General features: G+C 37.0%; 1 protein-coding gene across 2 annotated transcripts; it reads left to right on the forward strand.

Moving 5' to 3' along the window:
• Positions 1–1,685: 1,685 nt before the first annotated feature.
• Positions 1,686–113,788, forward strand: TTC27 (tetratricopeptide repeat domain 27). Of its 2 annotated transcripts, none has more exons than XM_082755952.1 (20): positions 1,686–1,850; positions 4,236–4,413; positions 9,120–9,249; positions 15,851–15,991; positions 18,769–18,871; positions 19,373–19,537; positions 23,687–23,823; positions 25,277–25,389; positions 32,150–32,216; positions 59,990–60,103; positions 82,800–82,895; positions 85,062–85,184; positions 91,181–91,408; positions 96,676–96,774; positions 97,804–97,856; positions 100,602–100,767; positions 105,376–105,573; positions 109,435–109,546; positions 110,192–110,292; positions 113,555–113,788. In XM_082755952.1, the coding sequence occupies exons 1-20, from the start codon at positions 1,763–1,765 to the stop codon at positions 113,675–113,677; spliced, it is 2,535 nt and encodes an 844-aa protein (XP_082612078.1). In that variant the 5' UTR covers positions 1,686–1,762; the 3' UTR covers positions 113,678–113,788. The 2 variants fall into 2 exon arrangements, with proteins under 2 accessions (XP_082612078.1, XP_082612079.1); XM_082755953.1 differs by having other exon boundaries at positions 113,558–113,788.
• Positions 113,789–144,179: the final 30,391 nt, after the last annotated feature.

Raw genomic sequence — 144,179 nt, forward strand, 5'->3', positions numbered from 1 at the left:
CTCAATTTTGGAAAATCTATGTATGTTTAATGCAGATCTATTACGTGGAAGAGAAAGAAATGTGTAATAGTACAAGTTAAATTTAAACACAAAGAGCCTAATTCCTTTTTTTTTTTTTTTCATACAGACCACAAAAAATTTTACAGAAAAAACTACCCACCAAATCAGCAAGGTTAGCAGGAGTTAATTTATTTCCTAAACCTACCCTCGAAAACATTTAAGTCAATTCTAGAACAAAGCTGTGATATGACACACCACAGAAAACTGAACGTATGACAATACCTCATTTTGACTAATGGGTTCTGTTGTGTCAATAAAACCTCATGTGTTATATATAGCTCAGCTGTCAAATGGAAACCAGTGTGCTTAGAATATTATTATGTTGCTATATAGACAAAGAGAAAGCAAGTAACATCATTTTGATTTCCAAATATTTTAGTTTTTAATGGTGAATTTCATAAAATGAACTTCATGAATATCTTGAACACACTATATGGAAAACAATTTATTTGCTGTGCTTTAAGATGTTCTGTAAGCTGCTGCTTCCAGGACAAATATTTATCTTTTGTTCACAGCCCTAGAACTTGCAGCGAGTGAATGGCTATCTATTTCTCTATTAACTATATAAATTTATACCACCTTTTCTTGTCAAAACTGACGTAGAGTGGATTGTTTCAAGTCAGAAAATAAGTTGAAAAGCAACACATTTTTATTTAACTGTGTTTTGCTTTTATGAGCCAGATGAAATTTGAAATTAAAGCCTGTATATTAAGGCCCAACCAAGCAGTAACCTATCACAAGCATTTGAATTAAAAAAGCTGCAGTAAGTCTTCCTCAAATTTTAACTAATAAGTTAGATATGAAAGTAGAATAATAAGATGTTTGTAAGACCTCAACTTAAGCTTGGCAAGTACTCTACTTCATTATACTATGAGCTGCACTGAGTAGCAAAATGAATTTCAACCTTTGCAGTGAAGACATCCTCAGAAGCCATCTTCCTGCACCAAGGATTTACTCCTAGCTGTGTTAGCTCTCTGACTTGCTCACACCAAGGTTTGTTAACCTTTCTGAGTGAACATTTCCATCATTTCACTCCATTTTGAATGCCCATGAAGGTATGGCCTCTCTCCTCGTTCTCCTCTTCCTCCTCCTCTGTATGCAAAGAAAGAGCTCAGAGGTGATGGCCAATATTATGTTCCCTCAGGATTTGAACAGGTGCTGAAGTAACTACAGGTCCAGGCAGGGCAGGAGGCAATATGGCACCCCACACCCTTCCCAGCCGCCCAAGTGTAAAGCTCCGAGCCCACTCTAGGCAGGCATACCTGGGCAACCCCTGCCTGCCCACGCGTGGCGTCCAGTGCTCCCTCACATCTGCCTGACCCCCGAGGTGCCCGTTTTTCTCCCCGGCGCAGCTGACGAACAACCCGCGGCTCACACGCCCTAAGTCCCTCACAAACAGAGCTCAGGGCGAAAACCCAGCTCGGGCGGGAGCCCCTCGCCTCAACAACGAGGCCACCGGGAACGACCGCGGTCGCTAACGGCGACGGCTCCACCCCCACGCTACTGCTACTGCTGCTAGTACCGCTACTGCTGCTAGTACCGCTACTGCTGCTAGTGCTACTGCTACTAGTGCCACTGCCGCGCCTGCGCTGCGCCGCCCCCTCCCGGCGTGCTCGACGGGGCCGTGATGGCGGCTCCCTGCCGCCGCTGCCCGCACATGGGCTGAGAGGAGGGCACGGGCTGAGGGCAGGGCGGCGGGACCATGCTGGCCCTCGAGCGCGCCCTGCTGAGGGGCTTCCTCAGCGCCGCCGAGTCCTTGGAGTGGAAGCAGGGCGATGTCTCGGCGGCAGGTGAGCGGGGCGGAGGGGAGGGGAGGGGAGGGGAGGGGAGGGGGGAGCGGTGCCCGCCTTGCCGTGGGGGTCCCGGACGCGGCTCCTGGGGTCCCCTAAGGCGGGCAGTGGGCTGGGCTGTGGGGGCGCTGCTGCTCGTGGGGGCACCGCCGCTCCTCAGGCTTCGCCCCGGGGCTGTCCCTGGCTTCCTCACGACCGGAGCGAGTGAGGCACCTGCCTGCCGCGTGTGGCAGTGGCGAGAAGCTCCCTGCTGTAGCAAAGCGAAAAAAATGTGGAGATAAAGACTTCTTTATCTGTACCCCGAGCATATGCTGAATTTTAGAAAAGAGCTGATCTACTCAGCTCTATTTCCTTATGTTAATTCTTATTTACCTCTAATTCTTGTATTGTCTGAAAATGTCAGGTGGTGTGACTGACATCTGGCAGGTCTTTCATAGCTTCCCGCTGAATGGTGTACACTTGTGGTTTTTTATTTTATTTTATTTTATTTTATTTTATTTTATTTTATTTTATTTGTTAAGTAGTGTGCTGTGATAAGATGTGGAGAGTGGTATTGAAGAAAGCTGTCTTGCCATAGAGGTAGAAAATGGCGGGGGTTGTGATGGTTTTTAAGTCATCGCTTCAGTGGGCCCTGAAAGTAAAAGTTAAAGACTGTGACCTTGAATTTGTATGGTGTCTTATAAGAAAATAAATAGAGAACCAAGATCAGATTTTATGTGCTTACAGTTATGTTGCACTGTTTCTAGAAAGAAAATCCTCAGTATTCTTCATTAGTGTCCTCAGGGCCAAGGGTTATTCTACAAAATACAGTGCTACCTGTTTGGACGGCTGTAACATATAAATAAGTTGTCACTTTGTGAAAGAAATTCTCCCCTAGAGTACTGATGGGAGAAAGTTTCACGTTATTTATGTTTTCTGCGAGGATGTGACGTCAGTAAGGCCCCAGAACCATTCCTAATCTTTTGTATATGCCCTTACAGGTACAGCTTGAAATGTTTTACAATCATTTACCACAAAAAAAAAAAAAACAACAACAAAAAAAAAAAACAAAAACAAAGACTTCTTGTATCAGGTGGCTGGTCATTGTTGCAAAGAACAAAAGTAAATTGTGCTCAGCAGCCTGGTCCGCAGAGATTAGGAATGAATGTGTGTCCATCACCATTCCTACCAAATCATCCGTCGCTGCTATTGAAGTTGATTTCTGTGCTCAGTCTTCAGTCGCGTCCGAGACTGAGAGCGCTTGGTTTTGCTGGGGGTTGGTGTTTGGTTAGCTTCCATGTGCAGCTGTAGCTGGTGTGGATGTATACCTGTGCTGGCATTAAATAGGCTAGCTTAGGCCCTAATATTAGGGTAGCTATGGTAACACTGAGTGCACAGGAGCTGCAGTCCACAGCTGGAATCACAGGTTAATATGGCAGGTATCCTATGCAGACCTCTGCATTTCCTCACCTGCATTACTAGCATCTGCATTAGCTAGTTGACAACTAGTTAGTATGTCTGCATGAGCTGCAGTGTAGACAGGTACCAATTTCTCTAAGAATAGAAGGTGTTAACGTGCTGAAACTGTTCTAGCAGACAGCTGCTGGATTGGTCGCAATGTAGCGTGCTTGGTGAAAGAAGGGAAGATACCTTCTGCGAACAAAGTCTGGGTCAAGAATACTTCATGAGTTTGAAGCTTCTTAGGAGTTAAATGTATAGCACTTTGTGAATTCTGTTTGCCTTGAAAGGATTAGGCAGAGAAACATTCATGGATTCATATCCACCTCAGTAGTTAATCTGAAGAATGAGGTAATAAACTTCCAGGAAGATAATACAATTTTATCTTCAGAAAAGTACTGTCCATTCTTTTGAATATTCTAAGCATTTAAAGTGAGGGCTGTGTATTTCATGGTTATACATGGGTATTCATGGAACTCTGTAAGTATTGAACCATTGTTATTTGCTGCAGTTTCCCTGAAAGAATCCTTAAGTCTTTGAAATTGTCTCTCCCACAGGATTTTACCATCACACACTAACAAAAAAGGTTTTGGAGGAAGAAAACCCTCCTATGATAATTGTCAGTGTATGTATTTGAAAGGCTATCCATATATTTCCCCTGAAATTCCTGTGCAATTTTTATGCTTTACATTCATCTGGCAGTTTGTATTTCATTGTCACGTTAATACAAGTTCTGTAAAATTCATTTTGGGTTAAGGTGACCCCTGCTACTGCTGTTCTTCAGTTTCAGTGCAACTGCAGTTTTCTGGCAACTTAAATGATAATTCAGTACTCGAAAGGGGAGAGGTATGTGTTTTGGTTGGAATAGCTCTTGTAGGATGAAATTCTTTCAAATTTAACACGGATTTATTTTCCTTTTTTTTTTTTTTTTTTTTTTTTTATTTCCAGAAAGTGGATCACTGTTGCAGTTGATTTTTGATGGGAAATATGAAGCAATATTTTCAAATTCAGCTATCCGGAATGTTTTCAGTGCATCTTCCGTGTCAGAGGAGAACACTGAAAGTTACCTGGAGAAACAGATCCTGACATACCTGGACTGTTCCGCAGAGGTTGATAACGTGGAAAGGTGGAAATCATTATTTATTATATGGAAGATTAATAGAGGCAATGTTTGGTTTTCCAAAAGGCATTATTTGTTTTGTAGTATGTGTCATAGGGCTTCCAAAGTTCTTGATCTGAGAGAAAAATACAAAATTGATTTCTCAAGTTGTTCCTCCCACTTTCCTGGGGCATCTGTTCATTATCATTGTTTCTTTCACTGGATAGTGTTCTGATATGAAGGGTTGTTGAAAACACTGGCCTTGTTTATGGTGACTACCTCTGAAGCTGCTGGTATAAAGAAACCAAGAAATGTAAATTCATGTTGCCGAGTGTCTTGAAACAGTTTGTTAACAGTTTTCTCTGCAACATTGTGTTACATTAATGTGAATACTTGAAGTACCATGTAAAGTTACTGTGAAAGTAATGTCCATGTTTCTGAGTCTGGTTCATAGTAAGGTTGTTTTAATGTAAACTCAGTAAGTTATTCATGGCTGGTATTTATGGATTAGTTATTTTCTTCGTAAGACTCACTAAGATGGATTTTAGCCTGTTCATTATTTACTTGGAGAATTATAAACACCGAAGTCAGACTCATTAACAGCAAGAATTAGCGTATGGAGTACAGTTAGAATGAATCTCTTGCATTATGGATAGTAGAAGCAGAAAATTATGTACGTATAATTTAAACATGAGTATAGGAACAGGTTTTAGCAAAGGGTAAGAGAACATAAAAGTATAAAGGAAGTAAGAGGAAGGTAACGTATTGCCAAGAAGCATGGCTGAATACAAATGTGTATGTTTTAGTATGAGGCATGAAAATGAGTTTTTGCTAAAATGCCAGAGAGAAACAAGTAGTTTGCACCTCTAAATTACCTAGACTTGTTAGCAACACTGATTGTGGCTTGTCAAAAGATTATCTGATAGTCTGATATCTCATGCGCTCCTGTTTTCTGATCTGGAATGTATAGAGATTGTTACTGTGCATTTTGTCTCTAGGTATTTTTTTTTCCTGTTTTTATTTATTTATTTTCTTTTTTATATTCTTTTGGAAAGAATTAATGCAACTTTTGCACATGATCTTTTAATGCCTGTGGTGAAAATGTGTGTTGTTGTTTTATTTATTTTTTCATTTTGAAGGAAAAAAATCCTTCTTCCCTTTATAGGATTTTTTTAATAGAAAAAATCCCTATTTTTCCTATAAAGGAAGTACAGCAACTTCTAAGTTCTAGCTCAGAAAAATCATTAAGACACTGGCTTTCCTCTGACTTCTAGTAGACTTCTTACTAGTGGGGTCTTACTTCAAATATATGCTTTTTTGCTGAACTGAGAACTATAATTCTAGAAATTAAACTCTGTGAGTTGAATTCAGTCAGGATCAGAAAGTTGGATAATGCTAACCTTATTCTTTTAACACAATATAAACACAGTACAAAGTATGGTTTTATAATAGTGTTAAAAGAACTCTTAGGGAGTTCTGTTTGTGAAGCTAAAAGGGAGCAGCCTGAAGGCAAAACAGCTCAGACTTTGTAGCTAGATTATAATTTCTTTGGACGTAGCCTGTCAAGTTCTCTACTTCCAAATCCATGGTTCTATAAGGAAAATATTTAACAGTATTTCAAAACTTGCTGCAACTTTTTCTTTCACTTTAACTGCTTCTGTCCTTCCCCTGCCAGACATATTTTGGTATGGCACTTTTAACCTCCATAGATTAAAAGTGAAGCGTCCAAGTATATTTTGCAATAAACCTACAAAATAGAAGGTGTTTCTTTTTTTCTGCTACAGCTACTCAATTCAAAGGCTATTGCTTATCTTCTACAGGAAACATAGCTTCATACCTGTATTTGAAGTCAGCAGAATTGTGGAGGAAGAAGTTATAGTGTATAAATGCTAAACAAGTGGAAGGGGAGAGTCTCTGGTGTTGTCAAGACTTCTGTTTGAAAGAGGTGTATTTTTGTCTGAGGTAGTTTCCTTCTAGAGACCAGGAGGAAATAATCTGCAGGACACAACAAAAATATTTCAGGAGAGTTTCAAAAGAGCTTGAAAGTCTATTAAAATGTTTGATTCTAAAACCTAAAGGAACAAGGAAATGATCATGAACACTTGTTTTAATTGTCCATGTATTCACTGCTACTACCTTATTCAAGATAGCAATGAATGTCAGACTTTCCAAAACAAGTCCTTGCAATAAAGCTTGGTTTGATTTCCTGACACATATTTCTTCAGGATGCTTACAGTTTGTTAACTACTGTGCTTTGCATGTTAAAAAATAAAAGTGAAGAAATTCTTGCTGTTTCTGCAACTTGCTTTGATGTATTTAAATTGAAAAAATAACTCTTAAACATCTCTAATTTTGTTTCAACTTCTCTTCTGTAATTTGTCTTCACATTTAAAAAAAAAAAAAAAAAAGCAATCTATAACCTAGTTGTATCTAAAGCATAGCCTTACTATTGGTATTTATTTGAAAAATTGAGTGTTATATGCAAATCCATTACTTTTTTTCAAGTATCAATGCTCTGTCATTTCTGAGTTTGAGAAAATATAAGTAAAGCAATATGAATATTACAGTGGAATGTATTTAAGCATCTGGTTTTACATCATGGATCACAAACCTACTTGAGTTGGTGTAAAGTGTTTAAAAAAATACATGGAGAAAGTATGAGTGAGATGAATGGCTCTCTGTATCTAAGGAAATTAGAAGAAAGAAATGAACCTATATATAGGTCACCGTAATAAGTGGAACACTGGCAGCAGTGCCTCTCTTGCTTTTCAGGCAGCACAGAAGAGCAGTTTTAAGGCAGCACTTGGGAGGTAAGCACTTGCAGTTCTGCATTCTAAGCATGAAGGGCAGTCAGAGATGGAATGGAAAAAATTTCTTGGAAGAAATTAAGTGATAGGTGAGGGACGCTAGCCTTATTTGCAGGGATTAGAGTTTAAAAGTAGCATTCTGTTTCAGAATGAGTGTTAAGGGGACTGCAGGTTGGTCACTAGTCGGAAACTGAAGACAGCAACAAGAAAAAAACAACTGATGATGACAAATAAGACAGTGGAAAGAGAATCACAGCCAAAGTAATGGAATTGCATATAATTTGCAGAGCCCTTCTGCATGGTTACAAAAGCATTTAGACATCAAGCAACTTTGCCTACCATAGAAAGATTTCAATAAAGTTCTTAAATATGTATTTTGGTTGTAGGAATTATAAAAATAGAGTAAATGATAAAATAATGAAAATGAGTCTTTGAAAGACTGAAGAGTTGTTGAACTGCAATGTCTCAGTTGATTATTCTGTATGTTATCTTTCCTTTTAGAAGCTTTGAAGCTTAATTTATAACAGAATAAATAGTGCATGTGTCATTGTTTTGTGCCTAATGTTAATAATTCAGTGTGCAGTAATTGTCACTGCTTTGTTTTTGAGTTGATAGGAAGTTTAGTGGTAACCTGAGATACACATCCAAATACTATTTGGTGGTAGATAGTTACCAGCTGAATAATGACAACTATAAAATCTAATTGACAAGAGCTCTTTATACCAGTCCTTTTTCTCTAATACTCCTGAAGGCTCTTGTGTTTCTTTTTCTTTTTCTTTTTTTTTTGGATTCGTGCACTCTACACCATTGTTATACATCTTCTGACACATTCTTGCCCACCAGCTGCTTCTGTGTGGCTTTTTCTATTGGACTTTGTTTTTTGGAGTTGTATAACGTTTTATCCCTTTGTTTCCATTTGGAGGACTCCTGCAGCTTTAAGTCCATGTTTCACAGCAAAAGGATGACAAGTTTTTTTCCAATGAGCTCCTCAAAATACCAGTTCTTATGTTATATTAGACTAGTACAGTTAGAACATTATTGTAGGTAGGAGGCATGTTATATATGTAGTATGTAACAAGGCCCCTGTTGGCATATGACTGATTATAACCCAGTAAGGTCACAAATCCCAAAGAATCCTAAAACAAACCAAAAAATCTTCCTAAAAGTTTCCTAAAAGTCTACACCTGTTAAATCAGTCATTAAATCTGAGGGATTTTGCCCTGCTTTCTGCAGGCCACATAGTTTATTACTGTAGGTACATAAAGAAATAGTATCGTAAGGTTATTAGTTGAGTAAAATCTTCTAAATAAGAAAAGTTTATACACAGTTCCAGGAAGGCAACAAAGTCTTGTAATTCCATTTTTAAATAAAATACTGTGTTTGCAATGAAAAAGCATGATTGAATGAGATAGCATTTGCTGCCGAATTATCCGAACCAGCTCTGAGGTGATACTTCTGAACTTTATGACACTTGTTTGATTGTTTTGTTCTCAGAGGGAGTGAAATTAAGCAGCTGTGTAAAAGCAACAATAAATATGCTGTTTTGTAGCGTATGCTAATGCAGCAACTTCTCTTTTAAAATGTTGAGGTTCAGATACAAGAAAATGCAACTGTCTGGTTGGCAAACAGTGATAATCTTCATCTGATGCTAATCTCCCATTTGTATCTAATAGGCACAGCCTTAAATTGTAAAACATTTGATTTAACTCTGTTTCCAAAATATTTGTCATTTGTTACAACCATCATATTTCCAAACCTTTCAGTTTCCCATGAGCATTTTTGAATTCTATGCTAATTATATTTTCGTGCTGAGAGGGGTGGATTTTTAAGGCTGGATGTTTTGAACTGGTGTGGAATTAATCAGATCTTGCATTCCTAATTAAAAGAATGATCTATTGCTAATTGTTTTCCTTATCTATATTGCAGGCAGAGGCTGATGTTTCTACTTGGTGTGGGCAGTTTGCAGCTCTTCGTTCAAAGCAATTGGACCGGGCCTCCTGTTCAGTTACAGCTGCAGGACTTTTTGCCATCTGCATTGTTGCAGAAATTCAGTGAGGTATGCTTGAGTTATAATAAGCTGTCCTTTTACAGTCACTTCTATTTGTGAATAACCCACTTATCCAGAGAATATATATCTATGAGGTCCAGGGTTAGAATTAATTTCCTTGAGTGTGAACAAGCTGCTGTTGCGAGCATCATCAACTGTGTAAGTTTTTTAAGTACTATCCTAAAAGTAGCTAATGTTTGTCTACTTCAACTTAATAGATTTCCTTCTGGAAATGTTGGTTTTGAATATGGAAGATACTTACTGTGCAGCAGCATCTGCTTGAAGGATGTTTGCTGTCAATAAGCTGTTTGTTTTGGAATGTGTTCTTAGTTGGACCAGAGAAAGATACTTATAAATTACTTAGAAATTTTCCTTGGAGCAAGGTAGAAGATGGATAACTTGCGTATAGCAGACTATCTGGTAGGTGCTAAGAGGACAGCAGATTTGTATGCTAGTATCCTTCTAGGCTCATGGATGATGCCAGCTGAATTGTGGAATTGGTAGTTCCCATGAGCAGTGTAAATGCTGTAAATTGTGGAATAAGGGGAAGTTTGACAAGTAGATAAGAAGCTTCATGTAACATTAATGTAACGTCTGTTACATTATTGTGGTGTGTTTTTGCAGGAATAACGTAACTCATGAAGACCTGCCATAGTTCGTAGTTTCATTTGCAAGGTTGCGTTTCTAAATTACTTAGTTCGGATACTGTATCTATCCCTTTTTTTAAAATATAGATGGTTATCAGTGTGGTATATTTTAGAGATGGCATGGTGTGTATATGTATAGGCTTATTTTTTTGCTTGGTTTTTGAGATCAGAAATTAAATTGCTGTCAGACTATAAGGAGTTCAGACCTATAAAACATAATGTTCATAACTTCTATCAACCATCCCATTTATTGTCTATATTAATGGATGAATGAGATGCTAATTATCCGTTGAATAAGGGAATGTGTGTCTCCTGTTTAGTTTGTCTTATGGCTGTGAATGCAATGCATTGACGGATGTTTGCATATGCAGAGGTGGTATTCCAGAATCTAAATCAGCAAGAGATGAAAAAGGAAAACAGACATGAGCATTGTTGATTTCTAATGAGTACTGCATCAGACCTTGTTAACTGGAAGGTTTAACTAGTTCTGCATTCAGGCAAAAGAAGTTTAGTTTTATGTATACTATTGCTATCTGTAGCATCTGAGAAGTTTTTTCCAAGAGCACTAAACAGTTGTGCTAAAATATCTATCCAGTTTTCTTTTGTTAAACATCTTAATTCAAAAGCTGTCATATGCTTTGAATTATTTTTATGTAGATACTTTTATGTTCAAGGATTCTTAGTATATAAACACTCCATAAAAACAAACATCTCAATAAACTGATATTTTTGTGCTTCTTTCAATCCAGCTTTTCTTTCTCGCATGCACAGATACTCAAAAAAAAAAAAAAAAAAGTGGGTTAAAAATACAGCTCTCATTTTCTCCATTTCTAATGTAATCATCTATATTCTGTCATCAATATTGGTATAAATTCTTTTTTAATAAGCTTTCAATTTTTCAGACTGAAATGATCTTTTTCCCATGTCAAGGTTAAAAACAAATAAATAAACAAATAGTTTCATTTCTGCCCTCAGATAACTGCTGAATGCATCATTAATTTTACTTTCTTATGAGTGCATTAAGACTGCATAAGAATATAATTAATTTCAGTGAAGAGCACATCTGATATTTGAGATATTCAAGGCCCATCTGGACACCTACCTGGGCAGCCTGCTCTAAGGAACCTGTTTTGGCAGGGAGGTTGGACCTGATGATCTTTCGAGGTCCCTTCCAACCCCTACAGTTCTGTGATTCTGTGAAATCATAAAATAGCCTGATTTAGATGAGTTGCTAGTTGGTGCCTCTTGGATGTCTTCCACGAAAAATATTCATGAGTATGTGTACTTTATTTCCCATCCTCCAAATTGATTCCAGCCTTACTTCTCCGTAAGTTATGGTTAAATTCATGTACTCCATTAGGGTTCCATTTTATGTCCTGCAGAACTGTTTTGTGCTTTTATTTTAAGAGTCCATGCCTAAAAACAGTTCAGTAATTTCTAAACAGAAAAGCAGCTAGTGTTTTAGTTCTTAGGTGACTGAGTTTTCTAAAATTCCTTCAGGACTTTATCGTTCCAATTAAATACTCTTGCTGAGTTTTTTTATGGTAAGTGACTTATGTTAAAGCAAGATTAAAAACAAACAAAAAAGCCTGTATTTAAATGGATTATCAGATCTGTCTTCAAACTCACTGGGATTAGGCTAAAACATTTTTGTTTTACAGTAAGTGGGATAGGTTCCTCGTGTTTTTGAAGTACTGTCACTGTCTCTGTGCAGGTAAGGGAATGAAAGGTGCACAACTGTTTAGGTTGCAGTGTGTTTTATCCTGACTTAAGTTTGAGAGTTACAGAGTATTGTTTGTTGTCTAATTTCATATTCACAAGTAGGATATATTGGTGTCAGCTAGAAACTCCATCTGGAAGAAGATCCCAATACACTAATGCATAATACTTGTAAATAACTGGTAGGAGTCCTCCAAATACATTTATCAACAGCTCCTGCTGGCCTTTTTGTAACTTCCAGCTTGGTTCCAAATAATGAGTTTTGAAATGCATTTGAGTAACTTTTTCTCCTGATGTTTGTATTAGTGCTTCTTTTATGCATGATATGATCCTTTTGCTGGAAGATCGAACCATCACCAGGCTTCTGTTGATACAAATAGCCATGTTCATAATTCATATGAAAAATAACGATGTGCTGTGTAGCAGTAATGTCTCAAATCCAGTATGATCCCTTATCCTTGTAAACTTTGTTAACTGAAACTGTTGGGAGTTCTTTGTGATCCAGACCTGTATTCTTGGCTTCCATTAGCATGAACTGGCCATAAAGATGAGAGCTGAACCTTAGGTTAACTCATGTGCTGTTTGAATACCAGTGACCAGCATGATGAAGACTATGAAGATTCTAACAAACCTTTCCCTCTTGTGGGGTGTATAAGGAGGGATGGTAAAAGCTAAACACGGAGGCAGTCTTGTAAGCAGAGGGAGTTTGTTGAAGTAACCTACAAACTTGCCGTACATTCCCTTGCTATGTATATGTAAAATAAATAATTCTTAATGCTACCATTGGAAAATTCTTCCTTCTTTAACTCAGCAATGTCAGACCTTACAGGGAATACAAGCAAGCACATTCCTAACTAAGTACTCCTACATGTAGTGCACTCAGGGAAGACTTACTTGTGCTAGCTTACCTTTATCATCTTCTGTCTGCAGCTCAGCTCTGTGTTGTTTACATGTTGCTCGTTTGGTAAATGAAACTGGAGACAGCCTGCACCATAATCTCATTATCTCCTTTGCAGAAAGTTGGAGGGAAGCAGTTGCAAGCAAAAGCAAATTTTCTATCCCCAAAAGATGTCTGGAGCAAAGGGTGAATTGTCTTCTAAAGGACCAAATCTTCCACTAGTAACCTGAGTACATCTTCTATCTTCCATTATTCTGGAAGATATATAACTTTAGCTTTGCCAGTTGACAAGCTGTGCAGGAGTCTTAGTACTATTTAAAATCTGAGAAGCCCAGTATATGACACTTAGTAGCTGCATGCAGGTTCCTTATTTGATTTTCGTTATTCACTTTTTTTTTCCCTCTGTTTTTTTTTTTTTAATCCATCCCATGCCGTTTACTGTCTTTTTCTACCTTTGTGTATCTCTGCGCTTACCTTTTAAGCTTTAGGTGAAGCATCCCCAAGACTGAGAAAGGGATGAAGAAAGATTAGAAGGGCCAGTTCAGAGTGAGCAGTCCCTGAAACAAAAATAAAGTGTACCAAATGCTCACGTTGCCTCTAATGATTATCATGAGCAAGAAAAAAACATGAAGCCCATAAACTAAATTTCTTATACTCTGTATTCTCACAGCCATTGAGCTGGAATGGCAGCTGGTAACAGTTGTGCTGGGAAGTACTTTCTAATACTGTGAAAGCCAAGAGTGCTGTCCAGCTTGAAGCTGATGTAGGGCTTTAGTAGCAGCTACTTAACAGTAAATGTGAACTTACTCTTTGTAAGTACACGTACTTTTGTACATGTACTTTTTTTTTTTTGTTAGTACATGTACTTTTGTACATTATCTGTACTTCGGACAGAGATTGAAGCATACGTATTTAGAGTGAATTCAGCTTCATTTGTCTGTATTTAGCCCAGCGGTGGTCAAAGGGAACCACATGCAGATTCAACAAAACCTGGATTATTATCCCAGATATTTCTGAGTTCACAAACTCTAGTATATGTTTCTGTACTTATTATATACACACATTTAAGAATAAAATAATCATAGGTTTTGAGTGGAAGTCTGGTGAAGAATGGAAAGACTCACAATCTAACCCAGGTTTATTAGGTCTGGAACATTGTGTTAGCAAATCTTTGTTATGTCCATTTTGAGATACAGGATTTTTTTTAGATGCATGAGATAAATATGGAGAATGTCTAATTTAAGTGCTTAGACACAAGAAGGTAAGTTCTAAATTTCTGTTTTCTCTTGGCCAATGTTTTAAGGATTTTTGTGAATTTCAGTCCAGTCTTTTATGCCCTTGAAGCTGTAAAAACTTGAAAGTCTACCTCTTTTATATGAAGCTGTTCCCTACCTTAAAGACTAGCTTAGGATAGTAAATTGTGTTGATAGAAATCTGCAATGATAATGCAGTCTTAGAGCACAAGTTAAAAGAATGAATGTTGATTTAGGCTTTCTTAGTAAAGAGAATGTTTGCTTCCTTGTATGGTATTTGCTTTATGCAAAAGAACACGGATTTATTAAGATAAAAGATATCAGTTCTTTGGCTCTAAGACTTGTTGGTGTATTTACTAGGCGGTGACATCTCTCTCCCTCTTCCCTCCCTCATTATATTCCTATTAATGTTACATTAGCTGGACTGAGCTCTCCAGTGAAAGGCTTTCAAATGAGAATGTGAGATTAATTGGTTGCTGCGGTGCTTAACTGAGGGTAGATTACTATAGCATATCAAATGTGTTTTAGAAAACGGTTCTATAACAAAGCTGATAACTTCTTTGCTTTCCCATTGATTCTTTCAGTGTTGTTTATTGAAAAGAGACCTCAAAAAGGATGATAGGGAAACAAGTTTAACTTAACCTGAAAACTGTATGAAGTCTTCTGTTATATCTCTCATGTTTTCAAAATGAATCTTTAGAAGCACAGAGTCATAACTTTTCAAAATCAGAGTAGTTAGAGATGTTGGTAAGGCTGTTCCTCGATGGATCTAATGTCTTCCTACATGGCCATTTTTTCTTTACAACAGTGTGAGAAACCACTTGGAAATAAACTTTGTTTTCAATGGTAGGATTGATAATTGCAGTGATGTCAGGTAAGAATTACATTTTGGGTGAATAATGTAAAGTTCCTTAATCATTGCCTACTAAGTAGGAGTATTTTCAATGTTAATACATGATAAATAATGGACAAACCTAAGGAAATCAGGAAAAAAGTCTGAAAATTGCCGTAAAGAGAGGCAGGAATTGTTTAAAAGTGGACTAGGGAAATACTGTGGTTTTAATAACTTTTGTCTTTAAAGTAATCTGTTGGTAAAGGTGTTGAAAAAAGTTCCAGAGAACTTAGTAACTACATTACTGGTTTTGTTTGGAATGCTGTAATGTGATTAAAATGACTTCTATCTCGTTTGTGTAGACTGAATAAAAATCTTTCTCAGGCAAGTGACTTCAGTGCAAACTGTCACTTAACTGTCTGGTCTTCTGTTTCTGTCCATTCCCTTTTCTTGCCCCTTTAATACCAACTGAAAACAAAAGCATTCCTTTTTTCAGTTTGCAAAGGAAACTTGCCATTTGAGAACTAGGAGTCAACTGATGAATTGACATCTGCTCTAGTCTGAACATAAACTGTGTGAATGCTTTCCTTAGATTAAAAGGAAAAGAAGAATAGGTGATTGTCCCCTGACCATCATCACTGAGAGACAGGTTTCCTGGAGAACTACCTCAAGCCCATTAAGAAAAGAATTACTGTAGGGAACATCACAGGAAAACACCTAAAAGGAGGTCTTTGTTTACTGGACAAAAGGAAAAATGGTTCTAGTATTGCTACTCTGATGCCACTCCAAAAGGAAGCTATCTCTGGGGAAAGACGGTAACACATCTTGAAATCACAGGAGGAATATCTGGTGCATTTGAGTATTGTAGGACATTTAATAAATTTATTTACTTCTGTGATGACAAGTGGAATGGCTTTGGTTTATCAGTTTTTCTCCCTTAGATCAAGGAGAGGACATTACTAGAATGTATTTGGTAACATTAACTGGATATAAGCATTTCCAGTGAGAAGAAATCTAAATCTAAATATATCAGATCACATTGAGAAGACGTATCTGGCAAGCAAGAGGCAAGGCAGAATTTACCATGACTTGGTGAACAGTTGGGATTCAAAGACACATTGATGTGTTGTTTTTTTTTGCCTTGTCTTGAGCAGACTTTTTTTTCCTTACACATATGAGTAGCTGTTTTTCCTAATTCTATGATTTTGTTCATAAACTTTTTAATGTTTTCTGAACATTCTCACTTTTCTTGTTCTTTCAGCCCAAAATGCTGCATGCAGCAATTTTGAAGATGCTGGTTCTAGATGCTGAATCAGTCTATACCTTGACTTCTCATCCTATCTTGCTGCTTATAGCTAGGATAATCCTTGTGAATTCAAGACACAAACTTGCATCTCTTCAGGTAAGAAGCATGTGACCAATGATTATGACTGCCAGATGCTCATTAATTGGTTCTCTTGTTCTTTTTTTCATACCTTATTAAGTCAGTATAGCTTCTTCGATTTCTTTTTCTGCAGTTCTGAGGTTCTTTCTTTTAAGAAACAATTCAGACAAAGTGATTACAGTTAAACACAAGTATAATTTTCTTAAACTATTTTCTCACTGTCTTCTCCAGAAGAGAAGATCCCTTCATAATCTGTAAAAATTAGAAAATTGAATAGAAAGCAACTTTTAAAAAGGCACATACTTTGTAGCATTTTTGAAGGAGGGAGGGGGGCAGGACTGACACGTTAAATGCCCTATAAAGTAATGCGTCGTACACTCACTGTGGCCTTTTTTGACAAGCTTTGGGATCTCATTAACTGCTACCATATGAATTCTAGATGCCAAGAATGTCCTCTTTTGCTATTTTTTTTTTTTTATTGTCTTCAACCTCTCCTGCAGGCATCCATGTGGAGATTTCCTTAATTCCCTGTTGTGTTTGTACATTAAAATCAGGGAGATATGAGTCTCTTCTTGAGAGGGTTTTTGACATTACTTCCTTTGTAGTTTAGTAGCAGGACTCTTTGGAACTGGATGACTTCTAACAGCAGCATCTTCTCTATTGCATTCCAGTTGAACAGAATTTGGCTGGAGATCAAAATGCCACATGGTCCCTTTTTATGCTTGGCTGACAACATCCATTCCCAGCTGTGTCTTTGTGATGAATTAAACTGTGTGGGAGATGTTGGCTGTACTGCATTTCTGGAAGCCAAGCTCTTCCATCGTTTTCCCTGTTATTCACAGATGAATGCTGTTGAATTTCAACAATTGGGTCAGTCAGGGAGGGAGAAAATGTACCTGGTATAGAGAATTCCCTTGCTGCCTGCCCCCAGACTGACATAATTGGGGACTTCCTTCTACCAGTGGAGGTTCAATTACTTGTGGCTACATCAAGTTTGGGTAGTAATCTAATGGCAGTAACTGATAAAAAGTGCTTTTATCAGCAGGTCAATGTAACAACTAAAGCTTAATTAATTCTTTCTCATTTCCTCCAAATTCAAAGGAAAGTTTCTTAAAAACTTTGTTTTTTTAAAGTTTACTGCTAATTAATTTAGAGTAGGATAAAGCACCCCGAAATCCATTATCTAAAGCATTAATAAAGGCCTGTTATATTTTAAAAATGTTACTGTCTATAGCATATTAAATGTTTGACAGCAATCAAAAAGTATTTTTAACTTAGATTCCAAAAAATAACGTTCCTAATTAAATATTATGCAGAGCTCAAGTAGCTTACCTGAAACTTTATAAATGCATTCTGTGATTCTACGATTTTTGAGTGGCAGGCATCAGGCCTCAGGAAATTGTATCATTGAGCTGGGTACTCTGTTGCATGGGAAATAAGTACTTTATTATATACATTTAAACTGAAGTCGTTTGAAACTTATTTAAATTGCCTTTAGGTTTCAAAGTAAGTGATGAAATACTGGAATTTGACCTTTTTTGCAAAGTCTGTTGATTGTGTGCTTTTATTCTGTTCAGCTTGATATCAGAAATCATCTTTCATTGCATTTTGAAATAGATACTATTATTCTTTTTGATAGTTCCTTTCTAGGGACATTACAGTCAACTACATGTGATGGGTTTAGATTATTTTACTTGAAATCTGTTCAGCCTTTAGGTCTGATGGATGTAAGCATACTTCTATAAAAAGTTCAGAAGATAGGTGCCTTTGAGCAGCACTTCTACATCTGTTTTGACAAAAATGATTGGAGTACTAACAGTAGCAGAATAGCTAGTAATCATTAGAGCCTTCATAGAGGTATGCCCTACGTTCGCAGAAGATTATTTTAAGAATAACAATCTATTCTCAAAATTATACTTGAGCTTTTCCATGCATTGCCATCTGGTACAAATAGACAGGGATGAGATACGCTGGGGAGCTTATGTTTTGCGTATACAGCTTTCTAAAATGAGTTATCTCCTAAGCTGTGGTCCAGCGCTGCTGTAGAATGATTGCTTAGATCACTGAAGTATTTGTCTTTCTCAGATTCCACATACAAACATTAATAATTTTAATTGTGATTGTAAGGCGTTCTCATGAGCACTTCTGTCTCAGTCTCCTTTCTACCCTTACGTAAAGAGATATGAAACGATTTGATTGAACAGGAAAACTTGCATGCAAGGGCAACACCGGATGGCCAGAGATACTGTACTGGATGTCTTCCACATGAAAAGTGACTAAGTAGTCTAGGAGTCTTCAGACTGGAAAGATTACTGAAGAGTGAAATCATGGCTGTTTATTAAAATCATGAATATGACATGAAAGAAGAAAAGTAGGGAACAGCTTTTTATTTATTTATTGTCTCTCTGTTACAAGAATTCGGAGTTATGAAATCAAAGTAGCAAGTGGCTGGTCCAGAATAAGTACACTCAGGTATTTATTTATCTCGTGGTCACAAAGTTTCTTACCTGATTGTGGTCATAAACATTTGCTGGGTTCAGAGAAAAGGTAGAGAAATTAACAGAAGCAAAGCCCATCAAACTGTTAGAGCATTGTAGAGCTGCTTGAATATTTTCATCTTTATGCTAGGTCACTGCCCACTTTTTACATAAACCAGCTATTTTAGTAGATTTTGTTTTTTTCCAGAAATGACTATCTAGTAGATTAGTAAGTCTATATTTTAAAGCCACTCTTTCATGAAAAGAAAAAAAAATCTGTATTTGTTGTTCACTTGAACTATCTGTGTTTTCTTTCAGACATTACCTTGGTGGACTCTAAGATGTGTGAATATTCACCAGCAGTTGTTAGAGGAGAGATCACCTGAGCTATTTACTGTTGCCCAGACCTGTATAAAACAAAGTATGTTTCTAATTATGTGCTTTGCTGGCCCACAGCATCAATTTTAAAATATCTTTGTGGGGTGGGAATTTTTATGTAACTACAGAGAGTGGAGAAGGACAAGAATTGACTTAAAATTGACATGGATTTGTATGGCATGTGCTGTTTTTGACACTAAGATGAGAATGTAATTGTAGGCTAAGGTTTTCTATTGAGTACCTATGCAGATTGAAGATTCAAGTTGGATATTTATTTCAAGAGCAATATTCCAACTTAGCTTTACTGTAAAGTATAAAAGAATATTAAACTTTTGTTTTTTTTTTTCTTACTCTAATAGCGGTTCTGAGATATAAGACTTTTTTCAGCTTTTTTTAATGGACATATCTTTTATCCACTTGAGTGTTTATAAATGTGTGGAGGTTTGCTTTAAGCATAACAGACTTCCTCTGCTGGTATTTTAAATATAACTTAAAAATTCTCCCAGACTGTATCCTGATAGCTTTTCTTTTTCTTGGTTTGCAGTGGCAGAAGCAGAAGCTTTCTTCACAGGCGGTGAAGGCTGTCACTTAGCAGTTCAGTTCAATCTTGAGTGTGCCTATACATTTTTGTATTACTATGAGTACAAAAAAGCTAAACAATGCTTCAATACAGCAAAAGACATAACAAAACTGCAGATTAATCTGACAGGTAAGTTTGCTTGTACAGTCTGTGAAAGTTGATTGGCTGGACCAAACTACCATGTTTTTTCTTTTTTTAATGTGTCCAAATAAAGAAATATATTTTGGAAATTCTTGACTTACATATACTTTGGAAATTCTTACAGGTTTGTCATAAGAATTAGCATAGCTTGGAAGAAGGAAGAGAAACATACCATCCAGTTACAATGTCAGCCTTAATATGAGTGTCTGAGCAGCTGCAGTATTACAATCCTTCCATGTTGTATTTCATCAGTCTATCAAATTCTAGATCTAGTTGTCTCTGTTATGGGACTCGAAAATTAGTTGGTGTGGTAGGGAATACATCTTCGGGGTTGGGTTTGCTATACGCTTATAAAGAAGTCCGCATGTTTATATGATGCAGTCTTTAACCTTTCGTGCCACTAGTCTAGGTCTGTTCCATGTCAGTTGCATTTAAAAGTCACTTTTGGAGCTGTTGTCACCGCAGAAAATAAATAGAAAAGAAAATAGAAATATCAAGGATTCAATCAGTATAGAGATCTTAAAATTATCCTTTCAGAATCTATTCTTTGGAGTCCTGAAGATCAGATTGCTGCACTTGTAACTTTGTTTAAAATTCCATGTATAGATGTAGAAAGATTTGGCCTATCTGTCTCAGCTGAGTAAACAGGATGACACAAAATGCACAGTTTTCTTGTGTGGAAGCTTTAGGTTTTGTCTGGTAAGAAATGGAAAAAAAAGTAGAAAGGATAAAGGAAGTGAAACTTGCAGCCCCCTTACCTATTACACCACTGTATGTAAAAAAGCTAGCTATTCCTTTATTTAAATTGGAGCTATACCTACTTCTACTTATGTCCTTAACCAATTTAATATTTTAATTAAAAATAAGTTGGAATTGTTGTAGAACTCCATGTTCATTTACTCCAAGGTTTTAAAGATTAACTGAAAAATCTGTGAAGAAAATCTTGTGGTATAGTACTTTGCATAACTGTGATTGAATTGATTATATTTGATGGTATCTGTCCTAAAACATAGGAAAAAAGGTGTGATCGATTGAAATATGATTAATTTAAATATGGAAATTATTCCTATATGTGACATACCGTATGTGTGACATTTGCTGCAAGCTTGATAATATAAGGCGGTTTTGTTTAAAATGAACCCAATTTTTATTGCTTTTATTAAAAAGATCAGTGCCTGTGATGATGTTCAGGCTATAAAAATTTAATAAACTAAGAACAGGTAAAATCGAAGTGCCAGATGGCTATGCAGCTTATATTCCTCAAGTTGCTTGAGGAGTATGTGCTTTTCTTTAAAAGAGATTATTCATCTAAAAGCTAATTACCTCCATAAATCTAACCTAGGGAAAAGCTGGGTTTTGGAGGGGGAGGTGGTGGCTGGTTTGGGGGGGTGACTGGGTGCTATGGAATTACTTGCATTTTTGATGACTATACCAAGAGGTTACTCTAGTCCTAGAGAGACATTACACTGATAGTCTTAGAATGTTGCTGTGAAACTCCTAAAAGTTCCATGCCTTATCTCCATAAATGTATTAGAATAGTTATGAAGGATGTTGAACCTGAAGGCAGATGAAATGAACTGAACATGTGGGAATTGTTGGCATTCAAGACAAATTCATTTGACATGCATATTTTGAGTAAATGGAAGGAATGTTACAACATCAAAAATGACTTTGCTTTGCTGTAAAAATTCAGCTTCTATCAAAGATGTTTTTATGGCTTTGGGAAGGAATTTCCATTTTAGGAAAAGGTTTTGAGAGTTTTTCATTCTTCTGGGATTGTAATCCTTACTGACTGAAGATTTTATTACAGCATGGGAACTTATGCTGCTCTTGTAAAGAACTTAGAACCAGTATTTTTCCCAAGTTTTTTTAGAAATGTGTGAATAAATCATAGTTGTTTGTGGCTTGTGTATTTTTTTTGGCCCCAGTAATCAAGGTCTGTCCTGTATTCATCATTTGTTGAAGAGCATCCTTATATCCCTCACAGCCAGTCACAATCACCAATAACTACAAAACATTTGCCAGTAAAAGACTGTAGTCTGCCTTGCTTATAAATTTACTAAAATGAGGGGTGGTAATCCAAATAAATTTAAAATGATCAGATATGAAGAATTAATAATGCTAAATCCTGAAATCCACATATTGCCCATTTACTGTTTTCATGCCCAGTAATGCATCCCTGGGAACTCTTAATAGAGGACGGAAAGTAAAATCTCTGATGTATAGAATCCCTATTTCTTTGTGATTCTGTCTGGTGGTATAAAGCAAGCAAAATTTTCCCCCAACTTAAATATGTAATAATCATTTTAATCTGGAAAATGTGTGTTTTCCCTGTAGTACAAAGGAATTATTTGCTTAAAAAAAAAAAAAAAAGGTGAGGAGCTATCTCAGAGCATGAAGGCATCACAGCTTGTAATTGGTAGTGAGTAAAATTTAAAATTTATCAGTAACAAACATAGCTTTGTGAGTGCTTCTTTTAATCTGTTTAAGCAATAAGGCGTAATAGGAAGTGAATTACGGCATAATGGCTTACAAGCATTATTAAAATTGAGAATTGAGTGGTACTGTGTAAAATTAGTATGAATCGTTGCCTGGTCTCTCTTCCTGCCCTGACCCCCCCCAATGTGGTTGTAAGGTGCTATTTTTAGAACCATTTTCATTCCTTCATAAACTCTTAACATGGGACATTCCCATTAAAAGGAGTGACTGGCAGAAAAGGAGTAATCAGTTTAATTACTCATTTCCCTAATGCTCTCCTTCCACCTTCTGGAAAAAAAAGGAGCGAGTGCTCTTACAGCGTAAGTGCCAGACGATTCTTACTGACAGTGGCCTCATCCCTTGGCATTTGCCCACTGAACACACGAGCAGTCAATCATTGTTATGTCCAAGTTCTAATGCATTGCACATTTTCAAAACAAAAATGAAATTACAAACTTCTTATATCAGTTGGCTCTGCAAAAAGAACAGTGGGTCAGTATTCACATCTCCTTTTCCTTTTATTTGATTTCACATTTCACATTATCTGAGCATTGTATTATAATAAACAAGCAAACCTCCAAATTTGGTAGTTTTCATCTCTATTTTGGGAGTGGATAGGTCTCTTGTTATTTTTAAGTTACTCTTCTGAAATTGTTCTGACTTCTCTGATTGCAGTGTGGAAACGGGTTGCTAATAGAAGTACAGCTATTTTTTTCTTTTCAATTTGGTGTCAGTTGCTATCCTAAAAACTTATTAAAAGTTGTCTGAGTATCTCATAAAGAACTGAAGAAACAAATGTTAAGATGACTTTCACATAGTGCATTTGAAATATTTAAAATATTTCAAATGTAGCTGTAAACTGTACAACTGTAGCTGTAAACTATCATTTTAAAAACATCATATCCATTAAAACTAGTTACATGAACTTCAGTAACAGCAAGCAAAGGTGTTTTCTTGAGAATAACTTATTTGTGAACTATCTAGTTAGTGCAATAAAATGTAAAGGAAAAGATGCAAAACTGAAGAAAAATTCAAAATTTGTATTTCCTCACAATTTTTGTTCTGTCACCCCACATTTGGTTTGGGCATCGAACTCATGTCCTTAAAAAGCAGTGTAGCCCTAGGTAAAAAGTGAATGGGCTTTGGAAAATACCATCCATAGTGATTATATTTTACAAACCTCCTACCAATCCACAGAAGCATTGAGACACTGAACTGTTCCCATTTGGAAATTTTGTTGCTTTATAAGACATTAGGAGATTTTTATTTACCTAAACGTTTCCATGTTGTCCGTGGGGAAATTGACAAATCGTTTGCAGTATATTGCTCGTATTTTGCTGTAAGGAACTGATGAAATTTGGCTATTACGAGTTTTCAAGAGGCAATATTGTGAGTTACGGGAAACTTACCTAAGATGGGCTTTGCAAGACCTATCTAGTTGTGTTTATATATTTTTAATACATTTTTCTTTGTACATTGTAGTAAGCAATGAGAATACATCTAGTTCATTGTAGGCAGATCAGTTAAACACCACTGATTTGCAGGTTAACTCGATGTGTTTTTTTTATTTTGCATTTTTTTGTGAGCAAGTTTCTAATATACGATGGGATTACGTTTTTTTAGTGGTCACTAATATAAACTTGTATTACTTTTCTGCAGGTGCTTTGGGGAAGAGAACACGATTTCAGGAAAAATATGTAGCACAGCTTATAGTGGATGTCCAAAGAACAGATGAATTCCTCCTTCCTCATAGTGAGCTAAGTCCAGCACCTACTCCTCTAGAAAACCTAACAATGGTATGTATTTGAGAGGAGATGTTTTTTAATTTCTTAAAATCTACTTGGGATTTTTAATTAATTAAAATACTTTTAAGTTTTTCTTTGGTGTTTGCATGCAGAAAGTGTGTGGTACCTAGATGAAACTTAAGCAAAAGAAGTCAACAATAACTTTCTGCTTCCAAACTCTAATCTACTATATCTACTCATTCTGAAAAATAGAAATGTGGCACTAGGAATGATTTTAGTGTTTCTAAATCTTATCTTGTGATCTTTAAGGAGGGAATTGAATTTTATGCAGATCTGAGTAACAGTTACACAACTCCATCATAAGCTACTCAGACTATCAAGAAATTAGTCTTTCTGTTATCACAGTCTACTATTTAAAAAAATAAATTAAAACCTTTTATTTGTGTGTTTTGTACATCAGAAATTCAAAAACGCGGTATTGGTAGAACCATGTCCTTTGAGGAAAAACAGAGGTATTTCAAGTTCAAACATGTTATTAACCTTGCGTGGGTGTCTTGTCACAGGTATTAGACCAGACTTGGCGAAGTAGATTCCTAAATCCAATTTTTTTTCCATTTTCTATCATGTCTTTGTTGATAACTAAGTATTAAAATACAACTTCTTAATGTCATTTGTCAACTAAATGTAATTTTTTTTAACAATGGATTCTAGTTTTTCTTTTGCAAGGTCTGGTCTCAAATTTGTCATCTCTGGGTGTATCTTGAAGCTCTTTCAGGCAAAATTGGAGTTAATGCTGTTTTCCATTTGCCAAAAGCTACTGGCAACAGCGTTGCTCGTCCAAGTTTAGGCCAGATGGTCGATGCATCTTGTAGACTTTTAGAAGACTACTCATGAAAGTTGTATGGAGGCTAAGTCTTGAGAGTTGCTGAGAATCTTCACAGATGATGCATGTGGAAAGCTAGAAGGCCTGTGATCTTGTACAAAAATAGTTATAGGGAAATTTGATTCCCATTTTCAGTGTGGCTATGTAACATCTACCATTTGCAGATAAAGTAAAATATTCTCTTTGTATGAAAATAGGATGAGAGGGAAAACTTCTGAAGAGACTTATAAAAGCTGTGAGCTTATGTAAAGGCCAAGCTGAGGCTGGTCAAAATTTCTGATTTTCATCTCCATTCATGGAGTGCTTAGTTCTAAATTTCTTCCCTTGTTATTTGTTCAGGAAGACGACTGAACAAGTTATTGTGCAATTAAATGGTCAGTAATTGCACTCCAGTGCACACTTGGTTAAACTGACAGTGTTCCTGAGAAAGGAAAACCTCAGGCTTGAGGTGACACATAAGGAAAGAAAAAAGCCCCAATGCCAAAAGCATTTGATTAGTTGTAATTTTATCATTTTCTGATGTTTGCATTACCTTTTTCAAACATTTTTTTTTCACATTGAGAAGGCATAAATTTATTTGAAACTGTGTCTAGTTTAAAATGTATGTTTTTCCTCCAACAGAACTGTGATTTAAATGATGACACAGTGCTTAATGAGATAAAATTAGCAGACGCTGATCAGTACCAGACACCTGATTTGTGTGCAGAAGAGCTTGCTGTAATCCTTGGAATTTGGTAAGTTACTACTTAATTACATAAAAAACAAACAAACAAAACTCATACTATTCTTGCAGTAAGGAAATAATAAAGTGGCGGTTGATGGGAGTTTTTTCCTTACTTATGTGATCTGGCTTAAAAAAAAACAAACCACATTATTCTTGAATTAAAATTTCAGTTTCCTCAGGGTGAACGTTAATGTCCAGAACAGATTTTCAGAGATGTTTCATTAATAGCTGTATCATTTTTTTTATCCTTGAGAAAGCGTCTTTTTCATTGTGTCTCAGTTTAATCATCTTTTAAATGTCAAGTGACAATTAGTTACCATATTGTGATCATACTTTGGCAAATTTTCAAAATATGTGTCAGTCTGCAATGGTCAGCTTCTTAGGACAATCATCGGTATCTTTCAAGGAAAACTCTTCCCCTCTATTCGTTGCAGTGGGAATACTTCAGGCTATTTCTCCCCTTCTTGCATAAAGTGAAGTGAGTCATTAGTAGAGAGAAAGTTGTTTCCTTTTGTACACCCATTTCTCTGACTACAGCTTTTTTGAAGGCCCAGACACTTGCTTGGTTTGACACTTGCTATAGTTTAAGTTAAATGTGAAGTTGCATGTCTCTGGTTTCAGCCTACCCACTAGTCAGAAATCCACGAGTAGAGCATGTAGACTTTATATTTTCTTAATTTCCAAAGACTTGAACTTGCTTTCTTTTCAAGGCCACATCTAGATGCAATTCAGGGTCAAAGGAGAGGAGTGAACAGTGGGATGATAAATATCCTTGATCCCTGTCTTTTGTAGCCTTTAACTCTGATCCCTGTCTCTTGTCCTCCACTTCATGCAAGACATTTTCATGTACACCTCATTTTCTAACACAGTATTATCTTATATTCAGACCATAGAATCCTTCCATCCTCCAGAATGAAAATTTTATTCCGTATTGGTCTTGTTGTTAAAGGGTAGAATTTGACCCTGGCTGGCAGCACAGTAGATTTCTTGACCACAGCATGTTACTTTGTAATCACCCTTATCATGCTGTAAATACTAGCTAGAAAGTATCTTGACTGCTCGTTGTGTGTGTATGTTTTAATCCAAGTGGCATGTAATTTAGGTAGGACTCAAAGCAAAAACCTTGTTTAAGAAAGGAGAACAGCCCAAAATTTTTTTTTCAGTGTTACTTTTCTGTATATGTGGTAATAGCTACTGAGTGGTATTCAGTGGTTGGGATACTATTAAATGTCTGAAGCTATTTCAGTCATAGATAGGGTCTAGATTTGATAGCCAGCCATGCTCCGGAAATGTTAGAACACATTTATTCCTACATTTATCTGTATTTGTGCAGTGACTCTGAAGGAAGCATAGACAACAGAGATTAAAGGCCTGAATCCTATATGGCTAAAGTTAGTTAAGATGGATCGTGTACTTCATGATATATCAGATTCCAGTCTTCCTTGCACTTTATAGTGAGATCATGCTTTGTAGGTTGTATCAGAAGTGCAAGGCAAGAGCAGGTAAACAACTGCTTTTATCTGTTTTGATAAGAGAGCTTTCACTCTTCCAAGTTGTTGAGTTGGAAGAGATTATGTAAAAGAAACTGTGGAAGGCCGGGGCTTATGTTCTCTGAAAGTAAAAGACGTAAAATAAAATCTTGGACAGCATTTATTGGTGGCAAAGGCTTTTCTGTTATATTGTTTTTGGCAGTCTGACCCATCTTCACAGACATATCATCTAAGTGCAAGTTTTTATTTTTTATTTTTTTTGAATAAACCTGTTACAGGTGCCAGACAGTATAATGATCTCACCATGGTTATTTTATGGCTGTTTAAAATCATTGCCACAAAGTATATTGCTGTGTACCGGTACACACAGCTGTGTGAAGAGATTTCGCTTGGGAAATGAACTTCCTGTCTTGCTCTTCAGAACACTCAGATTAAAAAGTCAATTGAGAATCTTTTGTAAAACTTTGAAAATGCCTGTAAAGTGATAAATTTGTTGGGTTTGGATCTTTTTCATTAACAAAGTTAACACAGCTGGGGAAACTGCATAGAAATACAGCAAATAATCATAAAAATACATGTGTAAGTTCTTGACCTATCTGTTCTTCATCTGTCTCACACTAATTAACTGTAGTTTAAGTAGATACTGAAGAAATTTAAATTTGCATTGTCTGTACTTGCAAAGAGGTAATGCATCAGGAAACAAACAAGCCAAAACTCAGTAGTTGTCACTATCCATCTAACTCAGTACTGTTTTCAAGAGTGGCTTTAAGAAGATGCCTAAGGGTGGGTAAGTGTTGTTGCCTCTAAATGGTGATGTTGTGAGCCTAATCTGGCTTGTTTGCATAGCAGCCCTCAGTGGATCTCTTAAATGCTCATAATCTTACTTTGAGTCTCTGCAAATTTTTTTACATCTGAAACATCCTTTGGCAAAGGCCTCTGTCTACATATTTCATGTCAACTGCTCAAAAAAATAAACCCAACAATCCTCCCAGTTTTGTTTCTCAATAACTTCTTTTACTGACTTACCTCTTATTGGAAGAGATGATGATCTGTCAGTCCCTAGCCACCCTCTGTTTTGCTAACAGTTTTGAGAACCTATGCGATGTACCTCCTTGGTGCTAATCCTAGCCTAATCAGTCAGTCATTTTGCAGAAGTTATGTTTTTGTCTATAAGACTTAAAACATCATAATTCGCTGTCACGAAATAATGATTGTTCTTGATGTCTGTTCCTGAACCTTTTCCAATACTGAATTACTGCTTCTGAAATGACAGCTCCAAAATAGAACATACTATTCTTGGGTGGACAAAGGCTTTACACCATATTTTATGTGGGTTTGTTATTGATAGTGTACTTCATGTAATATATCATACTGAATTCTCTATTCCTTTCTTAATTCCTTACATTTTCTATTTGCCTTTTTAACTGCTGCCTGGTACAGGACTAATGTTTTCATGCAGCTGCAATGCTAAAGAGGTGCTGAACAGAAATTATCAGAGCCTATCAGTTTATGTGATGCTAGGACTGGTTTTCCCACTGTGCATCACTTGGCATTTTTATTTTATTACCTTTTTGCTCCATCCTGTAAGATCGTTTTGCAGCTCCTCACAGACTATTCACATCCTTCCTTCGTCAAAGAATGTCATACCATTTGTGAGTTTTCTCACCTCATATATTCTCCTTTTCCAATTTGTTTATGAATATTATAATACACGACAGCACAGAGCTTATGCAAGATTCCACTGGTGATGTTATCTATTGGTATGGCTGACCATTTGTGGTCATTAGTGACTTCTCTTCATATTGTTATGAAGAGATACCTGATCACAGATCCTACAGCCAGCAGATCCTAAATTCCACTCTGATTTCAGTTCCAGAAGTTGTCTGGAGTGAACTACTTAACCTGTCCTTGAAATCAAAACAAATGCAGGTTGTATACAAGTGAAATATTTGGAAAGTACATTGACAAGAGCTGCCAGAGTTGTTATAAATGCTCAAAGCTACATTTCTACTCTAGATACACATTAAGATTTAAAATACAGATTTAAATTTGATTTGGTATGGTAAATCATTAGAACAATTTCATTTTTTTCCTGTGTCTTTCAAGGTTTGCTTTATTGTACTTTTGTATCTTAAAACATTGTACATGGATGTGGCAGAAATGGAAATTAGAGACCTCTTTTATCACTAGTTTTAAGCTGGAAGGTCCGCATCTATACGCTTAAAGCTGTGACAAAAATCTGAAATCTGCCCTAGAACAGGGGGAGAAATAATCCTTTCTGCTTGAATCAATGTATTTTTAGGCTATAGAAAAAGAAATTCCAATTTTGTCGAAATGTAGCTGTACCTTGGCTTACCCATGTGATTCAAAAGCTGCAGTCATGTCACTTAACATTCTGGTTGCCTAGCTGCTGCAGTGCCCTTGTTATATTTGAAGTTTTCTTGCAGCTGTTTTTTTAACCTTTTCTTTTTCCTTTTTGCAATTGAGAGAGAAACTTGCTGCTAATTTTCACCTGAAGTCATGTTTATATTAGTGACTAATGGTTAGTGATTTTAGTTGACTACCTTGTGTTCTCAGTTAAGCTGATTATTTCTGCTAGCAGCTGAGTTTATACAAGGACAGAAGTAACTAAAGCAGAACAATTCTTTATTACTTTGCTATTTCCATAAAGAAAATTCTGAAGGAAAGGAGAAATGGTATGTGACAGATTTGTTCCCTAGCAGTGCTGTCTAAAATATTCAAAATAAAAATCAGTAACATATCTATCTTATGTGGGAGAAGGGGAAGAATGCATTACTGTAATAGCTAATGTACAGGGGGTTGACAAGGTCTGCTATTCTAAGCCCTTTCTCATCGCTGTTCTACCAAAAGCATGATTTCTGTGAGGCCACACTCAGTTTGCCCAAGCTGCCAGATGTTATGACACATCAGCAGAAGGTACGTGAAGAGGGAGTGGAACCTCTGTCGTGGGAGGTCTGAAGTTACATAGGTATGCAGAGCAGGAAGATAAGTTGAAAGATCTCTCAGGCTTACTTCTGCTGTATAAACTGTTGTTTTTCAACTACTCTGGTCATTTTCTCCTCTACAGATGGAAAGACGAGCAAATCTTTCTCAAAAAAATCCTTACGAGTAATGCCCATTCTCTCTCACCTCCTAACCCACCCAATATGCTTTATTAGGTGCCTGTGTTGTTACTGGATAACTGTTTGGCTGATTGATCAGAGGGTTATTACTATTACTTAGAAAAAGGGTAAAAAAAAAAAAAAAAAAAAAAAAAACTTCGACCTTAAACGACTACAGTTAGATAATTTCAGTTTGGGTTTGAGCAACCTATTCTTTTGGCTCACGTTGCAGTGAGTAGTTATAGTAAGCCTGGTATCCTTCTAGATTCTCTATTATATACCTTATATAACGATTTTAAATGTCACTATTTTAATAAAATGGGAGAGTAGCTCCCATTTGCCATTTAGGTCTGTGGTAGCTCATTTAAAAAAAAAAAAAAAAAAAGAAATTAGAAAATGGGGTGCGTGGTTCTGTTTACTTCGGTAGGCTTGTTTTGTCTCCCAGTTGAAATTTAGAGGAATTTAGAAGAAAACATCAAGAAAAGCACATCTGAACAATAGATCTCCTAAGCTGCAAAGGAAGAGGGGAACAAGGATTTTATCTTCTAATAGAAATAGGAAATTGAATCTCAGAGGGGAGTGTAATTATGCTTTTGCTGTGTCTCAGCATACCTGTATTTGGCTGCAGTCCTTTGAACAAATGCCATTTACTTTGTTGGAGTGGAATTTATTTCAGTCACATCCCTTAATTTCCTGAATGTTGCATCTGTACTCATTCCTAGGCTGCTCTAGTCTGATGAATATTAGTGGTTCCTAAAGAATGGCTGTTTCAGAAATGCTGAAGCAGCGATCTAGAGAGAACTTTCTTTTCTTATATATTTTCCTTGGTCTTCCACTTAATGGAGGTGGAATGTGCAAGAAACCTATGCCATCAGGAAGCAGTCTTGGCTCTGTGCTACACAAATGATTATTTTTCTTTCCATGGGCATGTAAAGGTAAAGAGACGAGTGCTTGAATGGCATCAATTATTTTCCTATCATGAGAGCTTCGCTCTTTCTCTTAGAATTATTTTATTATGGCTTAATACTTCCTCATTTATTTTTTTAGGAGAAAAACAAAACACATCAGGCACTCTGGCCTTTTTGCAGTTTATGTGTAGTCTTTCGAAGTATACTCAAGTTTGAAGACCTGGTAAACTCATTAGACAGTAATGGTAACTATACAATACGTATGAAAATTAACACTATAGTGAGAGTGAAGCTAGACTCAGGTGAAATGTTTTCTCCAAAGTAAAATATGTAAAAGGAACGTAATTTCTATCTGTGACATATCATCACAATTAACAAGCTTTTTGCAATTCTTTCTTATGAAATCAAGCCTGTTGTAGAGTTTAAGGAACAGTGCTGATTTTAAGCATACATACGTAGCTATTATATATGTTTGGTGATAATCCTTGTTCTGTAGTATGATTTAAGATTTATTATCGCTTGATATCTGTTACTTTCACAAGGAACTCAAATTGTAACCTGGCTGATGTTTCTGCCAGTTGCAGCTATCTCTTATGGTACGTTCGTAAGTGTTGGATGAATGCTGTCTAAGGAGATCATCCACCCATATAGAGTTGCAAACACCATTTATTTTTCATCTAGACAGTAATGTTCAACTACAAACAAAGTAACTTTATATCTCATCTCTGTATTCTTCTGGTTTTCCTCCTTTGTGCACCACAAGTTAGTGGTAACGTCACTTAGTTGAGAGATGGACTCCTGTGGTTAATATTGCTTGAGTGACTAGAAAGAGGGTGTTTGAGATTACCCTCCAGCACTTTTTCAGCATTAATGTGTTTTTGCTTTGCAGAATCTGTGTTCAATTAGTCATAGAATTTTAACTGAAAACAGATCTCTGTAAAAAGAGGGAATGGATTTAAAACTGTTTAGGATGCATAAAATTTAACCCCATAAGCACGAATGCAGTAAGACATTTCAGGTTAGAATGGGAAAGACACTATGAAATATGTTTGTCCCACGAAAAGGTTCTCTTTTTCTGTGGCTTCTCCTAGGTCTTGGCGACTTTCTGCACATATGCACTACCATTTGTAATTGTAGCATTCTTCCAGAACATCCTTTAGATTTCTGCAAATTTGAGAAATTTATTCTACATAGTTGTATACTGAAAACTAAACAAGCATTATTTTATATACACTTTTTTTTCTTTACAGTATAGACTTCCAAAAGAACAATCCCATACACAAGTTAACTGAAGAGGAACTTCTGGCTTTTACTTCAGTAAGTAACTTATCTGGACTTTTCACTAAACATTTTAATTTAATATTTAGTAAAGTACCAAGCAGTAATTTGCCCATCACATTAATCTTGAAACTGTAAAACAAATTGTTTTAATGTTCAGTTGTTTCATCATTTTTTTTTCTGATTTTAATAAACTAAGTTGAAGTTTTATCCCATTTTGAATCATCCTCATGTGGGATAAGCTTGACATCTAAAACTTAATCTCACCTGAAAGCACGTACTAAACATTCTTCACTTGTTTAAGTTTTTGCTAACTCTATGAATGACTGTAATGTTAAAGCATACATCTTTACAACAAACTCTTCTATGGCACTGGTGTTTAAAGTACTCTTCTTTTAACAGTGTTTTGTAAGGGGACTTCAAAAGAAACTGCAATTTTCTTCTATCAGATCTGTTCAGTTTAAGAATCAGGTGTTCCACATAAACATGTTTCTTCCCAGCCCAGTGGATAATTTGTCTTCTTGCTGCAGAACAAATCTGTAGCTTCCAAAGCAGCCTTCAAAATTCTAACTTCCCTATTTCTTCAAAGTATTTCTTTAACCAAGACAAAATACAGCTTGCCCCAGCCTCAGTGCCTTCTGTTTTTTTTTTTCTTTATTTTGTTTTTCAACACTAGTTTACTTGAGGGAAGAAGAGGAAAAGGAAAGTGATTACACTGTCATTTGTACTTGCTTTGCAGTGTTAGGCTTCAGCTTCGGTGCAGTACAGACTGCTTTACTCTCCTTCGCAAGCTTGCAGCCTTATACTCATTTTTCATAGCAGTGCTATCTGGAAGAGTAAATTCTTGTTAGAATTTGCGGATAGGATCTCAACAAAAATCCTGTAGATTTCAAGTTAGATAAAATTGTATCACTTGCACATATGTGAAAGGATTATAGACAGGAGGGTTAACCATGGTAATGTTTTTCTGGTCAAAAATGGAAAATCCTAATATTTTTATTAGAATGAATGTGAAGTAGGTTGGTTTTAAATTCGTGCTTGTTTAGGACCCCATGATACTGCAGTACACATAGGATCTGAATGGGGAAACTGAGTGAATCACTGTAAAACGGTTTGTTATGTGTAATCTCTTTATTTTTTCTGCAATGACTATAGTGCTTTCTGACTATATCCTCATACTTGCTGAAATGTTTTGGTTTTGCAATACAGTTCTGTTTTTTTTTTTTTTTTTTTTTTTTTTTTTTTTTTTTTTTTTAGAAAGGTAAGAATAGAGAGCAGGAAAATTAAGCCCATGTAGAACAGGTAGTAGGAATGAAGAAAACAGGTTAACCTAATATTGCAAATTTTTGAAAAAATTGTGAAACTTAAGGTATATTTTTTTCAAAAATAAGGTTAGTCAGATGTATGCATTTTCCAGATGTGTGTTATAATTTTGTTCTCACAAACCCGGCCAGTTTGTGTTTAAATAATATGTTTTTAATTGAGGGCCGTCTGTGAAAACTCGGAATGTTACTTCTCACATTTTATTTCCTGTCAAACTCCCTAGGGTTTTTATATACTCCCTGCTTCAGTCTTCCTACTACCTCTTAGTCCACCCACTAAGTCTTGGATGGAAAAGTGGTCCTGACATATCCGAATCTTGAATTAACTTCTTCACATATTTTATCCTTTTAATAGTAAGTGGAGTGGTATTGTGGTAACAGAACATCTTTAATGAGATTGCTCCTATTCTCATAATGTTACGTGTTCCAGAGTAATGAAATTTATAGTGAGGTTTACTTGTTTTAACACTTGGATTTGCAAACGTTTAAATGCTCTTTAGGTTTTACAGCAAAGGGGAAAAGTCATGGTAGCACATATACAAGGTAAGAAGGGTAATCAGCTTTACTCAGATCTTGTATTTGACATTGCTTGAGGCACCATATTACCTGATACCTGAGATGTAAGAGATTTGTTGGGTGATTTTGTCATAATAAAAAAATTAAACTGCATTTTTCTGCCATCTAGTGGCAGATTACTCAAAAATCACGAGAGCTGATGAACTTGCTCCTTAAATACTTCCTGCAGTTGGGGAGTAGATCTCCAGAGATGTATAACTGAGAGATATGGTTAGGCTTTTTTATCACTATGTACTCTGAGCAGGCAAAAAAAAAATATAAAGAAAAAAAGAAAAACACCCAGAAGATTCTATAGTAATTAATGAACAGGAATGTAGATCTCTTTAATAGTGCAGAGTTTAGTGTACAGCAGTGACTTAAAGATATAGCTGGTTACCTAACATTTAGAGTAAATAATACATTTCAATATTGGATTAATGTTCTTTTAAACTTTAATTAAAGTTTCCTATTTAATTGTCTGTAGTGACACAATTCAATCTTATTGTTACTCTCACGTTTGATCTGGATTTGTGCTCCTAAAAGACAAAAAAGTGCAAATTTTAACACTACAATGCCAAATCTTTCCTTGACACTGAAAACAGAAATCAGATACGAGCCTTTATAAGTTCTTTCTAATAAAGAAAGAACTGTAGCATTTACACTTCAGCCAGGAATTGTGGGCAGTAGAATTTCATGATGAAATCTCTGAGCTATTCTGTGTCTTAGCTCCATCTGAGCCATTGAGGCAAGCAAATAGATTGCTGTGCTCCCTGGCAGTGGGAATGTTGTATATGAACGTTAGCATGACCTTGATTCTTAAAGTCTCTGCCAGCTGAATATGGAAGTAGCACTGCAAAATTTATTGTACTTAAAGTATTTTTCTAAGCTTTAGTACTACCTAGTGATACAGACAATGAGCCCTATATCAATGCTGCTCACAGTAATTTCTTTAGCATCATTTAAACTACTATGTGTGTGTGTGCGTGTGTGAGCAGGCATCTTCTCAGCCTACATGTGGATTCCTAAATCTGCAGGCTGGTTAGATGGTTGTCATGCATTCATCTGATATCTGCTGAAATTTATCTTTCCTGAAGAAAGGAGGGCATTTCAAGATATCCTAGCATTCTTGAGAAATTTTAAGGCGCTTGTCACAGTTCAGTGGATCATCAAGAGACCCTCTTCCTTTGGATACTGCAAAACAAATGCATGTGACCTGCAGGTTCTTTCTAGCAGAGAGATTTAAGGTCCAGGTAGTATGAGAGGGAAAGGATGATAAAAGCGAATTCCAGTAGATGATGTGGTCCTGCCTCATACTAAATGTAGTTTGGCAAGCAGGCATTCTGAACTCCCATTTATATCTATACAAGTTGAAAATGACTAGGTCCTTAAGCTATATATGTATTTTAAACCACATAGCATGTAATCTTAAAAACAGCGCTATTGAACTGTTTGGTTATTGCAGTCAAGTACAAAAGGATGATATTGCTATTTGTTCAGTGAAGTGACTTTGGAATAGTTGCCATTGTCATAAAATTACTAATGTTTCTAACTAAGAATTACTCTTAGAATTGCCAACTTGTGCAGCAGGGTATGGAGGTGCACAAAATCCTGTTTACTTCTATATGTAAGCTCACTGGCTGGGATAGTTCCTCTCAGATAAATAATTTGGACTTAAGTGCTTGAGGTGTTCCAGTCAAATCTGTTCACCAGTCATCAGCATAATATATCAGCTTTTAAGCTGTTAACCTGTATCTGAAATCAGAAATATTTTCTTCTGCTTATATATAAATTGTTAATTTATCTTTCCAGAAGAAATTTATCTCATATACATAAAAAATAAACAAAAATAAATTTTTGTTTTCAGAGGAAATTATTATTCTCATGCATAAGAATTTATGGCAACAGTTATAATGGTTTGTGCTCTATTAAGAAAAAGCACTTGGGTTCCCAAGAAAGCTAAGATTGTGTTTAGAGATCAGATAACACACAAATTGATTCAGAGGCACAGTTATGCATATTATATTTGGCAAACTTTCTGATTTAGCTTACTGAATATTGCATTATAAAGCCATTTTCAGGAGAGGAAAAAAGAAACAGTAACCCAATATTGAAACCCAGTGCTTCTCTGTTAGAATTACTGGTGGTTTTCTCATAATAAACCTTTTTCTCCAGAGCGCTCTATATAGGAAATAGGAAGTGTCTGATGCAAGGAATCCAAGAACTAACTCAGTATTGTTTTCACATGTAGGTTTTGTAGCTTAGTTTACTCCCAGAACCCCAGGTTCTGGGAAGGAGTAACTACTAGCTGGCATTGCATTTTCTTCTTTCAAAAGCAAAAAAAAAAAAAAAAAAAAAAAAAAAAAAAAGTTTAAAAACAATACCTAATATTTAAGATTATACTCTGCAATACAAGTTCTTACAGCCTTCTAGAAAGCTTATACCATAGCTTACAGTTTACATACTAGAGAGTCAATTTAGTGTTTCATCATCTGATACAGTACTCCTCCAGCAGAATATCCAGGATTAAGGAGCTACAGCTGGTCCTTAACATTACCCCTGCCATCTGTCCTGGCCTTCGCTTTGTCCAGGGGAGGTGAGATGTGTGGCAAATGTGGTGTGCACCTAGCCTAGTGTAGGAGAATGTTGTGTGTTTTTTTTCTCTTAGCGGGTTATGATCATATGACTTGGAGTGGTAGAAGCAGTATTAAACTGCGGGAGACAGAGGAGGAAAAGCAATGAAAGGCTGGGGACCAGAAGCCTCTTGCATTGTGATTCTCACATCTTAGCTCCTTATTTTTATTCTTTGTACAAGATGAGAAGTGAAAGAAAAGGTATCATGGCAAACTTAGCTGTGTTGGTTTATTATCCTCTTGATTTCTGTCATTGATGGAGAGGAGAGCAGTTGGTTTATTTCTTACATGATGAAAACCTGGACAAAGGAAGTTCTGACAGCTCTTCTGTCTATCAACATTTTCTGCAGGTGAGGATGTCTTTCTTACACTATTTTTTTTTCCTCTTTAAGAATAATAGCTTTTATTCTGTTCACAGTACATAAATATTTCACCTTCTTCTAATAAAATTACCTGATCATTCTAAAGTTGTTCTGATAATGCCATGAAGAATAGCAAGGTCTGATTAATGACCTAGAGAATGTGGAGAAGACTGTCAAAATCCAAGGAATACTATGTATTCCATAGATGGAGCAGATAGGAAGGAATACATCACTTCCTTTGTTTTTCCAGTGTGTTGAATTACTAATTCCATAAAAGACTTCCTTTTTGCCGAGGGAATTTGAGAACAGTTGGACAGATTTTTTTTCAAGGTGGGCATTTGAGTGTAGTAGAAACTGATGGTTGCGTATAGTGCGTTTGAAAATCACAGCAAAGAATCATAGTGTGCATTTCATTGAGTGTGTGTGTATGTATATGAATTACTTCTGCCCTTCACTAAGAAGGGGTTTGAGGAAGAGAGGGAGGGTGAAAATGGAAATGCTTTGTTTCTGTCATCTTTTGTATTGCGTTTGTGATATTAATGTGGAGCTAGGGAGCAATCAAATCACAGCACATGAGATTTTTAATGTTAAGTCTTCCTATTAAAATCTCTGTAAAACTAACATGCCAATTTGGTTTCTAAAGAGCAGTTGTTTATATAGCTTAAATAAAAGCAGTGCATTTTTCTCTGCTGAGAAAATGGCTGCAGTTTTCTTTGTTTTATAACCAGCAAGAGTATTGAAAAGCCCATTAAGATTACCACGCGTCTCTACTGCTGTAACTTTTGTGGCTTTATAAAAAGTTTCTTTCACTTCTTTTCTAAGCAGTGCTGCCCATTTTGAATAGCCTCTGCTGGTTACAAGATTATTATGCTGCGAAGACTTTCTCTCCGAAAAGCCCTGCTAATAGAGCTAGTAAGACTTATTTTTCTTTAGGTTAATGAATTAAAAGCTATTTTGTCCTTTCTTTCTTCCTTTTTTTTTTTTTTTTTTTTTTTTTTTCTAAGCACTCTTACTGAAAAGCCTGAATCCTTTTCCAGGAATGTCAGCATCCAACCGCTGCTGGTAATTTAATGCATGTATGTTTTCTGGTCCATCACGCATTACTGGAAAATCAGATGGAGCATAGCAAAAGGGAAGCTTCGTCTTTCCACAGAAGCATCATGTGCAAAGGCTCAACTAGATTTATTGGATGCTGAGTCACCAAGTGTCTTGTACTTAGGTTTACAACGTATCGTGAATAGGAAATTAACCTAGTGTTACCAGTTATTTTTGCTGCTGTTCCGTTGTGTGTGTGTGTTTAGATGTTTTAGGGTACATTAACTGGATGCTGCAGTGCGTGTGTTGCAGGGCAGGGGGAAAGCTTGCATTCCATTCCAAAACTGGGATTAAGTAACAGTCTGTTTGAAGTTGTTTTATTTTACAAAATATCAGATTTCAACATAACTGACACTTTCATCTCTTTCAACTTTGTTCTCCTCTGTGGCCTGCATTCTTCCCTGAGTCCATGGAATCCGCAGCTCTGCTTGCATCATCTCTTACAGGAGATGATTCCCAGTTTATTGTGAGTGGGAAGAAATTTGGGATTGCCCTGCTTTTTAAGAATAGTCTGCTCTTTTTCTGTACACAATTACTCAATAGATCTTAGTGGTCTCACTGAAACCACAGCGGTAAGAGAACATGAAAATCATGTTTTAATATTAATAGATGATTCTCTTGTCTAAGGGTTTGCGATGTTAAGCAGGCAAATTTGATGACAGTTAGTAACATTTTTTCCCACAGCAGCCTTTCTTCTCCCCCTCCTCCTTCATCTTTATCTATCAGCAGCTCACTTATTTTTTCTAGCAGCCTCTCTGACAGCTGGTTGACATGTTGCAGGCTTCCCTTCCCCCTCTTGTGTCCTTCACCAGCTATAACTATTATCATTTACTTCAACAAAAAAGTTTTGGAGTTCATAGCATCAAGAAGATTAAATTAAACCCTTTATTCAAGAAAAGGCTGCTTGATATATCATCTGACGGGAATGAGACCTTCTCACTACCCAGTGCAGTGCTTAATGTTTGCATTTTGACAATATTCTGATGAGCAGTTCAATTCATATATTATCACTACTAGTAGTCACTTTTCTTTTTGAAGTGATGTTGTGTACTCTACTGATCTTCCTGTTTAGATGAGGAGGGGAGAGATAAACCAAACAAAAGCTAATCCAAGTCTTTGCTTTTTTGAAAGTAAATGCTTTTGTTCTTGTACTGTATGTAAGGAAGAATTATTTTTAAAGTTTATTTAGCTCTCCTAATGTCTTGCCCTTGTCTTCGTTGCCTAGTTTTAACATTGCCTCTTCATTTGTTCTGTTCCTAACTGAGCATTTCAAATATGACTCTAATCTTCCTTGTTTCATAGCATCTGAAAAATCAATGTAATTGAATTCTTGTTCACTTTTCAGTTGCTACTGTCTCTAAGCAAATGAGTTTAATTTACTGTATTCCTGTCATCTGTGTAGTTTGAACTAGAAGTGGAGCACTGCTTCCATCAGTGCCCAAACAGTCTATCTGTTCTATATTAAAATGAAGTATTGAAAAAGTAACAGATTTTTTTTTTACTTCAAATAGAATGTCATAGTCTTTAATTAAAGTCATGAAGATTTTTTTTTTCCCCTAAAAGTGTTCAGAAGTGTGTAAATCTGATACTGCCTTTTGATTCATTTCTCATTGTTAAAATGCCACTTAGAGGGGGGAGGAAAAAAAAAAAAAAAGAATAATAAGAAACAAAAAAAACAACCAACAGACACAAAACCAGGTACAGCCAAAGTACCTGGTTTTTCTAAGGGATTTCTAATTGGAATTTTCTTCTACAGTTTTATTGTTGGGCAATATAAGAATTTTGTGAGAAAACATATTTGAGTTTTAAGTGTACTAAATCATCAGCTGTTGAGAGGAGGGAGAAGTAAGGGGGTAAATCTGTTTTTATCAGTTTTTGAAAAATGTTCCTGGACAAATTCTTACAGCTTGGATTCAGCAAAATATCCCTTTGCATGCTTATCATATCCTCATTTCAGTTCTATTCAGCAAGAAACATATCCCATTTTTGTGTGTCTGCACTGTGTTGCCTTTGCAGAAGTATTCAGTTGACTTCAGTATGTTGTAGAAAAGCATGGTACTGTCTGTCTTGCTGAAGGACAAAGGTTTAACAACTCTGATTCTGGTATTTTTATGTTTCCTTTCTCATCTTTTATTAAACGCAGGAATTTTCAAGTGCTGTTGACCAGAAATCAAGATGCTCGGATTAGTTTAATGTACAAAACATTTAAATCCATCCGTATGTAGGTGTTATACAATTATTTTACTTGTAATCATTTAATGCCTGAATTCTAGTACTGATCATGCACTGAACTGTACATTATGATCAAAGGAAAAAAAAAACAACACAAAGCAAGCATTCTTGTCAGTAGGCCCCACCACTCTTTTTTCAACCACAAATCCATTTTACTAGGGTAACTTTCATGTTGATGAGCTAAGTGTTATTTAGAAAAATTACTTGAGATAGCAAATACCCAAGGAAGTTTCAGAAGGTCATTTGCATGAAGTGATTTTGACCATTATTAGAAGTAATTTCCAGTTGCCTGCATATAGAATAGGAAATGATCGCAATGTATACCATAAATGAGCATCATCATTACTGTGAGAAAATTCAGACTTCTTCCTCTGTAAAATTTATACAGTTAGCATATAGGATGATGTGGTATGGCATAAATACTTCTGACATGTTTGGATTGGCTGCATTGATCATGGCAAGTGGAGTTGCTAGCTATGAAGACTATTCAGATGCCTATAATATGTTTAAAAGCATCATGTTGTATTTGTTTCAATTTGTAAAGATATTTTTAAAATATTTAAACTATTTGTTTTCTATCTGTGAAGTTGAGATGTGAGGCCTTTCCGGAACTGAAGTAAAAATCATGAAGCTACATAGGAGTCAGTGTATTTTTGATCTATTTGGAAAGACATTGCTGCCTTGCCTATATAATCCTTAAGCATGTATTGCATTAGTTAAGTTGGAGCTTGGCCTTTTTTTCCTGAGAGACTGTCTTGTCAGCTAGATTTTTAAGCACATTTGTCAGAATATGTTGGCCAACACATTCTACAATGACTGCTATCATAGTCTAGACAAAAGAGGAGAGAGAGAACTTTTGCAGATACTTAAAAATAGACTGTGAAAGATCTTCCTGCTCTCTCTCACTGCTGGAAGCATTGTAAAATGAGATGTTTGGTTTTAGAATTACAACACTTGGAGAGAAAACAGCACATGCATTTGCATTCCCGCAAATTAGTACTCTACCTGCTTTGTATATACCATTGGCTAAAACTGGATGTTTTCTTTTGGTTCTTAGTTTAATGCATGTCAATAGAAGCCCTTTCAAGTTTAGAATAACTGAAAGGAGTATGTTTAGCAAATATTTTTTTATTGTTTTTAATGTCTTTCATGGTTTGAGGCTCTTTAATAGCTTTAGGAGCAAGACTCAGAAAGCAAGCCAGTTGAGCGGAGTAAGGCTGTTTCTCATCCTACCACTTAGTCTCTAATAACTGCAGTGTATATAATTATTTATCTGTGTATTCCCCTAATAGTAGACATACGTTTATTTATGTGTCTGGTGAATCTCTAACAGAACTGTGAAAATGCAAAGCTTAGAGGTACACAACTAAAAAGGCTCCCTCTTGCACATTGAAGGAAAATGTCTCTTTTTTGGCCACTTTTCACAACTATTTTAATAAACTGCTGTTGTTTATATGCATAATACAACTAAAACTAGACTTGGAGTCTCAATCCATTTCAGCTCATGCCTTTAACTACTTTTGAGTCTAAACATAGCCCAGACATTGTCTTTACTTTGGTCTCTAGGTGAATATATTCAGGATACAACTTCTCTCTTCATAACCTTGTCAGATTTAGGAATGTCACTCACTTCTGCACACTAAGACAGGTTTTTCTTTCATGTTTCCCAGCAGTCTCAGTCATTTTTTCCAGTGTTATTCATGTTTGCCAATAGCAGCATCCCACTTGCTTTAGTTATTCTTTCTTCAACATGCCATATTCCCCTCGGTCCAACTTTGTCAGCTCTCACCTCCCATCTATTTATCTGACCTTCACTTTTACTCTCGTCGTTCCTGATTCCTTTCTTTCTCACATGTTCCTATTTTTACTCCTTTCCTTCCTGACTTTTGCGTGCTGCTTGAGGAGTCAGTCTTTTCAGGGCTGTTCTGTCTTCAGTCTCTGAAAGGAAGGTGGCTGCAGCTCTGGGTTTCTGGAAACCCAACTTAGGCACGTAAAGTTTAATGCCAGGCTGCTGGTGACTTCCAGCAGTTTGATCCTATTGCATGTAATGGGAACAGTAGCTCTTTAATGAGACAGACCACTTGTACTGGTGAAGTCAGGAATTGGAAGGAATCAGAACCCAAATATTTTTAATGGACATGAAGACTTGTTAACATGCTCTTTTCTGGGAAACTGCTGAGACTGTCCTAGAACTCCCGCTGAAATTGTCACCTCCAGACTTTGACTCTACCCACTTAGTCCACCAAACAGGAATTGAGGCATGCCTCTTGCGTTCAGCATGACACTTATTTGTGAACACCAAGGATTTCTATACGTAGATTCATGAATTACAGACACTGTTGTAGGCAAAAATTCCTGTGGTGGGTGCTGGCATTCAAAATGGGAAAACCAGGTATGGCACATTCCCTGTAGAATCCTGTCTGGCCTTCTGTGGATTTTCCTCTACTGTGCCTCATCATTCTTCTCCATACAGCTGTTTTTTTTCCAGACTGAAGGTTGCAAAGATGTTGTATGTAAATTCTATACATTGTTCTGACATAGCTTAATAGTAGAGTCAGTGTCAGGCTTACTATAAATCACTGGTTTAGGCATGTAATTCTCACTGAGTTTTCTTGGCTGTCTGAGTTAGAGGAAAAAAATGTACTATCTGATTTTGACTAGTTACCATCATTATAGGGTGGTTTTATAAATAGCATTTTTGCAGTGTAAAAGCTGTATGCAACTGTTTAAGTATTCTTGCTGTGCCATTGACAAATCTGAAAGTTTTGAAATTGTGGAAACATTAAAACTTGTTCTTTTTCAAGATGATAATTGTATGTATGCCTTTTACTGAGGGATGTGAAAGGAGCTTTTAAGCTTCCATTGTGCTGTATGACTTCTGTGGTTGGACTCCAAATCTATCTGGGAACCAGTATTTTTGCTACTCTACATTACCTTCCAATGTAAAAGATGTTCAGTTAAAGTATTTAAGGATAATTATAGCAAATATTTATTTGTCCTGAAGTTTTATCATTGCAAAAGGAAAGGTAAAAGTTTCTGTTACAGTATTTGTGGTGTATTAAATAGCAGCAGTGTACAAAGCAGTATTCTTCCAGAGGCTGTTGGTCAGAGTAAACAAACAGGAAGCATCATTTATGCCCTATGGAAAAAAGAGTGGAGAGTTCATAAATGTGAGTAGGCGGTGGGGAGTGGACAGTCCCTACTATCCGGGGGCAATTGCATAAGGATCTGTCCTGCCCAAGGGATTTTGCAGTGGTCTTGAGTGCTGCAAACATTGGTTTTGCCCTCAAAAGCTCAAACAGTCAAAGAAGCATTTTAAAGTGTTCTTAAAAAAAAAAGAAAAAATAAATACAGGCTTAAAGAGTTGACCAACCTAAAGGAAGCATTGACAAATTATGGTTCTTGTCTGTAGCTGCAGGCAGCAATACTGGAAATGGAAAGATGGAAATTCATAACTGACTCTCTCCAAAAAAATAAATTCCAGTCAGCAGAGGATAATTTAATCTCTGATGTTGTCCATCCCTGAAAAGTTCGTTGTTAGAGGAGAGACAAGGCTGGGGCTTGGGTGGAGCACGTAGGCCGGGGGAATTAAGAGCCTTCTGTGCTAGTGTCCCAAGGAATACCTGCTCGGGAGGTATGTACCATGTGTTGCTTTTTCCATGCTGTCAGTATGAATGGAACATGTTTGAAAGTATTCTCCGTGGGCAGTGATTGTTGTTCTTCCTTCCTTTTTTCTCAGTCATTTGCTTTGTTTGTTGAGGCTAAATAGATTAAGTCATCAGACTGCATGTACTATTGCATACAGTCCTGAAACTATCTTGAACATGTCTAGCTGTTTTTAAATTCACTTTTTTACTACCTTTGCAGAGAGCAATTTTTTAATATGCTATTCTTTTTCTAGGATATTAGCAAAATAGTACGTGATATGTTTAGAACCTTGGCATAGACTAGGAAAATCCAGGGTTGAGCAGTTCAGAGAAACTTGCTGTTGTTTAATACCCAGGGAAATCCTTATCACTGGTACCAAAGAGTTAAAGTCTAGCCATTTGAATCCAAAAACGTGATTTATAGCTGTTGAGATCGGGCCTTAGGAAATAAATGCAGTACTGTGATGTGGTGTGGGAGTCTGTACTTATGCTGTTTCAGGAGTAGGTCCAAACCACAGACCTGAAGAAGACAATGCTACTACAGTCAAATCTGGCTCAAGTTATTTTCAGCATAACACAGAATAAGTGATACGTTTGGCGCAGCAGAGTGTGTGTCAGTAATATGGCTGGACTCTATTCTAAGTGAAAATAGGAGCCATATCTTACGTGGTTTACCCTTCACTAGTCATTGAAAGCAGATTCCTTTAAAGAAAACAGTATCTTCATTCTTCACGACATTTCCTTTTCTTCTCTAGTTTCTTCCTTTTTCTAAAGAAAATTGAGAACTTCCAAGGATAATTTATTTCTGAACTTTAAATATATATATATATATATTTTTTTTAATTTTTGTAAGAGGATAGGATATGTATACCGCTTGATATCATTGCAGAGCGTTAAGCTCTTAGCAACCTGATAAATATCAGCCCACAGATGTCTATTCATGCAGAGGAAAATTAAAATAATCTTGGACATCCAGGATAGTCCTAGCAGTTTGGATGTAGAAGTAGAATTCAGATAAAAGTGTTGTACTGTTATTAGGAAGTAGAAACTCCTAAGGGAACAAAAACATTAAAAACATATTCCTAGCAGAAGTTTATTTGCATTGATTTCTCAATAAAATTACTTTGATTATTGTTCCTTCCGTAGGCCTCTCTGAAAGTTACTACCTGCATGTGTGCAAGTTAAATAGCTTTGTTATACAGAATTAAAGAATCATATTTACAGGTCACCGTGCATCTCCCTACTTTTCGTTTTATTTTTTCTCCACACCACGTAAACTAATCTGAGCTTGCTTTTTTTTGTTTGTTGCATTCACATCCAGCTTAAACTAGGAGTCTTTTGCTGTTTCCATTGAAAATTCTTCAGTAAGTGTAAATCTTTGTAATCCTCTCATGTAACTTCTCCTGTGGAACATAGGAGGCATCCCTTGCAAGAGAATGTTTCTCCAATGCTCATTTTCTTTGAACTTTTTCTTTGTGTATAATGTACCAGACCTTCAAATGAGTTTTACCTGCAGAGGTGTAGGAACAACCGCATTTGTGCTGATGTCATACCAAATGGCAGATCAGTTCTGCTATTAGTTACATTTGCAGCTAGCTAGAAAGGCAGTCATCGCATCCTTGTGTTTGTTGTAATTCTGATTGGAGATCAGACTCCAGGATACCTATATCCACATCAGGTGACCTGCCTTAATTCCATTTTCTCAATCCAAACAACATTTGCATGTTTCTGAGTTGCAGGGTTATGAAGTGAGACAGGAGATTTTCCAAGAAAAACCATAGAAACATCCAACTTACGAGAAAGCTCAGGAAATTCTTGATGTACATTCAGAAGACATAAAGACTATAGCAGGAAGAAGAAACAGATATGGACTGAGCTTTGGATGTAAACATTGTTCTAGCAAGTGCTTAACCATTTCCCTGTACACTTCTGAAAAGTGTGCTTGGGGAGCAGGAGACAGAAAGTCATTTTGGTTGGTATTCTTCATGCGTGTGTGGAAGTGTGTGTATGGAAGCAGAAGGAGAGAAAAAGGAAGCCTTTCACAGAACAGTTAGATCTGGTAGTAAAGTTGGAAGACAGAGACCTTTTGTATGTTGGTTTTTGTTCCCTATCCTTCAAAAATAGAATTCAGCTGGCCTAGGGATAACTTCAGGTTCCACATGAGACGTCTGTGGAGAATGGAGAGGGAAGTTGGATGTTTTGCTAACTAATGACACTTGCAAGAACCAAGATCAGAGGTAAGGCAGCCTCATTTTACCTGAATGTTACCTGTGTTGCCCTTTCCAGAAAAAGTAAGATGAACAAAGAGAAGCTGTGAAGTCTGAGGATATTTGCTTCGGGGAAATCGTTCTTTTTCCCATCATGACTTCTGGTCATACTGCCAGCTGAGTAAGCTGAGTCTGAGTATTTACTGAATGAAGGAAAGGAATAACCTTAGTTTATGGCTGGGAAGTAGCTGTGGTGGTTCTCTTTTGTTTTTCCAGCTAAGTGCTTTCTTTTAAAGGTGGGTAGGAGTAATAGGTGAAGAAAGGTACTGAAGTGTCTTGACATTTCTAATGAGGATAGTAACAAAATATTCTGAGCAGACAAGAAGCAATAGTTTTTGCAGTATTTAGGCAGAGTTGGACTGTTAGTTACAACTGTTACTTGCAACTGTGTTAGTTGCAAGTTAGCAGATGAATTTGTTTTGGGGGGAAAAAAAAATCACACAAGACTCTATTCGATATCCCTTTCCAGTAACTTCAGTGAAAAGAGACATTGTATAGTCCTTTTATTACAAACTATTCTTGGTTTTCTTTGTGTGGCTTTTAAAGTGCCATTGACAGGAATATGAGTTGTCTTCGGAGACAATTAAGAAGAGTTGTATACCACAGGATTGTCTGCTCTTTCCAAAGAGACAGGTTGCTGAATTTGGGGGATTCATGTTCACTTACATCTATTACTAGCATAGGAGTTAGCATAATACTGAAACTGATTAAATTTCGGCAAACACATTTCTGAGCTGAATTCTTGCCTTACATTAAAAATTATATAACACAATGTGAGGTACACCTGAGGTTTTTTTTCTTCACACACACATCCTTCCCCTCTCCTTATCCCCCAGAAATCCAAAGAAAGTCTGTTTTTGTGATGTGTTCTTTCCCATCATCCAGATGAAACAATCATTCCAGAAGGGTCTGCAGTCCCATGACAGGTTTGGAGGAACTGAACAAGATTTGAGACTGGAAAGTGAAATTGTTGAGGACTTGTGTAGGGGACTTGTTGGCAGTTAGCACCTCACCTGGGCATCTAACCTAGGTGCTTTAGCTAGGAACTCAGTCTTATTCATGAAGTCAATGCAACCTTAAGGTCTTAGGGAGCTCCTAAGGTTGATGGTTGTTCAAAATGATCTTTTGAAGGAAGTTTCCTATCACCTCAGACCTAGGGAGGCTAATTTCCAAGCTTTCCTGCCTGATTTTTATTTTTCATACATACAATGGAAATGGCCCAAAAGCCAGTTTTTGAGCTGACATAGCATCAGTTAAGGGTTGGAGGGGGGAGGAGAATAGCTGTTCTTTGCAAGATAGATATCAGAAGGAGTAGAGTTATTGCTTAAAAGCAATGCCATGAAGGAGAAATGCATTTAGAGTGACTGGAGGGATGGAACGTAAGGATTTCATTGGGTTGATGTTATCAGGAGCCTACCTATTTGCTGCAGAACATAGCATTTGAGTAAGATTAAAAAAAATAATGGAACATACAGTTAGTGAAAGTATGTTATCCTTCTCATACAGAGGAGTGGAATATTTTGTAAATATTATGAGAAGAAAATGTATTGTAGTTTCTCTTAGCTTGAGTTGATTATGCCAGCTACTGAATGATTTCTTTTACGTATTTATTCAGTATACCTCCAGATATGATAAATGGTAGATACGATAAATTTCAGAGTCAATCACTTGCAAACTGAGATTTAATGAGATACTTAAAAAATTAAAATTAAATTTAGATAAGTGCAATGTAATTGCTGCTGTAGTGAGTATAGCATTCATTTCTAAATCAGTCAGGTCTAATCTAAACAGTTTAACCAAGATTTTTTTTAAACATCTTTGCATACATTTTCCATCATAAAATGTGGAGAGACAAAAAAGTAAACTTGGAAAGACTTTTCATAGCTGCAGATGGTGGGGTAGGGCACTGTCCGTTGTGTGTGTGTGTACATATATCTTATGTAAATGTATAGAATGAATTCTTTGTTGCAAATATGTTCAGGTAAGTAAAACTGAAATTACTGATGTAAAAGAATCCCATTCAAACACAATAAAATATATAAAATTCCAAAAGTAAAATAAGTCAAATAGTGTCTTCCCATTTTAGTGGTCAATTGAACAAAAGGTACTCAGTATTTACAATGATGTAATGTTACAACTATAGTGCCAAGGCTACCAGACAAGACTAGACAAAGCAAATTTTAAGGATACCATTCTAATTAAACCAGTCCCTTGGTGTGGATCACTGATGGTGTTTTGGCCTTGCTCTTGACTTCTTAACATCAAGAGGTATTTCTAATGGCTGCGGCTAAGAGCTTTAAGCCCAACTCTGCTTGCAATCAGCTAACACCTGTTGCGGTGAAAAGCTATTTTAGTTGCACAGGCCCAAGATTACTTTTATAGACCGAAATAAACCCTTGTCATACACTTGAGCGAATAGCTTTAGACTTCAGAAAAAATATGCTGAATGTGTGGTCTAAACCAACAGAAATATATATGGAATATTAAAGTAATACTAGAAAATGGCACTGTGCATATGCTGATGTCTTGGCTGTTGCAGGAAAGTAAATCTTATCCTCTGTCACTTTAATACTTTCAGGATTTCTGCTTATCTCTGTGATTTACCTAACTGACAGTCAGATACGATTCATGTAAAAAGGAAGTAGCATTCAAATAACAGTAACTTGAAGAGACCTTACAAAATCAAAAGTGATCATGCGATTGACTCTGTAATGTGCTATCTTGACATAACTCATTAAAATCAATAAAAGGCGTAAAAAAAATACAGAACTTTTGCTAATGCATGTCATATAGACTCAAGCACTGTATAATTTTGTGTTTGTTACAGTGCAAAGGTCCTGGCTCAATATTGTAAAGGTGCCATGTAGAATTTATATTAGATACTGTTAGGCAAGAAAATATTTAAGACCTGACCAAGTAATAACACATTTTCCCCATTGAACATTGAAAGAGAAACAGTAACACGGGACTTGGAATAATGCCTGAAATGTAATTCATTTTAAGCGTCTAATACAAGTTGTGGTGTTTTCAAAGAAAATCTAAAGTCCTTGACTTGATAATTTTTGCCCAAAGACTGTTTGATGAATTAGGAATCTGTAACTCCAAAGGCTTGCATATTGTTATTTATTTAATTTAAAAAAAAAAAGAAAAAAAGGAAAAAAGGTGGGGTATTTGTACAAGCATTATGGACAAAGATGTGGTCAATTACCACCTAAAATTACTGTCCATTTAGTAAAGAAAAAATCAGAAAATTAAAAACCAATTGTTTTCATGTTGATGAAACAGTTTTAATTTGTAGGATGAATTGATAATATTTTTGTTTTTCTCATCCAAATCAGCCATAGAGTGTCTTTAAGTGTAGAATAGCATTTAATGTTGAGTGAAAGTGTGAAATTAAAAAATGCACCAAGGCATGTACAGCACAGGTTTGGATCTTCTCTGCTTTTCTACCTGTTAACCACCATGTATATCCAGCATTCTAAGGTTTATGGAAGCTTTGTGTTTTCTAAGTGTGAAAATACTACTTTCCTTGTTTGTTTCCTTTACCTTGTTCATGTCACTAAGGTCATAATTATGCCAAATAGGATTAGAATTTGTCAGGCATCATCTGGAGTGAGATCCTAATGTAATGTGTTTTCTTATCGGGCCTTAGAAAGACTGAAGGTATTCATAACTAATAAAATATGTCAGGAGAATATATGGACTTTTATCTTCTAACTTCTTGTGCCTAAAACAATCCTATTGTTTCTAGAAATTATTAGTTTATTTTGAAGGTTTAGCATCTTGACAAAAACGTGGTCATTTGTTCATATTAATAGGTCTTATCCAATTCAAGATACATGCAAATATTGAACTTTATCGATAATTATGAAGGTGTGGAGTTTGTAGGCACTTAAATTACCGCCCTAATTAGTGGTATAAAATCCAAAAATCATCATTTGGGAATGTTGTCTATGGTGCTAGTGGTTAGAGATGACAAGCTGCAATGAGAAGATGTTTTGAAATGATTACTTCAGCATCCTATTTGTTTGTTCTTAACCAGTGTTGTTTCGTCTTTTATGTAGTCACGATGTTTTATATGAATCAATGATTATACTATAGGATCTGTTAGCATAAGCTCTAATATACAAGGAGTGTGGTTGCTAGGCTAATATGCGTAATACTTCTTAATTCAGGTTTATGTTTTGCTGTCACCTTTTCCAACTCACTGTCTAAAACAAATTTTTATTTTTTATGTAAGATTATGTTTGAATTTTGAATGTGAAGTCAATACCTAGGCAATACTCTCAGAGAAATAGAAATTGTTATATATTTTATATAAAAGTTTATAAAACTGGGGAGAGTTTTTTCATCTGAACTTCAGATTATTCAAATTCAGTAAACTGATGGTTTATGAACTGGAGGAGCTCCCCTGCTAGTATCAAAAAAAACAGCCTTTCCAAAACAATGGTGTTTGCTTTTTGTATGGGATGAATTAGATAAGGATTCGCAGATAAGTGTTTTAATTAGTTTGAGGGTCAGATTTTAATGCGATTGTATAATGATATGTAAAGATAATTACATATGATAATTATATATTTTTTGATATATATAAGAATACAAATGATACACAACAATAGAGAGATCTTTGTGTATAATATCATGATGGGAAATAAAAAGAGGAAAAATCTTGGGTTAGCACTGATCTGAGGACAATGGTAGGTGGAAAACAAAGACTTATTCCAGTCTTTATTCAGCTTTCTGTGATTCTAAGTGCGTTGTTAAGTTTATTAGCAGTTACATCTCTAAGCATACAGAGTATGTGTACTGTGACAATTATGAAATAAAAGCTTCTGATTTAAGTGTAGATAAAAGAGATGAGTTCTTATTGGTTCTTGCTATGCAGCAATTTAGCAATTTTTTTTTTGCATTAAAATATTCGGTATAAACCATGTTCTGCACTTAAAAACAATCCTTTTGTCATATATTTAAATCAGGTTAAACATCACATACTTTTTCACATCCAATTAAAAATGTAAGCTACCTGTTGCATATTTAGGAAATAGTAATATATATTAGTTGTGTGTTATATTTTAAGGTTGTGTTATGCTCATAGTTCTTGTTTCTTCATAATTTCTGATCGCTAAATGATTAGTAAACTGTTGGCATAAGAATAAAACCAACAAGAGCAGTTTAACGTCTGTGAAAATTTAGTTTAGAGAGATTTGTGTTCATTGTTGATGTGTAATCAGATCTGCTTTTGATTCTGATTTATTTTTAAATCGTTGTGAATGAGATGCACACAGAATTGGTATGTGTGCTGGATTTGAATGGAAAAGCTACTTAGCCTGTTTCAACAACACAGAATTTTTTACATATTTATACACCAAGCAGAGCAGCAAAAAAAGGAGTTATATTGACTGGCTTGTTTTGTTGCTAAGTCATGGTTCTATTACTTCATTGTAATTTTTCTTATTTATTTTCTTATTTTATTATTTTATTTTCCTATTATTTAGCGTTTTTCTTATTCTCTTGCTATTTATGCTTTTCAGTACAATGTAAAAAGACACTGGTGTGGGAAACCACCTAGTCACAAATGTACTTTATTTTACTTCATAGTATTCTAATAGAATTACAGTTTAAAATCATAAATTCCATTTCAACCAGAAGCTGCCTGTACTACTGGGAATCATTGGCATTTGATCTGTGTTGATGGAGTGGCTGTATGAGTGAAGTGCCTGGAGAAGCTCAGCAGAGTTCTGAGTAGGTTATAAAATCACAGGAACTTCACCAAGAGTCTGATCTTTTCCTTGTACTGTTAAGAACACACAATAAAAGCAAAGATGTTCGTAGGTGTTTTCAGCAGTGCCTGCCTGAAGTATAGGGTTTTACAAATCACCAGCAGCATTGCGAGGGAGTTGAGTGTAGTAAAATGAATAAAGGTGGTGTAGATTTGGCACCCTGGTACATGAAGGCGAAAAGGTTGTAAAATTTGAGAAATGGGCTAGTATATTTCTGTTGAGCAGGCCAATTGAATTTTGCAGAGTACACTGGTCTTTTTCAGGGTACTTTGCTAAAGTGGAATTGTCTTAGCAAAGAGAAAATGTTGTTTAGTGCCTTTGTACTGGCAGGCCTTATAGTTCTGTGTATGTGGGGGACCTTAGACAAATTGTCTGTGTGCATAACTGCATGTTCCTTTAATTTCTAGTGTCTGAAAACTATGTTTAAGATTTAGCATTTTAAAGCTAAAACCAACTAAAAAAAAAAAAAAAAACCTAAAACTTTGCTAACCAGTTTTGCTAAAAGCTAAAACTTTGCTAACCAGTCAGCAAAGAAAATCATAGTCATACTCCTGTTTAGGTTGGAATGGGCCCCTGGAAGTCATTTGGTCCAACCTCCCACTTCAGGCAGCGTCAGCTTCCCTTGCTCAGTGCCTCATTTCAGTTGACTCGTGGATCTCTCTCTCTGAGGACGAAGACTCCAGAACTTCTACAAGCAACCATTCCTGATGTTGTCACTGTGAATTTATTTTCCTCACATAATCAGAATTTCCCATGTTCCAACTTTTATCATTTGCTTCTTGTTTTTTTCATTTGTGACCTCAGTGAAGAATATGGCTCCTCTTTACTTCTGCATTATGCAGTTGAATGCCGTCTCTGATTCCTGCCTTAGCCCTTGCCTTCTTAAGGCGCCCAGTGGGGAGGCCAGTATAAATGCACACCTTTTGTGTATGTTCTCCTTGCATTCAAATTTAGTGAGGGGTTCCTTGTTCACTTGCATTGGCCATCTGTCACACCTGCTCAGCTTTCTGTGTATTGGAGTGGACCCTCCTACTTTTTATATCTTCTTTGAAGGTCATCCAGCCCTCTTGTCCTGCAGGGATGCTGTGCTTCAGTCTCGCTATGGGTGCTACTAAACAGATCCCTCAACATGCTGAGATCTGCTGCCTTGAAGCCTGTAATGTTGCTGTTCATCTTGATCGTTTTTCTCAGGGTCATAGACTCTGATCTCCTGGTCTTTGCAGGCAAGGCTGACATCAGCTTTTACATCTGCAACAAGTTCTTCCTTATTTGTGAATAGCAAGACCAATATTTCCCCTCGGCAGCTGCAGCAGTTCTGTGTTCTTATGATTAAAAAAAAATACATCTAGCTTAACGAACAGATTATTGCAGCAAAACTTCTGAAATTTTGTTGATTGATCTTCTGTGCTTTTTTGTGGATTGTTTCTACTTCATGTAATTAGATACTGTCTGAGTGTCTCACACTGTCACAAATTAAGATGATTTTCTTTAGCAACTTTACATGCTGAAGGACTAATTCTTAACCCACATAAGTATAGTCATTGGTTAGTCTGAAAAAAAAAAAATCTAATTGTCATTCTAAGGACGTGTCTCAAAACTAGCATTCTTTTTGCTTCTCTCAAAGCTCAGCCTTGCCTTAAACTTAGTTTCTTAAACTAGCTCAGTACTATAAGCAGAGATACTGTAAATATTGTGTGATACAGAACAAGAGCCTCTAAGAACACACTTTTAGAATATGTAAACTTTTAGAATATGCAATTAATTTAAAATACAAAGGCACTTTCAATAGCTTATCGTTTCTGTACTCCGTCAAAATTGACTTCTGATAGCATACAGAAGCAACCTGCAGGTCTCTGAGAAAAATAGAGATAGATGTAGACAGGTGCTGGCTTCCGTCCTCATTAAATTAATCTATAAGGTCCTCAGGTTAAGTCATTCTGTTTAGCCAAGCTAATCAAATGTGCTCATCCTTATATAGCCTGTTACCTATGGTTTATCAGATGAAATTCAAAGGTATAGGAGCTTTGGAGGCACCTGCATGGCTTAAGGATTTCTGTCACTTGAACTAAGCCATGCAGGTGTCTGTAGGACGGTTACAAACCTGATCACTGTGGTAGATCCAACTGTTAAAAGCAACCTGTTTTCATCAGAGATCCATCTGTACAGCAGAATCCAGCAAATCGTTTCATCAGCTCAGCTAAGTTGGAAAGATGCTGTGTGAGGAGTGAGAGGGCAAAAGGTAATGAAGAGATAAGGGAACATCTGAAGTTTGCGTTGTTGCATAAAACCACTTTTAACTACAACTTTAATTTCTGGGAGTTTTCTTTTAACAAAAAGAGCAAATGTGCTTGCCAAATTCCTGTCCTCAGGGGAGGATCCTGCTTTTTTTCTTTAAAGTACAATGAAGCAAGCAGATAAAATACAACAAAGTAAGTAGGGCTGAACTTCTAAGTTTCATGCATCCACAAACAAGAGTTTTGTCTTTGGATTTTACTGTTAAAAGCATCTTTCTATATGTAAGAAAAATAACCGTGGTCTCGTGCTCTGCTAGCAATTTGAAATAGTTTCATACATTTCATGCAACTATGTTCCTGGGCAAAGTTTCCTGTGCATAATTTGTTACAGAATTGCAAGAAGTGTCTTTTATGAAATAGATGTGTTATTGAAAATACTTTAGGTTAAAGAAACTCTTCAACAATGTTGTCTTTTTTTCTTTTTTTTTTTTCAGTTCATCTTACCTTTAGAAATTAAAGCAGCAAATTCTTTGGATCATACCTTGGAAAACAAAATCAAATTCTCTTTGTTCTCACAGTAACTTTCTTCCCCATATTTTTAGGATTGTATTCAATGGAACTGATGTCAAAAATTGCCAAAGCATCTTCTGCTGTATACTTAGAAACAAATTAAGCACTTACAAGGTAGCTTTCAGCAAGAGTCCTTCACCAGAGATGAACAGATATGTTTACAAAGCAACTGAAAGAAGCAAGAACAGCAAGCTTGTTCTCACCTTAGTCATGTTCTCCTCACCAGTTTTGTTAATGTACTCACCTGACTATTGTGTATTAGATAGGTTGTTGAAAAGAAGCCACAATATTTTTCTCTTCTTACAGAAAATCATAGAATGAGTTACAAAGTTATCACCTTGCCTTTGCTTATGTTGAAGAACTAAAGTTTCCGTGGTAATTATCAGGATGATTTCATGAAAATTACCATGTCATGATATGCTTGGCTATGTGAAAAGGGACTAATTAATACAAATTAATCCATGTAATTTGGAAACCATAACTATGTATGGCTTTTTGGAAAAACAAACAACAAAGCTGCTGAAGTACATTAACTGAAACCGGTAATGAAAAGAAATTAAGGAGGGATTTTTTTAAATATCTCTTAGTGTTTTCTCTGTGTTTTGTTCATTTAAAATTTAAAATATCTTGGCAAATGCCAGAGCGAATCTAAGCTAAAGGCCATTTTTTTGGAGGGAATGAGAGGACAATGGAAGAGAGCAACCCTTATGGTGCCTCATGCCTATGCCTTCAATTAAGCTGTTTCACCACATCTTGGCAATTGGATCAATGAGCAGAATGGTTTTGGTTCAGCAATGGACTGATTTGCAGATTCTTGTGAATTCCACAACTGGTTGCAATTAGAAGTTCTTGGAGTTTGAAAGTCTGCTCTCAAATGGTAGCTCTGTCATAGCAATTGTAGTAGTTTGCTAGGTTACTGATACTTTCACAGAATCACAGAATTTCTAGGTTGGAAGAGACCTCAAGATCATCAAGTCCAACCTCTGACCTAACACTAAACCATATCCCACTAAACCATATCCCTAAGCTCTACATCTAAATGTCTTTTAAAGGCTTCCAGGGATGGTGACTCCACCACTTCCCTGGGCAGCCTATTCCAATGTCTGACAACCCTTTCGGTAAAGAAGTTCTTCCTAAGATCCAACCTAAAACTACCCTGGCACAACTTAAGCCCATTCCCCCTCGTCCTGTACGTTTCATCGGTGCGTAAGATGTAAGAATAGAAGAATAGGCTTATTTGAAGCGTAGATTTGTAAAAACGAGAAAAAATCAGAAATCATTCAAATTATTTAGTACTATGGTTACCAGGGATCATCTTGGGCTTCTCATCTAGCATCTCTAATAAATGCATGTAACATGTTCCTGGCTTAATTCCTTCGGCAAATCCTACTTTTGTAAACAGCAGATGGGGTCATTGAGAAGCATTGCTCTAAACAACCTAGACCTGTAAGTCATGACAGACTAATACAGACTTATCTATCTGCCCTTCAGAAGACTTTACTTCTGTTTGGTTTGTCGGCTGTAGATTATGTAGTATTGTGGGGGAACTAATGCTGCTCAGTGTGTGCCCAGTTTCCCAAAGCTCCGTGGTTTACTTCTCTACTTCACCTTGAATGTTGCATTCCTGGTTTTAAGCTTCAGGCTGATTTCTGCGTTTTCAGTTTCCTTAAAACCAAATATTTTACCTTTACAAATAATACACGTGTACATTTGTATTTGTATACGTACCTATCAAACACCAATGGCACAAGTTTCCTTGAGGATCCTTGCGAACTTGCCCTGAGTTTTGTATAGGCATTGCAATTCATGCAACAGTACTTTCCCTGTTTCTCGAACAGAAAGCTATGGGAGAGTGCATCACGTCTCGGTTAAATTCTGATGTACTGTATACAGTATTCTGAATACTGATGAGGATGAGTAACGATACCTGAGAGTTAGCCTGGGTTTGGCAGAGCTGTTATGACTGGGTTTAGTCTTGGTGTCATTTGAAATATACTACTGTCTCACAATTCAGTTATTACTTGCCATTTTTGTCCTTACATAATAACGGGGATATTATAAAGGTTATTACACAGTAACAGTATGCTCTTCCAAGTCTTAATAACAAAGCAGTTAGTATACACTTTCATTATGTAACAATGATATATTGAATGACATTTTCTGTTTTGTATAATATTTTAGTAGTATTCTCCTTTTTACACTTTGAAATGATGAATAAGAAGATAAAAAGTATTCTTGTTTGTAGGAAAAATATGGAGAAAAATTGGAGTAATGACTCTTCCTATCAGAAAACATAACATTCGGTGCAGAAAATGTTGCATAACCTTATATTCTTTCCTTTCTGCTCACCCATCTATTTTTCCTGCTTTTTCTGTTTCTATATTTTATTGGTCTTTCCCTAAAATAAGAACAAAGATGACTTGTGAAGATCCTCAGCAGTGTGTTTAAGAACAAAAACTATTTTACAATTTTTTATCTGCCTTTGGTACAGAACAATAAACTTTCAGATCTGTTGATGAAACTTTCATAATCTTGATTTATTTTTTTCTCTCTTCCGCATGTTTTATTTTAAATTGTAGTCTCACTAATCAAGTCTAGATTTAGATGGAAATAAAAAGCTTTGGGACTGACAGGAAACCATTGTCTAGCATTTATAGAGACTTCAGGTGGTAAATTAAAGCTTGCTTTGTTACTCGCGCATATTCTGATATTCTGAAATTCTTTAAAGTCCTCAAGTGTAAATATTGTGTCCCTTACTGTGTTGTATCTGTGCTGCCTTAAATGTTAGGATTAGGCAGTGAAAAGTTGAGTATTTGAGTTCTGGCATAAGACTGAGTTCAATATAAGTATCATTACAAGTGTTCTTTTAACCAAAAAGTAGGCAAGTTTCTCATTGTCCTAGGCTGTTACAGCATTGGTTTTCTGTTGTTTGTTTTGTCTTTACATCAATAACATTGTTAGAGAATTTCTCTTTCTTTCATAACTGTAAAGCAGGTATGCCTTACATTTTGTTTTCTATGAATGAATACCTTTAAAAACCAGGTTCCTTACTCAGGGTCAGAGTGTCATTGCTCCTGCAGAGGAGTGAACTGTAACTACCTCTGCCTCTTTTCCATTCGGTTTTTCTTTTCTTTCTCCTCTTTCCCCATATGATTTTTATACGCACATCATTTATAGCACAATGGTCTAAATAACTGTCTGGACGCCAGTGTCAGAGGTACACACAGAAGCTGAGGAGAGGCTTTCCTGACCTGATGCACTGGCCTTGTGCCATGTTGGGTGGCATGGACACAGGGACTTTGTTTGTGCTGGCTGGGAGAGTGAACCAGAGTGAGGGGACATGTGCTCTGGTGCCGGTAAAGAGATGTATTTGGGCCTGAGCAGCAATGTCTGCAAGAGCATTATTCATTGAGCACTTCAGTTTTCATCATTTTTTTTTTTTTGAGAGATATTGTGTTTATGTGAAAAATAATATCAAGGTCTATCACCATGTAGCAGAGAACAAAGTTTTTTTAGTGGCCACCTGGAATGGGCCACGGAAGAATGAGCTCAGAAACCAGGGTCCTGTGTTAGAAATGCCCTGGCTGCTTCCTGCAGTGGAGGATTTGTCTCAAGTAAACAGAAAGTAGGTAGCAGATTGAACTTCCCAGGATGAGACAGAAGAGATTTGAACCATTTAAGAGATTTACTCATTGCAATTTATACAAGGGCACTTGAAAAAGTGTGTGGAGTGTAGAACGTTGTTATTACATTCCCCTCAGCACAGGCAGGATGGTATGGAAGCCTTTGGGTACTTAACACTGTAAGGCTGACTAGAAGTGATGGAAGAATTTGTTCAGAGGTTGTAGGTCACAAGAGGAAGGGTCAGTTGACGTTGAGGTATCTAGTGGTACGTGCATTCATACTGCATTCATTATGCTTTCATTTGCTATTGCGTCTTTCATTCCCAATGTAATTTTGCTTGGAGAGAATTTGCTTTAGCTTGTTTCTTTCATATTTCTTTCCTGCAAAAACACTAGGGGAAAAGCAAACAGATATATTACATTATCACAGAAATTTATGAGGCATTTCACACAAACCAGCAAAGCATACTTCTTAATGCATTAGGAGGTCTTTGAGAGGAAAGAATAAAACCACTGGGGCTCCTTCTCCAGTCTACAAATATCTATAGGCAAATTTCTTTTCTCAGTGAAGCTGGATCGTATTTGTAATGTCAATAAAATTAGTGAGGAAGTTTCCCTGCTGTCTCCCTTTTCAAAGTAAATATCTAACAGAAGTTTTGGTATACAGTGTCTGAAACTGTTCTGGAAAGAATCCAGGCTATCTGTACAGTATTAAGGGATATCAAGTTATATTGGCTACATAACTCTTCTTGGGCTTTTGTAAAAATTAGTGGTTGGAGTTGGCATCAAGTTCCTGGCAGCAGGGCAGGGCTTTCAAAGAGAGAACTTGCCATATATTTAGCAAAGCTTTTTTACCTAGACTATTCCCTGTACATTTACTACATATCAAAAAAATCTTGCTGTTATTCTCAAGACACAGCAAATTCTAACTTTATTAACGTTTGTGAGATTCATAGCAAGTTCAGCTAATGTAATATGGAGGTGCTGTTAGTGCAGGTGTTGGAGTACCTGATATATGAGGACAGCCTGAGAGAATGGGTTTTGCTCAACCTTAAGAGGAGGTCTAAGGAAGAGGTCTCAGTACTGTCTGTAACTATCCAACAATTAGGTGTAGAGAAGGCTGTGCCAGACTTCTCGGTATCAAATTCTATATATTACTTTCATTTTGAGTAGCCACTTTAATTTATGCCATTTAATCTGTCCCCTTTCTTCAGTATGCACCATATGGGTACTTGTACGCACAGCGTTGCAGTAGCTGAGGAGAAAATAGTTTTTGATGGCTTCCATTTCCATTGAAAATAGATTAATGTAATCTGTACAGCACTAAATTCATCAGTACTGCAACCACGTATTTGACTTTCAGAATAGGAAACAGAATTCATGCTTGAGAACACGGTTAAAAGCCTAACTTTTTTCAGTGTTTTTTTTTTTTTTTTTTTTTTTTTTTTTTTCAGATGAATTAATGAATCATTTAAATTGCTGTTTTTCTTTGCAGTGTTTGCTCTCTCAGCCAAAGTTCTGGGCCATTCAAACTTCAGCTTTACTTCTTCGGACCAAGCTTGAGAAAGGAAGCACTCGTAGAATGGAACGGGCAATGAAGCAAACTCAGGTAAGGCTTCTGAGCTGCCTTGACCCTGACCTGAATGCTTAAGTTAGGAATACGGGTTCTTTGTGTATTGAATGGAGATGGGCAGGAGTTAAGAGCTTCTGCAGTTCCTCTCTAAACAGTAGTGAGCCAAGACTTCTAATTATGCCTCTGGATTAGATGCATAAACTACAAATCCTCGTATTTCTGCCAGTCCTCAGACTAACTTGTATATTTATAGGTGAAAAATGGTCATTTTCTTTCCAAAACATTAAAGTTTCAGAAGATTGAAATTAAAATCTGTTTTCTTACCTCAGTTTTCTAATTTCTATGATATCTGAGGAGTATTTTATGTGAGAGATCATAAGTTTAAAGCTCCTACTGCTATCTTAAAATATTTCTTATTGAAGTAAATCTGTAGGAAAAAAACAAACTTGCAAATGGTCACTCACTGTGAGAACAGAAAAATACATTTGTGATTACAGCTGCAATTTTGATTTACTGTTTTGATGTGGTACTTAGTATTTGCATTGCATGTTTGAGGTGGTGATTAAATAATCTTGCTCTGAACATAGATAACATCCGTTTTCAAGTAAAAATAATAAAAAATCAATCTGAAATTTATCAGCTAGTATTTAAGAAATAAATTTTTCAAAGGAAAAATCTGTAGGCTATATGAACATATTTTTCTTTGTGTGACAGAGTTTTGTTAGCCATCTGTCATCTTTATCCTGTTTAGTCTTGTTGTCACATGAACAGCAGGCATTAATATGTGTCAGTCAGGGAACAATCTTGCTGACTAAGACGGCCAGGAATGTACAAATTTAACCATCATAGTACTGTGCAATTAAATCCTGTAAAGCTGATGTTTCATTTCAAATCATTATTTATGCATGGACCTTTGAAGGAGTGCAGCTTGGATGTGTTGCTGCATTTTTATTCTGCTGAGGAGGACATAGAGTTGCTATAGTGGAATTTCCCTAAGGTCAGCAGGAGATGTCAAGGAAGCCAGGATTCCAAGTCTGGGAGAAGATGTAGCATCTGGTGGCATTTGGGAAGTGATCTCAGGATCCTTGATGCCCTAATCCATAAAGCAGTTGGAGCATATCCAACATATTTTGTCTAGCTTGATAAACCTGAGTACTGGAAGCTATTACACCATACAGCTTGACATTCTCATGATGGAAATCTTCGGAAGGGCTTATCATTCTTAGTATGTTTATCTGAATTCATCATGTGTTGCAACTGCAATAATGCAAAGGATTTGATAAGCATGCACTGTGACGTTCTGAGACACAACCTCACTACAGACATTTAATATGTGATTTTAAACACTATCTTGAATCCTTATATGTTTATGTTTTCTTTCATCTTTCTCTAGATGTTTGAATACAGTGACATATTTGTGTTGATTTGATTACAGTATGAAGCTCAGTTTCCAAAAACAGAAGTTGTATAAGGATTGATCTGTGCTAAATTAATCAAATAACTTGAATAACTTTCCATTTAAGGTTTTCATTCTTGAGTTCTGTCGGATCAGTTTTTTTTTTTTAATATAAATTCTAAGAATCTTTAAGGAATCAGAAAATGAAGGCTGACTGTTTAATGTTGTTTTTCATCCATAATACAAGTTTGATAAATTGTCTTCATAAAGATGTATAAGTATTACCTGAAGAGCTAGCTAGTTCTGTATGTAGTTATCAGTAGAATACATATTTTAAAACCCCAGGAGTTTCATGCAAGTAGTTATTTCTCTTTTTATCAAAAAGATTTGATGTGGAAAACTGTGCAAGAGAAAAGGGCAAGTTAAGCCAAGCTTGGAAGGTTGTCAAGAGGCAGATATACATATGGTTGGACCACCCCCATTCTTCACAATATTTGCCTTTTAATTAACTACTAGAATTGTTTTAAGACAGCTTGAATAAGAAGTGGTGAACAGAATTGTTTAAGTAGCTTTAGGGTCACGCGAAGTGTGTGCGTGGACCATTACAAACTCTTACTGGAGCTGGGACTGTCCTCTAGGCCTCTCCTACCATTATTCTTCCCCTCCCCATTTCCGCTGCCATATACCTGCTTTAGGTTTGGTTTACTCTGGACCTCCATATCCTTCTAACCAACTGGTCTGACATACAAGCAGCTTCCCAGTGATAAAGCAAGCCAGGCTACATATGCATCATTTCAGTTGCTTTTTTGCCAAATAAATTACTTTAGGGCTATGTGTTTTGTGGACCTGGCTATCTTTGTTTAACTTAATTAGTTCAAAATAATTGCAGCTATTTTTGAAAGGAGGGTACATGGGTTGAATATAGCTGCCACACTCCAAGTATTAGATATATCACTGCTTTGTTAAAAAGCTTTTACCAAATGATTATGTAAATACCTTTTCTAATTGGAAGTCTTCAAAAGGAACTGGCCTGAGTACTTTCAAAACCTTTCTGATTATGTTCAAAGTGTGAAGTACAGATAATGTAGACTTTGGAACCACCATAGATTTTAAAATAATTATTCTGGGTACTCTGGAATGTGCATCAGCTAGTAGCTGACTGGAAGTCAGGAAGAGAGATTTTTTTCTTAACGTTTTTCTGGATGCTGCTGGCCATCTCTGTCCAATTTTTGCCTAAATGAGATTTGTATCCACGAAAATAAGGTTAAAGTTTTTTTTTTTTAAATTAGTACTTTTTTCAACCATTTTTCTAAGAAAAAGAAACAGCATTCAAGAGCTAAACCAGAGTTCTCTTACTTTCCGCTAGAATATTTAATCATGACCAGTACGGCATATATTGACGTCTGGATCAAAGTACTGCCAACCAAAATGTGCTTCTGGATACAGCACAATTAAAAAAAAAATAAAATAAAATTGGGTGGTAGTTGGCTTTTTTTTCCATATGGATATATTTGAGGGAGGGTTAAGTGCTAGGATGGAAAGAAAGGAAAGGGGTAGGTAGAGAAAACAGGAGGAAAAAGTGAAAAGTGGTAGTTTTTGATAAATTGCTCTCAGCATAAGCAGGATCCTGGCATTTCTACATCAGTTTTGGGATCTTCAGCTACCTCCTATTGTAAGAAAGTAATTTAGAAACTATTAATAATGGAAAATAGGTTGGAACAAGCTGTTAAACCACAAGATACTGCTAAAAGTGCAGCCAGAGCTCAAGTAATAGAATGGGAGATAAAAGGGGAGTTTTGAGTGGTCTAGCAGATCGTTTTTTTTTTTTTTTTAATGGAGAGAGAGAGAGAAAAGAGGGAAGATCACTCAAAAAATTAAAAGTTTAGCACACGTAAAGGAAAGCATCCCACTGTAGTTTCTTGATATGTGAAATAAGAGCGCTCTTTCATGTTGATGATTTCTTAAATTTTTTTAAGAATGAAGCAAAATGAATGAAAAGCTTTGTGCTGAGTATAACGGTGGGGTGGAAGCAAGTCCATCGTTACTCAGGCAGCAAGAGAGGTGAAGGTGCTGTGTGCCTGGTATACCAGTAGCCTACTGTAACGTATCCTACAGTGACTTGTTACAGCTGCTTCCTGCAGTTTAATCCATGTGGTTACACTGGCTACCTCGATGCTTGGAGCTTTTGTCAGCTTATGTGCCTCGTTTCTGATTGTATTTTCAAGTGCTAGCTGCACCTGGCGATAACATGCCTGTGAGCCAATCGCTCAGTTTTCCGAAGGCGCAATACGATGTAGGTGATATTTCATACGGTTCTCTCGCTTGCTTTTCTTGGCAGCAAAGGAATTTGCCTGTTAGTGGGGGAGAAATGTGTCTTGAAAGGGTGTTTTTAATAAGACTTCAGGAGAGCAGGGAGCAGACTAGCAATATTATAGGCTAATCATTATGTCTTAAGATTGAAAGGTCACATGAGAGCTTGTTTTATATCCTTAGTCATACACAGATGTATGTGGTTGGGAATTCTGTGTCAACTGCTCGGTAATTTTCACTTAAATTATACTTCAGAGTGTCATTTTCTCAGCAACAAATGTTTTTCTGTGTGTATCTAAATGGGAAATAATGATTTTTTTGGTTTAAATTGTTCTTACCAGAAACATGCTGTAGTTGGTGTGCAGTTACTTCAAATCTGAAAAGAGTTGAGTATACCTTTATGGAAAGAAAAGCCAGTATAGATCTAACAGAACTGTCATCTTGTGCTCTATGAGGCACAACTTGCCCAAATGCAACTTTATCGTTTCATTATTTTCATGCTGATGGTCTTTAAATAGTTATGCAAGAAAGTTGTGCCATTTATCATAGTAATAATATCCTTTTTTCTTTCAAAACTTAAATGTTGCCTCCTTGCCAACTTGCTCCCCGTGCTTTGCTTTATTTGGCAGTTCTTCGACGTTGGATAAATTCAACGTTTAAGGGAAGAGCTCAAAAAAAGAGGAGGGAGCAGCCTTCCTCCCACTAGACAACTGATCTAGAGAGGTTTGAGGCTAACACAATTTCTCCACTTTTTCTGCTTCTTAAATATTTCTGATCAGGTATCAAACCAGTATAGAGAGATTTTAAGTATGACCAAAGGAATGACAAGACTTGCATGTTCAGCTAAACTATTAGGTGACTACACTGGGAGTTCCTCCTCTTTGACCACCTCTTGTACTCTGTTAAGTGAGATTTTAATAGTTGCTTTTAGCTGTGTATTGAATGGGAGAGGGGAGGAAAGGAGAAAAATAGACGTGAAAAATGTAGGTAGTAAATTTGTTTTACATGACATTTCTAATAGGAGGTTCCTGGAATCTGAGAAATACTCTGGTGAACCAAGAGATTTACCTCGCTCTCTTTGGGAAGATAATAAGTGGAAGAGACACCTTTTCTTTTATCCTGTAGAGATCCCACACTGATACCCATATAGTTCTCAGCTATTATGAATTGTATTTATTACTAGAATATGTTTCGGAAATATTTTAGTAAGAGGACAAAAGCCAGGTGCCTTATAAAAAGATATTCTTAATGTGGTCCAGACAAGATCACAAGGTCTCCAGACCCCTAGAAATAAACCGTATTACTTCAGAAAGCAGTCGCAAGGGAGAGTGACCTCTTGGTGATAGTTATGATTTCAGTCTCAAGACACACGTTCCCAGAACGTATTTCATTTTGCTTAAGCGGATGACAAGTTTGACAGATCGAAGATGTTACATGACAGAAGCAATTCTGGGGATACACCAAGCACATTAACACACTTCAAAATAATTAGTGAAGTGGTGCTTGGCTCCCTCTGTTTTTCTTCTACTATGCAATTATGGTTTCTGCTGGGGAAAAAAAAAAAAAAAAAAAAAAAAGATTCAGTCTGCCAAGAGTTATTCAGGAATAACTGAAGTGGTTTTGTACCATTGGCAAAAAAGAGAATATTAAATAGTATAATTTTCCAGGTACTGATTTCTGGCTAGAAATTTTCTACTGCACTGTTGTATTCGCCAAGTTGGATCACCGCTATTAGTTAGTGTGGGGAAAAGAACGCAGCCATTCTTTCTGTGCTAAATTTTCTTCATATTCTCAGCTAGCACTGTGAAAGTACGAGCCTTTTTGCTCATTTGAGAATTATGTTCAATACCTGAACAGTCCTACTCCTGGTGTCATAGACTTTCTAAAAGCAGACAAAAATATTAAGCTTTCCAGTTTTTCAAATGTTTCCCACTGATTCTTAGATTGGAAGGTGTTTACCTTTCTCTCTTCACAGTCTCTTTAGCCAGTGTTTTGAAAATTGAAATAGAGGTATTAGGAGTCATAATGCCAGATAGGACAATCCTCAAGCTACAATGATGAGTAATACCATGCTTTTTGAAGTCCAAATGATGACAACAACTTGCAAAGAAAAATATGGATATTGACAGATTTCAGGACACAGCATTCACATTTTTCTGCCTCAGTATTGCACTGGAAGAAGTAAACATTACAAGCTCAATTTCAACAAAACTGAACAGTTAAAATAATCAAGTTCCGCATGGAGTTAGACCAGATGCAAGGCATGGAGCACACACTATTCCCACCTATTGCTAACTGAATAGATGCATGTTTACAGCTGTTGTCTAAAACATCCTTGCAAAACTGCAGGTATGTATCCCAAGGTGAGCTAACAAACCATGTTCTGAAGTAGCTTAGTAGTGATAGAATTTCTTGAGTTGCATTGCGCAATGAATGTGCCAGGAACTACAAAACAGACTCTCCCTTTTCTGTTAAGGAAATTGTCTATTCCCCCTGTATTGTAATTAAACTGTAACTTCAAAATTACAGCTTGTTTTTATTTCTTTCTCCATCCTTGTATTTACTTCCCTCTTTAGAGAAAAACAAAGTCTTTGGATCTGTCTTTCAGCATTGACTGCAATTGCGCATTCCCCCAGAGCAAGCTGATTTGGGAACTAAAAGCAGTGCAAACACAACAGATTGGAACTTAATGCAGGCTTATTATTTTGATTTGTATGCAGTTCCTCTGCCGTTCTTGCACCTTGTGCTAAGTTTTGTGTAACTGCTGTTTTGCCAATGGCAGTATCAAAGCTAGGTAACTAGCTACAACTGTGGAACTTGCTTCTAGACTAGATGAAGTTGAAATTTTTCACTCGTGGGTGCGCCTCCCCCACATGGCTGTATGAAACATGTCTACTGTGAAAGATATTAGGGTAGATGTGTGCAGCTATACAGAGCTGTGACATAAATGTCAAGTCATCTGATAGGAAAAGGGGAAAATTTGAATTAAGTTCTTTTTTGGAGACTAACTACCGGTAGTGTTCCTCATCTCAAATAAAGACACAGATAAAAGCTAAGGTCAGCTGGGTATATTGGCATTTGAGATTGCATAGTAAAAGAGAGGTTATGATGCTGCACTGTAAATGAGTAAGCTGCAAGGGATATGAAAGGAGGGCAAGAAGTATGTGTAAAAATGGGCATGTTCTTTCACCAAAAGCCAGATGGTGTAGCCTACATTTGGACTAATTTTACATGCAGCACGTTCATCTAATTGATGGATGATATCAATATTCTTGGTTTTACAACTTAAAAGGAAGGGTCTGATTTTAAATCTATTCTTCACAAATAATATTACAAATCTAGCTGCTCCTAGAGATCTTAAGGGAAGTGCTTACACCTTGTGATACATCATAAGAATTAATAACATAATTGGCGTGTGAAACATTTTTCTTTGAAAACACCATTCAAGAAGACACGGCTGTCTGATAAGGATAGTGTGATAACTGTAAAATTATACAAGTCACAAATAAGTGTAAACGCTATAAAGATAAAAAAAAAATATACTTAGGACTTCTCTAACACTTCTGTGTCCTCTGTAAGTGGATTTGACCTGAGCCTGAAGCCATTGACAGACTTTAACAATGAAACATGTATCCTAAGCATTGGCAGTCAATATTTAATATTTGTACAGAACAGTAAGCACATTTTGGTGGTCACCGATGCTGTAGTGCTATTGGATGCCTCATTTATTTAACCATGCTTCTTTAGGTGGTAGTATTTGACTACAGCAAGATAGCCCAAATGGCAATTGCACAAGAGGTCCTCTAAATTGCCTAGTATACTGCTTGGCTCTCCATTCCCAATGAACAGGAAATACTACGTCAGACATTCATGAATCCTGTTATCGTCTGCTCATGACCTTGACCTTTTTTGTGCTAATTTTGATAACTAATTGCTTTAGATTTCATTTGGGATTGTTGGACTCATTTCCTCTTGTCTGCTTTTCCTCCCCACCCTGTTATATAGAAACTGAAGGGTTTTTTTAGCAGAACGTTGCTTACAATCTAAGTTAATATTTGTTTGTTAGGTGGTTGATAATGCTTTCAAAGTGGAATACACATTTGCAGAGATTTGTGGCCTGATATAACAAACAAAAGCTTTCATAGTAATAATCTGCTATGAGTTATCTTAGGAGAAAGTAGGCATGTGCAGCTCCAGCATTATAATCAATAACTTTTGCCCCTTGCAGCTATAAGGATCTTCCTGTAAATTAAAAGGTCATCTGGAGTTATGAAAAAATATATATACATTTTATTGATAGTCTGTTACTTCTAGCCATTACTTTTGCATAGGTGCCTTACAAGTTTTTTGCCTTCCTGCTTTTCTGCCATTGAAGTGTTTTTGTAGGTGAAACTAGCATCTCGGATTCAAGAGCTAGTCTCTTCCTGAATAATTTTGGAATTTGAAGTCACTAGGAAAATTTTGAATGATGATCTTGCTTAAACATGTAAGGAATACTTAGGGAATGAGTTTAAAGAGACGTTTTAATTTGATTGCATGAGGACAAGGTAGTAAATGGAGTGGGGAAGAATGAATCACCAGAACATCACAGAGAAAGATCTGTGAAGTATTCTATAAACAGTAGTTTTCCAGTATTCCACCATTTAAAGCAGAAACAAGAAACAGCTTTATCTGGTAGGCCAGAGAATTAGAGTGAAAAATATCACAGAGAGAAGACCCACTAAAGATAGGTGGTGTAGAATTTATCTACATGCTCAGTCTAGTTTTCTGAAATGTAATGAGTTAACAAGAAGTTAGCAAAGTTCTTTCTGAAAGTTAACCAGAAGTGATAAATCTATTGTTTATTGAGTAGAAAGTGTAGAATAATTATTAAAAAATGTGAATTTAGCTGAATTGTGCGATGCTAAACACCTTTTAAAAGTAGTATATTTATACATTCAGTATCTGTTGATGATGCTCTTATCTGTAAAATAACATGTAAAAATCCAAGTGATCCCACAATTGTCATAAGGTAAGAGAGATAAATAGGCAAATCCAGATGATTTTTACATTACAAAATGTATTAAGCACGCACTTAAAAATTAGTAATCTAGATTAATACACCAGCAGCACACATTTGATGATGAAGTTTAAAGACAATTGGATGCATGTTCTGGTGAACTTTGTTGGTGAAGTAGCTGGAAGGAGAATATGTAGAAGTGGTACAACAGGCTTCAGCATCTTTAGATTGTCATGCAGGTGCAAAAGCCTGTTTTCTTTTATAGCTCGACACCTAATTCATTCAAACTTGAGAAATTCCTTGGGAGCTGATAAGACAAGAAGTGTTCTTTCCTTGTGTGGTCTGTAACTTTAGGTTGAAACACTGAGATCTACACATTTTAATGTCTTGTATCAGTGTAATAAGAACCCACACACTTCTAAGATATGTGTAAGAAAGGAGCAACTTGTGAACGCAAACTGCATTTTGATCATCTTTCTGGTTGCAAGTCATACAATTTTATGGAATTGATATAATACCCGTGGTATTTGTCAATTGCTCTTCCATTGCAGTTTAGAAGTCTTCAAACAATGTTTATTTTAATTTAGAAAGTGAGAAATGCCATTCATTGTTCTCTAACGTAAATTTAAAAACAACAGGAGTTTAATGCTAAAATACACAGTTGTTTAAAACATGCCTACATTGGAATCTCCTAGTTTTAAAAAAAAACAAAACAAAAAACAACAACAAAAAAAAAAAGATGCATAATTGAAAGGCAGTCTGAGTCTTACCACTGAAAATTCATCTTTTAAAGAAAAAGAATAAAAGTCACAAGTAAAAGTAAAGGAAAAAAAATTTGAATCGAAATGATTTAGCTGATTGAAATAACAGTGACATGTAATCATTTAAATTGCATAATTTTTCGTCAGTTCTCTCTGGCTCAAGTATCGTTCACCAAGGACACAAATCTATGCATATTTTGGTTGCTCAGGAGAGTAGTCTATTAAATATATGGAAACTATTTACTTGTTAAAAATGTCTTTTAAAAGCCAAATAAAGATAAAAAGAAAAAAATTTGCATTATTCTCAAATTTGAATAGTTTTCAAGAACAATAAAAATATGCGCAGAGTAAGTATAAAACACTGTGATGATGATAGTAAGTCAGTAAGGCTTTTTTTTTCCCCTGATGTAAAGAAAGAATACATTACTTTATCAGTTCAGTATATAAGTTATGATTTCAACAGAAACAAATGCATTTATTGTCAGAGGAGATTTTCAGTAGGAAATCTGACAAAAGCTGAGAAGAATTACTCTCAATTTTAAAGCAGGGGTCAGAAAGTAGTTGTACAGCCAAGTCAGGGTAGAGTCTTAGAACATTATATTGGAAATATTTTCCTTTTATTATGTAGGTCAGTACCAGAGATAATCACAGAAAATGCTGTAGGCAACTTGGTTTCTATGCACCAGTTGAGAGTAAGATTTCAGTAGATGAGTTTCTGCAACAAAACCGCAGTGTAAGTCTCAGATCTGTAACTATGGACCAAGGGAATATTGATTCAACACTAAGTGGGGTGAAGGGATTTGTAAGAAAGGTAATTGATCTGGTGACAAGTGTTCATGAAGTCAATTTAGAAATAATGAAGAAAAATAATACTTATAGGGGAAAAAGAAAATAGGAAAAGAATGCACTGTTGTGTTAATAATTACGTGAAAACATTTTTCTGTTTTTATTAGATGGTTATGTATTTTAAAAAATGAGAACGAATTCAAAAAAATGAAAATATTCATGCATTGAAATTAGTTTGTAACTATGCTGCTCAAGCAGAGAATGGTATCTGTGTTTTCTGATAGATATTTCTACCAAAAGAGAATTTCCAGCATGCTAAGGACTTAGCTCTGTAGTATGTTAAAGGGAGGGTTGGGCTCAAGAAAATAATTGAATATGGCAACTATATGTGGTATATACATGTTTAGAGGTAGGAAATTTGGGTTATGGTACGTAAAGGATCGGCTGGTTGGAAACAATTGTATTGGAGATAACCTTTGCAATAATGTGGACCGGATGTAGCTTCTGAGTGAAGAACTGTTCACTGGCCTAACTCAATGCATTTAGTACTACTTCTGTTCCAGATAGTTATGAATTGAGGGTTATATTTGGCTTTTGAACTTTCCAAACGGATTTAAGGACTATTGATTCAAATCATTATTTGGATCGGTGTATAGAGATTTCTATGATTATATGATACTGGCACTTTTTGTTATTTCCATTTGCTTTTGCAGTTACCCAGTTTCTTCACAGTATTGCTTTGTAACCATCTGAATATTGTAAATTATAGCACTGTTTTTGTGATAAGATTTGGATGTTTTGACAGATGTGGAGCTGTTTTTGTAAGCGATATGATCTACCATGCCTGAACTAGATTTTAAATGGTATAAATAATATTGTTTGTGGCTATTATACACATTGCTGTGCTATACCTGCTGATTTTTCCAGATGCAGATCTGTACAAACATTGAAGTTGCCCAGAAATAGAAACACACAGTAAATGATTCTACCACAGAGCTCTTCATCTTGTGCCTTATTCCATTTTTTCCCTGGGTAAAATGTGTGCAAGCAAGGGTCGCAATTAATGTTGCAAACTCGGCATATGTATTTACAGAATATATATAGATGTATACTGAATATATATAGACATACAAACATGAGTAATTATGCTTAGTTCTAGTTGCTGTTCTGTGAAGCAGCAGCAGCAGATGTGTTGTTGTCCAGTTTCAGTCCCTCAACCTATTTGGTGTGAATGACCGCCACAGACCATAAAACTCCATCAAGCTGAAAGAAAATGCTGGTTTGGTTTCTTAATTGGTTACATACCAAACAGGCTATGCACAGTCCAGCTATATGATTCTGGGAAGAATTGTATTTTTGTGGATTCCTCATTTTTTCATTAAAAACAAACAAACAGAGTCTTCTGGGGAGCTCGATGTGCTTCTGTTTGAACGTGTCATACAATCAGGCGTGGAATATTTAATGCAGTCAAGAGTGTTTTCATTTTTGCTTGAAATAGAACTGATTGCGAGCCAATCATTGCAGAGGTTGCTTATTTTTTCTCTTTGGTGAGTAGATCGATCATTAACACGGAATGATAGGGGATTTGTTTGTTTTTCCCTGATGTATAGAGAGCTTTCCAGGAACATGTGAAGAACTGGGTTGGATGTCTTTCAAGAAAATACATATATTGAAAACAGACTTCTTTATATGTGATTGCCTTTCTTTGGGATAGCTAAAGTTAAAACACTTCACCCATGTGTCATATTTCTAATGTACTTACCATCATATACTCTATGGTTGCTGGGTCAGGCTCAGCTACTGGAAGAATGTGTGTTTCCTGCCAAGTAATTTTTAAACAGAGACTACTGTGTATCAGTCAAGGTTTCACTGTATAGGGAAGCTATTCTTAAGAAAAAGATTGCTGGAAAACAGTGGGTGTTACCTGAGATGTTCTAATCAAATTCAGGACAAAAGAGCTCGAATTGTCTGTCTTTTCTTTTAGTACTCCTGTCCCCCTCACCAAATAGCTAAAGATGTTCTTGAGATTTGCAGCTGAAGGAGAATAGTTGAAAAAGATTTCAGCAAAAGAGTGCTTTGCTGGCCTCAGGGGGGAAAAAAAAAAGCTGTGCTTTTCTACTACTGTTACTGCTTAGAGCAGGTGAATACTTGTGGCTTCAAGTTACAGGTATCTAGATAAGATGTAATATTTTTTCCTCCTTACAGGCATCTAAGGACATCTAAGTAACATTAAAGAATTATGTTTCGTATGATTGCCAATTAAAAAAAAGAGCAAATTACATACAGACATACCATTTTGTTTTCATTTTTCCCTTAAGTTTTCTACATGTGTAACAGAATAGAATCTCTACATTAGGTAGAAGTAAGCTGAAAGTGTTAACACACTTGCAATTGATAACATTGTCTTAAGAAATTTCCCTTTGGATGCCTTTGCTTTATTTTTTATATATTTATTGCTTGAAGTTACTGAGATTGAAATTATTGAGAAATAACCATCCAATTCATGAGTTCTAACTAAAACTTTTGTGCTGTATGTAGATGTTTATTTTGAAGTGTTAGGATATGTTTTATAATAAAGATTGAATGAGGCATTTGTTTGTATGTAGCAGAAGAAGTGTTTGTGGTTTTTTTATTAGAATCATAGAATCATAGAATCATAGAATATCCTGAGTTGGAAGGGACCCTTAAGGATCATCAAGTCCAACTCTTTGACACCGCACAGGTCTACCCAAAAGTTCAGACCATGTGCCTAAGTTCACAGTCCAATCTCTTCTTAAATTCAGACAGGCTCGGTGCAGTGACCACTTCCCTGGGGAGCCTGTTCCAGTGTGCAACCACCCTCTCTGTGAAGAACCCCCTCCTGACGTCCAGCCTAAATTTCCCCTGCCTCAGCTTAACCCCGTTCCCGCGGGTCCTGTCACTAGTGTTAATGGAGAAAAGGTCTCCTGCCTCTCGACACCCCCTTACGAGGAAGTTGTAGACTGTGATGAGGTCCCCCCTCAGCCTCCTCTTCTCCAGGCTGAACAGGCCCAGTGACCTCAGCCGTTCCTCGTACGTCTTCCCCTCAAGGCCTTTCACCATCTTCGTAGCCCTCCTCTGGACACTTTCCAACAGTTTCATGTCCTTTTTATACTGCGGTGCCCAGAACTGCACACAGTACTCGAGGTGAGGCCGCACCAGCGCAGAGTAGAGCGGGACAATCACCTCCCTTGACCTACTAGCGATGCCGTGCTTGATGCACCCCAGGACACGGTTGGCCCTCCTGGCTGCCAGGGCACACTGCTGGCTCATATTCAACTTGCTGTCTACCACGACCCCCAGATCCCTCTCTTCTAGGCTGCTCTCCAGCGTCTCATTGCCCAGTCTGTACATGCAGCCAGGGTTTCCCCGTCCCAGGTGCAGGACCCGGCACTTGCTCTTATTGAACTTCATGCAGTTGGTGATCGCCCAGCTCTCCAACCTGTCCAGATCCCTCTGCGAGGCCTTTACACCCTCATTTGAGTCCACAACTCCTCCAAGTTTGGTGTCATCAGCAAACTTGCTCAAAATACCTTCTATTCCTACATCCAGATCGTTTATAAAAATATTGAAAAGTACCGGCCCTAAAATGGAGCCTTGAGGGACCCCACTGGTGACCGCCCGCCAGCCTGACACAGCCCCATTTACCATAACCCTTTGGGCCCTGCCCGTTAGCCAATTGCTCACCCATCGTATGATGTTTTTATTTAGCTGTATGGTGGACATTTTGTCCAGTAGGATCCTATGGGAAACCGTGTCAAAAGCCTTGCTGAAGTCCAAAAAAATCACATCAGCTGGTTTCCCTTGGTCCACCATATGGGTGATCTTATCATAAAAGGAAATCAGGTTAGTTAGGCAGGACCTACCCTTCACAAACCCATGCTGGCTGGGACCAATGACTGCTTTGTCCCCCAGGTGCGCCTCAATAAGTCCGAGAACCAACTTCTCCATGATTTTACCAGGCACTGACGTGAGACTGACAGGCCTGTAATTGCTAGGGTCTTCTTTCTGACCCTTCTTGAAAATTGGCACAACATTTGCCAGCTTCCAGTCTACCGGGACCTCTCCAAATTCCCAGGATCGTTGAAAAATAATTGATAGAGGTTCCGCGATGACATCCGCCAGCTCTTTCAGCACCCGGGGATGAATCCCATCCGGACCCATGGACTTGTAGGGATCCAGGTGGAGTAGCAAATCCCGCACACGTTCAGGGTCAGTTGGGAGTTTGTCATCCCCACTGTCCCGGTCCTCCAGCTCAGGGCACCCTGGGTCCCGAAGCCCATCATCGGCATTGAAGACAGAGGCAAAGAAGGCGTTAAGCATCTCTGCTTTGCCTACGTCATCGTCTGTGAGGAGACCTTCCCTATCAAGGAGCGGCCCTATGTATTCTTTAGTTCTCCTTTTTCCGTTCACATATCTAAAAAAACCCTTTTTATTTTCTCTCACAGACACAGCCAGCTTCAACTCTAGCTGTGCTTTGGCCACTCGAACTTTCTCCCTACAAACACGAACAGCATCCCTGTATTCTTTCCATGACGCCTGGCCCTCCTTCCAGTAGCGAAACACTCTCTGTTTCTGCCTAATCTCCATTAGAACATTCCTGGTTAGCCACACCGGCCTCCTGCCCCGCCTGCCTGACTTGCGATATTTTGGAATTGCCTTATCTTGTGCTTCTAGGAGGCATCGCTTAAAGAGTGACCAGCACTGGTGGACATCGAGGCCTTCAAGAGCAGTTTCCCAGGGGACCTTACTGACTAGTTCCCTGAGCAGCCTGAAGTCCGCTTTTTTTTTATTGCTCATGTATATACTGTTGTGCAATTTACTGTAAGCAGAATGCAAATATGAGTTATATGGTAGGTAAGCTCAAGTCTTCCAGCAATAGAAAGAGTACAGAATGTTTCCAATACGTTATTCTCCTTGATCAGGGTGTTCTAGTTGGAATACAGTTCATTTAAATAGCTTATAAAGAGGCATGTATGTTTTTGAGCATCACACACAAATTAACAGTGAAATACTACATATAAAAGTTACACTAAAGAGTTTAGCTGGACTATCCCCTTCTGTTTGTGGCTTTTCTAAGGAAGTACTACGTCTCTTGAAGAAGATATCTATGATGCATTACAAAGCACAAATGTTTAACATAATTTATTCTGTAGAGCAATTTTATTTTAATGCCTGAATGAAGGGGCAGGAATGCAACACAACCATCAGTGGTACCTTGGTATTCTCCCTTGCTGAAAATCGGACACAAGCCTTTCTTTAAAAAAAAAAAAAAAAAAAAAAAAAAAAAAGTTTATTTACTCGTGCTTTTAAAGGGAGTAACAGCCAAGGCCTCAAATGCATCAAACATAACTTTTTTTTTTTCTAAAATGTTTTAAGTGTACTGTGTCTTAAAGAGAGGACTGCATCGTTTTTAAGTTAATGTCAGGTACTAACAATGAAATTAGACCTGTATGCATATGCCACAGAAAGTACTGTCCTAAAAAATAAAAGCCTATATTGGGATTCTTCTCAGCTCAGGAGGAAGCCATATAGTATTTGCTGAGGGATAACTGACGCCAAGTTTCTTCAGCTGTATAGGAGGAGAAGGAAATAGAGGAGGAGCCACAAAACAAACACTATTAAATGGCTTTTAGCATAGATTTCATACATACTCGATCCTGTGAGTACTTATGCTCTTGAGGTGTGGAGCATCTTAACTGAAGTATCCATCAAAACAGGTTACTAGGAAGGAGCTATGGGGAGGGTAGTGCAGAATTCAGCACAAGAAAGCTTTACATTACAGATCAACGGGACTTGTGTGTTCAATCCATGTTTTTTTGTTGTTGTTTGATTGGTTACTAAAAAAAAAAAAAAGCAACCAAGAAGTATCAGAGTAGCTGGGGAATTAATCTACGTGTAGAAAAGGGATGACAGTGATTTGAAAGAATATATATAGAACATATTTGTTTTAATTACAATTAAAGAATATCAGAATATTTGCTTGTGTGTAAAACTGCTAGAAAGCAGGGCCAAATTCTCATAACTTTAATTTAAAAAGCGAACAAAACCACACAAGTAACCTCAAATGCTGAAAGTCTTGATTTTTTTCAGTGTAGTGATTGCAGAATATCTAATTTATTTTTTTTTCTTATAACACAAAGTGAAGTAGTTAAAATGCTCTTTTCAATTCAAATGCACTCAGCTTTAAAAACTTGCAGCCAGAAGCATTCTCCTTGAATGTTTCTGTTGAACTTTGTTTCAGGTGTTGCTTATTTTTCTAGTTGTAGAATTGCATTGCTTCATTAGTAGTTTGTGAAGCATCCAGACGTTTTTGCAGCTCCAGGTCCCCATGTAACCATTCAGTTGCTTTACAAAGTAGGCAGGCAATACCATAAAACATTTTGAAGTTAGCTTTAAGAAATTTTAAAACAGCTGTGAGGGAGGCCACTTCCTAGGGAGAAGTGTGGTATGCAGTCGTCCAGTCAAAAAGGGAAGTCTTCATGGCTACCATGTTTTAATGAGTCCAAGATATTTGAAGGAGGAAAAAGGAGGGTAAGATTGTTGCCCTTTTCAGAATTGATCTTTTGCAGAGTTTTCACAGAACGTACTCATTCTTCTGCAAATTTGAGTAATGTAAAATCACCAGAAAGGAGTGCTGTGCAGAGATCTTGACATCTCTTCATAATGCAGGAAATGGTCTTTAGAGTTTCCATGAATCACAAATCAGTTTACAGTACTGTCTCCTGTAATATATTTGCCTTAAGTTTGTAATGTCATAATTCCTCTTAGAAAATTAGATAAAGGGAGGGAGGGGTTCTTTCTTGATGTTGAAATATATCCTTGTTTAATAGCTTTTGTTTTGTGTTTGGATGCTTTAGTTATTGACTATTCAGAGATTTTCATCGTTTGCAGAAATATATCGTTTAAAAATTTGACCTTTTTGAAAGAATAGCTCATGATTTCAAGTCAGTTAAGTTCGTGAGCAACAACGTCACGTCTTAAATGTCCAAGTGTTGTTCTGAATAATGTCTGTATGCTACAGTAAGCCAAAATGTACGGTTTTTCTCTTTTTATCTAGTGATAAAACTGGCGATCCATAAGGTAATAACTATTTGGCTATTATCTCCATCTCACAGTTCAGACTAATCTCAACTGTTTTTATTTTTTCCACATGATATTCATATTTATCAACAAGAATTTATTCTTTCCTATTACACAAAACTTCATTGTATTGTATGAAATCTGTTTTTATTGCTTCATGATTTCTGGCATTACTTCGCTGAATGATGAAGTTATTTTGACCATTGGATTTCAGAAGTCTGGTTATGTCTCAGTGGTCTTGCTTTCAGGAGCTCTTGGGTTGAGAGCTGTTAAAACAAGTTTGTCTGGATTGTAAACATGATTTGTTGCTTTTATGAAGTATGTTTACCAAAAGAGTGTAACTCAATGAAATTACATATCCACAAGCTACTAAAATACTTATTCCATTTTTCTTAATGTACTATATCTGATTTTAGTCACAGGAAGGAAAAATATGGGAAACCTTAATTATTCTGTATATTTAATTCTTTGTATTTGTTGCCTACTTTCTTGAGGTTGTAATTTTTGACATACTCCTAGTATACTTTTGCAGAATGGGGGGCTAGGTAGGTGTTAGGGAAACAGAATTATTTAGGTTACAGTGCTGTGCAGTTTTTAGTTTTCATGAGCTTAGCAAGCAGAGTAATAAAATGGGATACATATTTGTCTTGACATTTGGTAAGGAAAGTATAGACTTTGTTCTTTATATAGAGTTTTTTTTCAGTCTGCTGGTTATCAGCATCTTACTTGTAATTGTAGCACATGTGTTTCATGAGTACAGTTCCTGCAGTGGAGTTCTGAAGGGAAAGCTTCCTGTTTATGGTATCTGGTAGTAAATACTTAACTACTAAGCCTAAGAAAGGGCTGTTAGTACCCTAAGCAAGAGGATGAAAGCCACGTCTGAGCAAAAGAAGAGAACTTGTTGGAGGGTTAATTGTTTTTTTCCCCTGTAAAGGTTGGATGATGTTGATGTTGATGCTGGGGAGTAGCATTGGAAGTGGGACAAAGCAGGGGAAAATACAGAGATGGATACAGAAGCTGTGGTATTTTCATCACGTTTGAGTAAATTAATTTGCATGAAGTATCATTTGGCAAAGCTTACGAGCAAACTGTAACCATCAGTTATTAATACAAATGCTGAAGCATGGTGTTTTTATGATGTAAAGCAGGAAAACACTAAGAAGACTGCATAGTTTGCTAAGGATTTGTTGACATGCTAAATAAACCTAACACACAGCTGGCAGGAGAATTACTGTAAGAAGCATGGAGTGAAGGGAACAGCTAGAATATAAGAGCAGTAATGCTGTGAGGTCAATTTGCTTGTTTTAAAACATATACAGAGTTAATGGATATAAACAGGAGAAGGACCAGGAAAATGGAAATGGTTAGTTAGGCAGAGCGTGGAGAGGTCAGGCTGGTGTATGGGATTCTAAGAAGTCATCACATTTAGGAGAAAATAAAGAAAAAGGACTTGAGAATCCCATGAACTTCATTAAGAGGTTGTACGGCTGGTGTTTCCATGATAGGAGAGATTGGAAGTTCATTCTCTGAAGTTGATCTGTTCATTCTCTTTTGTTTGCCAGGAGTTGAGTAGTACATGCTGGACCAGGGTGATAGTGAGAAAGCAAAACGTGTGACAGTTATCAGATTTCTTTTGGCATAAATCAAGAAAGAAGTGAGGTGGAACAACTGTGGCTGGAACACTGAAATTGAAAATGTGGTTGTCAGAAGAGATAGGTTAATGGAAAAGGGTTCCAGTCACGTTATGGATAAACGATATGAAAACACAAGAAAATGAGACAAAATTGTGTAGATAAAATTTTGTCTGTCGGTCAAGACTATTTTGAGGGAGATGTTTTACTGGGACCAGCAATGTAAGGTTTCGTTATGGACAAACTCATCTTTGGTTGGAAATGAATAGTTGTTGCACAAACAAAAGCGTTAGGCTGTTTTCAAGATGTCTTTGATAAGTAGCGAGTACCTTACTATTTTGAAAAGACAGGGATTTGGGACGTTTGTGTTGGGATTTTTACCTCAAATAAGCTTGGATCAGGAGATCCTTCTGCTGAGATTAAAGAAAAAAAATGTATGTAGCTAGTTTTACATGCAAAGGGACAACTTTATGAGAAACTAAATAAGCAATTTCATTTGGTCTAAAGAGTTTAAGCATGGAAGGAAGGATGTGAAGGTCTGCCATTTATTTACCTAAGATGCAAAAAACTACCTGAAAATTATATTTTACCAAAAAGGATAAAACTTTGAGGGAAGGATTTCAGACCAGCTGGATAAATAAAAGTTTAAGAGAAGTGCTGTAGGTCAGCTGAGAAATCAAATAGGATTATGCCTCAAAGGAAAGGACATATTAGTAACCAGGAACCATAAGGTTATAGTAGTATTTCCAGAGGTTAAGTACCAAGATAGGGTCTGGTTTAGAAGAAAAAATGGTACTTCCATCAGCCATACAAGTAAAAGATGTGGAGAGGATAAAGAGATTGAAATTTAGCTAGGCTCAAAATTAAAGCAGGTATTTTGCCTTCAGGACCCTGGTGATGTTACATTTGATGTTGAACATAGAAGCAAAGCAAGAATGTGTAGTAGGAAATGACATCCAAGCTGAAATAAATCATTAACATGTAGACAAGTTTTGTAGACAAAATCAGATGAGTTTGATTACTAAATTAATTAGCCTGAGACTGGTTAGTAAAGTGATAAAAGCTCTAAATCGATCGTTTCAAAATTATGTGATATAATTATCCAAAACATAGACATCTATTGGGCTTCTTAGCCTCATAATGAAGACTTAGGAATGAGATGGGGAGAATAAATTTTAGTTGCTAGAGCGGTCTTTTTTTTTTTTTGTCCTATGGCTATAATGTAGTCTTCGCTTGTGGTAAAAAAAAATTACATCAAAAACATCTGTTTTTGTTGTCTCCAGACTGTATTAGTATATCTTTCTGTACTGTACTCTTATCTATGGCAGCTGAAGCCTTGGGAAAAGGAAGGTTTTGTAACATGGACAACCAGGGAGAGGGAGTTGATCTGCTGAGCTTAATGTTATTAGGTGGTGCATGTAAAGGAACTCATACATCGTTTAGGGTTGTGAATTCTAGATGGCTTCTGATTTAGTTCTGTTTAGCTAGTTTTAAGGCAGGAATTTGAGACTTGGGTTAAACTGAGACACCAAGTCTTACAACTTTTGACTATGGTGCAAAGATTCAGTGTTAACACAGATGATTAATAAGAAAGGTCTCTTGGCAGTTCTTCTTTGTTCATCTTTTTGATGTATAGTTCTATGATTAGACAGCTGTGCAATAACGTTAGGGTTCTAATTTTCTTTCTAATTTCTTTCTGCTGTGCAACTCAAATTTTATTTCTTTAAGCCTCTTTCAGAAGCATACAATTCAGTAATTTTTTATTAACTTCTTTTCTATACTTCACTAATAGTTAGAATTATCAAAGTTTGTTTGTTTGTTTGTTTTCCAACATGTGAGTGCATAAAAAGGGATTTTAATAACTTCAAAGTTTATTAGTGCTTATTCTTTTTTTTTAAGGATCGTATAATACTCATATATTCTACATATATTTTTAGTTTTTGTTGGAACTCTAAACAGAGTGCAGTGTTTTGGGAAAGGGGAGAATTCTGCCTGTTAAGTCATGTTCTCCTTCAAGGTGTCATTTAAGTTAGACCTTTCTATTTAGAAAGGGTAGAAAGGGGATATGGCTACACGTTTTCCAAACTGCTTCCTTTTGAAAAATAGTTTTTCTTTGAATTACGTTTTTTTCTGGAACAATTGAAATGGAGGGCAGGAGGGAGAAGCTAAAACAAGAACAAAACATTTTGAACGACTTAAAAGATTTTTTGCCTTCCATCTTGTGTTCACCTCAAAAAAAAAGTTATTTTACTGGACGTGTATGAGATTTTCTGGCTTTGTTCAGACTTTAGGCAATTATTATTTTTTTAAATTTCTAACTGTAGTTTACTACTTTGGCCTTGTAAAATGATTGCCCTGAGGAACTGGATGATTTTTCAGTTCTAGTAGTGGCAGTATTTTGAAAAACATGCTTGTGCATAGTATTAGAACATTTCAGCATAATTAAACTGCAGAATAGTTTTTTATATTATTCATAGTCAAGTAAACTCTGTAATTAAATAATTACTTTAAAGATTTTATTTGGATCTCTCTCCTTTTGGATTGCTCAGAACTATGTGAAGAAATGTGATTTTATGTAAGTCTGTCCCTTTCTTTACAAATACAATTCAGCAGTTTTCTTGGGGTAGATTTCCGTGTAATCTCTAGGAACAGGTCTCCAGAAATAATTTTCTGAGAGTGAATGTGAATAAGATCAAATATTTTAAATATTTGTATTTAAAACTAGGAGTTTAAACATGGATTTAAAAGCCTAAATTATTGTTACCTGTTCTAATTTTTCTTACTAACAGAATGAAGCAGCCTAATAAATCTTGTTGCCATCAATAGTGGTTACAAAATTCTTTGCAGCTTAAATCATGTAAATACTTATTTTAATTTTACAGAACTTTTATTTGCATTCCCATATGGTTAGGTAGCAAAAAGATTTAGAGAGATCCTATCCCATTTTTCTTTTTGTTGGGAATCTTTGCATTTATTTCCTATGCTGAGAAAATTCTGAGAATTAGTTTAGATCCTCCAATAAATCTTTGTCAAAGTTATATGCAGGATCTACATAGGTTAATCATGTGAATGCAAGTAATTTAATGTTCCTTTTTCTGTAAGTCTGGCCTTAAATTTGCTGTTTTAGTGAGGTCTGGCTTTTTGAAAAACAGTTGTGCACTTATCTTAAAATTTCTAACCAAGTTTTTGGCTTTAGCTACCTTTTAACATTTTATTTTTCCTGCTATTGAGTTTTGATTTAATTACCTTCACAGTGAATTTACGAACAAAAGTTAGTGCTGAAGTTACTACATTTTTGCTATGCAAACATTGTTATTCCCTTCCAAAGAATTTCAGAAGACAATATTTCTTCATCATAAATAGAGAGTCCTACCAAAGCAGAAAAGGCTGAATTGAATTACACTCCAAGTCACAATAACTTACTCTATATTAGAAGCGTGTTTCCGAAAGCATGGCTCAGTCTTCCTTTCTGTCTTTTTTTTTTTAAAAATAAGAAATTTCATGCTTACAGCATGCCAGTACTACTTTGAAGTGAAAATCTAGCCATAAAACTGAAATGCATTAGGCAAGGTCACTTTTAACATTTGACACAATTTTCCTGTGCAACTGTTAGGATTGTAAATTTGATTCTTCCTCCTCTGAAGTTGCACTCAGAAATTTTAATCTCTTTAAAGCTTTGCATTTATCTTTCTTTTAGGTTGATTAAATTTAAGTAAATAGTAAATCAGAATATGCTTTGCATTTACAGGCACTTGCAGACCAGTTTGAGGATGCAAATACTTCAGTATCTGAACGCATGAAGATTTTCTACTGCTGTCAAGTGCCTCCACGTTGGGCCATACAGGTATGAATCAACTTCATTTGAAGCTTTCTTTAACAATATGTAGTTCTCATCAATATTGATACTACATGACTCAAAGTCAAGGTGGTATGCTGTGATTTTGCGTTGGAACACTGTGGAAAAAAAGGTGTAACGTAAGAACACAGTAGGTTTTTCTGGAAAGTAACCAAGTTGTACAATGTTTTACTTCCAGATGTCTTGTTCTGTTATGCATGGGAGTAATTGCTTGTAGTGTGGTTCTTCTTTATTTTCCCTTTTCTGTCCTTAAAAAATAAGCAAACTTTCAAGCTTCTGACATACCTTGTGTAAAAATAATCTTTTCATTGTATCACTATTTGCTACTGATGTTTATACCACAATTATTTGCATCTTTCTTTGACCTGTAATGATGATTAACTTTGAGTTGTTTTCAGGAAGTGGATCATGGTCAAAGCAACCAAATAGGAGACAAAAGTATGTCGAAGAACCGCTTAACTGACAAAGCTTTTATTTTCTGGATGTGCCCTTTTTTGCTAGTTTTGAAAGGAGATTTTTTTCCAAAACTAAAACGATTATCTTGAACATAAATTCTAGAGAAGAAATGTACATACTAGTCTGATCTGATAATGCTGCATTTAACAACAAACTTAAGAAAATATATGCATTACTTATCTCCAAAGGTGCGCATACTGTTTATTTTTTAATGGTGTTTTATTCCTTTGATTTCTAACCTAGATGCATGTTGCTTTAACAGTCATATTTTCTCCAAGCATTTTCAAATTATTCCACACAATCTTTCAACAGGCATTTGCAATAAAACTAGCAAATGTGGTTTTCATTTCCAGTTGTCTGAGTGGCACTTTTCAATCCAAGCCAATTTTCCAAGCCAAAGATAGAAATACTAAAATAGGGGCTCATAATGGTAGAAGACTGCAGTCTTCTAGTTATAGTAATGAAGAAGCATTGCTTATATAAATTTTACCAAATTTGACTCTAAATTTCATAAAACATAAATCTTATTTAATTTCAGACGCTGGAAAATGTAGTCCTTTTTTTCAAATTAATTGATATTAAGTGAACAAATTACTTAGTTACAGACTTTCACAGTTTATGCATTTATTTAAAAGAACTGTACTCAACTTCATTTTTTTTTTGACAGCTAATCTATTAGTGTATGGTGACTCCTCAAATTTGTAACAGACATTGAAGCCAAGCCTGTAACGAGAGATCCATGCCATCTACACAGAACTAAAGAGAATCTGTTCAGAATCACCAGAATCACTGCAGAGGTTCACTGTGTGGGATCTCATAGCATAATTAGGTGTCCTTATACAGATTGTTCTCATTTTGTTTTTGCAAACCAGATTGTATATATCTTACCCGTAGTAAATAAGTTATCCTTTCTTCAGAGATGAAAACCTATATGCGAATTTAAACTCCTCTTAAAAAAAAATAAACAGAAGACCAAAAGCAACTTTTCAAAGTCATAAAAACATACCTTGTTTGTTTTTAAATTGAAAGAACTCTTCTCTTATTTTCTTAAACACGCTGAAGTAATAGCTGGATCTGAAATAACAAAGGGGTTGGTTTATCTGTGAGGAAAACTTAACTAAGGATTTGAACCTGAACCCCAATCTAATACGGATTTGACTGGAAACTAACGCACTTCTGCAGTGGTTGTTTGGGGCACTTACAGATTTCTTACAGTGTCCCTAGCACAATTGTTTCAGAGCCTTTCTCCATCTGTGTTTGCACAGGTACAGATTGCTATGGCAGGCATTGCTAGAAGAAACTTTACTGCCTTCCTTTGGGCTGTTTCCCACTCTGTGTTCCCAACATACTGCTGCAGCTGCTCTCCAGCCGCATGGGCCATGTGCCTCACTTAAGGGATGGAAGTTCTCCTCTCAATTCATCCTTCACATGTGTGTTTCTATTTTTATATTGTATTGTAAACTAGTTCAAAGTAGTTGAGTTACTGGCATAAATTGGAGTCAAATCAAAGCAATTATTTTTCTATTGATTTTTTTGTAAGGTATATAAATTTTTGAGGCTCCAGCTTGGGGTTTCAAGAGAGTAATTTCATATTCTGTCTGCTTCTTGTTGATGTCAGAAATGCCTCTAACATCTTTTAAAAACGTAAAGAGGACTGTGTACCTTCTTTCAGTTTTGTGGAATTTCTTATCTTTCCAGCGCCAGCTTGCAAGCTTACTCTTTGAGCTTGGATGCACCAGCTCTGCCTTACAGATATATGAGGAGCTGGAAATGTGGGAAGATGCAGTAATCTGCTATGAAAGAGCAGGACAGCATGGGAAGGTAAGAAAAACTGTTTTTCACAGCTGAGAGTCTTGCGGTGGGAACAGGAATAAGAAGCAGTCAGACTTGAGCTGTCAATGCATTGATGACCTTACTGAATCTTACAGAATCATAGAATGTCCTGATTTGGAAGGGACTCACAAGGATATTACTGAGTCCAGCTCCTGGCTCTGCACAGGGCTACACAATAATCAGACCGTGTGTCTGAGAGCATTGCCCAAACACTTTTTAGACTGGCAGGCTTGGTGCTCTGACCAATTCCCTGGGGAGCCTGTTCCAGTGCCCAACCACTCTCTCAGTGAATAACTTTATAATTGACATGTACTTCTGTAGGGTTATTGTGAGAAAAGTCCATTTAGGACACATGACATGTGAGTCTGTTATTACCTGTGAATGCTAAAAAAAAAAAATAAATAAATAAAAATAAAAAAAATCTGGGATAATGACTACATGAAATAGAAGTGGATAAATAACTCAGGATGCAAGAAAACACTTAAATTGAACACATTGAAACAATTCCCAAATATTCAAGGAAAATTAAGTTAACAATTATAGATGTGCAACAAGGTGTAACATGGGTATTGAATGAAGGTTGTAGCAGTCACTCATGATAGAGTTTGGGAGCTTTATCAGGAGGGAATCTGCTTTCTTTCTCCCTTGATTTCCAACCATTAGTTGTAGCTTTTACAAGTGCTTTAAACAGAACAACATCAGTGCTTGATGTATTTAATTACTTTATGTTAACATATAAAAACTACAGAATCAAACACTTGAGGCAAAAAATGGCCTAAGATTAAAAGGCATTATCTTATTTTGTGAAATCTGTTGATATTTTGCTGAGCCTCTCTGTCATTTCTTTAAAACTGCTGCAGTTACATGTGATCAGCTCCAGGCAGAGATAATTTAAAAACCATCATCTAGCTATGTATAGATGACAGAATTTTTAAAAAATGCTGTGAGCAGGCGGTAGCAGCTTGATATTTTTGCTATTCCAGTTAGAGCATTAGTAGGAGGATTTTAGTGATGCCTGGAAGCAACACCTATTTGTGTGTCAGTTTAGCTGTGTTCTCTTCTGGTGCAATCCATCACACAGAGGGACTGTAACAGGAACTTACAGTATCAAGGATTGTTTTCAGTATTTAGATAACTTTCAGAAATATTCAATTTCGGACAAAAGTATCTTTTTTGTTTTCCTCTCTGTTCTCGTCTTCTGTTTGGTATGTGGTAACATTAAATATATGTATGCCTTTGTAAAGACATTGCTTATAGTAATTTAAGCTTACTGAACAGAGATCTATAACTTAATAGACAAAACACAGAATTTCTCATATTTACTTATTATTGTTATCATTCACCAATGACTAGATTTCAATCATTATAAGCTATCAGGTATACCTTGCTGTCAATTCTGTGTCACATTATGCATGCCTTGGGGGTACTATGCTAATACCACAATCTTTCAGTACAGTGGAGAAGTAGAGGTCAATATTTTCCATTTCCTGGAAATTCATTCTGTCCTAGTTACATTCACAAGCTGCCCTTAGGGAGTTATGAAAATGGCACTCAGAGAATAGGACAGGATATCTGCCACAGGAAACTGCTTAGAAATGCTTTCAGAATGAGGGTTTGGGCTGTGCTTTGAAAACAGAAAGCACTATGTAAGTACTAAGTAACAGTAGTGATATTAAAAAAAAAAAAAAAAGCTTCAGATCAAAAAAGCTGGAAAATTAGAAATATTTATTCGTACACCAAGGGGAGTAACTTTGTGCTCCTTATCAGAAAGCTTGCAGTGTGTGAACTGTGTGTATTTATCAAAAATGTTGCGGTTTTTAAATATCGTACTTTTTCTTTTTGAAATGCATGAGGAAATACTACAGCAAGGTGTTCTTCAGTGGACATTCATGTCATTTAAGACATAATAAACATGTGCCAAAAAGAACAAACTCTGTTAAATAAATTTGTGCATGTTTTTCACTTACAGCTGCTTTTATATGGGAAACATTAATTTAAATACTGAAAAACCTAATTAAAAAAAAAAAAGGAAAAACTAATAAAACAGACAAATATCAGCAATATCGATTAGTCTGCATACTTAGGCATCAAAGAAATATGTTCCTTCCTCCATTTTCAAATCGTGCACTGACAGAAAAATCAGAGGATGTAGATACGGGTACAAACAACTCCACATTATACACTTGGAAGTGCATAGTTCACTCAGTTTTAACAGGGCAATATATCAACTCAAATTGTGCAAAGAAAGATGTCACATTTAGAAAACATTTTTTGTGGATCCTTTACTGTTTTTAGATATGGCTCTATATTCACTTGTTTCATAATCTGAACAAAAATAGTAAAAAATGATATCATAACATGAGTCAACAGAAGAGTATCATAGTGTGAAGCAGTGAGCAAAGCGGGGCACAGAAAAACATCAACAAAAAAAGTATTACAATCTGAACACGCAGTATGTTGATGGTTGCTGTGGCCTTGTCATTCACTTGTATTCCTTTAGCAGGCTTCCTGAAAAGTAGATTCTAACCTCTGTCATTGTAGTGAAAACTGGTGTTGAAAAGTCTCTCTCATTCTTTCAGTTGTGAGGGAGACCCAGAGATCTTGAGAGTATTATTTACATCAGACAACTTTCTTTGGTTTAGGTGATGACTCTTCAACCTCACCTGAAATAGATACTGCACTAAAAATGGTTTTCCTTTCCCTGCTAAAGGAAAAAGAAAAGAGGGGATGAGCTGCAGATGTGGATTTTCAGTTCTTCCAATAGAAGCGAGGCCTTTCTCTCACGCAGGAGCTCTAGAGCACAGTAGCTTCTCACCTTTGACAAAATCACGAGAGCTGTTATTCTGCTGTACAACACAGCTTTCAGCCCTGTCCCCATCATTTCCTCAGAGTATGGCACAGCATGGCACACAGCCTGGTCTTAGACCAACCTACCCAGCAATCCACCTTCCACAGAGTTACTTTTCTCATTACAACATGACAAAGACAGCTCAAAACATTTAAGTGGGGCAGCTCAATTATAGTAAGATACCCGACGTTTACTTTTTAATGAAGGAAATGCTTCCCAGATGCGAAGTTGGGTAGTGTTACACTGATTAGTTCATAAGATGGTTCAAGAACTTGGTTGATTTTCACTATATATCATTGCTTACTTGTCTTCGAAGTCTGTTTTCTCTCTGTGTAGCTGCATAACTGAGAAAGATGAGTAAATGGCTCAACCAAGGTCATCCATGAAGTTACAGACAACAATTAAATTAAAACTGAAAAGCTCTCCTTTTTTCTCACTTTCTTCCATGCTCATCTGTTCTGCTTCTTCATGCTGCTGCTCTGGTTGTCTAGCAAATAATGTGCAAGCAGAAAAGGGGAAAGCATTTCTATCCAATTCAGTATAGGCAATTCTGTGAAAAGCAGTGTTGTTATAATTAAATGTTTCACTTGGTAAGAGTTATATGGTTTCTTTTTTAGATTATTTTTAGGTAATTTTTAATTGAGAGGGTTTTTTTTACCAAAGCTTAGATACCAGCTTCAGTTATGAAACATCTGGATTAATATTTAATAGCTGTTTAATTAGTAACAATAAATCTGTAGTGGTTGTATTTTTATGTACAGTGTGTGAACTGCATGGAAAATGTTCCTTGATAATATTTTTATTGTTAAGATAAGATTTGCTCCTTGCAAAAGTAGAGTTCTCATCAATGATTAAAAGTGTGTTCTTGAAAACCGTTTACTATGAAGTTAGGAGAAAAGAATATTTTTCTGTAAAGGTAAATCGATAGCAAAATGAGAAATCCTGTATTATCTGGTTTTGTAGAAGACAAAGGATAAATGTTGTGAGAATGCAGTCGTCTTAGTTTGTAGTTACGATCCTTTGTATTAGCCTTAAAAGGTTTATGTGATAAAAAGATTTGTAACATGGCAGAGATGATCAGATAGCTAATCGGATGAAGAAAAAGTCAGACTTCTGCTTATTTAATTTTCTGTTTTATCTGTGTGCTGAAATATTTACATTGGCAATGGATTCTTTTAAGCTTAGTCCAGATCATGATATCTTTATGCTCTTAAATGTGAAATGCAATTAGTGAATGGTTGGCTTTCTGGTCTGGTGAACGATTGGTACTAAGCACTACTACAGAATAGTCATCTAAGCTTGGGAGTAACCTACTGAGGAAGAGGTAAAGCAGCAGTATGCACTCAATTTTTCACATCATAGCAGAATTTCAGCCTTTTTTTTTTTTTTTTTTTATTTGAGGAAGGAACAAAAACTTACCTTTTGGTGCCTAATGTGATTATTGCAGTAATAAAGTGCTCAGTTCTCTCTGCTCTAGAAAACTACAACGAAATCTTAAGCATCTGTTGTTAATACACATTCCTTTACTCTTGTAATGGCAGAGAAGAGGAATTAAATTGTCCTTTGACCAAACAGTCCACAGGCGCAGCCTTCATATTTTAAAATGCTTTGAGCAGGCTGATTCTGAATTGCTCATTTTTCTTTGGAGAGCTCTTCCAAAGGCACTAAAAACACCTATAATGGAGTTATTTTCCTATCTTTCATCCCTTAATTTTCTTCTTAATGGGATTCCATTTTTGCTAGCAAAAGTTCCCCTTACAAATCTAAACAATATACTCCATTTTTTGCATTTGTGCACTTTAAGTATTTACAGACTTTTCCTACTAAAGTAGTTAACAAAAATTACAGTAAGAATGAAGTGTTAAAATTATTATATGTTGAAACTTTCAAAAACAAAGTAAAACTTTTGAAGAAGTCACTTTTCATCAAGAAGATGACTTTCAACTTGGATCAATGAGTTTTCTGATTGGAAGAGGAGGAGCAAAAGACTCGCATAGCTGACTGATTCTTGAGAGATCATGTGAATGGGAAATAAAACAGTTCTCATAGAAGTAAGAAAAACAGTCATTTAAATACAGAGATGAACACAGCTTTCATTTTAGATAACCTAGCTATGATAGAAGAAAAACTAGTGTTATAATGTCAGATTCTAATTCTGTGGCAGGCTGTGTTGGATCTCTTGGTTCACATGGTTCAAATAGATCTTTTCAGATAGAAAATTTATACTGAGCTGAATTATGTATGTAACATTTTTGCAGCGGGGGACTGAGGTAAGAGTTCAGTCTGAACAACAGATGATCTGTCCAGCGTATTTATCGTTTCAAAAAGCCACAGAAAGCAGACTTATCTCTTATTTAAAAGAGAAACAATAATTTTATTGTTAGAGCGAGATAGCAACCCTGAGATAAAGAGCTTTTAAAACTTGGTAGCAGCCCATAACAGATTCTGGGAGACAAAGCTTGTGTCTTTTCCATAATGCTGTACATATTTTAATTATATTTTCTCAAATACCAAGATAAATGCATTTTTATAGATAAATGTATTTTTAAAGATAGATGCATTTTCAGGCATAGTAGAATGGAAATTGCTGTCTTCAGAAAACAGTAATTAGAGAAAAAGAAATTAGTCATTGCAAGAATACTTTTTAGGATATGTAAAATCCACAGATGATACACCAACAGGATTGAACATATGCTAATGATGTTGATACTGCATTGCCTTGAGGTAGGTGTGGATTTGATGTCCAAGACTGGTACTTGCTCTTGATACAGAATACACACACAAAATATAAAATTAGGATCTGGCTCCTTCTTGCTTTGATGTATGTTTGCCTTGGTGCATTAAACCAAGTGCCACTATATTATGGTGATCACGAAGTATTTTGGTTTGTTTTTTACTTTTGTTTTTTGTGTGTGTGTTTTTTTCATTGTTTTCTTTTTTTAGAACAGATTGGAATTAGATTCTCTCTAGACTTAATCTTTGCTGTGTTAGATCAAGATACTGTTTCCTATCTATCCCCACTTCTTAATTTTTAATTGATGATTATGAGGTGCTAAAGTGGTATTTGTTCAGATAAGTGATTAACTGAAGATAAATTGCCCAATTAACAAGTTGATTTCTCTCCGTTCTTTTACAGGCAGAAGAAATACTGAGACGAGAGCTAGAGAAGAAGGAAACACCAGGTTTATATTGTTTACTTGGTGATGTTCTTAAAGACCACCAGTACTATGACAAGGCCTGGGAGCTCTCTCGGCACCGCAGTGCCCGTGCACAGCGCTCTAAAGGCCTCCTCCATCTCCGCAACCGGGAATTCAGGGAATGCGTGGAGTGCTTTGAACGTTCAGTGCAGATCAACCCTATGCAGGTTGGAGAATTATACGAATATGGCTATGTTTTAGTTAGTGTCTTAAGTTTTGAAGGATTCTGTACTTTTTTAGAAGTTAATTCTGTGCAATAACTTCAAAATAGTTGTTTTGCATTCCACATAACTACTACTATACTTCTGCTTTAGAAAAACTTCAGAGGTCTCCAACTTCTCAGATCTTATATCTTGAAGCTGTTCAGTATTTACAAAATGTGTTTTCTTCCAGTGAATCTGTCTTGTTTTGATTCAAATGAACTCCAGATAACTTAAAAACACGTTTTTGTTCATTTTAATGTCCATTCTAAATGCTTCACTTGTCTTCAGTTCCCTTATTGTCTCAGGAAATGCCAATGCCAACAAAATAAATACTGACTCCGATAGGAGCCTTACTGAAATCTAGAGGACTCACAGAGAATGAAGGGTTGTAGAAGTTGGCTTACAGGGTTCAAAACTAAGAAACATTCTGCTGAGATGCCATTTTATTTTCCATTCTATCAAAAGGAAGTTTAAAGTGAAAGACAATCCAGGAAAAACAGTCCAGACCATATAGGAAAGCGAACATTTCCTCCTCATGTTGCTCAGGAAGCTCTATTTAAGTTTCAGATGAATTGTTTCAAACAAACAGATTGAGTAAATGGATAGCGTGGATTGGCATATCTCTGTCTTCTGAAGCCTGTGTGTTTTGTCACTAGAGAGATGAATTGTTTCCTCTTCTGGGATGTTCTATACACAAAGAGCAGAGGGGCAGGTGACTCTAAAGACTCTAAATTCTCTTGAATTCTCTTTAATACAGGGAACATGAGGAAAATTCATTAGTTGTTTCCAGAATTGTGAATAATTTGTAAGGTAAACAAGGACTCCCTATTACAAAGAGATTTTCTTTTCAGTGGTTATGAGAAACCTTTTTGGAAGAAGGCATTTAAGACTGCAGCAAATGAATCCTCCAGATATCTGATGGATAAAACCATTCTCTGTCAACCCTCCTTTAAGCCTATGTACTCTTTGGCCAATTGGTGAAATTTAGTGGAACTCTCTGATGTAGATCTCTGCAGTCTGAGCTGACCACCGCTGTAACTAGACTTTGGAGAATGAACAAAAGAATTAATCTCACAGCTGAAATGTATCTGAAACCCATCTTCATTAATACTGCCGCTCACAGAATTACTTGTTTCAGTGTGTGCCTAATGGGTGACAGCTGCACTTCTCTTACACTTTCACTAAGAGCATCTTGCAAGGATAGGCTGAGACAATTCCAGTGGATTGTGGAAAGAGAAAGGAGGAGAGATCAAAGAGCCCATGCAGTGCGTTCTCTGACTGTGAAAGTCTATAAGAAACAGAGCTTACAGCCTGTTAAATTACAGATTTGTTAGTTCATATACTAAATAATGTATGGTTCTCTACACCCAGTCACTTCATGTTTGAATTTTCCAGAAACAGTGTTCATGGCACCCTTTTTGTGTCCACGCTCCTTTTCACAAAGTCTGCAAGAAAGGAAGAATCATCTTCTATGTTAATAAACGGTAACATATAACTAATAAACACAACTTCTCAGGCTAATATTCCTGGGTGTCAGGCAAAACAAATGATCTCTCTCAAATTTCGGAAAAGAGTCACATTTTAGAAATCAGATTGCTATTGACTACATCAGAAATTTAAAGCTATGGACAATGCAGTGAGCCTTATTCTCGACGAGTCTCCTTCTCATTCCTCCTGTAATAATAAAAGCAAGTTAAACAAGAGTTGAGCTGGTATCATTCCTTGGCAAAAATGATATCAAGTCTCTGCTTTCTTAAAGCTATAATGTGTTCTTCCAGTGTGATGCATTCAAAGGAAACAATTATAAAGCAGATTAACTATGCCAAAAACGAGTAATTAAAAAGGTACTCAAGATTTCACTCAGAGCTCTTAAAATTTTAATTACTAACTCTAAAGAGTAATTTTGCTCTGCAGGGTAAAGATAGTTTCTGAACTAACACTATTATCCTCCTAAGAGTATTATACTAAAGAATTCACTAGATTCTGAAACAAATATACGTGTATTTGCCATATGTGAATGCTAGAAATTGCTTTAAGACTACAGAAAGTTTCTTCATACATCTGAGTTTTTAGCTTACTTTTCTTTTCCAGGTATACTTTAAACTGGTTGTTTTGGAACCATATTCATGCTAATAAGAGAATTGTTTAGACTTACTTAAAAGAAATTCATGATCATTTAAAGCTATTAAAGACTTGTCTGGAGATTCCTGATGGCAAGTTTTAACAGAGACTGAGCCCAAATTATCTTCCTTTGCTGGTCACTGTCTTCTGTCTTGAAAAGGAGAAAATGTTACAGTTCATTTTCATGTGTTTTTCCAATCAGTAGCAAGATTTGAACCTCTAGCCAACACTTTTTTTTTTTTAATTTAAAAAAAAAAAAAAAAAAAGAACTTTAACCTAGTTCCACAAGTCTTGACAAAACTTTCTTTGAACTGTGGACGGAGTTTTCATTGCACTACCTTTCAGTCAGTCACTTTCCTCAGAGCAGTTATTACATCAGCCAGTAGATTCAGCAAATTTCATGCCCTTCCCAATAAAAAGGGAATTCTCACCATTCTTTCCACTCAGAAAAGCTATAAATCCATTCTTAAACTGTATCCTAAATATATTATTAAAAAGTTATTGTCCTTACATCATGGAAGAAATTCATGCACACTTTCCCTTAGATGCACCTATCTAAGGAACAATAAAATACCATTTCAGTGTGACAGTAGATCAAGCTGATGAACCTATGTTTTTATTTTTTAAACTGCTACCATATATTCTCAGTTAAGCTGGCAAATTAGTTCTTCTCTAGCTTTCTGATCAGTCTAGCAAATCCCATTAAAGTGTGTCCTGTTAATAATCTCCTTTCATTTAACTGTTACGATTGTCTGGTCTTTTTAGATGCTTTTATGAATGACAATATGACATTGTTCCAAGCCTTGAAATGTCTTCAAATTTTTCAAGTTTTCTGCAGACCTTTTACTCTTTTTGCTGCCTCTTTTATTTTTAATATAGCTTCGCTATTTTTAAGCAGCACTTAAAAATAGCATCTTCTATATTAAATATTCTGCCATTGTTTTTGAAGGACTCTTGAATCAAGGTAGTTACAAAGCATCTTTTGTATGGTAGCCTTTTGAACCTGATGATTCATAATGATCAGAATCAAGATAAGTATTATTTTCTGACTAATTTCTTCATAAAATTTATCCTTGGAACTGCATTCATTGCTATTTACTGAATGTCAACTAAGTTACTGGAGTAATTTAAATCCCCTGTATTTTCAGAGTTTTCTACTTTCGCAGCTTTCTAATATTCCTCAGTATGTTACATTCTCCATTTTAGTCAAGTATCTGGAGATGCAGTCTTTATATTTTGTTTGTTTTTTTTTCCCAACTAAGGCCTGAAATTTTAATCTGCACCAGTCCTGTTGTTCATTTATGCAGTTAATTACTTATGATTGAGGCTGAAGTTTTCTTTAACATATGGCAGCATTTTTCTATCTGCATGACCCATTCCATTTGCTGTATATTTTGTGCCCCCATACCACAGCAACTTAGCTCCTTGTCTTAATTCCTACTCCAGAGACTTTCCATCTCACTGTTCATTTAGCATCTCTTCTGGAGACCTTTCCCAACCTTCTCCAGTATGGGCAATTCTCAGATATTTTTTTTTCCATTCACTTGAAACCTTCATGCATAGTTACTGCTAGGCAAAATATCTTGTTTCAAATTACCAAAATTACAAAAAAAAAAAAAAAAAAAAAAGCTTTTGCTCGGTGCCTGCTCATACAGCTTTCCTCCACAGAGATCATTTCCCTTTCTCCTTATGTTGTGAGCTTTCTTGGAGAAAAGGGTTGACAAGCTTAAGGATTGATAGACCTTATGCTCAGCTTAAGCTGAGAGATGCAGCTGCTCATCATCATCCTCAGAAATGACTTGGAAATTAAAATAGTGGATGTTTTAGTCAATCAGATGCTGGAAGTACAAGGCCAGAAGGGAATCTGTGGCGTAATTATTTGTTTGAAGAAGAATAAATGCAATGACTTTTTTGTTGCTCTTGACAGAGATACAATTTAACTATATTCTTTGCTATAGTGTTGTAGCCAGCCTTCAGTTTCATATTTGATTCCTCCAGTCTCTTACCTCACTGTTCTTGTCCAGGTAGTTGTCAATCTAAAAAGCAGAGAAAGGTGAGTTAATAAGGTAGCTGCCGTGTGGGAATGTTGGTGCTGGTCTTCTGGAAACTGGATGGATAAAAGTGACTCAAAAATAAAACTGGACTAAATTTATTTCCTATAAATTTTCCCCTCTGAGATTTGGGAAACAAATGGTTTTCTGTTCATATGCAGTTTCTTCTCAGAGTGATGAATTTAAGGATCATGAAAGGTGACAGGCTGACAATGCTGAAAAGTAGATGTTTCATGTTTGCACAGGCCGGGTATAATTAGCAGAACCACCTTAGCCTGTTAATACATCCACGTGATCAGTCATTCCAAATACACTCGCAAATGCAAAAAAAAAAAGATCTTTATTGCAAAGCTTGTTGAGTTCTTTTCTTGATATATTGAAGACCGCCCACCTGGGTGCCAGATCTGACGGTGATGGATGCGATGTATTTACATGCTGGGATCTAAGCAAAGTTGTGAAGCGGATTAACTATAGACTGTATAGCAGGCAACTCAGATTAACCCAGCTGGATCAGATGTTCTTACTGATTCTAAGTTAGGGCTGAGAGGCTAAGAGTAATGACACAGATCTGGACAGAGCTGTATAAAATACCTGCTATGGAGTTCACAATTAATCTATTGGGGTAAACAGCACCCTGCATGTGAGCCAACAACTTGATCAGAAACATCAGAAAAGTTTCTTGTAAAATGTAGGTTCCCTAAAATAGGTTTCCTAGTATTTGATCTAATTATAATGATACGCAGTGAATATGAATTTTTCACGAGTTAAAGCAAAATGTACAAACCTATAAGCAGTTGTCACTTTACTCTCTAAATGAAGACAGGCTGTTAAAGAGCACTTCATGTGTGGTTAAGTGGTCTCTGTAGAACACTCGTTTATCCATATTTATTAAAACTTTAAAGTTTTCCTATATTCTGCATACAGGTTATTATTTATTCTGATGCAATATAGCTGAAAATCAAGTAAAATGAATAAGAATTATATGGTTTTGAGTATAAAGGTAAAACTTTTGTGTAGAAATGTGTATGTGTATATATAATCATCCATTTTTCTCTCCAGCTAGGTGTATGGTTTTCCTTGGGCTGTGCATACATTGCTTTGGAAGGCTATGAAGGTGCTGCCAAAGCATTTCAGCGCTGTGTGACATTGGAACCAGATGTATGTACATTTCAACAAGCAATTCAGATGGCTTATCTAAAAGCAACAAGGATGTTTTCATTATAAACAAGCAAAGCAATAATGAAAAACTTCTTTAAACTTTAGCTCTCTGAATAAATTAAACTTTTACATAAAGGATATATTTTTGTCATGAGGCATCATAAAAATACTTGCCCAAAACTTAACTTTGTCCAAATAGCTGTGTGTGAATGTCAAAATACGCAGAAAATGACCAGAAAATTCCTTTATGCTTGCATACATTGCTAAAACAGAGGGAAAAGGGAAAGAGAAGAACACAAGAAGAGATAAAACACCAAAATAAAATACTTAGTCCTCTAAGTAATCAAATGCTTTTGTGTGGGGGGAAACAAGTCAAATAAGTGATTGTATGACAGATAAATTTGTTACTGTCTAGTTTGTGAGCACAAGGGGAATGGACCTTTTTTAGCCATTTTTTTTCTGGATGCATGAGGCAAGCATATACACAATACATGTACTGTACACAGAGCAGAGCTTTGCTGGTTTTACCAGAAAAATGATAAAGCACTGTGCAATCTTTTTCAGCTAAAGCCTTGGAACTGACCCTGGTAGTTTCGCAAGAGATACGTTAGGGGACATTCAGATGATCTTATTCCCCTACTAGAGAGGTGTAAGTTAGTAGCTTCCAAGTGGTGAGAAGTGATCAGCTGCTGGCAGCAGTGACCTCTCGATCCATTCCAGTTAGATCCAAGTGAAGGATGCCTCTTTACGGTTTAAACCAGAGGGAGGCAAGAGCTAACACAGTGTATTCCAAACAGAAGACTGTTAAAGACATATTTCCAAACGTTGCTATAATCAGTAATATATATTTATTTATATTTTCATGCAATATTTTCCATTTTAATGTAGCATTTTGACTGCCTTGTAGCACACATGATATATTAATGTGTGATAATATGCATGATTAGCAAAACTGGTACTTCACAGTAGTTTAATTTACATATTTTTATCAAGTAAATAATTTTTCTGGTGGTACTTTTGTTGTTGTAGAATGCTGAGGCCTGGAACAATTTATCAACTGCATATATCAGATTAAAACAGAAGTAAGTACTTCAAAAGGATTAGATGTTACTGCTTCCAAAACAAATAATTGGGATTTCCTTTTCTTTTTGACATTGTTTTTTGTCTTCATAATGTGCTTAACTCTATTTTCATAATTTCTGTCCCTTCAGTTCTCTCTCTTGGGTTGGATCGTTGATAACTTCATTTTGCCGTAAATGTGTTTTCATAATCTGTATAAAAGTAGCAGCTTCTAAGACTACGCTTTTTTTGTTAAACTTATATATGGTGTAGTAAGTATAACCAGTGTAAAACATTCATATTAAATTTGGAAACTAATTTGATTATTTTAGACAGATATGTCCATTTCAAACAAACTATATATTCAAGTCTATGTCAATTCATACTACATTTATCTCAGGAGATTTAAGGGAAAACATGCAATTTATTTTTCAGGTTATGAAAGCAGATGGAGGCCTACACACATAAAAGCTCACTTGTTCTTTTCCTTCCAATTTAAGCATTAGTACAAGAAGCTTTGACCTAAATGGACTACATTTCTTATTTTGTATTTCAACTCAATGTAATAAAAATTACTTTAGACACACAATACCTGCAGGAACTTAATATTTAAGAAGAATTTTCAAATTGACTCATTCCCAAAGAATAAAATAATAAAATAAGATTAAAAAACAAAAAACAAAAAACTTCTGGTATCAGTTTATACAGTTATGCAGTCATGAGGAAAAACAAGAAAGAGAAAGAATAGTAAGTTTACATATAAGGAACATAAACGTATGATGGAAATGTGGGAACTAATATTGGAAATAAATTCAAGAGATGATTAGATATGTTAATGGAGGGAAGAGAAAGTGAAGGTTGAATGACTGCTTAAGGCTAAAAAGTATAGTAGAAGTCAAAAGCTTGTTTTACCTTTTCATTAGTTTCCTGCATCTTCAGCAGTGCCTTAAGAATGCACAATTTAATTATAAAATTATACAGTGCTTCCTCTATTAATTTTTCTGTAGCCTTTTTGAAAATAAGGTGATTGCACATTCATTCCAAAATCACTTTCCTCAATGTGTTTTTTGTGTTAGACTGCTTCTGATAGATTGCTCTTCCTTTTGCATAGAGTTTTAGAAGATGTTAAGTGCTCAGTGTATTGGCTTATGCATGATTCATAAAAGTATCTTCAATCAAAATCATTTTCATTCATCAATTATGAGGCTGAAACACTACTGAACGATCAGTTTCACTTTATTGTGATTGTGAATCTGCTCTTGTGATTTAACGTGCTAAATGTAACATCAAAAACAGTAAAGAGGAGTAGCTTTTGACCTTTTTTTTCCATGTTAATCATGTTGGAGAGGAATATGTGTAGAAGAAACCATAAGATAGTTTTATATGCTAATAGCTGAGTGTGTCCTCTATTTGCTCTGGAATAGATACTTGAAATATATTACTTCTCTAATCACTCATACATAAAGACTGTGTATGATTTTGTTTATTTCACTTTGAAAACAGAGTGTATTTGTTGTAGCTTGCTTCAGTATAACTTATTTGGGGGGAGAAAAGCAGTGGTGAATGCGTTCACTTATTTTTCAAGCCTATTAACAACAACAAAAAAAAAAAGGAGAAAAAAAAAAGCATGGGGGAGAGAGGACTGAGAAAAAGGAAAAGAAAAATAAGATATTAAAGTTAATTGTTTTCTTTTGCTCCAGCCAGGCTTTTAAATCAGTCCCACCCAAGAGTTGCTCATTTGGTTAAGGCTTAGCAGTGTAATTCAGCAGAGAAATAGAAAATGTGTAAGTTTTTTGAAGACACTATGCAAACAGCTTGTTGACACCCAAATGAAAGGCATTTTGTTGTGTTTTGGATTTGTTTGTTTTTTTTTTAAGAGTCCACACACTTTATGTATTCTGAATTTCCTTAAGAAAAGAAAAGAAAGTGATGAAACTGGAATCTACTATTCAGTTCACCTGATAATTTTCTATGAGTTCTAGGAGGTCTTTGAAATTTAGATCTCATTTTTCTCAAAACAAGCAGGCTGTTCCTCTGTCCTTTGGGTGAGAGATTCCTGGTTTCCAAGACAGCATAGCGCACTGGTGCTGTGTACTGGCTCCTGTTTGGATAGGAACTGGTTCAAGTGTTGCACTGGATAGAGATACTCCATCATATGACTACATAGGAGATTCATTTTGAGAACCTGGAGGACTTGTAGTGTAGCAAGAGCGATGATTTGAGGAATAGGATCTGCATCCCATCCCTTTGGTATCTTGTCACCATTTCTAAGATGAAAACAAGCAGTGTCATTCTGCACCTGCCATGACCTCAGTTGTGGAAAAATACATTTTTCCAAAAACAAACCAAAAAAAGTTGCAAAGTTGAGATTTAAAGTTATTTTTAATGTGTTCTGCAATTGTAGTGTAAGGTTATTTTCTCATGGTTTCAGTTAAAAATTCAAGAATGAAAATATCAACATAGATGGCACAATTACAGTGAATTTTTGCATTCTGCGTACATAACTTTGCCAAACTGTAGTTGAGAGCTAACATAGAGGTACCCTAGATAAGACAGCATACTGAGGAGTGAACTGATGGAAGGTAATTGGCAAGAGAAGACAAGGAAGTATCAGTATTATAAATTGTGAACTATTATTTTTACATTGCATTGTTTTTTAAACAGATTTTTTAAAATAGACTGCCTTTTAGTTGATAGAAGGACAATTGATTTTCGTACATTTGTATAGAATCTTATTTCTTTTTCTTCTTTTTTTTATTATTATTTAGAATCAAAGCATTTCGAACCCTCCAGGAAGCACTCAAGTGCAACTATGAGCACTGGCAAATTTGGGAGAACTATCTTCTCACCAGTACAGATGTTGGAGAGTTTTCAGAAGCAATTAAAGCTTATCACCGGCTTATGGACTTAAGAGAAAAGTACAAGGATACACAGGTGGGGAGGTTTTCATTTTCATAGTAAGTCGTTCTATGTTTCTTCTTGTGAGGCTGAGAATACTGCTGATAATTGTATCAGTAATGATAGTGCGCATACCAATGAAGTTACGTAGGCAAGCCATTTAAATTTTTGATATCTGGACTGTAGGTCTTAAGTATCTAAAAAATGGACAAACAGGAAAACCTTTGCATCCAGATTGTTTCAGACAATGTAAAAGGACAAATGAACCTGGCAGTTTTCAGGTCTATTCTTAAATAAAAGGCAGTGCGAAACCCTATCTTTCCACATTGTTCCTGCATATGTCAGTATCAGGAATAATGTAAGTTAATTTAGCTTAAAGAAAGGCGAGCTTTTCCAGTGTGTTTGAAAACTCCACAGAAGAGCTTTTGAAGGTGAGATATTTTTCATAGATAGGAATTGATGAACGCATTATAGTCAGAACGATGGCTCTTAATAATCTGGAACAGAGATTATGTTCTCTTCTCTCAGGTTATATTCAGTATTTGTAGGAGTCACAGATTTTAATTGTGAAAACAGAAAACAGTCATTGGACCTTCATATACAAAACACTTTTAGCCCAATCAGTGTTGCAGGATTCCTTTTGGGAGACTGAATGCATCAAGTAAGAGTGCGCGCTTGAAGATTTATAATCTGAAATGTCCTTGGTTTGTGTAATTACAGCAGATACATTGATATATATATATTTAATTTCAGCATAGTATCCAGTCATATTTGTAAATCACTGATTTCTTCCAATAACAGTAAGGCATTTATATCTTCCTCTGTGACTTCTGTTATGTCGTTGCTGTTTTTCTGCACCAGACTTCTGAGTTCAGAATGGAGCTTTGAGAAATTTTGCATTTAAGTTATTCTAGTAATGAAATGATGTTATCCTTGTGGCAAAGGTTCTGAGATCAGGATATAGTGAGGCTGAATGTAAGTATGTACAGATTCTGCAGGCAGAACTTAATAAGGAGAAACAGAAGGGCTCTTTATAAATGATCAACAATACAATAAAACATTACAGCAGGGGAAGTAGTTATCAAAAGTCCCTGTTTCCTAGTAGTCCCTTGTAGTATTTAAAGCATGCTCTCTTACCTCCCTTTTACTGGTTCTTAAAATTCTTTAGATTTCTATATTTGCTTTTATATTCATGAATTTACTGAGAAATACACCTTGACAACTTTTACTCATTGAATTATCTATACCTTCAGCTAGTAGATGAGTCATTGGAAAGAACCTGAGGGGAAAGCTTGCTCTAACTGTCTTCTTAGCCTCTGAAATATTAGTCTGAGGCTGTAAATGCAGCCAAGAAATTTCTGTAACTGCTAATGACACGGCTTTGCAACATACATGCTTGTGGAAACAAGAAATACTTTTTTACTTGGAAAGTTGCAGTTCTGTAAGTAACAAAATTATTTTGCAGGTGGAAAAACTGTTTAGCTATGCTTTCAGAAAGCAGATTTTCATCTTGTACTGTCAAAGAATATGAATTCAGAAGTATGGACAGTATAGTTGCTCTGCAACTCTGTGCTCTTGAGAATCTAACACATTTTCTCTTACCCTTCCCATCAAATGTCATCCTCACTTCAGTGGTTCATATTGACAGACCCATTCCTAATAAAAGGCTGCAAGGGAATGTTCCAAGGGGATTTTCAGGAGGGAGGGTTGGTACTTCTTGAAGTCCTCTTTCTTTTAAGTAGTTCGCTAATGACAATTGTCTTTATAATAAAAGTTAAATTTGGGAGGAGTATAGGGAGAGCTCACAGACTACAGAGTTGTCATTTTGGATCTGGTATCTGAGGGTTCTTTTCTTGAGCACAGTCAAGCTTGATTTGCATTAGTTAAGCGTCTAAAAATAGTTTGAAGTGAATTTTTATATGAAAGGAACTGTTTGGAGAACAATTGTGGAGTGAGACTAACTGATCACAGCATTTAAGAACAGTTGTGTTCATTAGTACATGTATGTCTAAGGTTGTGTCCCCATGTGGTCTTTTATTTAGTTTTTGGTAAACAGTCATTCTCAGAAGAAAAGGAGGAAGAAGAATGCAGATGATGTGACATAATAACCACAAACAGTGGGCACAGTGGTCATGTGGGGCACAGTTCATTAAAAGTGGCAAACCAAAAACAAAACAAAACAAAAAAAGAACACTACTGCTTGTGTAGGATCCTGGGCAGCAGAGCATTGCTTGAACAGTTCAGTGTATGTGGCAGCTTAACTCTCCCAGATATAAATTAAAATAGGCAAAATGGTCTAAAATGGAATGCTCCGTTAGCCTACTACTACTTCTTAATCATTAGCACAATTCACCTGCAATTCTAAATAGCTTTATTGAACAGTTGGGCACAGCCAAGTAGCGTTAATCATTCATTAGTATTTAATGGACCCTTTAATCTGGGCTTTCACACCGGTTTTACTTTAACTGCTGTAGTGCTAATGCTTACATGCTGAATGACAGAAAAATGAGAAATTACTATGATTAAAGTGAAAGCAAAGCATGACCTCTATGAGAATAAGAGTTATGTTTCAGTCGCTAAATCCTACTGACTGAGGAACCTTTTTACACGTGCAAATAAAAGATATGTCTATAAAACATTTTATAACTATGTGATACACATCTGGATGTTTATGGTTTAGAGGAACAATTTTGTTACCATCAACTTGAGAAATTAAGTCATACGTATATGAACCCTCAGGACTGCTTTTAGTTCTTTTTCAAAACAGATCACAAAGTTTCTTCTTGCACCTTTTCTATGTTACGCATGCCAATGCTAAGCTAATGGAAATATCAGCATGTGCTTGTGTTTTTCAAGCAAATAATTAAGCAACACCCAATTGGTTTAATGCTGGGTTTTATTCCCTTAGTTTCCAAAACATGAATGCAATATGAATTTCAGAACTTTTGGACTATTAATAGTTGATCAGATTTTCTATCATCCTAGTCCAAACTCCTAGCCCTTTATAATCGAAAAGAAAAACAGGCTATTATTTTGTACGTGGTATATTCTTACAGTTTTGATGTTGGGGGTACATTTAGCTGATGTTCAGATATTTCTGCTGTTGAATCTGACAAAAAAAAATGGGGAGATGGAGGGTGTTTTCTTTTTCACTTTCTGTTAAACATTTATGTCATAACAAGATCAGACATTTTGATTTGATTGTTTGTTTGCAAAGGACTTATTTCTTTAAACTCAGTAATTATTCCTTAGAATGTATGTTACTTGAATCATTCTATATAAGAAAAGTTTTGGAAAGATGACATCATGAATCCAAAACCTTACATGTTTTTATTTGAAGTGTAATATCCTTTGATGTTGTGATAATTTTTATCTTACTTGCTGCCACTAAACTACATCTTGGTTTGTGAGGATGCCCCATCACCCTACTTCTGCTAGAGTAGCAGTATATTTTTTGTGGTTTGTGGTTGATCATCTTTGAAAATTCCTTATATTAATTGGTTGATACTAGTATTGTTATCAATTTGGTTTCATAGTAAATATGAATTTATGGACAAAAATGTTGAAGTTGCCAAATGAGTGTTTGTATACCCTTCACCTGTCTATCTTGAGTGAAAATCCTAAAAGACTTACATTTATTTTTATTGTTAAGATTATTTCTTTGCTGATTTCTCTCATGTACTGCACAGGAAAGGTAGTTCTCATTAAGCCCTAACTTACCTGGGTTTACTTTTCTTGTAACTTGATCCACTGCCTTCATTGATTTACATTTGTTGCTTCCATTTTCATGAGACGGAACTGAGGTGCAGTGAAACTGTCTTCTAATTCTGTGTCCACTTCAAGACCCAGACTCATGCTTTGGTGTGTTGTTTTTTTGTTGTTTTTTTTTTCTGGGATACTTGGTATTATGTAGCGTTTCATACATGCAAAGCCTGGCTCCCATCAAGTTCATGAGCAGCTGCAAGTGCTCAGCATTTCTGCAGGTCAGATCCCACATTCTCTAGTCAGTGACTCAGAAAGTAATGTCATTAAATGAGTACTTGTAAAAAGTTTGATTGAACTGACCTGACAAGTAATTCACTAGAAATACATAAAACACAGAATTTCCCAGGGTAGCCTTCAGTTGACTTCCAATTTTCCATCTCATCCAGTTTATAACTTTCAATTTCTGCAGGCAACTAAATAAAGGTCTTGTAAACAACAGTGTCTTCCATCACCTCAAATGCTCTGGTTCAGCCTGTTGACTAATATTTTTTATAGCCATATTACAAGGTAAAAATATCTTTTGTGATGCTGCTGCAATTTCCTATGCTATCCTCTTGCATACTAGGCTGTCAGGATAACCCAACATTTCTGTCTTAACGCTTTCACCTCTTTATCTTCTCCAACCATAGAATCTTGTAGATGAAGTTTAAATTAGTTGAATTACTCCCCTGATAATGTATTTCTTCATATATATGAAGAATATACATATATACGTGTATGTAGGATTATTAATATAATCCTATATTTACTATATGGTTCTACATTTGTTTTTTACCGATCCATTAATAGAGATCAAATGCTGGAGATACCAAGATGCTCATTACATATACTGATGTTGATTTGAGTTGAAACAAAAACTTTCCTGCTGCTTTTTTTAAGGTGCTGGCTATTCTGGTCAGGGCGGTAGTGAATGGGATGGCTGATCGCACCGGAGAGGTAGCAAGTGGATTGAAGGGGAAATTGCAAGAGCTCCTGGGCCGAGTGACTTCACGAGTGACAAATGATGGGGAAGTCTGGAGACTCTATGCCCAACTTTATGGAAATGGACAGAGTGATAGCAGTGAAGATATTGAAAAGGTAAATGTGATTTTTGTTTTTATCGATACACACTTAGTACAAACGTTGTCCTCTAGCAAATGAAGTGGGATAGTAAGATGTGCTCTAGTTCCAGATGTTTTGCTTTAGTGTTTCTATAAGCTTATCTTCTGTTTCTTGTGTTTCTACACCACACATTTTTATTATCTAGCAGGACCAAGATGTTTTACATTCACATTTTTTAAACAATCTCTTTTATCAGTATTTTATTTTAAAACATTATAACTCGATACGTGTTCATTGTCCTGGATTGATATTCTGAAGCTTTTCTTGGCAGCAATCTAATAGCTATATTATGTTTTTATTTTTAATTGGGATCTACAATTCTGAAGACAAGATATTGTACCTTCTCTGGGGAAAAAAAAAAAAAGTAGATCATAATGGCATGATCCAGTGGCATCATAAGCCATCTAAATTCTTCTTTGACAACTCTGAAGAAAAACGCACATTGAAGTGGTCTGTTACTCAGAGTTCCCAGTGTAAAAGTACTTTGTCCTGGCTTACCTTAAAATGGACTTGATATTGCTAAGTAATTCTTAACCTGTTAAGCTGTTGGCTCTTCTTTACCTGTCTCTCTTTTAACTATGATAACTTCTATCTCTTTTTTCCTGTCACTTCCTAGGTAATTGAGATGATTGCACTTTCCAAAAATAACATCTTTGCAGTGCTACAAGTGTTTACTTTGTTGTATGCTAGACTGTGCTTTGCATTTGGTGTTAAATTTCCAAAATTCAAATAGCCTTGCACACTCCAAAAATACTTACGGGTTATCAGATCTTCACTGAAGCTGAAAATACACAACGTCAGCATTCAATATGTGTTTCCTAATGGGGGTATGCCTTTGGCCAGGGCAAAAAAGTCAGTCTAGAGGGTTACTTGTCACTTGATATCCAGTATATTATGCAGATAGCTGCGCCTACAAATTGTGTGCTGTGGGGTTAAAGTTGTAATTATTTGGGCCTTGTTCAATGTCTTCTTATTCATGCTCTGCTCTGTGAAATGTCTTGTTTAGTCCTTGTCAGTGTCCATGATACTTCGAATTCCTCCTTCTTTTTTCTTCCTTTTTTCTTCCTTTTTTTTTTTTTTTTTTTTTTTTTTACAGCTGAATGACAAAAGGGATTTGGCCTATTTAGAATTCAGAAATACAGACACTGCAATATCCTGTAATATATCCTCAGATTCTTACTCAGACATGCAAACGAGCAGAGGCCCTGTCTATACTATAAATGTAATCATATCAGAATCTGGTTACATCACAGTATTTTTCACTAACCCAGTTAAAAAACATGGTTTCAATTTGTAGAGTAGACAGGAATTTAACTATGTTTCCTAATCAGACTCTTTATGGAACATGTGGTCTAGCTTGCCCTGTAAACTCTGATCATGTTTATAAATACTTAAGGTATGCCTACGTGCATGTCCACATATCATAGTGTGATGGTACTGCAGAGCAAAACTGTCTACAGCCATGGCATAAACTAATTTACAATACACTAGATAGTCACTGGTAGCTTTTCTGATATCACTGATACCATATTATAAAGCAAAAATGTGAAAAACTGAGTATTTATTTGGCAGAAGTATCATCTTGTGTCAGATATTAAGTGAATATAGTTACCTTTAGAAAAATTCTAGATGTATTATTGCAGTTTTCAACCCACATTGATTGTTCAACAGGACAGTGAATTCTGGAAGGGTATTATTTATTATTTTGTGGCATCATAGGACACAGAAATGGAAAAGATCTGTCATAGGATCATGTACATCCTTACAAATGCAGAGTTTGACCTTTGTTCCATAATGCAATACCCTATTTAATACAGATTTAATTATATTTAGTTAGTGTTGTACCTAACACTTAACTAATACTGACAGAATAGATTTATAGAGGGGGTTTTGTGGTGTTATTTTTTCCTGTGGTGTTATTTTTTCCTGTTTGCTTGTTTGTCTTTCTGTTCTGATATTACATCTGACACCGTGAATCAGTAGGGTCTACATGTACAGCTACAATTCAACACAGTGCTTTGTAAGTTGAATCAAAGTCAGATGGGGGTTACAACTTAGTGTAAAACCATTGCTTTTTTTACTTTAACCTAGTACATATTTCTTTTTAAACTTCTATGCATCTGACTTACCACCACATTGAACACTACGTTATTTGCTGTGCTGAACCCAGTCCACCCCTTTCCCACCAAACAGTCTTTCCAACCTTCAAGTTGTCTGCTGATCCAGACCCAGGTCACTGAAAACCTTCTGTTCCTTAATCTCTCCCCAGCTCATAGCTGTTTCCTTTCAGGATTCCAGGATAAATCCATGATCCAGAAGTGCAAACAAACAACCCATCAGGCTTTGAATTCTTTCACTTACCTGACATACATCAGCAAAACTTGCTTCTCAGATACATGCAGATTAAAGTCAGACTGCTGTAAACAAGCCTGTTGTTCCTTCTCTTGGAAGTTCTTGCCTCTGCTGTCCAGTGCTATCACCAACTGTGACCTAGGCTATTATGGAAAAAAAAAAAAATTAATTTGCTCTGGTTTGACTTCAATACATCTTTACTGCTATTTGCAGCATGAATGGTTCAATTGCCATGTTGGAACTCCAATAGGAGAGAGAAAGATATGGGGTTTATCAGCCTAGAAGCTTATACACGTATTTCATCTGTCCATGCTCAGCAATCACAAGTCTTTCTTGTGCTCTTGTACATGTACTGCACTGAAATATTTTTTTTCCTTTTATATAATACTTAAACTCTTTAAAAAGATGATTGAAGAGTTGTCATTGAACCAAGCCAGGCAACTTTTCACATGCATTTGTCTTTAGTATTTCTGATGCTATAGGAAGAAAACAAAACAAGAAAGCAAAAATTGATTCTTGCTTCTCAGTTTTTTTTCTCGTATTGATTTGTGTGCTTTGATTTAGCCAACTGAACTTTTATGAAGTGAGCTAAGGGATTTAATTAAATAAATTTTTGTATTATTCTGTGAATTTTGAATTTAGATTATTCTATGAATTATGCTTATCATTTTGGGCTGTGGTATGTCCTGACTTCTATTCATAACCTCCTTAAATACAAATATAACTAATTTCACTCATGAACTGTTTATTTCTTCTTCTGGGTAATGGAGTACTAATTCTTGTAATACATCACCAGATTTCCATTGTCCAGTTTTGTTGTAAACAAAAATTACAATAATGAGATGAGTTGGCAGATTTTATTCTTTCTTGTCCTTAAACCACAGGAAAACAAAAGCTTTCCTTTACTTTTCATGTGTCTTTCATGCTCTTTGTTATACTTGTTTTCTTAATGGGTTGCTCCTGCCGTATTGTTTACAATTATTTTCTTCATTTTTCCTGTTCACAGTGAGAACCAGTGCAGTATGACAACTAATAGATGTCTGTAAAATATATACTCATCAAAAATACATATATAGAGAGAAAGCTTTGATGTTTTCAGTTATGCATTTAATAGTTACAAAATCGCTATTCCAAGTGTGAGTACAAGTATCTTCTGCTTTTTCATGTGCATTTAATTATGATGACTTGGCAAACATGGGTCACATCCATCAGTCTAGACAGATTTTTAAAAGATAAAAATTAGACACATGTTACTTTATATGCCTGTCATACTTGAGATACAATATCAGTGAAGAACATCTGTGTTACAGCTGGTGCTTACCGTTGTGGAGAAGGATACTACTCCAACTCAAAGAAAATCAAACACAGTAAAATGCATTTGTTTTCTGGATTGAGCATCAACTTCATAGCTACTTAAAACTAAATTAGTCTCCTACTTTGTTTTCATGCACAGTGATTTTTTTTTTTTTCTTTCTTTCCTTGCAGTCACTGCAGTGTCTTACAAAAGCACATAAATGTGAAATTCAATCAAGTGGCTGGGAGAACGATGTTTCTTCTTTTAAGGAAGTGGTGAAAGGAGCCATAGAGATTGCACATGGTATGTTCTACCTGAGAAGAGTTAATGTTATACGTGAAGAGTGTAGCAAATATTTATTAAGCAAAGTAATAAAATTAGCAAAGTAATAAAATTATACCTTATCCATTATATTTATTCCTACTTTTGGGAGCCTTCTAACACAGAACATGCCAGACTTGAAATGAAGTAGAGATTGTGTTAGGTGAGTCAACAAACATTATGAATGGTAAACACAATTGACTCCATGTTTACCAATGTATTTCATGGTCTAAGAATTTCATAATACAAGTGGAAATGCTTCAGTAGTTCATTCAGTCCTCAAATTGTCACATTTGATTGACAGTGCCATACCAACATCTCCAGGGTGGTTGTGTGTATACTTCATAGGTGGGAGATGGACAGAAGTTAAACTCAGGAGAACTATTCACACTGTGCTGTAATATTCATGTTTAAGAAGGATTCCTTTAGTCATAGACTGGGTCTAGAGTGATTTTCCCCAAATTAGCTGTCATTCCTTTTCTTTGAGTTTCTTTTTTAGGATATTGCATTCAAACACTATGTATGGAAAGTGTCAACGTATTTTTAATTAAATGCTGTTTTAAAGTTTATTGATATAGAGATAATTATTTTTTTTTGTGGTCCTTCTCTTTTCTGTTTGGATTCTAGTTGCTATAAAATGCAGCAAGCACAAATCTAATTATCAGGAAGCTTTACAGATACTTTCTTCAGCTCGGCTCAACTTACGTGGCTTGTCATCCAAAGCAAAGGTAGGAACGTTTGAACAAAATACCTTTCTTCTGTTTCCAGAATCCATTTTTCTGTTTTAAGTAATTTGTAGATAAAAATAATATCTTTCTGTTCCAGTGTATCATCAAAAAAGATGTTCACCTCTACATTGTTAAGGATTCCAGTTGTACATACTTCTATTTCCTTTCTTCCTACTAGGATTTGACTGCTACTGTAAAATTTTGATGTTATCTTTCAGACTAAGTTAGTACTTAGTGTTGGGCAAGCAGACTGAATTGTTTGGAAGAAATCAGTCATTTCAAGACCTGTTCCTTAATGTTGTGTAGTCATGGGTAGCACTGGGCAGTCTGAGAAGAAAGTGCATAGAAGAGACAAAAGTGTGTAAGGACTATTTTACATTATGTGAAAGTGTTTTAGAAACATTTATTGAGGGATAAAACAAATTTAATAAGGTTTTCATGAATGCTCTACCAATTCAAGTAGTAATTATTTGGAAAATATTATATTTGAATCATGTTTGGGTTTTGGAGTTCCAGTTTCTGCCTCTGTAGCCAATCACCCAAAGAGCCAAGTCTATTTCTGCACCATTATTATCCTAATTTTATCCACTATCTCATGTGAGACACAGCCACAGCTTGAGACACAATTGTTTATTCCACATCAGTCAGTTCTCAATTACATTTTTGTTCAAAATGCACTTAATGTCCTAAAGAAGTATTCTTCCTGGCTGTGTGTGAGGTTTAGTAAATGTGAATTACAGAGCACGAGTTTTATAACGTGCTTGTGTTACAAAGTGTTGATCCATCATCAGTGTGTTAAACTTGGCTCGTTCTCTTAAGTCCTATAATTTTAAGGATAAGAGTCTTGGAAAGCTGTATTAGCAGACACAAGCCAGCTTTATAACTAACTGTGCTTTTAGATGCTAGCATATGTAAGTCTTAGGAATGTGGACCAAAACAAAGGCCATAATTTGTATGTTGTGTTGTGATTCTAAAAATGGTTAAAAAAAAAAAAAAAAAAAAAAAAGCCTGTAGACTGTAGAGAAATCAAGAATATTTGACATAAATGGTATAAACAGAAGTACAGGTGGTTTATATTATACTAGATCTTGCAGTCTCTCGAAGATTCAGAATAGTTCAGTGTAGTAAGTTGTATTTTTAATTTCTGAAGGTGCTAATTAAATTAATATCTATACTGTTGCCAGATGATGGTTTCTCTAAGCTTTATGGCATTTCTGTGAAAACTGGCATGGTAGAGATAAAGCTGTTGGTATGACCTAATTTTTTTCACGTACTTTTCAAGAATCCATCTTATTTTTAATTTGAAGTCAAATTGATTGTCCAAAGTATGTTGATTGTGGTTTAAAAACCTCAGTCATCTTCTGTAAGATGCTATGCACAAACAGTTCAACGCTGTTTGTGTCCAAACTCAACGGCAGCATCTTCTTGCTTCCTCACAAATAAATACTAGTGTGCAATTATGTGTTTTTTCTTTTAATACAGAAAAATACTTTTTGTGGTCTAAGAGCAGACTTGGTAGTTAAGGTGTTAGAATGAATAAAGAAGCAGTGAAAATAACCTTTCACAGATAAAAGTTAAAAATTTCACAGTCAGGACGTGCAATTGGACTAAATCAGTAGGTCTTGTACAAGTGACACAAGGTCACTTCTCAGACTTCTCACCTTTACTTGGTTCTCCATCTCTGAGAATCCAGTCCATGCATTGTGCCACACATGATGTGGCCAGACTCTGCGAAAAAGTTGCCCTGAGAAAATGTGCTATTAATGGGCTCCTTTCTGTACAGAGCCTTCTGGGCAGTCACATGCTCCGTCAAATAGCATAGTGGTCTCCCTTCTGCTCCTTGGCCCCATGCATCATTCAGATTTGACAGGTGGGGTCTCCAAACAGGAGAGAGGTCATGGAGCTGTATCGTAAATGCATGAAATGTGGGTACTGTCGTGGGGAAACGTGAGGCACAAACCCAAAGAGCGATGGTGCATGAAACTTCCCCAGGCTGCATCTAGTTGAATAGAGCTCTTTAACTGTGTGGGGAAAAAAATGAATAAATAATTACATCATCCTGATTTATTGAGCTGTCTTAGCCAGAAAGAACCAAACTTTTGTCACATCTTCAGTGTGAGGTTTTGGGGCTGAAAGTCAGAAAAGCCTCTGTGCTTGCAGCAGGAACATGTTCATATTTTCTTGGAAGATGTTGCTTTGTTCAGTGACAAGACTATTCTGAAGTACATTGAAAACCTTGGTTCAGGCCATTTAAGTACATTTCTGTTTATTTACGTATCTGTGTTGTCCCATTATATTTTGATGATACAGTGATGACATGTACTGCAGAACTTTTGTTTTCTGTGTTTGTTTTGTCTCTAAACATCAATTTTTTGTTGTATCAGATGAAATATGAATCACTCTCCCTTTACATAATAAAGGGAAAACGTGTTTGGGTGTCCTCCCACCATGTTTATGTGGAGTGGTACCTCACATAGCCTCCATATTAAGTCAAATGACAGCTCCTGGCCTTGCAATAGCAACATGTTCTGGTCCAGCTCCAGTCAGACCTTATGTATCTCAAGACTAGTCATTTAGCATTCCTCCCCCATGGTTTCCCTGTAAATATATGAAATTTATGATTGCTCATGAGTTAGCCGCTTTGTGTTTTTGTTAATGTCTTATGGTCTTTAAGAGCAAACTATTTTTGGTACTTGCTAGTGCTTTTTTTTCCTCTTGTATGAATTAATTATGCACAGACACATGACTCAGCCCATGCACGTCTTGATACCAAATGTTAAAACATATATTATTTGGGGTTTTGGAGGAAATTGCAACAGAGTATGACACTGAGAAAATGGTCACTAAAATTCCCAGCTACTACTTTATAAGCAGGTGGGTTAGTAAACTGCAGTTGGCAATCTGAGGTACCCTTCAAATTTGAGTTTCATGGTAAAACTCCATGGCTTTTGACCCAGTGAGGACTCAGTATAGGTAGTCAGGTCAGAGCAGAAACCCAATATCCCCTGGGGGATTTTGGCCCATTTGACAAAATACCAGGTATGTGGCACAGGCAGCAGGTCTACACAAGTGCGTGTGTGTGCATGTATGTGCCTTCTATTTGTTTGTCACAAAATGGACTTTACAGGGAGAGGGATACCGCTGTGGGTGCTAAAAATACAGGAGGCAGGAAAATGGTGAGGAGGCTCCCGAACCCTGTCTCTCTGCTGAAACAGAGAAACTCAACGTGTAGATTAAAACCATGTTTCTATTTGTCCCACAGCAGCTTTTTGTAGATGTAACAAGCCAGGAGGTTCGCAGTGAGATAGCTGATGAAGTGACAACTATGGACAATTTGATTGCTGAACTTCAGGAGCTGAGCAACCAGCTGAGGGACCAGTGCTGAAATACAGACCAGATTTGGTGACTGGAAGACAAGGATGACATGTTTGTTTTGCCACAGCACTTGCTGATGACATGGTAACATTTCTAATGCAATAACAGCCGCAATAAACATTTTTCTGTACAATGCTGTTCTTGTGGTCAGCTTTCTTCAGCTAATAGACTGCTTTTTAAGATTATCTGCTCTTGCTGTCATACAAAGCTGTGTGTCTGCTTCCTCAGGCCCAGAGTTTCTGAAAGGGGGCTGGTTGTGTTTATAGGGCAATTTTTGAGGATTAGTTCTGCCTGAGTGCATTACATGGGTGGCGCCAGGAGAGGTGCAGAAGATGGTGGATGACTCAGCAGCGGCAGGAGCTGAGGCTCCCTCCCACCTGTCACACCCTCATCAGCGAGGCACACAGCCAATCAGAGGGCGCGCCTCCCTGCTACTGGCCAATCAGAAGAGCTGTGAGGCTTAGCCCGCCCATGGGGGGGCGCTGTGGTGGTGAGGTGCAGAAATCCCTGGGCACCACTTGGGGCGTGAGGTGCTCGAGGCCTTGGGTGGTGGCTCTTCAGGCACTTTCCAGTTGTAATTCAGTCTTAATTACTTATAGGGGAATAGGAGTGGAGTCCCAAGAGGAAGAATTTAGTCCTTTTTTGTTACACAAAATAGCATGATTTACAAAGTTATTGTGCAAAGCAGTAGTATTTTCTTCAAAAATACAAAGGTTGTGTCCATGTGCAACAGACAAACACTTCAGTTGGGACTTTTACAGACATGGGGATTTCTTCCTGGTATTGTAGCAGTAGAACTAAAATCCAAAATATTTGCATCTGACTTTTTTTTTTTTTTTTTTAACTTAGACTATTTATCATTGTTCAATTTTTAAGCATCTTTGCTACAGCTCTTCCTAAAATAGGGGTTTTTTAGAAACCTATGTGAGATTGCCAAAATCATGATACGTGATGGAACTTTATTCCATTTGCGAGTGACACAGTCTCCAAAAATGTAGCTATCTGTGCTCTGAGCACACTCGGTTTATGGTATGGTCATTACAGCTGTGCCATAATGAAATGGCGAGAGTCCTGTCCCTGAGGAGAGCTAGAAGGTAAAGGGAAACCAAAAAAGAAAGTGGATATGAAGCCACAATAAAAGCGTGTTATTGTAGTGTGTGAAGGGGAAACCATCTTGACATCTTTGTAAAGCTTTGTATCCTCATAAAGCTTTTTAGAATGAAGAATAAATTATTCTATTGCCAGTATTTTAACATGCAGTTCCCACACAAAGGATTATCTTTACAAAGGGTAAATCTGCTAATGAAGGAGAGCTGACTTGAAAACACCTCATTGAAATGTCTCAGAAAGGGAGGAGCATTAAAGTTTATGCAGAGTGGCTTTGCTGGAGATACTCGTATTTTGCTCATATGCATATATATAGCAAAGAGCCTCCATGATATCTTTCTTAAAGGCATCAGATTTGTAGGACTCACACCACTACAATTGTTTTAGAATTCTATTTTTATATAATTTAGTTTATTCACAGAGAAGGAAAATCTTTAAAATTATTGTGCCCAGTCTTAATTTTTCTTGTGAGGGGAGGGTTTATGTGTAGAATGATTTGGTATTAGGAGAATCTCCCAATCTTGAGATCTTATGGTAAATTTTAAAACAGAATTTTATCCAACTCTCAACTAAGTGGTCATATGAAAAAGTCATTTGCTCTTCCACTGTCTCTCCCCTGCACTAGTTCATGCTTTCTCAGCACACATTTTCGCTCATTGGAGCCTCCCTCTCTTCACAGATGTGTGGAATATAAACAACTTTCTTTTGCCTAATAGAGGGAAAGCTTACTACTCACAGACAGTGTATTGCTGAGGAGTGGAATGGCTAGTGTTATGGCAGCACACCAATTTTCTTGTAATAATTATTGTAATAGAAGGGGGGGGAAGTCTGCAGAAACTTAAAAACATACAATTTAAATGCATGCAGACAGTACACATGTTGTAGAGGATGGAGAGGCAGGAGCTGGATCACCATTTCAGGAGGCACTGGCTTTTCAGAACGGATCACCATCCCAGAATATCTCGTCCACCTTATCCATGAGACTGAACACCCAATCCAAATCTCTTACCAGGTATGTTCTTGCTACATATTTCTTCGTATTAGTGGCATTTTTGTCTTTCTTGGATACAAGGTGAGACTACTTTGCTAAGGAGTCATCACAGAGGCCTTTTAAAGCTGTACAGAGACAAAAGCCACCTCGGTTTCGTACAGTACTCATTTTCTGTACTCATGTCAGGAGCGTGTGGTTGAGAATAGCTCTAGGAGGCCATTGTCCTGAAGACTATGTTACTACTAAAGTTCTGGCTGTCAAAAGCTTTCTAGTATGGAAAGAGGAAGGAACGTTTCCCAGACTGTGGACTTTCCAGATCTCTGTCTCAAAGGGAGCATCTGTCTTGTAACATGGAAATGTTTTTTCACTCAAACCAGACTCATGCCAACCGAGGAAGGAATCCTTGTGGGTTTAGCAAAACTGTATAGTCTTTTCCCAATGTAGTTGTCATACCTACAACCACCTCTGTACCATCTATGTTATTTTCAAGTGCTCTGTGCACACCTATGAGAAAAATTATTTTGTGTAGCATGCACCAGATTAAGCAGTAGTTCACAGGAATGGCTTAAATCTCATGCTAGAACTCCATGTACTTGCAATTTTTTATTTTTTTTTTACTTTTTTTTTTCTGTAGAAGTGTGAGGGGTTACCGGTTTTGACATCTACCTGCTAAAAGAGCTAATTTGGTGTGAAAGAGGTAAAAGTCAATGAATCCTGAATTTTTCAGCTTCTGTCTACCCAGACTGGCAAAGCAGCTGTCTCAGGGTTTTGAAAGATGAGCAATAACCTAGTAAAGCTTGAAAGATATGAATGGATGAAGGAGAACTTACTTGTATGGCCTAAAAGGATTTGCTTATGGCTTTGACTTAGTATGGTTCAACCTACAGTGTTTTTTCAACCATTGGTAGCTGGAAGCCAGGGAAGATCTCCTGATTCACTGGGAGGGCTGTGTCAGCACTGAGGAAACACATGCAACTGGGTGTGGTGCTAAAAGGTTTTTGTGGGTCTGCTTATTACTCATGAGCAGAAGTGAATGTTTGTAGAGCTGGTAAGGCCCTGCTGAGTCAGGCAGGTCATCCTGAATAAATGTCGGTAGATAACGTGTTCCACGTTGTCCTCACTGTTCCTTCTACCACAGTGTCTGGTAGGGCAGACAGCTTTCAGTCCCCCATTCGTGCAGAGGGCTCTACCAAACGTGCCTTGGAATGAAATGAAACTTGGAATAATTTTTCAGATCTAAAAATGATGTATGGCTTACATGCGAGTACAGAGGATACATTGACAAGGTTAGCTTTAGGATACATGTATGTATGTATGTTGGTTAAAACTTATTTTCAAAATAAGGCAGGGAAAAAAGGTTTTAATTTTATCTTTGGAGCATTACTGCCCAAGAAAATATAAAGTCCTTCTCAAATTATTTTAGCTTAGCTCTTCTGTTTGGTATTTCTGTCTCAACATCGGTGGCTGTATGAATGACAGTACAGATGGACATAATGTATTTTAGGGGATCAGAGGATGCCAAATAAAAAGCTATTTCCAGACTAATGCAAATTAAAATAATATACAAGTATTTGACTTCAGTGGCATTCATGCAGATGTACCAAAAGCACATGTGAAATAGGGAAGAGGTAACAGCTAATAGTGTCCAACTTGGGTTCTCTGAGCTTAAACTAGAACTTTGAAGGAAAGTCTTGTTCTAAACAGGAAAGAATATACCATAAACTCTGTGGAATTATTTTCAGTGTGATTGCTTAAGCCAGGTGATTTGTGTTTCAAAAATGTTTTCAAAAGCCTAATTTGGTGATTTGTTTATATTTCATATATATGTAAGCATATATAAATGTGTGTATACATATATAAGCGCAAATAGATCCATATATAATTCCGTGTGTCATAGAATGGGGTTGTTCATTCTGGAGGTTAAGAGTAATCAGCCTTTATAGGAAGGTAAATCTCATGAAAGTAGTGTGCAATAGAGACTGGGACACAGCCTCTTATCTGTGCCTTTCTGGTATGCTTGCCACTAATCAAAGTGATGATTACAGCATTGATAGTCTTCATTTTCAAAAATGGCTAGTTATTTGGGGTGTATTGTTGAAAAAAACCCTTAAAGGCATCTGACCTTTAAAGTGAATGTGCTAAACAGTCTGAGAAAATCAAAGCCTTTCTATTCTCCATTAGACACTCAAAGTCTCTATTTTCCAAGTTCCTATTCAAATTTGAATGACATAGACCTTAGTGTCAGTCTGAATGGGAGTCGTCTAAATTTGTTATTAACAGGCAAGAGATAGAGAATTTGTAAATGTTCACTTTTACAGCAGCAAAAATTTTTCTCCTGAATTAATTAAATACTTTTATGCACTGTCTTACTTCTGATTGTGCTGCTATCTTTGTTTCAACTCTGATTTCCATAGAGCTTTTCACTGTTGGTGTGCTGGTTAGGTTTAAAATATGTAAACAAAAACATTTTAACATGTTGCATCCATTAATGTATTCATGTAAGAGATTTCCGTTGATGTCTGAAGTTACAAAACTGGTTTCATCCATCTAAGAAACATTTTAAATGCAAATAAAGACAAAACTGACTTTGTATTAGGGCTCAAGAATGAACAGAGTAGAATATTAAAAATGAATTTTTATCATAAAATGTTGGTTACTTTGAGTTACCTCAGGCATGGATAGCAGTTACTTTAAGTAGTGCTTTAATTTACATTTAAGATGTTTTATGTACAGAGGTGCCTATAGAAGGTGTGCCTATCCCCTATTGCCAAACCAGTAACACTTCTTTCTTTTGAGCTAAAAGTCGTAAGCAAATCAGGCCAGATGTAGGGAAGTCCATCTTATGCATTTTACGTGATAGGACTCAGAAATAAAACTGACAAATGAGGGAAATATCACAATGGGAATGATGCTAAAATATTCACTCTTACGCAAAATCTGTTGCAATATCATTTTACAGGTGGGTTTTGCACCATTCAGAAGCACTTACAAATAGGTTTCAGTCGATGAGTAGCTTATTCAGGCATGTGTTCAAATATAGTGGCTGTATTCATTAGACAAACATTTCTGATAAGCCCTCAGCTACACCAATAAAAGAATATTCCTCTATAGGATGAATGTAGTGGCTGGCAGAGGTTGTGGGCTTTTTTTTTTGTTTTGTTTTGTTTTGTTTTTAACTTTTAAGATCCTTCAAAGATCTAATCATTTTTAGTGACAGTATTTGGTATTCAGCAAATAAATTGAAAATGGGTAACCCTTAAAGCAAGTTCAGTAGGAATTCCTTGCTGAAAATGGAGACACCCTTAGTCACAGGAACAATTTACATTTGCTGTACCTTAAGCAGATCTTAAGCAGATTTTTTGCATCTCATTAAACAAACAAAAAAAGCACAGAACAACAGTGGTCTTGGATGGTCTTTTGTTTGTTTTTGCTGTCTTTATAGCATTTGTCCATTCACGCACTTCTTTCACACTTCTGATTTCACTGTTAAAGGCAAGAAAAGTAAAGCTGTTGGTCAGGCTGGCTTCACTGAGCAAGACGAGAAGGCAGGGTAGGGACAAGACAAGTGAGTCAAGGCCCTTCTGTACAGAAGTAAATAAAAGACCTATTACAAATTTAAACCACTAACACTGATCTAAGCCTTAACTGGGTCCCTGCAAGAACAGGGTGGTTTGTGATCAAAAAAGTGGTAATTAGCTCTGCTTTCTGTGTAGCACAATTTTCCAAGGTGGCATAAGTATGAAAGTGCCTTTTTCTGTTTCCAGTATACTCTGAGCAGAATGTTTTTGCAGAACACACCAAGAACCAGTCACCAGTGATGTCACGTATCCCTCCTTCATCTTTATTTATTCATTTATTTTAAACCCCAGTGACTTGTGAGTCAACTACAATAGTTCTTGGCTAAAAATAAGTGTAATGGACCTGGCAAAGAAATACCAACCGAGAACGATGCAATGGAAAACTGGGATTAACAGCATGAAAATTTTCAGCACTGCAAGGTCGCCTGTTAATGACATCACTGCTGAAGTGAAGCAACTAAATGTTGCAACTCACATTTAAAAGTTAACCCCTACAATTCAGATCTTTTCCTCTGTCATCCATCTCTAAAAGCTTTTTCTGTCTTAAGTGCAGTCATTCCATCCACCTCAGGGTCCCTTGTCCTGCCTAATTTTCAGTTTCCGCAGACCCACGGGGCTTTCTGTTCTCTGGAATGGTGTTCCAGTTTTGTGACACATGTTCCCTGGAAATGCACCCCTTGAATTTTACAGTTCTTTTTTTTTCTTTTATTTTTTTCCAGTTTTTGTCAGTTTCCTGTCCTCCCATCCCTGTAATTTCTCTTCCCACTTTCTTTAAAGCTTTTCTATAAGTTTATGTAGAAATGATGCTAGTAAGGCCCTTAAGGTTGTAATTAGTGTCAAAGGTAGCTAACAGCAACATGAAAAATGTCATTCGTAGTGAGCTGAGTGCTATTTGGTGGAGTAGAAAAAGGATGGTTTTCTCTCTGCCTTTGCTGAACTCCTCTGGGGATGAGACAAAGGGTAAGTACCTTCATGTTTGCAGGGGTAAGAGCACTTTGCCAGAAAGCTGAGACTGTGGAGGGAGAACAGCAGCCCAGAGATAGTGATGGCCCCTGTGGAACTGCTGAAGCAAGGAGAGAAAGATTAGCACTGCTCATTAGGCAGGAAGGCACGAGTCCTTCCTAGAGCAGAGGATCGAGCAGTAAATAACCAGGCTGAACTACTCCATGGCCACGGACAGACAGCAGACCAACCAGGAGTAACAGACACAGCTGGAAAACGCAGGTAAGTCATAGCTTGGCAGTCGCCCAAAGTTGAAAGACCCAAACTGAAGAAGCAAACACCAGCACTCTGTAAGGCTTTTAACAGCCCATATGGGCTGAGTGATTCTGTCTGTTTGGGAGTGCTCCAGCCATACCTACAATTTTTTGATGGGCTGTGTTTATAGCAGTGTCTTGCACTGCTCAGGTTTTGCTATTGTCGATTCTGTCACCTGTTTTTAGAGGCTTGTAATTTGGCCATAAATTCTATGTGGTCCTAAACCCAGGCATAGTGAACACGACCTCAGCCAGTCTGCGTTTTCTGTTTGTAAAAGAAATACAGAAAAGCAGTTTGTAAGCTCGACAAGCTGCTGAAACCAGATAATTTTTGTAGTCTGCAACTGCAGAACTACCTTACTGTCACACTAAGCAGACTTTTTAGTAGCTGAAGCTTGTTTTGCATTTGGTCTGTGCTCCACAGGGGCTTTTACTGCTGTAGGAATCTCTAAGAAAGCTGGTAGGGAAACAGCACGTTGAAAAGAATTGTTACAGAATATCTTAACGCAATTTCAACCAGACTTCAATCTGAGTCCTGTATAAATTAATATTAAAATAAATAAATAAATAAAAAGGCCGCCCTGTAGACACAATTAAAGAAGTGAGCTCCATAAAATGAAACCTGTAATAGTACTGAGAATGTTTAGTGTTGTGAGACCATTCAGGGATGGCACAGAGTAATATGTTGGATTCTGTTGGCACGTGCTGTTGTACTGCAGAAGCGCTTGTCAGGTGCAGTTGTGATTCTGAGATGTTTAGTCAGAACTACGGCAAACTCTTGGTTAATTGGGAGGATCAACACTGAGCTCGGTAGGATTCTTGCAAGTTCCTTGAGAAAGCTTCTATCTTCTGAGGTTCATTCTTTGCTTGTCCTGTCCTCTTGGCTTTCTGTATCTATTATACTCTTACGAGTGCCTCACTCTTTTGGGTAACACCAAAGTTTTTGTGCTTTGATTGAGTGACCCCAACCACCTAACACACGCTGCTGTACCAGACCACTCAGGTGTATGCACAAAATGACCTGTCTGGGGCTCAGTTTCTGAGTGTTTTACCCGTCCTGCGCATGAATGCTCCCACCCATTGTTGCAGTCTGTGAGTGCCTGCTGTATAACATCACTGACTGTAACCAAGTCTCTTGTGGACTTCATGGGACCTTTGGATTTCTTTTCTTTCAAGCATTCTGCCTGAGGCAGAATTTCTGGTTAAGATTTTATTATTTCCATAAGGTTTAACGGGGTGAAAGAGATGTCAGTTTTGTCAGCACCACTCTTACCATGGTTGGTTGGTTAGGAGACAGGGTTTGCTATTTTTCTACAAGTGTTTGAACTCTGTTGTTTTGCTGACAGTGCCTTTAGGTGACTGGCCAGCTTGATGCAGTGTGTGGAGGACTGGGGAGCTGGACCAAGGAAATCTGGAAGGAGATAAATTAGTTTCTCAAAATACCATAAATATACCCATATAATTCCTTTGTGCGCTTAAACTGTTTTGTGACATCTTCTCAAGCATTCTTATGACAAATTATTTTGCACATTGCAGATGGTTTTTCTTAAGGGTCTAATTCATTGTGAAAATCTCAGAAAGGCAGTGAAGGTAGCTCGCTGTAAAAACAAGTAGTGAACACGACTGGCATGCGGTGTCACATGCTGCTTTGTATGTTTTGGATCACTGCAGATAACGTCCACCTCCCCAGACATAAATCCAAAGCAGAATTTGGTATCCTCCCTGATGCTGCTTCCTTATCTAATGACATTTCCACAACAAGGCTCTGCATCAGTGAAAACAAATGGGCTTTATATTATGAGTATGGCTAGGTACTATCTATGCAGAAAAGCTATTGCATTTGAGTTCATTTTAAGCTCTCGTGCTTTGATTTATTGTCACTGAAATTTAATCTTGTTTTGGTTGTTGTTGTTTTTCTTTTTTCCTTTGGACTTTCTCTGCTGGAGTTCCAGTGAAAATATTGCATCAGCACTTGAGGAATGGAGCAGCAGTGTTATTCCGATCTGTCAAATGCAGAGGCTGTGAACTTCCCCCGAGAAACCCAGTGAAACAGCCTTTCAGGTCTGGTAATGTAAAGAATACTTCCTAAACTGAGGCACCTACAGTAGTCCTCACATCTTGTTCTGCACGTGAGCCTGACTTGTTTACATATTCTTGTTGGATGCAGTGGAGGAAAGATAGTTTTGTGTTTAGATTTATCAGGGTAGTAATAAAAGAAGCATCCCTCAAAAACTAGTGGCTCTTCAAACTTCCTGAGAATGATTTTATCAGGTCTTAAATATGCCTTTCTTGAGATTAAATATGTTGATTTTTTGTGAATATTTCAAACCTTATTTAGAAAAAATAATTAAAAAGTAGCGATTTAAGAGGAAGATAACTGAAATATTAGACATCTTAAGTATATGAACATCCTCACAGCAGTCATGCATCTATCTGACAGAAGCTTAAAAACAACTTTGCCTTTTACTGCTTGGCAAAGCCGCGTGCGTATGATTGCATGTGTGTCTGTGTTTCTGTGCCTTTTAAAGGCAAGGATGCTAATAGGGCTTCATAATTTACTGTCCTGTTTGCACATGATACCATCAGTGATCTCAGCACAACACTGAAAATGGTGCTTAATTGTGGCGGAATGAGGTCACAAGTAGAAATATTGTTTTCTAAACCTCTCTTCTAAATAATTTCTGTGCTGTAGCCACAGGATGGGAGGCTTTAAGGAAAGGCTGTTTGAAAGATCTCTGAGCTCAGCTCTGTGCCAGGAGCTGGAAGGGATGATGCAGCAGTGCTGTGACCGGGAATCCCAGTTAACAGAGAAATGAATTACTCCTCTGATTTTTCCTCACTTAAAATCTAGACAGGAAAACACTTTTTTTTTCATGCCAATTTGTTTTAATTGACTTTAATATAAAGTAGTGGCAAAAACACCTTTTGCTAATGTCAGAGGTGTGCAAAGAACAAGATGAGCACTGCACCAGGCATCAGTCTTTTTCTTTCCCTTCCAGCTTGATGCTTGCCCCAAAAATGGCTGCAGGTGTATGTTGAGCAGAGGGTACACACAGGTGTTCTTGCTTTCATTTGTTCCTTTCTCCTTTGGGGATTTTGCCACTAAATCTTTGTCCTCCCTCAAAGGGGACCTGAAGGAGGGAAAAACAGCTTTACTTGTAACCACACCAAGTGGTTATAATCTTTTATACCCTGCTCCCTCCAGAGCCTTGAGAAGGAAGCATGGGGAGGCCTCAAGCCCTCTGAGTAGTGCAGGTTCTCTTGCCTCTTCTTCGCCTTGAGACACCACCTCACCTATTAACTTCCCTCTTGCAACTCATTTCCAGCTGCCTTGCCTTCGAGATGCATTCTCAGGCCTCCCTCCTGCAGGTCTGTGCCTCCCCAGCACCCTCCTTTCTCCTGCAGCAAAACTTTTCTGGAGTCAGGCTCCCTCCAGCTCCCACTGCCCCAGTGTGGTCCCTGAGGAAATCACAATGTTCCTGGGGAAGATTTGGAGAGGAAAACGCTGGAGCACTTGGCTACTGCCTGTTAAACCTTGTGTCAGCAAAGATAATTGACATGGCTTGAGGAGGAAAATGGTTAAGTGGAGATTTCTGATCCTTCCTCTTGGCTTCTTTCATATGATTGCTGGGGGAAAAATGACAAAAGCTTTCTCCTGCACTCATAAGATCTCAGAAGTAGCAAAATATTGCTGCCATTCATGTACTGAGGTTTAGACAGCAAGCTGACACCTCAGTCATGGCTGAGATCCCCAGTGGGGTGGGCGCTGCACACAAGCATCCCAACCAGTCCCTGTTGGAAGGGCCAGCGTTTACAATGGCATCTGCTGGGATTCAGCCTGTTCTTTGCTGACATGGCACAGCTTGAACCAATACACCTAAATGCTTTTCTCTCTCAAAACATAACGGGAATGGCCACTGGCACAGCCCAGTGCCCAAACTTGAACTGTGCCTGTGTATTGCCAGCAAAAGAGTTAGCTGGCCTATGCCAAAACCATGTCAGAGGCCATGCTACCAATTCAGCAAGAAAGGTGATTGTGGTGGCCATATTGGTCTGACCAGTCTAGACATAGCTGAAGAACACAGTTCCTGCCCCAGGAAAACCGAAACCCATGGATTACCAACTAGGCAGAGGAGTAAAAACATGAGTTTTTAGCAGGTTTGCTTTATATGCAAGTTGCCATGATTTTCTGTGAGTAGGTACAGGAGATGGGAGTTAAGTCCTTGTAAAAAGCAGAGGGCTGTGCAGGTGGCCTTAGCCTCCCTGGTTTTGTGTAGAGTTACACATATGGAAGATGTCCCACACGTGACCTTGGGGAGCTGACAAAGAGGAACTTGTTGCCTTGGCAGAACAAATAAGCCACAGATGGAAGAACAAGTAGATAACGTCTGTCTTGACAAGAAAGCATAAAAGAGGACAAGACAGAATTAAGCCAGTGTTGAAGGTCCTTAGACTCTAAATGACTGATAAGGGAGAATAATTAAACAGGAAAGGGTAGAGAGTTGGGAACTATAAAATAATCAAACATGCTAGCTGACAGCAATCACTATAATTAATTACTTCTGCCCCAGAACAAGGGTTTTAATTTTCTGCTTTCATTTAGTCTGTTCCAATCTCCACCCTAACATTATTTTTATATGTTACACTTTTCTGTGAATATAGCAGCTGGCAAATATAACAGATGTAACTTCTATATGAAGTCGAAGAATTCTCTTACAGCTGCACAGACCAAATATTAATGCTCAGAATATCTTTAGAGAAACATAACTTTAAAAGGGTTTAATTTGTAGGAAGAAATAGAAATTTGAAATTGATGCATGCCTGCAGTCCCCCATGTGCTATAATCCAGCCTCAGATGATAGCACCGGGGTGGCAGCCAGGCCATAGCAGCATTCTTTGCAGGGAACCTGTAAATTCAGCAGCAGCTGGACTCTTCCTGTGAATTGCAAGGAAAGTTGTAGGTACAGTTTTCCATGGCCTTATAATGGATTCCCTACACAGAATGGAAGAGATCTGCGATGTCTGACCCCCTGGAATTTTTCTTCACTCCCCCTTGCCATCAGCATAAGTACTGAGATAGATGAAAGGTGTTGGAAAATAAATCCCAGCCTGTCCTCTCAGCTGCATCTATCAGGGCACTTTCAACACCATTTGGAAGATTTCATTTTAACTGACCTTCAGGCATGAATTTATTTTTGTGCTCTGGGTATTTTTAAGATGAGCCCGGAGGAACTCCAAAATATCTCCCTGATGAGAGTGGAAGAGGACGCATGCTGTTGCTGTTACCAATAGTGCTGAAGGGGCTGGAAAGTCCCGGTGTGCAGTTTTCAGCTTGAAGAGCTTTCTAAATGTGGAAGGCCTGAGCCCGTAAGTAGTCTTTGTTGCCAAAAGACTGACAGGGGACGAAAGAGATTTGTGCTTGGCATTTAGAAATCTTCCCTGTCCGGCTTTACCCAGCTGACTTCACAGAGGGGAGACAGCAGTGAGAGCCACTGTATGAGCTCTACTTGGGTAGAGTGGGGAGGCAGGGGAAGCTGCTCTGCACCTCTCTGCAGTGTTTCCTGGTGGCAGCATGTGGCTGGCCACCCATGCCACGCATTGAAAGGAGACGCAGGCCCATGAGTGCTGCATCTCTTCCGACAGCCTGTTCCCAGCAGGATTAGGCTTGGAGCAATTGCATAAGGGAGGACTACGAGACTGAATAGTCTCAAGATACTCTCCAAGTCTGACTAGTCTCAAGCTACTAAGCAGAATAAACGTACCCAAGACGCCCTTTTGGCTTATTTCTTGCAGGGCAGCAGGCAAGGAAACTGAATTAGTTTTGTACTTCAGGGACAAAGAATTGAAATGATGTTTGTCTACTGGGTAGGATCGCAGGGGGTTAAGCTTCCTTGGAGAAAGAGCAGAAGAAGAAGGAAGAAAAACTTAGCCTGCTGGGTAAAGAGGTAACTGGTAGTGGCTACAGCTTAATTACAGTGTCTGTGTATCTAATTTACTTTTCCTCCTTTTCTTTTTTTCTGAAATGTTTTTGGAGTAATCACTGCTGCTACTTGTAAACAATCATTTTATAAGGTGTGAAATTCCTATAGTGCTGTGTTTATCATGATTCACGACCTTACGCCCCAGGGGAAGGGTGTAGTCAGCTTGGCATAAGCGGTCCTGTGCCAGATGCAGGGTGGTTCACATTCAGAAATGTTATTTACAGGGATGCAAGAGGGGGGTGGGGGAAATCTGAGGATCGAGGTCCCAGATAGCCTGGAATGTGCAGGATCGGATATCTGCCTTGGAGCATTTACCCCTTAATTCATGTTTCTCAGGATGCCGGACTCTTACAGCTCATTTCTCTTCTCAGTGAACATGTGCCTACATATAGCTATTTCCATTCCAGTCACAGCCCTCTTTTATGTCACTAACGACCTCGTCACATTTGACTGGTTTATTTTTACCTGATGACCAAAGCAGTGGAGGAACATGGAATATGCAGTATACAAATTCTGAAAATCAGCTTAAATGCATGCGATATCACATGGTTTCAAAAATAGCGAAGGGACTTTGCTAACATAATGATGCCTAGATGCCACAGGGTCTCCCTGGTGATGGTTCTGGTGTTAATTAGCCATTTACAGACTGAGATGATCGATTAGGGAACATATCAGTGAAATGCACCACAGCTACTAAAATTAGAAAAGAATGAATGTCAAATAGCTACAGAACGGCTTGATGAATGATTTGTAAACATTGAAGAGAAGTATGTATTTATTGTCTAAGAATCAATAATTGTCTGGGATTGGAAAGACCCAGAGTTAAAAGCTATCCAAACATCCCCATTAAATACAAATGTAATTGGAGAAATACCAGTCAGGTATTTCTTTAGGTGATGTTGGTTGCCGCTTCCAATATCAGCGTTTCTCCTAGCGCCAGTCTGATGCTCTGTAACGTTTCGTGTTCAGTTGTTTTTCTAGTCACACCAAGCCGGGGTGGACAGAAATGAAAATCGGATATTAAGAAGTTGTGACAAAACACACAAAGCAAGTCCCGTGGCAGGGGAGTAAGCTGAAAGTGGTTCTGATGTCACAGAGCTGAGGGAAGGAGGTAGAAAATTGAATTGACTTTTAAGGTGCAAAGAGAAAGATTATGGGAAATTTGAGAAAGGGACGGGAAGAAAAAGGAGAAGGATTTAAAACCAGAGAAGGGGAAAACATTATTGAAGTGGGGCTTCGGAAGGGTAAAGAAAATATTATTCTACAGAAATGTTGATCTGGCTACAGCTAGGAAGTATTTTCTTGTCATCCTGCTAACCAGGAACAAACCAGACAAGGGATGAACTTAAGGAACTCAATTTGATCCATACCTGTGTGACTGCAGCCCTTGACAACTTCGTTGCAAAGATGGGATGAAGAGGTAAGAAAGGAGAAAGTGCCTCCTGAGAGGCATGGGGGGATGAATTAATCTCTCAAGCAATTACTGTCCTGAGCAGTGGATCTGTCCATGAGCAGTGGATCTCTGTCCATGGCAGTGCTCCTATTTTGTGTTGGATTGCTGCTGCCTTCACCCTTCTGTGATTTTTGAGGATTTTAAGACAGCACCAGGGTTGAGGTGAACGTTGGATGTTTTTTTTTCCAAGCTTGTAGCTTGTTTCTTGATGCTGACCTAACAAAGATAAACCCATATAAAGCCACACCAGCAGGCCTGTGGGGAAGAAAGCCAATACCTTACTTTTTCAGCCGGACAATACTGGGGAACCCAAAAGTTTCAATTCCTTGACCATGGCCAATGTCTCTAAGATATTTTTGTGAACACTGGTGCACCATGTAGTGCAGAAGATTTCCGGGGTGTTGAGTGGTTTGTTTTTTATTTTTCTTAGGGTGTGTACGTGTGTGAAAACCAGAACTTGATGGGCGGATTATTATTACAGTTTTGTAATTTGCTTCAGTGTTTCAAGAGTGTCTGCTGTAAAGAATATAGAGAGACTTTTGTGACTAAATTTCCTCTTCTTCCTAATGGAGTAAGAATTCTAATAAGCCCAGCAGCATACACAACCCATGATTGAAAATGAAATCATTAATGACTTTTTGCCTCAATTTTGTGGTGACCAGCTATAAGACATCAAAATAGACTTGTTTTGTTTCCGCTGTATTCTCAGCACTGGCTCTCTAATAATAAATCTGTTTTCAGATGTTTCAGCATGCAGAATGACAGCAGAAAAATTAGAAACTGCTGAAAACAAAATTCTGAGTAGCTTGATTTTTGGCATATTTTTCCTGTATGTTCTGCTCAAGATTTACCTGTTAAAAATCCAGTGTGGCTTTTTGGCTAAGTAGGCAAGCAGATTAAATTGTTCCTTCTTTGTTACTCTCAGTAGACTTGTGTCACGGTGTGGTTGTGCAAACATTCTCTCAGCTCGTGTTGTATGCTTCACAGGTCACTATTTTATTCATCTTCCTATTTACAGCAATGAGACTGTTTCTCAGAGAGTTAGGTACACAATTTATAGTTTAATAAAAAAAAGGCACTTAGTAAAAATAAAAAATAAAAAATAAAAAATCCAGACTTGTACATGCCTACAGTACAGCGCGTTCCTTCAAAAAGCATGGAATAGCCATTTCGTTAAACAAGTAATTTTGTGGCAGCAGAACTAATGAAGCCTGGTTTCCTATGGTTTTTTGTCTCATGGGTGATTGACTTTCGCTATCTAAGAGGATGTGAGCCCCAGGCAAAGCTTTTCCCATCATTGGGGTGTTTATATAAGGGTTTTCTCCCATGAGGCTTCTCTCATATCATGAACTCACAACTACAAGTTTTCTCAGAGCCAGGGCTCTGATAGCATCTCTGCCCGTCTGTCTGTTTTCAGGGGGGTTTCAGCTATCTTTCACAATTCTACTGGTGTTAAAAAGTGGGTTGGAAATACCATTAAGAAATCATTGGAATTAATACGCAGGTGAACATACAAAGAATATCCACATAGGTTCCAGCTCTATAGGCAACTACTGACAATAACTAGGGCATTTTGGGGGTGCAGTACTGCAGTGAGTATCAGGGATTTTCCAGTTTGCCAAAGATGGGAATATTCTGCATTCGTGGAAGACCTGGTTCAAACACTTCCCTTAAGAGAAGCTAGATTTGATGGTGTGTTTCCCCATTTTCAATGTTACATGCACCTAACAGCAGGTGGGCAAGATGTCTCCAAAATGGTGTTTGTCTCCTTTTCTTTTGATGAATCCATGAGACTGCTGCCATCAGTTGTGGTTAACTATGCTGTTTAATCCAGGCTGCATAGATTTGCACTTTAGAACACAAGATTTACATTTCAGCCCTACTATAAAAGCCTGCACTGCTAAATATTCAGCCTCTTTTTTTATTATTTATTTTTTTTTTATTTTTCACCGTTGCACACTCATGTATAATTGTGTAGGAAAATATCCAATTGCATATGAAGTATCCACTACTGTTTTCAGAAGAATGCTGTTCTTTGCAGTCCATTGTAACAACTTCTAGCACTTTGTGTATGTATTTGGATTGTTAAGGTGAAGTTGTAAAGAGATAGTCCTAGCACAGCCAGGATATAGCAATGCCTATATTAAAATCAGTGAAGTAAAACTCCAGCGTGTATCCTTTGATGCTCTGCCTCAGTGATGCAATACGAATGTACGTTTTAACAGTGCTTTTATAGTCCTTGAACTCTTGGCTATATTGAAATACAATTTTTCATCCTTGATGTTTTTGGAACATGTTGAGAGCATAATATCCATGTTTTTCATAGATCCCAGGGAGACCTCCCTCTAGCTTTTCTTTTGCCCGCTCACAGCAAACCCAGCCTTGTTTGGGTGCTGGGGAACTCTTGTGAATCATTCATCAGTGAGGTCAGAAGTGGGGATTGAGCTAGCTGTCTGTATTTTAATTAAATGAGAAACTCAGCATTCTCATTGGATTCTTACTTTTGGACCTTATTTCTTCCTAGAGCCTGAACTGCTGGAAATTTCCTGATTTTTCTTTCTTTTTTTTTTTTTTTTAAATGACCTGTGTTTTTGTGGGTGGATCCACAGCAATTTAAAGAGCTGCTGGGGATGTAAGCTAAAAATCATGTCTGGTACTTCTCAGTCATCCATTTCTAAAGGCTTCAAAGAAGTATCATTAGCTCCATTTCACATGTGGGGAAACTGAGGCCCAGATGATTGAAGTGACTTGCTCCAGACCACCCAGCAAGCTAGAAAGAGGACTACAACTAGGAGCTCTGGCTTGGAAGTTGTGACAAATCCATTCAGAGACACCCTGCAGCCAGAGGAGACACATCGCATGCTAGCAGTGAACAGCAGAGATTTTAACCTTGAGAAACAACAGTTATTTAACTTCTGTAGTTCAGACAACAAACTGAGTGTCTAAAGAGCAGAAAGACCTGGTGATCTGAACCTTCTCACTTTCGGACGGCTTGCACCACTGAGAATTTTGTGTCTCTGCATGAACTAGAGAGGAGGGGGTATGCCTCCATGGCTGAGTCAGTCTTCCCATGATTTCCTCTCTCAACAAAAAATAAAATAAAAAAAAAAATATTTTTTTAAAAAAAGAAAATCTTTGGGTACCAAATGAGATTCTGTTTTCTCCTGTATTCAGCTGTGATGGTAGCTGGATACTCAGGCTCCCATGAGAGAATTATCTTTCCTTTCTTTGTGTGCAGACACCCCATATTTCTTTAGATACCATCTGTTTTACTAGACGAGACATCTGATGTTTAATCAGAATACAAACAATCTTATTTTGTGCATGTGTGTCACAGTAGGAACCTGGCAGGACAGAACAAACTTTGAACCTCTGTTCTGGACTGCCCAAGTAGGCAGAAGTGGAGAAATACTTGTACTTCCCTTCACGGTCTAGAATAAAAGCTTTTCAGCAGCCAGAGGTTGAATACATCTGATGTTTTACTTGTTTCTCTTACAGGCTTCTTCAGATAGAGAGGGAAGCAAGCAGCAGGATAAGAGATTTGCTATGTAATCTTCTGCAAACGATGGGCAGAAACAGGCAGAAGCAACAGTGGGGAAAGATGGGAAAATGTAGGCAGAGGAACTCAGTTCTGAAATATTTTGAAATGATCTTATTTTGCTTATGCCCTCCAGGATCTCGGTGGTACCCGTTTCATAGCACGGTCACAGCACAGGAACTGAGGGGTGAACTCCAAGCAAACAGTAAAGAAGGGGGAGATGTGGTTACATCTGTTTTAAAGGAGAGCAGTATAAACATTTCACTGAAATTTTCTTATTAGATTTTCATAACAGCAGTGAAAAGTAAGCTTGTCTAAGGACAACAACAAGCCCAACAAGAGCTTCTGCTTTAAAACAATCCCATATTCCTAAAGTTGTGTGCTAATGTTTTTGTAAGCCATCTACTGTGTGTGTGCGTTTTTTCCCCCCACTAACAGCCCACACTGCAGGCTGAGATCAAGACGAGGTTTTCATTTAATTCAGAACTCTGGAATTCAGCCCACTGGAACTGGTATCTTTTGAAGCTCTAATAATTAACATGCCTGCATTCCTTAAACTGCATCACTCACCAGAATGTGCTTTCTGCAGAGCTGAATGAGGGTGAGGATGTCATCTGGCCAGTGGGAAGAAAAGGATGGTGGCCCTTTCTGGAAGGATTCCTGCTGTGTTTGGACAGGTTGTCAGGGAGAGGATTCACCTGAGCCAGGGGTGGCCAGAAGATTTTTGGCCCCTTTGCACATATGGGAGGTTTGTAGGATGTGGATCAGTCTCTTTTTTGTTTTGTTTTTTGAACTCAGATGAGAAGCACACTCTTTCCCACCCTGCATCTCAGCTGTAGAGATGCTCTGGTTCTTTGTTAGACCAATTTGGAAGGAGATACAAGAGAAATCGGTTGATCTTTAAAACAAACAAAAAAAACCAATTATGATATGGTGGGAGGATACGACCTCTTCCAGCCCCCTTCCTCTCTCATATGAAAGGAGGGCAGTGAGGCTCTAGCAGTGGCTCAAAGACTGTCTTCTCTGAATCAGCTCCCAGATAAGTGGAAATGAGTTGGAAGTGGCAAAGGGGAATAATGTTTTCACCCATGGTATGGCTTGAAATAAGTACCTAAGATCCTCTTCTGAAGCGCCAGTAAATCCACTTGGCCTGTCAATATGACCCAGTCCTTGCTGACTTCCATTCATGTGTGAAGGTCTCTGGGTCTCTGATGTGACCATGATGCAAAGTTTGTCTCATTTGGAATTTTCTCAGGTTATGGTCTCGGGAAGTTTATTAAATCTATTCCCTGTATCAAGGAAGGATCGATTAAACCAACATCATGCCTCATAGTGGTCTGTCTGCCCCGTTCTGAAATGCCACCTCTAATGACCTCTCCAGAAAAAAACTATCCAGTTCTTTCTTTTTTTTTTTCTCTTTATTTGTTAGAAGACTTCTCCAATTTCTTGTGCTGCAGTTCAGGCATATTACTTCTCATGCTGTCCACGCTGGACCTGGAAAACAGTTTGTTCCTTTCCCTTTTGCAGTGTTACACAGTGTTATCAAGTCTCCTCTCAATCCTTTTCTCTAAACAACTCCAGTTTATTCAATCTTTCCTTCTACGTCAGGTTTTCTGGACCTCTGATGAGTTTCCATAGCTCTCCTCAGGGCTATCTCCATTTGGCTCCATCTGTGAAGTGCAGTGTCCAAATGGGGCAGAGTATTTCAGCTGAGCTCTTTCCCATGCTGAGAAAGAAGCATCATCTAGCCTTTCTATATGTTTCACAGTCCTACCAGTGGCTGCTATTCCAGCACTTAGGCCAACAGCTATTCCTCAATTTAGGGGTAAATCAGAGATCTCTAGCCATTAGCCAAAGCAAAGCAGGTACTCAGACACTGCGTTTCAGCACACCCCTGGCTCTGGGTGGACTGGTGGCTAAATCCACAGAGGGCTCTTATTTAGCTCCCTTTCTTCTTTCTTTCCTCCCTGCACAGAAAGGGTGACAAGGTGTGGCTTGCCAAGGCAGACTGCCAACAACTAAAATTTCCTATACAGCTGTAGAAATAAAGAACTCTTGAGCATGCCTGGTCCCTACCACACCCTTTCCCTGGCTCTGCCTTGCCCTTTCTCGCTGAAGTACCCTTCTCTGCTGCCTACACATGCAGGGAGGCACACGGGGTTGCAGGGTACAAACCCTGCCTCTTCTTATGCTTTTTTTTTTTTCTTTTTTTCTTTTAGGTGAACAGATTCTGCAGTATCAGGTGTATGGCACGTATCATGCTGCATGGCTGGGGCCTGTCTCCGTGGTATCCTGGGCTTTTTCTAGTATTTGAGGGAGAGAAAGCGTCTGGGTTGGTTGTTCTTACTTCAGTCTCAGTTAATAGTAAAGGTGCCCCTTACATTCAGAAGGGCTGTGAGGTACGTCCTTATTCTGACCCAAAGCTTGAGCCTGGCTTTTCTGCCCATTTTTATTTTAGCAGAGATCTGATGGTTTATTTCACTGATGTCCCTGGCAGAAGAAGGGAACAGGCAGTCCTGAAAACTACTTCAAAAGCATTAATAGTTAGATTGGGACCACGTCTCAAGCTGTGGGTGCAAGGGCACTCAATCTTTGGAGATGCTCAGCTTCCTGGAGGTCAGCAGAAGTAAAAGTCTCCAAGCTTTTCTTACCACCCTCTGGGATAAGAACCAACTGAAATCACTGAGTGACTGCCCTGGCTGCCTGCTTGTATTAAAACCAGTTGTATGAAACTGACCCATGGAGTAGAAGAAATGAAGAATTTAGTCTGAAAAGGGGTGGAGATTCATTGCATTTTGATGTGTATTTGGGGAGACTGAGCACAATCAGAAGTGATTATTTTTTTTTGTTACTGATGTTTTTATCACCCAGCACAATTGTGTATGTTGGGGAATAAGAATAATTTAATTCTAATCCAAAGCCAAATAAATGTTGCAGAATAAGAATAATTTAATTCTAATCCAAAGCCAAGCCAAATCTAATGGAGCAGGCGTTCCTAGCCGTGTGGAGAAAGGCAAGGTGTTTTTTCTTCTTACAGTAGGAAAAGTGCATTTTTTCCAGCCTTTTGTAACTCAAGAAACAGCTGGATGTATTTACACTCAAACTTTTCAATACAATCTACCTTTCAGATGAGAATAAGCAAGACAAAATTAAAGAAAATGTTTAGACAGCAGACAGAGGAAATGTTGGGGTTCACAACCATGTCTGAAGCTATTCTTGACAGGCCGTGGTTTCTGAAAATAGGATAAACTGAGAAAATGATTCAATATGATTAATACTCTGTATTATGAGAGATTGATGTTCGGTCATCAGGATTGTCTCCCTACAAACAGAGAGTAGAGAAAAGGTATTATGGTGTAGAGCAAAGAGTTTGGTTAAATTATTATATATATATATATATATATATATATATTTTTTTTTTTGCGTTCAAACTGTCACATGTTTATTTACTACAAAACATTAATTTAAAAGATGAAATTTCTTAGCAATAAGCCCCAGCCCTGCTCAAAATCACAAAGGCTGTGGCTTGGCTATACGTGCAGATGTGATGCCAGAGAGAGCCACTCTTATGCCATCTTCGCTACGAAAAAACACAGGAAGTGGTCGAATGGGTGATTTTATGAAGCGGTGACTGTCTATGCTATCGATGCTATCAGAGGCTTTAGTTACATAGCAATTGCTTGCAAATATCTGGTGATTGATGATGTAAATGTGCCATGATTTACTCTTGCTATGGGCTTCATTTAGGTACCTGCTGTCTGTCTGTGGCACCATGCACGATGTCTTTGAAAAGCAGCTTTTGTAACTGGTCTTGGCTTTAATGAAAACCAGAATCCTTTCAGGAATTGAACAATAAATTTGTTAAGCGTTTGTTTTTCTAGCTGAACTTCTAGTGACAAAATATTTAAGGCATAATATAGTACAATTGGTTTTCATCAGAGAGAGAAGATGTATGAGGTAAGGGTGTAAAGAGTACCTAATTATATCTACAAAGTTGTATTACGCAAGTAACCAATTTAAAAAAGTATATATTGGGAGATCTTTCAGTCAAAACAAATGTATTGTTTGAAGTGTTTAGTGAGTGTAAGAATCTGACTTTCCTGCTGTTGTTTTTTAAATATCTGTGGCTTGAACTTGATTTTCTAAGTTTCCATTGAGCTGTCCAAATTGGTTAGCTATTACAGCCATATTTTAAACTTTATTTTCAATTTCTCTTGCAGTCTATCTAGTATTTATCAGTTCCAGGAAAAATCTTGACATAAAGGCTGGGTCATTTTTCAATTTAATATTTTTTTTAGTGGGTTTTTCTTCCTCATAGATACAGCATTATTCTTTATTTTTTAGCTTACATCTGAGGTCTTCACTTACAATAAAAAGAGGGCAGAAACATGGCTCTGGATTTCATTCTGCCAGAACTCCGTAACAAGGTAATAAAATAAGACAAATACTGTAGTGTTGAAATTGCTGCATGAGATTTTATGGATTGCATGATAGCTGCCCAACACTTCTTAGGAAGGAGGGCTGGAGACTAGTTGCAGAACCTGCTCGCAGGATGTGGCATCCTTGCTAGAGGTATCTGGCTAAGGAGGAGGGCTCCAGGTCTTCCTCTTCATCAGTCCCCTGTGGGGACTGGTAACAGCAGCACTGGCTTTTTGGAGGCAGAGGCCATCTTTTGCATGGAATTAGCCTGCAGCCTGGATGGCACACACAGGCAGCTGCTTGGTGTGAGGTGGGTTGGGACTACAGAGATGTTTTTCTATTAAATTATAACAGTCACCTATCAATCACTGCATAGAAAATAGTTTTGTATGGAGTGAGATTCCTGAGCTCCAGTATTAGATGGCTTTCTGTCTTACAGGTAGATCTTGTCTGGTCTAGAGTGCAGATGCCTGCCAGACCTCTTCCCAGAGCTGGGATACCCACAGTGTTGCATTTGTTGATGTCAAACACTGCCACCCTTTCTTCAGTGGAGCAGTAATAGAAAATTGTCCTCAGTTTAGTTTAACAAGCTTGTTGGAATTTTATGTATTTGACACCTCTGCTCCTCTTAAAATTCAACTGCAATAGGCCATGTGCTCAGAAGTTAGTAGGGGAAGACACGTTGTGATTACACATCTTCAATATCTTAAGGAGCTAGGACAAGAATAATAATGATATTAGTTTTTTGAATAAAATATCGAGTCACATAAAGATGTTATTGAATGCAAACTCTACAGGTTTGGCAGGATCCCATTTGGAAAATGAATTATACATTATCGGAGTTAGCTGGAAAGCAAATTGTCTGCAGATTCCTTAGTAGGACAGAGCTCAATTTTCTGCTCTTCCCCCATATGAAAGACAAGTGATGAGGGAAAAAAAAATATGCATTAACTTACTTAGATTGTAGGAAGTCAAAGGGGAAATGAGCTCTGATGTTTTATTTGCTTTCAACATTATGTAACAGAATAGGTCTAATGTCAGACAGCCATGTCACAGAGAGCTGATTTGTATTCACTATTTGTAAAGTTAACTAAACACATTTTTGAGTTTAACTTGAGGATTCTACTTCTTCAAACATGAGGTAACCCTTAGTGATGCCTGCAGAGGTGTTTAGCACATGCTCTACTAGAAGTATCTGATTGCTAGGGTGAGGACCCTCATTTTCTTTGGAAAAAGATACGGGTTTTTCAGGATAAAATGCGAGTTAAGCAATTAAGAAAAAAAAACTTCATAGTATCTTACAATGAATGCATAAAAACAGGCTTACATCTGAAATAGGTAAAGTATTTAGTAATGTAAGCAGATCTTTTGGGAAAGATTATGTGGTTTTTGATTATTTTTTCAAAAAATCAGGAAAATAAAAAGTAAATCAAACACACACACACACACAAAAAGGAATGCTTCCAAAATGGTAAAATAAATTACAACAGTATATCAGATAACTTTTCGAAATGTATTAATGCCACTATGATCAGAGAACTGATTTTAAAGCAAGGAGGAATTATTAACATCAATCTCTTTCAGTTTTTGTTAGAGCACAAAGCATAGAATTTTGCCCTGCACTTTTTGCTTTGTGCCCAGAGCATTTGTGTTAGGTGTGAAAAACATTGGTATTGACACAGACTTGAAGGCATGGAGACTTTAAGGCATCCTTCCATAAGCTGTTGTAACTGTTTTATTTCCTCACAATAGAAATTTGTGTGCTTTACTGTTTGAGCTTGTCTAATTTCATCTTCCAGACGTGGGATCCTGTTATGTCATTATGCAAGGCATTAAAGCATCTGGTTTTTACAATGTGAACGCCAGTGCCTGCGCTGAGACAGGTACGTCTGCTCACTCGGATGAGGATAACGCTGTGTATGTCATGTCTCTTGAATGCATGAAGGCTTTTCCCAAAGTTAGAGAATCCCATCAAGAATGGATGCACTGGTTCAACTGTGTCATTCCAGAACCAAGAGCAGAGGCCAAGTATTGGTCTGGTTATTTCTGTCACCAGAAGCATGATCTGTCATTTCACTGAGGTCATGAAGATAATTAACTTGACTGTCTCTTCTATATCATTTTGAAAAATGCACTTGATATTTGTCATCTCCTTTCTATAGCATACAGAATCAGCATAAATATGAAAGCTTAAGTAAGCGATGTATTTTGATGAATGTTCACCACTGAGAAAGAGAGAAGGAAAAGGCAGAAAACTATTTAAGAAATTATGGTGACATTTTGATTTTTAAAGTTTAGGATAAGTATATTGGAATAAGTGAATGGTCTTCAGACACTACAATTAAAGGTTTGGGGCACGCAGAACTTACTAATATTTTCCTTGTGAAGCCTGCAATTGGTAGGTCTCAAGTACTGTCCCCTTTTAGTTCATACTATTTATGCTATAAACAGGAATATAAGGTACTTTCAGATCAGTTTAAAAAAAATTAAAAAAAGCAGATTCTGCCCTCCTAAAGGCATAGTTTCAGAGACGTTAAGTTTCTCTGAACATTAATGATGACAAACAAGCAATGTTTGCGGGATACTGATGTCTTCTGTGTTAAGGCTAGTTTCTTTTGCAAACTCTGAATCATATTATATACAGAAAGAGAAAATATTGAAGTTCTCAAAAGACAGAATATTCGATTTACATGCATCCTTTAGTCTCAACTCACTTCCTTCAAGCTCCAAAGAAGTGTCTGTATTCCTGCTTCTTTGCCTTAGATACTCTCATGAAAAGCAGTTAAATTTTACAAAACAGTTCCTGTATTTGTTTGGATTTTTCATGGATGCATTGCCTCATTTAATTTGCTCCTTGAAAATAATTTGGGAAAATATTTACAGTATAATTTGGATAAAAATATTTGTAACAGGAAAGATAGATGGCTGGGTCTGAAGGAGAAGCATTCCTGTCTGGTAACACATGTGGGATATTACCGTGTACTCAAAGCTTCAGGCTCAACCCCACAAATGGCATAAATGCTCAAGTTAGGTGCTTGGTAGCCTGGAAATACCAAAACAGAGCCCCAGAGCCCTCACTTTGCTGCCTCCCAGTCTTAAACCCATAAAGTCCCTCCTTGCTTGAGGTGCCAGGGCTTCTATTCTACAACTCCAGTTGCAACCTCAGCATGTTTCTGGCAATGCTTTGGGTGGTTCTGCAGTCCTCAGATGGACTTAAGCTCAATTAGTTAAATACATATACACACCTTTATGTGTGTATGTATATATGCATATGTCTAAGAATGAACCTACAAATGTTCTTTAGTGTGGATGTGGAGACCAGAACTCTTTCTTCCCAAATGAATGCCCTGATTGCTGCATGAGAGTAAGTTCTGTCCCAGACTTACTGTATGTGACTTGGCTTTCCTCAGGCTGAGGAAGAAACTGAGCTCACATCTGACCTCCTTGGCCAGGAGTTCCCAGCAGGAGCATGGCAGGAGGCACAGCATGGGCACTTGCATCCATGCTGGGCCTGTTTCTTTAGGTTCATGGTTAAAAACCTCTCTGGGAGCAAGAGGATGCATTGGGACACATGTCTCTGAAGAAGCTAGACCAGGTCATGCCAGGCTCGATAGTTCTCCTGACACACTTGTCCCACAGGGCAGCTCCAAATCACTGCCCAGGCCTCAGCAGCAGGTTCTCAGGACTCATTGGCTGGGATGTCCCACTGCCCTGTCTATAACATGAGGTGGTGGGCAGCAGCACTTCCTGCTTCCTTCATGCAATGAGAGCTCCTAATTTCTAAAAAGGGAGGAGCAAATTGTGCAGCATCAGCATTTGAAAGTATTTAGGGGGGAAGTGTAGTGAAAAATAGGGAAATTGTAGTGTTGTTGCATGCATGGGTTAATCTGCTTGTTTGTTTTCAATTCCTTAATCAGAAAAGAACATTTTAAAGTTGTTTATTGTTTCCAAGGCCGCATTTTGTCTGGTTTTCATTGCAAGTTTGGAGAACTTCAGGTGGCAAGGTTTTCATCACACCCATGTGGACTGAAGTCAGAGTGGTTTTGTCTTCTGCAAGGTGAGTTATCACACACAGTGTAATGTAGTGGGTGATAGAAATGGGCCTGTTTACTTGGAGATCATGGCTTTGTGAGTGTGTCTGCAATGTCACACATCTGGTGTTTGTCTCTGCAATCAATTTTTCCTAGTTTTGGTCTAGCAAGTCTCCTGATAGCTATGGTAACCCCCTAATATCTGAAGCAGAGAAACAGGTAGGGTTTTCCAGTTCGCTAGAGCGGTCTCCTCTTGCCCATCTTACTGCTTCTTTTGTTGCTCCTTTAGCACAACTGCATTCATGCCAGAACAAAGTAAGAAAGCATTGAAATTTCCTAGTGCAGGCAGAGACCCACACAAAATGATTAAACTGGATTTGTCCAAGCTTTTGCCATTTCATTCTTTCTCAGATGTTTTGTAGGGAAGTTGTGCTCTGACAAACTATTGTGTTGTTTTTGTTTGTTTGCTTTTTAAGCATTAGATGTTTTATAAAGTTCATTTTGATGCTCCAGTGACTACACAGATTGCTACTATCCGTTAGTAATTGCCTGAAGGATTAGGACTAGCATTTAAAATAATGTAACTGGCATGTCTTTTTGATTATTACAGAACTGCCACATGAAGTATTATTTGGCGGCAATTTTATGATGTGCCCAAGTGGAAGAAAATGCCTATTTTATTAAAAAAGAATGCACCCAAGGACAGTGCAATGGGACCCTGATACAAATGTTTCACAATAGGACACATTCTCATGAAGTGATTTAGTGTCTCAGATGGGATTTAACTCCCAGAGAGAATTCCAGAATTGTCACTTACTGACACTGGTTTATTTTCAGTGGAGAATGCTGGCTTCTCAGAAAAGGAGGAGGGGAGGGAAGAACCATCTCATTTGTTTTATCCCTGTGTTTGATGGGTCAGGGCAAAGTTATCTGGGGGCAATTCTGCTACATTCCTTGTCAGATACTCATTCCTCAAGCGCTGAGCAGGGAATTTTATTGCTTTCACTTGGAGCAGTTAAAAATAATAAATTGTATTTGAGAATAGGAGATATATTTTATGTCTCTTGTAAAATTTGCCCTCAAAGATCTTCATTACCTGTGCAAATGCACCAGCAATCTTGTTAGCATTTAACAAACAGGAAACACGGAGAAAAAAAAAAAAAAGTTTAAAATAAATCTTTTGTGTAGTATTCCAAAGCAAATTTTAAATCTTTTTTTCCTGCTTTGCATAGGCCTAAACCAATTTCCTAGTCAGAAAATATGCTGCTTCCATTGACAGTTCTGATTACGGTGTAACTACAACTACTGAACTGTCCTGTTTGAGCTGAGTTGTCATTGCTGCATTTTGGAAAACTGAATTTGTAAGCCTGACAAGGACTGAGTGGGACTACTTGTCTACAGTAAGCACGTGTTAGCAGGGGACATAAAGCTAAATAACTCCATGAATTTTAACTGAGGCGGAATGTATATTGTGTAAGTAATAGGCAGAACACTTGTTGGAGAGCTATATTCATAAATGGGAGCTATATGAGCTCTAATTAACAAAAGGGAAAAAGCCATTTTCAGAGCTATTTTCCCATAGGAGGATTTTTTTAATGATAAAACATGTGTTATGAGTACTGTTCTTATATGTAGATGTGTCCATATATGCACATACATGGGTATAGTGCAAACTGATCCCTTTCTTCTGTTTTTAAGACGTGCCTGAGAAAAATCCAAGTTCTAATGTATAAAATATTCACAAAAATACAATGGCGAGTATTTTGTTCGCTAGCAATGGTTCTCTGTTCACTTCTCGATCAGAAATCCAACATAGAGTTAAAACGTACTTCAAAATTTTTCAGTATTTATCATGTTTTCTGAGAAGCTGTCAATGCATAATGCTCAGAAAAATCAGAGATTACATAAGTTTGCTTTCCTGCATGACAGAAAAGTCTTTTCAGGTGGATGGTCTGTTACGTCTCAGAGACCCTCAAGATTGGCAGTATCTATTTTACTGTCTCGTGTATGCCTTACTGGCACCTGGAACAATCCATTCCTTTCTTTTCAACAAATTCATGCTTAACTTTAAACATAACATGATTGTGTTTGACTTCTCTGTAGGTTCCTTACGTAGAAGGGAAGAGAGAGAGACCTGTACATCTCTGCCTTGATCCTGGAGGGTGTTTCACTTGGGCAGCTTAAAGATGCTGGGAACTCCAGTGTACAGACAGTAGGTTTTATTGATTTTGGGTTTTGGAGTAGGCAAATTTTGCTGCTCTCCAACTGCTTACATTGCATACATATTAAGCTGATTCTAGAAGGCCTATAACTTGCTCTAACAGAGTTATTGTAAGTATTGCCAATTCTAGCACTTTGTCACCTTGTACAATTTACAAAATTACAAAAAAAAAGAAAAAAGTTTTTTGTTTGTTTAAATTATGAAAGAACATTTTAATGATAAATTTTACTGTCTAACACTCCATATATGCCATTTGGGTATATGAGTTCCTTGAATGTGAACATATACTTGAGGACTCTGATTACTCAGGAGCTGAATTGCCACAAATAGTGACTGATGCTCTCCTTTCACTGGAAATGGAATGTGACAGGACCAGTTCAATGTATATTTTGATGCAGAGCAATTGATGGACTGGAACAACTTAGTCAAGTCACAAGTAACTGCTGAGCTTGAAGGAGCAGAACAAAACAAAAGTATTTGGGAGATGCACTTCTCTGAAGAAAACACTCTGTAGTGTGTCTGTATTTAGGCAATTTCTTCTTCCTTTCCTCTTACCCTCCAGAAGGTGGTTCTGTGATAACTGAGGCATCTATTTTCTTTGTTGTCTGCTGCCTCTGCAGAGCCTTCTGAGCATCCATATCAGGCAGGTATATCTGTGTCAAGTCACAAAATGCAAGGGAGTTTAATTAGGACATGCTAAAAGTCTTAGCAGATGCCAAGCACAGACATACTCAGAATTACCAACACCTTTATTTTTATCTGACTCAGTTTGTTTTCAAGCTTGAACATGTGTGTACACCAAGATTAGAACTATTTGCATGCCAGGTTTCAGAGTTCAGTTATTTTGGGGTTAACTCCATCAAAAAAAAAAAAAAGTCTATGGCATTTGATCAGGAGATGAAGGGGGGAGGTGATTTTATTTATGGAAGAAATAAAAATTATTTTTCTATCAAATTAGTTAAAGAAAAGGCAAAACTATGCATGGAGATCAAGCACAGGAGAATCCAACTTCTGAGAGAAAGTATTCTGTCTACATTTTCTCGCTTCTCCAAAGGTAAACACTAATCTTATTTCTGGGTCCATGAGTGCTGGTCCTTACAGCCATGTATGTGAGCTCTGCTGCATAATGCTGCATAAGGAAGCAGTTCAAAGGAAGTCATAGTCAAATGCACTTTGCTTTTTTTTTTTTTTCTTAATACCCCATGCTTTTACAGCAAGACTTTTCCATTTCTCAACTAGATTGAAGTGCATTAGAAAAGTTTGGTTGGATATTTGATCCATACATGCAGGGTTCTTAAGGGGCATATTTGACATTACCTTGCAATTAACATCTGCTTGTGGGTTGTATGTGTGCATGTAAGAACAGGCCTTGCCATACAACTAATAACTCGCCTGATAAAACTACTGATGCCATAATCCAGGTTTATGAAGTCCGATGGGTATTAATTCTCCTTAGTGCCAGTCTCGAATTTCATAGAATCATGAAATGGTTTGGTTTGGAAAGGACCATGAAGACCATCTGGTTCCAACCCTCTTGCCTTGGGAAGGGATCCACTAGACCAAGTTGCTCAAAGCCCCATCCAGCCCAGCCTTGAACACTTCCAGGGATGGGGCATCCAGAATTTATAGCACTTCTGTGTGCAAAAGTCAGAAACAGGCAGGAACCTTCTCTGAATTCAGAGAAGTAATAAAACCACTGTCTGTGTCTGCTACTGCATTAACCAGACTGCAGTTACAGCCAAGCCCCTGTATCTTCCCCTTGGTTGGAAAGGGTCTCAGTTTATATTTGACTATTAATAACGGTGGTCCAGATGTGGCTCAGGAAATCCCTAAACTGCTGATTGTCATAAACAGGGAGGATGTTTGGGGGTGGAAGTATCACACTAATTCACACACTCTGTTCTTATATTCTTTTCCAAAGAGCCTGCCCTTATCTG

The sequence above is a fragment of the Aythya marila genome (genome assembly GCF_965140915.1).
Source record: "Aythya marila genome assembly, chromosome: 3".
In the NCBI taxonomy this organism is placed as follows: Eukaryota; Metazoa; Chordata; class Aves; order Anseriformes; family Anatidae; genus Aythya; species Aythya marila.

Excerpts from the sequence above, each read along its gene's own strand:
- TTC27 (XM_082755952.1), top strand. The coding sequence starts at position 1,763 with ATGCTGGCCCTCGAGCGCGCCCTGCTGAGGGGCTTCCTCAGCGCCGCC. Across the intron at positions 4,414-9,119 it reads GAGGTTGATAACGTGGAAAG|GCAGAGGCTGATGTTTCTAC; the intron begins GTGGAAATCATT and ends TCTATATTGCAG. Across the intron at positions 15,992-18,768 it reads ACAAACTTGCATCTCTTCAG|ACATTACCTTGGTGGACTCT; the intron begins GTAAGAAGCATG and ends GTTTTCTTTCAG.